Here is a 141,876-nt window from a genome sequence, read left to right as displayed (position 1 = left end):
GCCGACAGAGCTGGGGGGGGGGCGACAGAGCCGGGGGGGGGGGCGACAGAGTTGGGGAGGGGCGACGGAGCCGGGGGGGGGGGCGACAGAGCCGGGGGGGCCGACAGCGCGAGCAGGGGGAGCCGACACTGACTTTCTCACACATCATACACTGACTCACTCACATCACCACAACGCTTGTGCCAGGCTATGTGCACCTTGAGACCACGTGAAGTGTTGAACGCCTACTGGCAGGAGGTCACGGGGCAGACCCAGGTGCCACGGGTCGACTGACTGAGATGATTGGCTGATGCACCACCTGTGCCCCCTACTGTGCCAACCTGCTGTGCTTTAGTCACCCGGCGCTCCGCTCGTTGTTCTGTGCGTCGCTCCTCCGCCCTCCGTTGTTGCTGGAGGGCGACTACCTCCAACTGCCCAGTAGCATCCTTCACGAGCCTCCTCCACAGAAGCCGATCTTAACACCGTTGGTACCAGTCATCGGCAAGTCCACCCAGCTCCACGTCCTCCTGTACCACATCACTCCATCTCTTCTCTAGCCCGTGCCGCGCCCGCTTAGCCCCCTCGATCCGGCCGAACAAAAGCTGTTTCGGCATGCGGTGGCTGGGCATGTGGGCTACATGACCCAGCCATCGCAGCCTGCCGGAGGAGCTCACCGATGGGACCTTGCCCAGATCTTTCAAGGATTTGTGAGCTCCTCACACAATCCAGTCTGGTTAAACCAGACTGCGATGGCACAGCCCATGTGTGTTATCTCCAAGAAACTGTTGGTTTGGGGTCTTCCTTTACAGGTTCCAGTAGGAACATGCAGTAGTGCATTGTACCTGTGATATGTGGTGATGTCACGAGACATGCAGGACATGGTAGGGCACACACGTGTCTTTTGTTGTCAATAATTCACTCTTTGCATGGTCACAATCTGCACGCACTCTTATGATGCATTATTGATTTTCTTTTGGGTCAAATCGCGTAAATCAAATGTGATGTTAACATTGAACTGTCGTATTACCTTTGAATCCCTATATATCTTGAGGAACGCCAATGAAGACATTAGTTTCACGTTTTATTCCAATTTTCTGGTTTTGAGAAAAATGACCTCCCCATAGAGGTTTGTAAATTCAACACGTTAATTAAATCGCGCGTGTAAATTTATACTCACGGGATTTGTATGATCCAAATATCAATTACTATAGTAATGGTCAAGAAAGTTTGCGCGTTACATTTAGGCTCTCTTCCGTGTGATTAATTTCTTAATTATAAAGGGTTAGAATTGGTTTATCAGCTTCATCAATCAAATTGTCATGGCTGGGCGTTTACCCCTAGCGATGCAATGAATTGTCACGATTAATGTTATCAATTTGATTCAATGATATACAGTATTTTATTGATTCCGTTTTACCCATCTCTTTGTTATTGTCTCGTATGTTTTCTCTAGTGCTGTTTAGTTTAATCATGAGCATGAATTTTAGCGTATAATTATCATGAAGCTGACGTATACTGTAAATCGTTTATTTTGGACACATGCTTCCATGAATAAGTGGATATGGTGTTAGTGTAAAGACGTTTTCGATTGATTACAGTATTGATAGTTAGGTGCATAGCAATGCCGACCTGGGTGTGGAGGCCAGGCTGAGCTGGGTGGTCACGCGTTGCAGCACCACGGATAGCGCTGACGCACAATTAACACTTACTCAACACAGGAAAAACAAAACACATAACAGGCAACGTTTCGGGCAATGACCCTTCTTAATAGCACATAGATGTGTACGATGTAGAAAGGTCAATTCCCGAAAGGTCGAATGCTCTATATTTTAATTTTAATGTAATCTTACTAACGAAGACGTTGAGTATTCCTCTATTACTAGCCTTTTGCCCGTCCTAGGACGGAAGCTGTAATATTTACGAAAAAAATTAGCAGAGTGTAATTGTATCTTGTATAAATTTAATGGCAGTGAATCTTACACAAACTAATGCCAATCAAACACTACACTGCATTTCACTGTAGTACTGTATTAATGGCAGTGATGCTTGCACAAAACGATGTCATCAAACGCCTCACTTCATGTGACTGTAGCACTGCATTTAACTCACCTTCAATTAGTTCGAAATCATTGCTCTGATACTTTTTCTTCTGCTTTCGCTCGCGGGGGTTGTAATAAATTTGAATTCGATACAATGTCTGGAAAATCACGGAGAAATGTAAACATTTTATAACATTATAGAAGCAAAAATTTGACTTACCTTTTGTTTCAAGTGCTGAAGAAATTAATAAAGACACCAAATACCCTGTGCTGCCACGTATAATTATTTATTTGATTAACTTTCAATAAAGAAACGTCAAATTTAAAGCGAATTTGCGTAAAACAATTTCTTTCCGCTCGACAATGCGTGAGTGTAAAAATCCACCCGCTCATGATTATTAATGAGGGGGGGGAGGGGCCTCTTTAGCAGTGACGTCACATACGGATGTAGCTCTGTGCTGCGTAGATGTATTTTTGACCGTCACTTTCTGTGAAGAAACGTCATATTTGAAGCGACTTAATGAAAAAATATGTTTCCGCTCGACCTTCTTCCGCATGAGTGTAAAAATCCACCCGTTCATGATTATTTTATTATTAATGACGGGGGGGGGGGGGGGTGTTGCATGTGGAGTGATGTCACGCGTGTTACACACATTTCTGGGCTATTATAGTAGTAATAAATTGCACTTATGGGCCACTGGCTACGCAGTATAATGCAAAATAGCTCCGATGCAATGTAACGATTTCACGCTCACGGTATATGCATCGCACCGCTGATAATAATATATTATTTTCGATGCATAAATACCGTATTTTCCCGCATATAGCCCGCATACGCATATAACCCGCAGACGCATATACCCCGCAAAAATAGCGTTTTGTGTAAAACAAATTTCAGATAGCCCGCACCTCCATATACCCCGCATGCATTCATATCTTTAACGTCGTTACAGCAGCTTAATTCCATCATATGAATACAAAGTTTACATTTGTAATACATTCCACTATCAATTGTTAACGTTACAAACATAACGTGCACAAAGAAGACAAACTAACCGGAAACGAGTGAACTTAAAACAGTAAATAAGTAACAAAAGTAAATATCCAATAAATAAGTAACACATAACTGGTAGATAAGTAAGTAACCATACTGTTAGGCTTACAGCTACTGTACCAGTAGTTACTCCTGTACAGTTTTAGCACTGGTAGATTGTGCACTGCACAGACAATAGCGGCACTACAGTACCGCGATTGCCTCCTGGCAACAAAGCCATTGGAAGTTTGAAACAAAGCTCATGGTCGCGACTGTACCGTGCTCAGCCAATAGCAGCAGCCTAAGGGACTCAGCAATTATGATTCCGCGTCCGGTACAGTGATGGAAAAAAGTATTTTATCTCCTGCTGATTTTGTACGTTTGCCCACTGACAAAGAAATGATCAGTCTATAATTTTAATGGTAGGTTTATTTGAACAATGAGAGACAGCCTTCTTTGGTTCTTTCGGTAAAGTCACGTAGAATGAGAATAAAGTAATAAATTGATAAAATAAAATAACACAATAAAATTCTCACGACGTTTTGGCCGCTTGTGTTGTGGCCGAAACGTCGTGAGAATTTTATTGTGTTATTTTATTTTATCAATTTATTATTTTATTCTCATTCTACGTGACTTTACCGAAAGAACCAAAGAAGATTAATCCTTGCAGTCACGAAAGCTTTAAATCGAAATGAGAGACAGAATAACAACAAAAAAATCCAGAAAAACGCATGTCAAAAATGTTATAAATTGATTTGCATTTTAGTGAGGGAAATAAGTATTTGACCCCCTCTCAATCAGAAATATTTCTGGCTCACAGGTGTATTTTATACAGGTAACAAGCTGAGATTAGGAGCACTCCCTTTAAGAGTGTGCTCCTAATCTCAGCTCGTTACCTGTATAAAATACACCTATCCACAGAAGCAATCAATCAATCAGATTCCAAACTCTCCACCATGGCCAAGACCAAAGAGCTCTCCAAGGATGTCAGGGACAAGATTGTAGACCTACACAAGGCTGGAATGGGCTACAAGACCATTGCCAAGCAGCTTGGTGAGAAGGTGACAACAGTTGGTGCGATTATTCACAAATGGAAGAAACACAAAAGAACTGTCAATCTCCCTTGGCCTGGGGCTCCATGCAAGATCTCACCTCGTGGAGTTGCAATGATCATGAGAACGGTGAGGAATCAGCCCAGAACTACACGGGAGGATCTTGTCAATGATCTCAAGGCAGTTGGGATCATAGTCACCAAGAAAACAATTGGTAACACACTACGCCGTGAAGGACTGAAATCCTGAAGCGCCCGCAAGGTCCTCCTGCTCAAGAAAGCACATATACATGCCCGTCTGAAGTTTGCCAATGAACATCTGAATGATTCAGAGGACAACTGGGTGAAAGTGTTGTGGTCAGATGAGACCAAAATGGAGCTCGTTGGCATCAACTCAACTCGCCGTGTTTGGAAGAGGAGGAATGCTGCCTATGACTCCAAGAACACCATCCCCACCGTCAAACATGGAGGTGGAAACATTATGCTTTGGGGGTGTTTTTCTGCTAAGGGGACAGGACAACTTCACCGCATCAAAGGGACGATGGACGGGGCCATGTACCGTCAAATCTTGGGTGAGAACCTCCTTCCCTCAGCCAGGGCATTGAAAATGGGTCGTGGATGGGTATTCCAGCATGACAATGACCAAAAACACACGGCCAAGGCAACAAAGGAGTGGCTCAAGAAGAAGCACATTAAGGTCCTGGAGTGGCCTAGCCAGTCTCCAGACCTTAATCCCATAGAAAATCTGTGGAAGGAGCTGAAGGTTCGAGTTGCCAAACGTCAGCCTCGAAACCTTAATGACTTAGAGAAGATCTGCAAAGAGGAGTGGGACAAAATCCCTCCTGAGATGTGTGCAAACCTGGTGGCCAACTACAAAAAACGTCTGACCTCTGTGATTGCCAACAAGGGTTTTGCCACCAAGTACTAAGTCATGTTTTGCAGAGGGGTCAAATACTTATTTCCCTCATTAAAATGCAAATCAATTCATAACATTTTTGATATGCGTTTTTCTAGATTTTGTTGTTATTCTTTCTCTCACTGTTCAAATAAACCTACCATTAAAATTATAGACTGATCTTTTCTTTGTCAGTGGGCAAACGTACAAAATCAGCAGGGAATCAAATACTTTTTCCCTCACTGTACAAAGAGGTTTTCCGCGATATGTGAAATCGCGAACGATCAAACAGCAACATTGAAGGGTCTCCCGTACTATACAGTACAATATAATCTACGAGTGTCACCAAAATGTCATGAATTCTCGATTACAATAGAATATCATGCCCCACGGTAGAGCATTGAATCACGCGACAGGAATGCATTATATTCCTTTCCACGTGTATTTAATGTGATTGGTTTACACAGACACTGTTTTTTAAATCTATACTGCGATCGGCACGTGACCTCGGTTCGTTATAGTTAATCGAATACCGTGAACAAATAATAGGGCTAAGACAGGAGTCGGCAACCAAAACAATGAGCCATTTTTGTTCGGTAAAAAAAACTGCATAAAAAATCCGCAATGCATGTGAATACGAGATGGTCCTTAATAAACAAATAGTCCTCAATGAGCCACATGCGGCTACGGAACCGCAGGTTCCCAAGCCCTGCCCATGGTGAACTGGACTTTCATGGTGCAAGCATCACGTCGTTATATGCTGTATGGTCTGTTCTGGATGAACACGGTCGCACACTGGACAGTTTTTTTTTCATTTGTGCATCAGGTATCCACATCTACTGCCATGGTTTGTGCGGATGCGGTTTAGGGTGGACGATGATGATGGATTGTGAATAATCATGTTGATGGTTCTTGCACTGCGCAGCAGATTTCCATGTCAGGGTCCAGGGACGATGGCAAGCAATCTTCATCCGCGGGTAAGTACTGTAGTGACCCATCGAGTTAGATACTAAACCCACTACTTTCACGCTCACATTACATGCGTCGGATCGCCCGTTTGAAAATGTATTCCAGACTAGCGGTAAGTACCTGGCGTTGCCCGGGCGAAAAAGGCAGACACACACATGGACTTACACACAGACATTGACCCACACACATAGAAACACATGGACTTACACGCACCCACACACATATTGACTTACACACACAGACATCGACTTTAGACACACACATGTAGTTACACACACATATTGACTCACACATACATACATAGACTGAACAACAACTACCACCATTCATCACTAAGTGGTGGTGACGTCACCACAACGCTTGTGCCAGGCTATGTGCACCTTGAGGCCACGTGAAGTGTCGAACGCCTACTGGCAGGAGGTCACGGGGCAGACCCAGATGGCACAGGTCGACTGACTGAGATGACTGCTGATGCACCACCTGTGCCCCCTACTATGGCAACTTGCTGTGCTTTAGCCACCCGGCACTCCGCTCGTTGTTGTGAGCGACGCTTCTCCGCCCTCCGTTGTTGTTGGAGGGCGACTGCCTCCAACTGCCCAGTAGCATCCTTCACGAGCCTCCTCCACAGAGGCCGATCTTGACACCGCTGGTACCAGTCATCGGCAAGTCCACTCAGCTCCACATCGTCCTGTACCACATCACTCCATCTCTTCTATAGCCTGTGCCACGCCTATTTAGCCGGGAATGACTGTGCCGAGAAGACCTGAAGCTTCGTGCGGAGCGAGAGAGCAGGTAGCTTCCACACATTCTTACGCAGCCGATTAAATGATAATGCCGCTCGACTGATTGGGAGTGAGACCTCTGCTGTTAAAGCGGAGCCAGTCATGAGCACACTGGCCAGGTATGGGAAACTCTGCACTCTCTCCACAACTGCCCCATCACCAATTGTGAGCTGTGGGGGTGCATTGTCCGATGATACAAAATACCCAGGCAGGTGCTTAGTTTTGGTGGGGCTGATGGTAAGGCCCCACCTCTTAGTGGCAAGCTCCAGGTTCAGCAGCAGCGCCTCCAACTCCTCTTCTGAGTGAGCATCAATTACCAGATCATCGGCATACATAACGTGGTTGACCAATAGGGAGCCATCCCTTGACCACACCTGGGCATCGATCAGCCTCCCATTGTATCTGTAGCAGATGATAATTCTTGGGGTACAGCCATTGAAGGCTTAACGAAGTACGTGGTCCAAATATATGTAAAAGAATGTGGGAGCCAGAGGACATCCCTGTCGTGCCCCAAGTTGTACAGGGAATGGCTCTGACTCACGGCCACGTAGTTTGACGCGGGGCCACTCACCATCATGAAGGTCCTTAAGGATTGTGAGCAGAGGGTCAGGGACTCCGAAAGCACGAAGAACAACCCAGCGCCCAGGTCTACTGATGGTATTATTAGCCTTGAGCAGGTCAATAAAGCACACACATGGACTAACACGCACACATGGACCTACAGGCACGCAAAGAAATGGACTTACACTGGCTAACATGGAGCCATGCACACACAGCGACTAACACACACGCACATGGACTGACACACACACATACATAGACTCACACACACATACATAGACTGACACACACATTGCTGTACACACACATACACATATGGACTCTCACACACAGACATATACTTTAGATACACACACATGGAGTTACACACACATATAAACTCCCACACACGCATTGACTTACACACACACATCGAGTGACACGCACACATGTATAGACTTGCACACACATGTGGATTAAAACACACACATATGGACTCACACACACATACATATGGACGTACACACACACATTGACTGACACACATAGACACACAAATGCACATTTACTTACACACTGACATGGAGCCATGCACACACATCGACTAATACACATAGCGACTGATACACACACATGGACTGACACGCACACTTGGGCTGACACACACACACAAACACATCGGAGTACACCCACACACATAGGGCGTTGTCGGTTCGAAAAAGACAGACACACACACAGGGACTTACACACAGAGGCATGGACCTACACGCACACACATATGGACTGAAACACACACACATCGACTCACACACACACACATGGACATGCACAGCAATCCCCGATGATGGCACAGCTATCAGCATCGCAGTACAACGTATGAGTAAATAGCGGGACGTGAGCAATCGAAACAATGTAAATGCATAGAAGAAATCATCTGAAATAAGTGTACATAAAATAGCAGCAGTACGCACAGGTAAGATGAAAAGCTGGCTAGAGTCTAGATCAGTGGTTCTTAACCTGGGTTCGATCGAACCCCAGGGGTTCGGTGAGTCGATCTCAGGGGTTCGGCAGAGCCCCCGCCACGGAGGTCCGGACACACTTGAATTATTGTGTAAATTTGTGATGACACACACGGCCCGCTTGGCCATCACTGGCTGCAGATGATCATGCTACACTGCTTGGCCAATCAGCGCTGCGGGGAATTTAGTGCGTACTCAGTAGTCAACGTGTGACTGTTGTTGTCGTACGTCGTGTGATTTCTTTAATATTTTATCCATACTAACTATGTCGGGCAAAAGAAGAAAGTGGTCGGACGAATATGTACAACATGGATTCTCATGTATCACGGAACGTGATGGGAGTGAGCGTCCTATCTGCATGATTTGCAACGCCAAGTTGAGCAACTCTAGTCTTGCACCGGCAAAACTAAAGGAACACTTATTGAAGCTGCATGGAGACGGGGAATACAAGAACACAACACTTGCTGAATTCAGGGTGAAGAGAGCCAGATTCGATGAAAGGGCCACTCTGCCTGCTCTTGGATTTGTACCTGTTAACAAACCGATCCTGACAGCATCGTACAAAGTTGCTTACCTGATCGCAAAGCAGGGCAAGCCACACACCATTGGTGAAACACTTGTGAAACCAGCTGCATTAAAGATGGCGAATCTGATACTCGGAACAGCGGCCGAAGGTAAACTATCCCAAATTCCCCTTTCAAATGACACCGTCAGTGACAGAATAGAAGACATGAGTAAAGACATCTTGGCTCAAGTAGTCGCGGATCTGATTTCAAGCCCGGCAAAATTCAGCCTTCAACTCGACGAAACCACAGACGTTTCTGATCTAAGCCAGTTTGCTGTTTTTGTACGCTATGTGAAAGACGACATGATAAAAGAAGAGTTTTTATTTTGTAAGCCTCTTACAACAACAACGAAGGCAGCCGATGTGAAGAAGCTTGTGGATGACTTCTTCAGAGACAACAATCTTTCATGGGATATGGTTTCTGCAGTTTGTACGGACGGAGCTCCAGTCATGCTGGGAAGAAAGTCTGGTTTTGGTGCGCTAGTAAAGGCCGATGCACCACACATCATTGTGACGCATTGTATTCTGCACAGGCATGCGTTGGCAACAAAAACCTTACCTCCAAAAATGGCAGAAGTATTAAAAACTGTGGTGGAATGTGTGAACTATGTGCGAAAAAGTGCTCTGAGGCACCGCATCTTCAGTGAGCTGTGTAAAGAAATGGGCTCTGAATTTGAGGTACTTCTGCTCCATTCTAATATTCGGTGGTTATCCCGGGGACAGGTGCTGAATCGTGTTTTTGCCATGCGTGTGGAATTAGCCCTGTTTTTGCAAGAGCACCAACACTGCCATGCAGATTGCTTCAAAAATCCTGAGTTCATTCTCATTATAGCGTACATGGCTGATATATTCGCAGCTCTCAATCATCTCAATCAGCAGATGCAGGGTGGTGGAGTCAATATCATGGAAGCGGAAGAACACCTGAAGGCTTTTCAAAAAAAGCTACCGTTATGGAAACGACGAACAGAGAACAATAACTTCGCAAACTTCCCGCTTCTGGACGACTGTGCAAGTAAGATCGAAGATGTGTCTGGAATCGGAGATATTTCTGTATCCACGGAACTGAAGCAAACAATTGCCACGCACTTAGATGAGCTTGCAAAGTCTCTCGACGGATATTTCCCTACAAGAGAGTCATATCCAGCATGGGTGAGACAGCCGTTCACGTTTGCTGTTGAAACAGCAGATGTCAATGATGAATTCCTCGACGAAATCATTGAAATTCAGCAGAGCCAGGTTCAACAGCAACTCTTCAGAACAACAACGCTCTCAACGTTTTGGTGTCGACAAATGAACAAGTATCCAGTTATTGCTAAGAAAGCCCTGGATTTTTTTTATACCATTTGTTACAACATATCTTTGTGAGCAATCCTTTTCGAGGATGCTGGACATAAAAACGAAGAAAAGGAACAGACTTTGCTGTGAAAATGACATGAGAGTGGCACTTGCCAAGGTGAAGCCACGCATATCTGAACTGATCTCTCAAAGGCAACAGCAGAAGTCACATTGGTTTCCAGGTATGTAATTTGTTGTGAGTTTATGCATTGTGTTGGTTTTATTCTTTGAACAAGGTAATGTTCATGCACGGCTCATTTTGTGTACCAGTAAAAAACATATCTACGTCTTGAATTTGAAAAAAATCACATTTTATTTTTCACTAAAGAGGGGTTCGGTGAATGCGCATATGAAACTGGTGGGGTTCGGTACCTCCAACAAGGTTAAGAACCACTGGTCTAGATGATAGACTGCCAGTACGCCGACTCAATGACATAAGCATTGCTACAGTCCACATAAAAAGCTGACAATACAGGCAGCAGGTGAAAAAGCAGGATACAGTCGACATGAAAGGCTGGCAGTACACTGAGTGAGGTAAAGAAGCAGGCAACAGATTCTAGACTGGCATACACTCATAATGGGCAAAAGCTAAATTAGCAGCGTAGATAATAGAGTGGCAGTGTACTGACGTTAATGAATCAGCAGTCCACAGCACAGACTGTCAATACACCATCGCAGCGTCATGAAAGCACAGCTAAAACAGGGAATATTAAGCAACCTAATAATGAAAAAATAGTTTTGTGCACACAAATATTATTGTTATATCTGCCAAAGTATTTGTTTAATAATAATAAACAATAATACCACGATAATGCTATCTAAGCACTGTAATATTAATATCGAAGGACTTTATAGCAGTAACCCCACGCATCGTGTTGGGAGGGGGGGGTGAAGAGGACATCACGCTATGAAGAAATATCCCCAGTGTTATGTGTATATTTATTGCATGTTATTGCATGTTGTGTATATTTATTGCATGTTAAACGCGTGAAAGAAAATGTCCCCCGTGAGGTCGACGGAACGCGCATCACTTGGGGGGGTCCGCCCCCCTCCCCTCACGCAATTGGCGTGAGTTGGTACGGTCGATGTCGCGCAATAAATAAATAAATGAATATACCAAAATCCTACTAAATCGATCATTTAACTATTCTCACTGCGGGGCGTAGGGCGTGCTGCATGGCAAAACATGTTCGAGAGCCAAATCCCTTGCAAGCGCGCGCGGAGACTTTTCTATATATAAGAAGGTGTGGGTGTTGTGCGTGCATGTGGCTATTGGCCGCCGTGTACAAATGCAGTGACCGAGAAATTGCGAACGCATTGTGAGCACGCAGAATTACCATCGGCCATGATCACTCCACTGCTGGATGAAGGTCACCCCAAGGCTGGTGCCATCTCTCACGATCCTGCGACTTTAATAATTCCCTCTCGCACCTTATACATGAGCTGGTCTCACCACCCCCATCTTCTCGGTATTGTATACGGACTCTCGGACGCGTTCCATACCTTGGTCGTGCGTGGCTCATTTGACGATGCAATTTTAACTTATATACTTTATCTGTTTATTAAAGGGGCCCCACGGTGGTGAGATGTTATCTTCCTCGCCTGGTATGCAGGAGGTCGGGGGTTCCATCCCGACCCTGACGCCTGTTGTATATTTGGAGTTTGCATGTTCTCCCTGTGGTTGTGTGGATTCTTTCTCTGGGTCCTCCGGTTTTCCCCTCCACATTTAGAAGCATGCATTGAGATTACTTAGATTATTTTGGTGCTATAAATGTCCAATTGATGGGCTACACAAACATTATTATTGTAATATTTGCCAACTTATTAGTTTCATAATAGTAAACGATTAAGCAGAGTTGTTATCTGCACACAAACATGTTTGCAACATTTTAAAACGTATTTGTTTAATAATAGTACACAATAAACTTGAGTTCTTAGCAAGAGATTAAATAAATGGTACTTTACATTGGCGTGGTGAGGCCTAGTCCCGTGCAGAGCCCGCGGCCTCGCCTAGATTGGCCAGCCGGAGGAGGTGACACATTGCCAGGTTGGGGGCTGGGCCACTACCCCCGCCCCCTCCCCCCATCCCCCCTCCCGAGCTACAATAATCCTACAAGAAAGCTATCATAGCTCTATAATATTCGTATGTACCGACCCTAGAGTAGTAAGTGCACACATTGGGGTGGGGGTGGAGAGAAGAGGACGTGACACTTGATGAATTTACCTGAGCGTTGCGTGTATTTTTTGTTACATTTTGAATGCGAAGGAGAAATCCACCCCACCCTCCACCGATGACGCGCGTGCGTTGCTAGGGGCAACCCCCCTGCAGCTTGGGTGGGGCGTGGAGATAAATAATCAATGCAAAATCGCCAAAAAACGCTAATTTAGCTAATTTAAAGGTGACGGACGTGAAAAAGGAATAGCCTATTCCCACCGCGGGGCTTAGGGTGTGCTGGCTGGCGAAAATTTTTCGACGTAAACCCCACCGTTCGAGAGCCAAATGCCTCGCAAGCGCGGGCGCAGAGACTTTTACAGCTAAGACTAGCGAGAAGTACCCAGCGTTGCCCGGGCGAAAATTATATTTCAAAACTTTTCTTAAAAACCTTACATATGCACACATAGATACTAAGGAATTGTGAAAGCCCGGTGGGCCGCTTGTCCATTTCTCCACCAACAAAATTATAAGAGGCTTGCACAAGGAAAAAAAGTAATAGAAAGTTGGGGTAAATAGTTGATCTAAAAGTTTTCCGAAGATTGTCGACCCCCCCCTCAAAAAACATCTTTACCCCCTTGTAGGTATATATACCTACACACCCTACATACAACAGAGTAAGTAGTATCTATTGACTTTGTAGTTGTATCTACTGACTGTACAGTAGTATCTACTGAGTCAGTAGTAGCTACTGACTGTATAGTAGTATTTACTGACCGTAGTGGTATATACTGGCTGATTTAGTATCGACTAACTCTATATAGTAGTATCTACCAACTCGATAGCAATATCTACTATCACTACAGCAGTGCATACTGACTGGTGGTACCTGTTAAGATTACAGTAGTATATACTGACTGTGGTGGTACCTGCTATGACAACAGCAGTGCATACCGATTGTGGTGGTACCTGCTTTAACTCCAGCATTGCATATCGACTATGGTGGTACCTGCTTTCACTACAGCAGTGCATACTGACTGTGGTGGTACCTGCTATCACTACAGCAGTGCATACTGTGGTGGTATCTATGATTACAGCATTGCATACTGTGGTGGTATCTATGATAACAACAGTGCATGCTGACTGTGATGGAACCTGCTATGATTACAGCAGTGCATACTGTCGTGGTACCTGCTTTCACTGCAGCAGTGCATACTGTGGTTAACCTATGATAACACCAGTACATACTGACTGTGGTAGTACCTACTTTCACTACAGCAGTGCATACTTGGTGGTACCTATGATTACAGCAGTGCATACTGTGGTGGTTCCTGCTTTCATGACAGCAGTGCAAACCGACTGTGGTGGTACATGCTATGATAACAGCAGTGCATACTGACTGTGGTGGTACCTGCTATGATTACAGCAGTGCATACTGACTTTGGTGGTACCTGCTATGATTACAGCAGTGCATACTGTGGTGGTACCGGCTTTCAGAACAGTAGAGCATACTGACTGTGGTGGTACCTGCTATGATAACAGCAGTTCATACTGACTGTGGTGGTACATGCTATGATTACAGCAGAGCATACTGACTGTGGTGGTACCTATGATAACAGCAGTGCATACTGACTGTGGTGGTACCTGCTATGATTACAGCAGTGCATACTGTGATGGTACCTGCTTTCACCACAACAGTGCATACTGTGGTGGTACCTATAATTACAGCTGTGCATACTGTGGTGGTACTTGCTATGATAACAGCAGTGTATACTGACTGTGGTGGTACCTGCTATGATTACAGCAGTGCATACTGTGGTGGTACCTGCTATGATTATAGCAGTGCATACTGTGGTGGTACCTATGATAACAGCCGTGCATACTGACTGTGGTGGTACCTGCTATGATTACAGCAGTGCATACTGTGGTGGTACCTGCTATGATTACAGCAGTGCATACTGTGGTGGTACCTATGATAACAGCCGTGCATACTGACTGTGGTGGTACCTGCTATGATTACAGCAGTGCATACTGACTGTGGTGGTACCTGCTATGAATACAGCAGTGCATACTGACTGTGGTGGTACCTGTTATGATTACAGCAGTGCATACTGTGGTGGCACCGGCTTTCATAACAGTAGAGCATACTGACTGTGAAAGCTCATCCAGGAGCCTTAAAGCCGTGGTGCTCCATAATGGTAACAAGTACCCGTCTCTTCCCCTGGCTCACTCGGTGCACCTCAAAGAGGATTACAACAGCATCAAGACCTTGCTGGACGCCTTGAAGTATGATGAGTACGGCTGGGAGGTCATCAGAGACTTCAAAATTGTGGCATTCCTGATGGGTCTCCAAGGCGGTGTTACCAAATTTCCCTACTATCTTTGCCTTTGGGACAGCAGGGACACCAAGGCGCACTACCACAGGCGGGAATGGCCACAGCGGACCGAGTTCTCTGTGGGGAGGAACAATGGCAAGTGCGAGCCACTGGTGGACCCCCGGAAGGTGCTGATGCCACCACTGCACATCAAATTGGGCCTTATGAAACAATTTGTCAGAGCTGTAGATAAGGAGTCGGCAGCCTTCAAGTATCTTCAAGACTTCTTCCCTAATCTGTCTGAGGCAAAGGTCAAAGCCGGTGTCTTTGTCAGACCACAGATAGAGAAGATCCTTGAGTGCAATTAATACCACAAGAAGCTCACTAATAATGAGAAAGCGGCTTGGAACAGCTTTGTCGCAGTGGTTCGTGGCTTCCTGGGCAATCACAAGGTCGAAAACTATGTGGAGCTGGTTGAGACTCTGGTGACGAACTACGGCACAATGGGCTGTAGGATGTCCCTCAAAGTCCATATCCTTGATGCTCATCTTGATAAATTCAAGGAGAACATGGAAGCGTACTCGGAGGAGCAAGGCGAGCGCTTCCACCAGGATATACTGGACTTTGAACGCTGCTACCAAGGACAGTATTATGAGAACATGATGGGAGACTACATTTGGGGGCTGATTCGTGAAAGTGATTTACAGAATTATCGGATATCTCGAAAAACTAGTCACTTCTAATTCTTTTGTAGTCATTTTGGATTACTTTAGTATAAATGCATGTTAATTTTGTTTTTTTCTGACTTTATGTGAACGAAAAGACACATATTCGCCCGTTTTCTCATTGAAAATAGGTAAATTTCAAAATATCACTGTTCTGTTCATATTCTTAGCTCTTTCGGTAAAGTCACGTTGAAGGGAAACAATAAAATAATAAAATATATATAAAACAATAAAAACATTCTCACGACATTTCGACCATAACACAAACGGTCGTCATCAGGTGTGTCGGTTTGCATTAATTTATTTGTTTTTAAACGGTGTATTTATTTATTAAAAAAAACGTCAGCGCCACGCGCAGCGATTTGGCAGTTTATTTAGAAGGACTAGTCCATCTATGTTCTGAAAAGAGGAGGGGGGAGACGAAAAATTAATGTATGCTGTCTGAAAGCCACTGTACGCATGAACAATCAATTAAGACCTGAAATGGTTAATCAAATCTTTCCAATGATTGCTAAGCCAGAAACCATCTTCTCGGTTGAAATTGTCTCTATGCTTGTATATATATTATTATTTTATTGTTTCCCTTGAACGTGACTTTACCGAAAGAGCTAAGAATATGAATTACTGCAGTCACGAAAGCTTTAAATCAAAATTAAAAAATCACTGTCCTGGTCACAAAAGCAAAGTGTGTGGGGAATAATAGCCATTTTCTATACTTTTTAGGCATAAGCAATTACAAAATAACACTTACTACCCAGGAACAAAAATGTCTTACATAGTGTAATAAAATGTTAGATCAAATCGGGACTCCAATTGTGTTCATTCATCGAATAAAATGTTGAAAGGGTGGGATGACGATGATTCTTCATCTTGATCAAGCAACTATGATCGAATCAACCGCTGGATGAATGCCTACTCCAGCTGCCGACATCTCTAATGGTCCTGCTGTGATGCACCGATGTGTTCAGAAGGCGAGACACAGTGAATAATTTACAGACGGTACAGCCCCTAGACAGCCATACCGAATGCTGTGAGCGTTCGGTATAAATAACAGCTGCCACTGATCTGAACACTCGCAATATATGGAATATGTGGAAAGCGGCTCCCGCGTCTGGATTTATTCACCCGATTAATAAAATTTACGTTCAGCACACGTTGGCTCTCCTCTGGTGCGCAGCTCACGTCAGCGGAGCAACCAATGCAAGAACGCACACACGCACATTCATTGCGTTTCCCGTGCTGTCACACATCTGATCTCTCCCCCACCCATCCGCCACAAACGCTGCCATCCTCCGGGAAGTCGTGCCTTCTCATTCATCCGGACCTCGGTAACGTCCCTCGTCATCGCTTGAAGTCACGCAAGCTCTTCTGGATCCATGCGCGTAACTTTAAACAATGGAAATTCAACCCCGACGAAGCTTGGGGTGTTGTATGGAGTTAAAAATAACTCACAAACACCTTGTGAAAGACCCAACGCATAAGATCCCTGGGTTTGAATTTTCACGAAACCGGCCCAGAGTTTGTTATTTTTTTGTTATTTTCTTTGAATCTATCTATGTGACGTTACGGAAAGACCCAAAGAATATGAATTCCTGCAGTCACGAAAGCTTTAAGTCAAGATTTAAGCTCATGGTCCTTCCTAAATTGCATCCACAAAAACCATAGCAGATGCGGATACCTGAGGTACAAATGGAAATTTTTAAATTCTCTGGTGTGCGACTGTGGTCATCTAAAACAGACCGCACAACATATAATGACGCAATGCCGCTACCACAAAATACGCTGCTCCTGACGCGGTTGTCTGCATTGACCACCTGGATTGTGAAATTGTAGTTGCTGTTCTGCATCCACATCAGCCGTACGAAAGAGGAAGGTTAGGCATTGGGAAACCGGCCCAGAGTTTGCTTCCTGGCTTACTTGTACTTTTTAACAAATAATAGTACAGAGAGCCAATAAGCAAATGGATTAAAAACAGCATTGTATACGTATGTGGAAACAGAACGGAGGGAGGTCTGCCTGCATTTGTAAATACATGAGGTGACTAACAGTTCACCAAACCCCATCGATCCGATCATTTGTCACGATTATGGGATGTATAAAGAATGTATATTTTTTTCTTGTAGGCATTGTATCTATTGTATTTAGTTTGGTCTGTCTGGTATCTACATTTATTGGCACCATTATTACCTTTACGTAACACATATAAGTGACTTAAACGAATCGTAAAATAATCAATAACACTATGTAAGACAATTTTTGTTCCTGGGTAGTGTTATTTCCGAATTTCTTATGCCTAAAAAGTATAGAAAATGGCTATTATTCCCCACAAACTTTGCTTTTGTGACTACAACTGTGATATTTTGAAATGTATCCTATTTTCCAGAACATTCCAGATAAATTCAGTGCTGAGTAAACTTGGAGTAACTTCTAGAACATTCTAGAACTTTCCAGTAATATAAATAGTATTATAAATACAGGGGCCTTAAGCCCACCAGTTCAGTTTAGTTCCAGCTGCCTAAGTGGATACATATCCGCATTTTTCTGAAATGGCATCAAGAGGGGGGCGGGGGGGTGAAACTTCAATAATAATTTGTCTACATTGGCCTTCAAATGAGTTAAGACAGTGCGGCGGTGGACTATCTATTTGCTTAAACATGTTAATATTGTTAATATTATTAATCCTTGATCGTTTCTGCATGGATTAAATATTGACCGTTCAATAGGATTCGGGGGGTGGGTGCGTCAAGCATACATATGCAGGTGGGGGGGGGGGGGTGTAAAAAGTACGCGTGCGTACAGGGAGGGGGGGGGGTGTAGTGCCACGACCACGGAGCAACTCCGCAAACGCCGCGATCCCCTCCTGGCCCCCGCACTAAACACACGCCCGCACGCAGCGCACCCATGTAGTGTCCTGGTGGGGGATTGCCTGGCACATCAGGTTTTCATCCAAAGGTACCCTAGAGGCAGAGTCCCACGGTTTCCCGGTGCCAGGAGATTGGCCGACCCTCACAGGACAGGTTACATTGCGGTGCCCCTAAATTGGCTGAAAATTGTATGGGCGCAGGAAGGTTCCCTAGGCCAACTCCAATGAGGTACAACTCGGAGGGGAGAACGGAGGATGGAACATTGAGCGGGGAAAGCGCGGGAGCCCTTCCAGACAAAGGAGCTACGGGGGGGTCGCCGCTGCCCACCCCGCCTTCGCAGCACTCGAAGAGGGACAGAGGGCTGGCAGGTAAATAATGGGTTGAGGCGTAACGGAAAATAACGCTCCAGGTGAGAGCGGGGCATCAGTTTAAAATCGAAAGGTAGGCGCGTGATTGGCTGCGCGGTGCGATGTCCCCTTGGGCCTTTGAAGTTTAGAGCATTAAAAGAGCCAGGGGACGATTTAGTCAGTTGTCTACAACCTCCGGGCCATCACGACCCACTCCCTGTCGTCCTGCCTCTTCATGCCGCTCACAGCATCCATGTGATGCCAGCGAGTGCTGCTGCAAGACAGTGATAGGTCAAGTCTTCTCTCGTCCTCCAGCTTCGAGGTACGTGGGAGGACGTTTGTGTAACTGGGTTCATAGGCAGAGTTAGGCTGGGCTCTCCTCGCGAAATATTCTTCCTCCAGGTAGTGTGTATTGGCGCCATTAATAAACTTTAGTTCAGAATATTGGTGCAGTGTGATTTCTGTGTGTGAGTAGAACCTCAGCGTGGCGTCTGCGATTGGTGTGTGGCGCGACTGCGTGGGGAGATGGTGTGCGCGAGAGAGCGAGCGCGGGGCCCCAGCGTCGGAGCGGTGTTGATAATTTGAGCATGTGTGTGGGGGCGCGTCTATTGCAACATATACGGCCACCGTCGTTTGCGCGTGTGTGTGGAAAACGCGCGCCTGCAGCGCCGCGTGAGGTGGGATCAACCCGTTCGCCAGCGGTCGCGCGCGTTTACACAGCGTGTTTGCACAGCACAGGTACGCGCATATTCATACTGCCGCCGTTTCTTTTGTTCAGCGCCAGCCTTTGTGAGGGAAATACGCGCCTGCAGGGGCATGCACGTGCACGCCTCCGCGTTCGTTTTTGTGGTGGTGTAATTTGAGCGCGCATGAGATAACCTCGGGCGGTGGTGAGCGATGTTCTTCAGAGAGGGCGCTGGCACAGGGGGGGGGAGGCGATGACCCGATCGGCGGGGGCCCAGCGAGAGGCGGCTGACGAGGAGGAGGGGGGAGTGGAGGGGGTGGACGTCGCGCCCCACCCGCTCACGGGGAGCGGGGAGGTGGACGTCGGCCTCCACAGGGGGGGGGGGGTCAAGTTTTGACAGATTTTTGCGTACGTACTAAATGGATGGCCCCTCATCGGGTTTTCTTCTGGAGCAGATTTTGGATAAAATATATCCTTGATGAACAGTAGCTCATTTGGCCACACGTTTCATGCTGTGAGCAAAGACTTAATGAAACATTGTGTTTATCCATTTTGGGCCACGGAGGGTCATCCGGATTAATGCGCCCTCCCGTGTACATTCATCGGAGCAACACCATTAGTATAAGACAGCTGGTGGCTTAATACCACACACAGTGTGGGGAAACAGGGGTGGACGTGTTATCTGTTAACATGCCGTCCAAAAAATGTGAACTATGCTAAATTATTACTTTCTGAGAGGTGTTTTAAATTCCTTCTGCTGTAATAATTCCTGCTGTGCACCTGTAGATCGTCAAGTGGTCCCCTCCTGTGTTGGTGATAGCGTGAGCAGCATTTTCAAATTTAAGCCACACAGTTACTCACATCTAAGTCACTCTTTAAACTGTCAGAGCATTGGTCATTCACTCTGAACAATACAAATGCTAAATCTGGTTTAATGCAGCTCTCGCAGTTATCCCAAACGTCGGTTCAACTTTCTTTAGGTCAAATGTAAAAATGTTTACTTTCTCTTTCACCCATGTAAAACGCTCTAGTGACCGCATGCTCTTTGAGTTCGCACTCCAAACACATTCGGATTGTGCGTTTCAGGATCTTGTTGCTAAGCAACTGGACAATGTCGCATCACTTTACATGTGACTATAAATAACCGCTCACATCTGCTTACTCGATAGAAAATTGTGATTTTGTCCCCGGTTTAAAATATTCTGGCCACATACTCGACCCAACATACGAGCAAAGGGTGGGGCTACCCAAGCAGTGGGCGGTGCTGGTAGAGGAGTAGGTGGGGCCTATGAGCAGTTGCGGGGCCGAATTCATCAAGAGCCAATCAACTCACTGTGAGCGGAGACAGTAGTTCAGTAGGTGTGCCTATGTTAAAGAGGGCAGGGCTAACAAAGGGAGGGGATACAAGCTCACCATATGTCTTGGTTATGCTCCCGAATAATTTAGTAGCCTTGTTACTCACAATTACACTTATAAATATTATCATACAATAACAAATATTCCACATATAACATTTTACAAACATTTGGGGGAAGTGCTGATAACAAGCAGTTATTCAGTTTGGCACAGTGACCGAAGTACTGCGGTGGGTTAGCCAACACGATGCTCAACCGCCTTTGTTTCCTCAACACTGTTCTTCACACATGGCACCAGGCACCTAAGGCTGAACTGACCTAAGGGAGGCCCAGGACAGGTTCAGATACTGCTTGCTGCTTATTTTAGTAATGGCTGGCACAATCATACGTGTATATTCATCAGTCACGCAAGTGTTTACATCACGGTGCCCCTTCCTTCTTCTGCCTGGAAAAATATTCACCATATCCTTCAGGCGTGGGAGAGTTTACAGAACAAAGAACGGGTTGTAGAACATATGTATTCGACCAGAGTCCTATCCTCATGGCCCACAATGGCGCACTTCCACCATTAATCAATATTGTAGACATTGTAAAAGCGTTTACAGTCAAAGATTTTTTTATGGTGACTGGAAATATATATTTTTTTAATGTTTAGCTTCTGTCATTTTGAGTGACATCCACATGCAAGCAAGTTAGGCAATTACAATATTCCTTAAATAAGCACCAGAGCCAGAGGATATACAGAACATCATCACCACCACCATCAGCCAAGATATATCCACTGCTGGATGAAAGTATCTCTATGCTGACACCAGCCCCGAGTCTTCCGATTCCCCAATGCATCCTGCTCAGACCAGTGGTTGTTCCAGTGGGGTGGGGGCGATGGGCGCAATGAGATCCCTAAAATTGTTTTTTTATATATATTCATTTATGTTCATCGATCGATATTGTTTTGATAAATCGATCATTCTCTGCGAAAGCAATAATATATGACGTTATATAATATATTGCCAGACATTTGGGAACAGCCCTCCTCCCTTTGGGAAAGTTTCTAGAGCCTCTTCTGGCTCCGACCCATGAACAGATTTCATAACTCCAACTCCGTATTGGCCATTTTCTTGGAGGTGTTGTTAACACTTAACAGTCAATACTGTTTCTAATTTGCATTTATTTGCCAATGTGCTCCTCCTGTCTTTTCAAGTAATTCCAAACATGCACGCTTCAGACACGCATGGTTATATAAACTGTTTGCGAAGGTCATAGAGAACTGTATGATGTACAGTGTAGGGACAAACCAACCACATGAGAAAGCTGGTTTTAGAAAAAAATTTCCACAGTGGACCACATACCGGCAATAAGTTTTTGGGATAAAACACAAATGGGTATCAAGATACCATGGAAGCAGTTATCAGAAACCTTAATAATACAAAGACGGCCTTGGACACGACACAACACAAGCAGGGATGGACGAGATTACTAGTGGAAGGGCAGCCAAAGGAGACAACATGTCTGAGAGAACACCGAGAGAACGGTGACTACAGAAGGCATATTCAAGCGCTCGTACAAATAATACATTCTCAAGCCCATTAAAATGCTGTGACATTACTCTCCAACAGACAGGTGGTGCTGTTAAAGTAGTAAATTTGGCCAAGTTTTATCCACACGACACTTTATTAATTGGCTGTGTCGGGTGGGGGAGGGTTTACTACACATTTGTATGCAAATTAAACCAAAAATAAACTAATTACGACTCAATATTGGTTGTGAAAACCTATGCATAAAATTATCATGACTACTTACAAAGGTGCAACAGTTGCCCTGATATTACATAAAGTAACAAACTATAAAACATAAGTCCAGATAGGATATACAAGGGGAACATACAGTGCAGTGAGCCCTTATTTTCATCTCGTATAGTGTAATCCCTCGCCAACCACGAATTTACGGTCCGCGAGACGCGAGCCACCTCTGGGTCTCTCAGCTACCCCCCAAACCTCTTCTCCACGTTGCTCTGCCTCCGCGATCGGTCAGACTCACGCTCTGTCTCACGAAATAATTTTATATTTTATGGTTGTGATTTGCGTATTACCGTTTAGTGCTTAAATATCACATACTGTACGAATATTGCATGTCACTCAGTGATATATGTCATTTTTTTCATGAATTCATATACATTTCAAGTATAACCCCTAAGTGTATGAGCAAGAGTGTTAGTGATGGAAGTGCCTCATCATCATCATCAAAGGTAAATGCAATTTAATTTGTTGTACTTTTCTTAATTAAACGTGTCTTAAATGTCACTGAAATTATCTTTATTTAGTGTGCTTTGTTCATTTGTTAATTTTATTGAACGGGATGTCATAGGTTCACTCGCGAACTCGGTCCCCCTTGAGCCCTCTTTTCCCCCATATGGTCTTAAGCTTACCAACCGTGAATTTACTGACCTGAGGGTTTGCTAAGAACCTAACCCTCGTAGTTGGCAGGGGATCACTGTATACAGCGGCTATCAAAAATGGAAAAACAAGAACTGCACGCGCTTGCCAACTGTTAAACAAGGCGAGTCAGATCACAGAGGAAGTGGCCGTAACTCGGAAGCAATTTTTTACATAAATAATTTGATTTCCTAAGCTGCCAAAGTAAAGGGTTTGCTTTACGAGGTCACATCTTGTTTTTCATAGCATATTTTTTTTACATTTAAATTGTGCGAGGAAATATCAATAAATGTTGTCGAGGACATGTCGTTATGCAACTGCGCTTCGAATCTATGACGAATTAACGTACAACCATTTTTCAATCTAACGCTGAAGGCCTCCCCACACCATTTCGGTCATGGCTGTCAGTGTGTGTTGGTGAAGAGGAGGGGAGGCCTTGGGCAGGACTGATTCAGATATCACTAACTACTGACGTCAGCCATGCTCTGGGAATCTGTCCATCTTCCTGTGACATGTGTGTTTTCCAGTTGGGAAATAATGCACCACTCAATGCAGTTTCTCAAAGCATGCAATTCTATTCTATTTCCTTTATTGTCAGATATTCTCCTTTCCATTATATGTCCCGTCGGTGTTTTTTTTTACTTCACAGGTGGCAACCCAGCGACCATGGCTGGGAATGAACCTCGGATCTCTGGGTTTGAAGCACAGAGCATGAAGCATTGCACAGACCTACATGGATATATACATTGTATGGAAAATTATAAACAATTTTTGAGGAGAAACATTAATCAAATCCCCACTTCACTCTTGATGCCTTGAGTCAGTCATGCTCAGTAGATGTCTACGGGGCCACCATAACCCATACGTGCAGACAGGGGGCTTTTGTGACAAGCTAAGTGCTCATAAATCATCCAAAAACAAACAAACCTTCCTACATCAAAAGCTGCTTCTTTTGAAGTAAGAGGGTAAACACAGCCTTGCTGAACCAACTTGGTCCAAAAGTAGTTTACGAATGTCTAGTAAACAACTGTATTTTAGAAATATACGACCTGTCTTCTCTGCAGCTAAGAAAATAACAAATGATGATGCTGCTAACGTTTTTGCCAAGGGACACATTTTTCAAAATTAGGCCAGCTGACTGCCAAATGAATTGTGTGTCATGCCAGGCCACCTTACAGGGACTCAAAAATTGCACCTAGCCTGGCGCAATGACCACAGTCAAATGACCTCCACTAATTCGTGAATTGTGGCTATTGTTATTGTGGCTCTCCAATGTGTTTTCGGGCTGAACCGCATTGTTGTTCGCTAGGTTGTCTGACCTTTCGTGTTGCTTCCTCATTTAACTTGTGTTAAGTTATTCCTATTGTTATTTTGGTGACCCAGGTTACTCTTGCCACCTGGCTAAACAAACTTTAACTTTTCCTTGCTGGTAGTTTCTTCAAGAGCTAAGTTATTCAGTTTCGAACATATAGGAGAGCTATGCAGCACAAACCACGGTTGAAGTGTTGTGTCGATAGAATTGGCTGACACCAAGCACATGCCAACCATTTATCTGCAACATACTCTCATCCTTTGGCAAGTGTGACCCACTGTGAACATATGATCTGCAACATATATGGATTTCCCACAATCTAAACCACCACTCGCAACACGTTGGCTAATTAAGAGTAACGTGCCATTTTGCTGCTGGGTGGAGCAGTAGAATGCATGGTTAGCGCATTACTCTATGAGCCCAGTGAGCGAAGTTTTATATTCTGCCACACGACTAACACCAGTGTTAAGTAATATCTGAACTGGTTTTAAGCACCCCATTCACTAACTCACGCTGATCAGCATGGTGAAGTTTGCTCAAACAACCTCCAAGACCAAAAAGGTGTGTGGGAAGGCCTTCCTCCATCCATCCAACAGTGGATTGAATAAAGGGATGTTTTACATTACTTTACCCGTGTTACCTCTGGGTGGAGGCATGGAAGCAATGGTGCAATATATTAACATAGTCACAGCTCCCAGTCCTCATTTCTCGTTTTTTGTTTCCTGTATGATCTTTAACGCCACTCTCTCCGGATTCTGAAACGAGAATTTGAGGTTGAGAGCAGAGCGCTGGGCGCAGCTGACTGTGTTTACACGTGCTACAGGTTTGTTTAGACAGGCACTATACGAGTGCTGTCAAACGGTTAAAGCTAGGCTATTCGTATTGGGTGGACATGCATTGTGGGGTCAGGCTCTTGAGCAGCACGGGTCAGTAGAATAACCGAATGCGTGAAATAGTAAAACGGCGTGGTTGAGCTCCCACCGTAACATGGAGAGATGCACAGACGAACAGATTAATTTGGGGCAGCAGTTTATATCAATAATACCGATAAGTACGCATTACAAATACGATACATTGTATGCAATAAATACCGAGTCATATCAGAAAGCAAAAATAATATCTTGATATATACAAAGCATATGTTTCTATCTCTGATAGGTTAAAATATATACATCAATGTCCTAATGAAAAGGAGTACAGAACAGCTCCCTTTGATATGTGTTTATGAGGCATACATAGAAGTGACAAGCAACACATGAATGGTGATGAGGTAGGGGATAAGCCAATACAAAACACAAACAGATGAGTGCGAGAGGGTTATTAAACATCGTAAAGAGGTAAATGTTTGTAAGGAACATACAGTATTGTGCATACATATTACATAACCAGGCTGGGCGGCATTGTACAGGTTCGTAACAAAAATGATGCATTTGAAATCCCAGTCAGTGGCTGATTGAACAAATCATTATTCTGTGGTCGACAGTGATTGTCTTCTGCAAATAATGGGAAATTTCCATGTCTGCCTCATGGCCCTTCACTGAAGACGGGTGCTGCCAAAATGCGAAATTAAGGACATAGACACCCTGACTTTGACTTAGAATAAATACAGATATATGCATACATTCACACATGGGTGGAGTAATATACAAATAATAATATGTACTCCAAAATAAATACATACATTCTTAAATACATCGACGAATAACAACAGCTGCCATCCACGACTAAGTGGCGGTGACATTACCACATCGCTTGTGCCAGGTGAGGTGCTCTTTGAGACCATGTAACGTGTCAAAGGCTTTCTGGCAGGAGGTCACGAGACAGACCCAAGTGTTACGGGTGAAATAAGGTATCTAGCATATTCACCACCTGTGCTCCACACTGCGCCAACTTGTTTAGCTCACCAGCGCTCTCTGCTCGTTGTTTTGAACGTCGCATTTGCACCCTCATTTATAACTGGAGGGCAGCTGCCTCTAACTTTCCACTAGCATCTTTATCCAGCCTCCTCCACACAGTACGATCTCGGCATCACTGCTACCATCAACGGCACCTATGTCAATATGTATATATGCACAAATACATACATGGACCCATTTAGCAGATCGGAGGCCGGCACGGCACATGAAGAGTGGGTGAGGCCTGCACCAAGCTTGGCCGCTTTTGTCTTCCCAATGTTGATGTTTACACACTGCACTAGGTACTCGGTTATCGTTGAGTCAACCTAGGGGAGGCCCGGAACCCGCTCAACTAATTTCCACTAAAGCTAACCTTAGCCGGAAATTGAATTTAGGTTGTCGGGTTCGTAGTGTAGTGTTCTCACCACGACGTCACTGCTCAAAGACAAAGATTCCCCGTCTAGCCGTAACAGACTGTTGGGGCAAGTGCTGTTAAAGAGCACCTATGTATGCCAACGCAGCGCACAAATGGTGTGGCCAGCACCACGCCTGGCTGCCTTTGTCTCCCCAATGTTCACATATACACACCACACCAGGTATAAATTTAAGGATTAAACGATCTAGGGGATGCCCAGGATCGGTTCAGATATTCGTCAGCGAGGTTATCCGTGAACTGGAATTTAATTCAGGTCGTCGGGTTTGTAGCGCAGTGCGCTCACCAATACACTACTGCTCCCCACTAAGCCACCGCTCAGTCAAATACACACACACGCATACTCGACACAGCCACACTAACCCTGATCTAATCACACGCACTACAGGTTTAATCTGCACCCTCCATCTCCCCACACTGCTGGGCACCACTGCTGCTGCTGCTGTTGGTGGTTGGCGTTGATCTGGCCTTCGCGCTGTCCTCAAGCTGGCCTCGACGGAAAGGGCAGCACGAAACCCACGGCATTGCAGAGGAAGAGAAGGTGGTGGTGGTCGTGGCGGCGGTGGCGTCGGCAACATCAGGTGGTGCCGAGGCAGTGGATGGCACCACCGGGCGGGCACAACGGCAGATGCCGCACGAGAGCAGACGAAGCAATGACCGCGTGTACCTCCGGCGGCCTGAGATGAGGATGAGTGGCACCAGTGCCGAGGCCGTGTACGCCAGGCTCATGAGGACGATGAGCGCCTCGGTGTGACGCTCCGCGTCCTCCTGCTTGCCAGACCTAAAAGGTCAAGTCCAGTTTATTTGTTTAACCAGGTAAGAGCTCAAGAGACCAGGATATTCTCATTTGCAAGTGACCTGGTTCACCAAAACGACAAAAGCATAAAAAATACATCCGACTACATGATTGAAACAGATAGAAATAAGTGCAAAAATAACTGTGTCGCATGGGAAATATTGTACAAACAAATTTACGTAAAATTATAATTCCCTGTAGCGTGAGTCAGTTCAAGTGAAGTCCTGCAATTGCTTGCTTAACCCACTGGTGGCAGATGGTTTCCACAAGGGTGGGTTCTAGAGAACCCTTCGAAGGGGTGATTGGCCTACTCTTCCACGAAGAACTTCCTGGAAGATGTGGGAGTATCAACAAACAGTATCTCACCCCAACACTCGCAACCTGCTAATCAACTCACTGTCCTAAACCCATTTTGCTAAAATTATGCAGGTTTCAGCAACTCTGTGATTAAACTAGGCATTCAAGTCTAGCGAGCTGACGATGATAGCCTGGTCATACATATATAGCCCATTGTATTAAATATGGATCTTCACTTGCAATTGTGAGCATTAAACATATTAGTTTTTGACTGCCATACGATGAACATATATCTTTGCTAGGGTGGCTGGAAAATACAGCAGCTCTCGTGTTTAGTTTCCCAAGTAAAAAATACGTGGTCACATCTGGCTGTATAAAGGACATACAGTATAAGGCAAACAAAACTCAAGAGGCTTGCATTGACGGTTGCGTATAAACATAGCCTGAAAACACTTAATCACCACTGCTATTAACAGCTAAAACGTTAGACTTAAACAAAAATCGCAAGCTAATGTCTCTGTTACTGACCTTCCTCTATACTCTGAATAGAAGGTATTTTCCCATGATATTCAAAGTAATAATAGTTACTGCGTTACGTAGGGTTGTCTACACTAAGGTACAAAGAACTGGGGTATCATTTTAACATGAATACAGTATCTCCCAATGCCCGAAGAGGGGAGAGCTACGTGTAACAGGATTGTCATGAGTGGTGTATTATGCAACTGACAAAATCCGAGACTTTTAATGTCTTGGGAAGACTTCGAAAATTTGACCTAAATCATAGATGTGACCTCAAACATAGGATGACCCCGGGAAATTCAGGAGATGGGGCAACCTTAGTTTTACATACCAAACGAGAGTGGTGCAACACTCATGTTAAATAAGGCTTCTGAGTCAGTCGTGGGAATTCTATATTCCTATGATGAGGGCTGACAATCCACTGGACAGCCATTGCTGACATGATACCCATTTTTTTACCACAGCGATAACTGGCTAGGCCAATCCCTAACCAATATTTAACTTTGCAATGCTCATATTGTGAGCCGAGTACTGTGAACCACAATGCAACCAAAAACTGAACCCTAAACATTAACAAATTATGAAAGGTGAAATAATCTTATTCAGCCCTGTTATCTGCTACTCCTCGTGTCAACTCTGACATTTCTTCATACATCCCCAGCTCCTCCTCTGATCTCGAATCCTGACGGGATTCAACAATTATGACGTCATCCTGCAATATTTAAGACCGGAAGCAGGTGGATGGCTTCACGATTCAGGCAAATCGCCCGAAGATGCTGGATGTAATTTACAGCGATATGTCGTACTCAAATTGTAAATGTTGTGGATCCACTCTTCAACACAGCGGTGGGCTAAAGTAGTGAACTATTTGTCTTTTGTCAACGTCAACGTGACACATTTTTTACTAATTGGCCGTGTGGGGTGGTGGAGGGTTGCGACACATTTATAAATAACTCGATCTAACCCAAAAAACATTTATGATGAATAATACTGATCGCGAAAGCCTACTTGTTAATCTGACATCTATTGTTACGTGCGGATTGATTCCATCATCTGTACTTTTCACGGATAGCAAGAATCGCCTGGATATGGACTCAAGGAAGTGCAAAATTAATGCTATTATCCGTGTGTTGTGTTATGGATAAGAGGAGAGATCTAGAAATGGCTGCAGATTTATCCCATTATCCACATTTATCTTCGTGTAAGTCTATCTGTGTCGACCACCCAGACTAATGTGTCCATAATGTCCACCCACACCACATCCCATTATAGAGTTTTTTTGGGTTAGATCGCGTAAATATGAAAGTGTCATTAAACCAGCCACCATCCGACACAGCCAATTAGTAAGGTTTGTAACATAAACAAAACATACCAATTCGTTACTAGTTCAGCACACCGTTGTGCTTGGAGAGTAAACCCACAACATTAACAACTCGAGGGGGAAAAAATCCCATTGTCGTTTTGTAATTGAACCTCTGACCTTGTGCTCAGGCTCATGAAGAAGGAAGTCTGCACGAACACCAGGTAGGGCAGCCAGCATGCGCAGAACGCAGTCGAGGACAACAAGAGGCTGCGTATCTGCCGCGCCCGCGCACGCCGCGCGCCCTCGGGCAGCCGTCCCGCGTTGGCCGAGCGCTGCAGGCGGCCGATGTTGCGGACATGGTGCCGGGCGATGCACAGGACCCGGGCCGACAGGACCGCCATAGCCAGCACGCCAGGCACAATGAGCCCGTATATCTCCAGGTAGATGTAAGCGGGCGGAAAGTGAAGCTTGAAGCAGCATATGTGCTCGCTGCCATTCCCGGGTGGCCAGTTGTTCCAGCCCAGGGCCGGGAGAGAAGCGTACGTTAGTGGCACCACCCAAGCCGCGACGATCAGCAGTGGGCAGAGCCTGGCAAAGGCACGCACAGAGATTTGCAGTGGGTTTGAGAGGGCAGTGCGCAGCCATGGTGTCCAGTGCTGTGCGGGTCAATCTGCCAAACCTATGTTTTTGTTAAAATGTATTGTTTACTGGACAAATAGATTATATCATAGGGCTTGCGGGCAGTGGAGGGCAGTGCAGCAAAATTTAGTGTTGTACGATACATATATGCTTGTACGTCTATGCCCTCCGCCTTCAACTAACCTGCACTGGCCAGCGTATAGCATAGTTAAACCCACACGTTCGACATGACGTGGGGCTGAGGGCCTCTCCATGCCGTGTTTATGTACAAGGTGATTATGTTGGAAGTTCTACAAATGAGGTAATATCACAATCGAAATTTTCAACTCATCCTAATAATGGGGTATAATTTTTGCATCGTTTTTGTGCTGTTTTTAGAAATTTGTCATAAGTAAATCGTATCACGCACACGGACCCGAGCGTGGCACCGCCCATTCGGTACACAGGCCTCGCTAACGCACAGGTCATTATGTGTGTGCTGATGAATGATGATTATAATAATAATTACTATTATAATGATGGTCACGACTATAATGACTAGGCTGATCATGGTGACAACCATGCTGACCACATGATCATCATCACGCTGACTGCCACACACCTGCACATGCGGGAGCTTCTATTGGGCATTATATGGTGATCACGATTGTCATGATGATGAAAATCTAGACCGTGATGACTATAATGATGTGTTATGCTGACAACTCCATAGGTTACACATTAGAATGCCGTTTCGCTCATGATGATAATTAATAATCATGACGAATATTGTTCATACAGATGACAGATCGGAGTGCTTTTGGAAAGCAAAACTTGGTCATGAAAAGTAGCATATCGATGGAGCAAAATAATAAATTCTTAAATCAGTGCGTACTACCTCAACACGGTTCAGAAACGTGGTTATTAATAAGGGAGCAACAACTAAAAAGTGCAAAGCATGGGAATCATGCTTGGAATCGCAGGTCGCGCTTCCAATGGGAGCAATGTTTCATGAGTCTCAATGGGTTGATTTAATTTTCGATTTAAAGCTTTCGTGACTGCAAGGAATCATCTTCTTTGGTTCTTTCGGTAAGGTCACGTAGAATGAGAATAAAATAATAAAATAACACAATAAAATTCTCACGACGTTTCGGCGACAACGCAAGCGGCCGAAACGTGAGAATTTTATTGTGTTATTTTATTTTATTCTCATTCTACGTGACCTTACCGAAAGAACCAAAGAAGGTTGAATTAATCTTCCGGTTAAAAATGAACGCATGGATTAGAGAACATGTGTCGTATAATTGCATCATTCAGTCCATTCAGGAAATTAAGTGGGCTTGGACGGGACACGCCGCGAGCAGGCAAGATAGTACATGGATGATAGTCCAATTATGAAGGTAGTGGCAATGATCGGAACACATCCGAGAGTACGACCACCAGGGAAACAGCCGTGAATTCATCTCGTGTGATAGGTGGACTATTATATCGCAAGATCGTGAGAGATGGCGGCGGTTTGGATAAGCCTTCATCCAGGAGTGAATTGTCCATCGCTGATAATGATCATGATCACAAGAACGATGATGATCACGCTGATGTAGCTACTGCTGATAATGATGATGACAGTGCTGATGCAGATCACAATGGTCATGGCAATAATGCTAAATTACCCAAAAATTGCTCAAATGAAATATATATACAGCAATCATCGCTCCCCACTGAGATAACGTGGCAGGACCATCATCGAAAATGTGTTATGAGACTTGGTGAGGATTTCCTGGGTAAACAAGCATCATTTTACAATCAATGCTGCTGGTGATAACGATCATCACCTATTAAGGCTGACACCGCATACGACGAAGTGGCATCCGTGAAAAGGAACTTTATGGCTCATCGGATTCCTACCAGGTTCAGATAACTCTCACTGGTGTTGGCGAAACAAAAAACCAACAACTACCGTTCACCACGAAGTGACGGCGACGTCACCGTAACGCGTGTGCCACTGCCAGGTGCACTTTGAGGCCACGTGAAGTGTTGAAGGCTCGCTGCTGGCAGGTCAGATGGATGCACCCACACATTCCGCACACCGACTGACCTGCGGATGCGCGAGTCGCCGTGGCGGAACGACCACGCCACGCTCAGGAACCTCTCGGCGTGCACCGCCACGAGGTTCGCGAGCAGGGAGAGCGCCGCGAAGTTGGGCAGCAGCTGCTGCAGCACGCACAGCGTGCGCTCGCTGCGACCGACACCCATGCGGGGAAACGTGGACAGGGTGCCGCCGAGCATCACATCGGCCACGGCCAGGCTCAGCAGGAGCAGGGAGCTGGGAGCCGGCGAAGCGCGTGAGCGACGGAGGGACGCGGCGATGCCGACCACCGTCACCAAGTTGCCGAGGAGGATGAGCGCGCTGAGCGGTGCGCAGAGTGCCACCGTGAGCACGAGAAGCCGTCGCGGGTCCCGCGTGCGGCATGGGCTCGCGTCGTCGGTATCCTGCTGGTGCTGCTGCTGATGCTGTTGTAGTTGCCAAGAGGGAGATGTTGCGTTGTCTGCGAGCCAGCTGTACATGGTTCTGTGGAGTTGACGGTGGTGGCGGTGGAGGCACCGTCGGGTTCTTGTTATGATGGTGGTGGTGGTGATGATGATGAAGCGGTGGGTGGGTGGGGTAAAGTCTGGTACTTTTTTTTCATATGAACACGTGGAGAATTCGTCGGTGAGAAGTGGCTGCCGCTGTCAGATGAAAACGTTCAAATATTACTTTTCTACACCGTGCGTTTAGGTGTACAGTATATTTAAAGGTAACCAGTGTTTAACTTGCGACGTTGTCTGTGCATCCATACTCGAGACCTTCCTCAATTCCCCCTCTGCCTATGTATGACTTGTCACTGCTTCTCCGTACAGTATCGAAACATTCACATCCGCCGTTTCCGTACGGGGTACTCACGGGACACCTTTGGAGAAAGATGATGTCTGTCGGGGTACGAAGGAGATATCTATGGGGATTCGAAAGGGATACCTATGGAAGCAGTAAGAGGATACCTGTGCGGTCGCAGGAAGGTAAAATAGTCCAAATCGTTTCTTTTATCGTATGTTCGATACGCACAAATGTAGTGTGTGTGAGCGGAGTTTTGCGCTCTTCGGAATAACAAAGCTTAGTCATCTAGCAGGGGGCGGGGTGGGGCGCAGTGGTTAGCGCACTGCGATATGAAGCCACCCGATTTTAACGCGTAGGAGGCTGCCCGTGCACACCGGGTATGGGCAGTTGCGTGTTGAGCATGTGTTCCCCTTTACATTCCGCCACGCATTTCAGTGCCGAGAAGTGATTTTTTTTTCAACTACCGAAGAAGGTAGAAAGATTGAGAGAAAAGATTCTCAACACTCCTCCGAGCCCGGAGTGATGGCGAGTGATCGTTCCCCCACCCACACTGACCAGCGTGGTGAAGTATGGTCAATCCCCCATGATCAGGGGCTAATCGTTACACGAATATTAACTAAATTAATACTAACTAAATTATCTGATGACGACCTCCAAAGTGGTCTGAATCGGCGCTACATCAGTTTCAGTTTTTTTTTCATTTATTTGGTATAACCCTGTGAGCCATTCGGCTCTTGAATCGGGTGCAACCGCAACAAACAAAAACATGAACAAGAAACATATTAAATTGACTACGCGCAAACAGAAAAATCCACGAAAAAACAGCAAAGTCTTCCAGAAAAAGCACCGTATATCAATGCTGTGTGCAAAAATCCCAGTGGGATGGAAGTCAAACAATAACAACCATAAGACAATTTAGATTAAAGTTATCAGTCAAACTCTGTACTACAACAAACAAATATGGCTAAACCAAAACGTTTTCGAAATCACCAATATAAAGCGATAAAAGCAATGTAACAGTGATCATAGGAACTGTCATTGAAATTTTACAATAAACGATATACAGTGAGGGAAAAAAGTATTTGATCCCCTGCTGATTTTGAACGCTTGCCCACTGACAAAGAAATGATCAGTCTATAATTTTAATGGTAGGTTTATATGAAGTGAGAGACAATAACAACAAAATCCAGAAAAATGCATGTCAAAAATGTTATAAATTGATTTGCATTTTAATGAGGGAAATAAGTATTTGACCCCCTCTCAATCAGAAAGATTTCTGACTCCCAGGTGTCTTTTATACAGGTAACGAGCTGAGATTCGGAGCACACTCTTAAAGGTAGTGTTCCTAATCTCAGCTTGTTACCTGTATAAAAGACACCTATCCACAGAAGCAATCAATCAGATTCCAAACTCTCCACCATGGCCAAGACCAAAGAGCTCTCCAAGGATGTCAGGGTCAAGATTGTAGACCTACACAAGGCTGGAATGGGCTACAAGACCATTGCCAAGCAGCTTGGTGAGAAGGTGACAACAGTTGGTGCGATTATTCGCAAATGGAAGAAACACAAAGGAACTGTCAATCTCCCTCGGGCTGGGGCTCCATGCAAGATCTCACCTCGTGGAGTTGCAATGATCATGAGAACAGTGAGGAATCAGCCCAGAACCACTCGGGAGGATCTTGTCAATGATCTCAAGGCAGCTGGGACCATAGTCACCAAGAAAACAATTGGTAACACACTACGCCGTGAAGGACTGAATCCTGCAGCGCCCGCAAGATCCCCCTGCTCAAGAAAGCACATATACATGCCCGTCTGAAGTTTGCCAATGAACATCTGAATGATTCAGAGGACAACTGGGTGAAAGTGTTGTGGTCAGATGAGACCAAAATGGAGCTCTTTGGCATCAACTCAACTCGCCGTGTTTGGAGGAGGAATGCTGCCTATGAGCCCAAGAACACCATCCCCACCGTCAAACATGGAGGTGGAAACATTATGCTTTGGGGGTGTTTTTCTGCTAAGGGGACAGGACAACTTCACCGCATCAAAGGTACGATGGACGGGGCCATGTACTGTCAAATCTTGGGTGAGAACCTCCTTCCCTCAGCCAGGGCATTGAAAATGGGTCGTGGATGGGTATTCCAGCATGACAATGACCCAACACACACGGCCAAGGCAACAAAGGAGTGGCTCAAGAAGAAGCACATTAAGGTCCTGGAGTGGCCTAGCCAGTGTCCAGACCTTAATCCCATAGAAAATCTGTGGAGGGAGCTGAACGTTCGAGTTTCCAAACGTCAGCCTGTGCAAACCTGGTGGCCAACTACAAGAAACGTCTGACCCCTGTGATTGCCAACAAGGGTTTTGCCACCAAGTACTAAGTCATGTTTTGCAGAGGGGTCAAATACTTATTTCCCTCATTAAAATGCAAATCAATTTATAACATTTTTGACATGCGCTTTTCTGGATTTTTGTTGTTGTTATGCTTCTCTTACTGTTTAAATAATCCTACCATTAAAATTATAGACTGATCATTTCTTTGTCAGTGGGCAAACGTACAAAATCAGCAAGGGATCAAATATTTTTTTCCCTCACTGTACATAACATGTACTACCAAACGTTTCAGCCATAGCTGGCTGCATGAGTCACTCCATAACAGCAGGAGTATCAGTAGGAGTATCAAATTTTTTCAATGCACCTTTAAAGATCAGCACACTATAATCAAAACACAAGATCATACTTTGCAGCGGTCATCCGGAGTGAAACATTTGATTTCAGGCCACTGAATAACAGTGGCAGCTAGGGGTGTACAACTCCTCTAGAGCAGTTTTGAGTGAAGATCTCACAGGTAGTGATCCAAGTTGCAGTTTATTGGTGATAGCATTCCAGACCCTGGAGGCATCAATAGCAAAGGCCCTTCCTCCAGTATTTGTTAGGCAATAAGGAATGTGAAGCTGGGAAATGAGCGAAGACCTTAGGTCACATTTGTTCTTCAAAACAGAGAGGAGATCCAGCAGGTAGTCTGCGGATTTTTTTGTAAGTACATCGTGAATAAATAAGATCCGATGCACAAGCCGTCAAACATTAAGAGATGTTAAGTTTGACCCAATGTAGAGATCACAGTGGTGGGTCCTACGTATATGGGCAGTTCAATGCAAATCTTAAGGCCGAGTGATAAATTGAGTCAAGCTTCTCCAGTACAGTATTGGGGGCTGATTTATATACGCTGTCACAGTAATCAAGTAGAGGCAGTATGGTAGCTTTTATCAATTCCAAACGGAACATAGGGGGGAAGCAGTGATTGTGTCGATACAGAAAACCATTTTTTTTATTTTTGTCTTCATACCAATATAATCAATGTGATCTTCAAAATTCAGTTTTGAATCAAGGATGACCCAAAGATATTTATAGATCTTTATTTTCTCTATTTGATAATTATTTAAGGAATGTATTTGGAGAAAAATAACTTCTTGCTTTAGTCCTGGTGAGAAGCATAGCACCTTGGTTTTGGAGGTATTCAGAACTAGTTGAAGAGCAACTAGCTGATGTTGTAGTTTGTTGAAATCACCCTTGAGCTTAGCAATCACGTCATCCGGAGATCGGCCAGTAGTAATCAGTATCGTGTCATTTGCAAAAAGATTTACCCTGGAATGATCTAGGTCAGTGCCCAAGTCATTGACATAAAGAGAGAACAAGAGGGGGCCGAGGATGGAACCCTGCTGTATATGAGCCTTTTCCAAAATTGATATTAACAACAATATTTGCGTTATATATATCATTTTGTTTAACAAACGAAAAAAATCAATAAAACCCGTAAGCCAGGCACACGAAAAACCAGATGTCGATCATAAACAGGCCATTAAAAAAATAAAGAAATTATAAAACTCTCGAGGCGAGGATGTTAGCAGCTATCTGCGAAGATCTCCAGATGAACAAAAGTTTGATGTGCCCTAAGGGAGGTCACGCAGAGGGAAGCCCTCCGCAAAGCCAGAAACGAGGACGCCCACGGGTTAAACCATATATTTTTTTTGTCATTAAAACAACGGTTAAAATTTCAAATGCAATAACAAGAATAAGCCAAAGTTAGCGGTCCTCGCGCTCACTCCAATTAAGACCAGGCCACCAGATACATCAGTGAATTATTATCCAATAATTAATTCGCTATCAAATGATTTTCACCTTTAATACTTTTACTGTTAAAACAAAACTTGGAGACAAAATACAGAGTCACATCAAGGGTTTTCGAGAAGGAATGAGACAACGGGCAAACTTGCGAAAGAGTTTAAACAATATCACAAGCAACCCCGACCACCTTTGTCTCTCTCGCAGCGCGGAGAAGCAGGAATCACACCTTATCACAAGGGGCCATCTGAAGCTAGCCAGACGGATTAATGAGAAAACACACACAACAGCCAGCGAGCACGTTTTTAAGTTAAAGAAGTGGCTACACATCAGTCACACATAAAATTAAGAATAACGTGTTCACCTTACACGACATTCCATTATAGAACCTTACAGAACCAAGGGATATGGATTCCAACAATCAAGAAACGGACCTCTTAAACTCAGGATGAAAATTATTTTTCTTTTTAATAATTCCATCATGACAATGCGAACCTCGGTAAACCGAGAGGGGTGTCGGGAGGACGTAGTTACAAACACGAGTCTTGGCGAACATGGGACCAAATGGTATTTGAGAAATATAAATTCGAAAGTATAAAGAGATAGGTGCTCCCGACCACCTTTGTCTCTCCCGCAGAGCGCGAGAGAGGAATTTCACGCCAGGGCAAACAGATCGTTATCGCAGGAGCCATCTGTACACACACACGAACTCACACACACACAGACCACGTCACCCCCCCTTTTCCACTGCGCGGAGAGAATTGTCTTTGAATATAACGGTCAGCCGCATTTTCAAAAAGTCAGTCAAGCGTCAAGAGTTAAAACAGTCAAGACAGATCAGCGAGTCAAGACGTCCACAGGACGAGCAGTCGCATGGAGCGGCTGGCTCCGAGCCTCGCTGAGTAGCGAGGATCGCTGAGTAGTGATGTATCAACAAAAGTGAGTCATACAGCAGTGGAGGAAACCTGCTGTCAGCGAACCAGCACGGGCGCGTTCGCGCACTTCAACAGAGAGAGCACGTGCGACTCAACTCACTCAACAGAAGAAAAAGCTTGGCCAGCCGCCAACAAAGTATCAGCGAATCAGCGCTGAGAGCGCTCGAGCATCTCCACAAAGCAAGCACGTGCAACGTGGCTCAACCAGCAGCGGAAAAGCTTGGACAGCCGCCAACAACTTCAGCAAACCAGCGACCAAGCGCGTGCGACTTGAGTCATACAGCAGTGGAGGAAACCTGCTGCCAGAGAGCCGCCAACAACCTCAACAAAGAGAGCGCGTGCGACTCGGCTCACTCAGCAGAAGAAAACTTGACCTGTCGCCCGCGAGCGCAGCGTCAGATACTACAGCAGCGGAAAGAGCGCGGCCAGCAACGCCAAGCAAGAGCGTGCAGCAGCTCAACCAGCAGTGGAGAGAAACTGCTGTCAGCGAACCAGCACGGGCGCGTTCGCGCACCTTCAAGGAGAAAGAGCGTGGCCAGCAACGCCAAGCAAGAGTGTGCAGCAGCTAAGCCAGCAGTGGAGAGAATCTGCTGTCAGCGAACCAGCACGGGCGCATTCGCGCATCTTCAAGGAGAAAGAGCGCGGCCAGCAACGCCAAGCAAGAGCGTGCAGCAGCTCAGCCAGCAGTGGAGAGAAACTGCTATCAGCGAATCAGCACGGGCGCGTTCGCGCATCTTCAAGGAGAGGGAGCGCGTGCCACCAGCGTGCCATCAGCACCAGCATCAGCACCAGCGCGTGCCAACAGCGTGCCACCAGCGTGCCACCAGCACCATCGCGTGCCAACAGCGTGCCATCAGCAGCAGCATCAGCACCAGCGCGTGCCAACAGCGTGCCAACAGCGTGCCACCAGCACCAGCACCAGCGCGTGCCAACAGCGTGCCACCAGCACCAGCACCAGCGCGTGCCAACAGCGTGCCACAGCGCGCAACTTCGCGTCACCAGGGCTGAGAGGGCAGCGGCCCCGCACTCAACACCCATCGGCGCGACGACGGCGAGCGTCGTGCTGACTCATCCAGCCAGCGGTGGACAGAAACTGGCAGTCGTTCTTATGCCCTTCCCCCCACACTCTCCCCCCCCTCCTCACTCCCCCACCGCTACACAACGAACAAACATTTTTTCTGACAAGGAAATCAACCTAGGCGTTTGCTCAACGCAAGAAATCAACAACGCTCCCAATAAACATACAAGACTCATGATAACTGCGTCAACTATTAGCTTATAACGAAAAACATCGCCACCCATTGAGTTACGTTGATGAGGCAATCAGAAGTATTTCAGTCGAACGCTTTAATTGCATAATCGTTGATGAATCAATGAACGAACATCGCCGTGGTACTGTGCTGACGATTTCAAGCATAATAATTTCGAATATCAGAATGTCTTAAGGATTGGATACGAATCAAAGACCGAGTGCCGTGTTGTGTAATAATTCAAGTATACGAATTTGCATATAATAGAGTTAAGGTTTGATAGAATAGTTATGCATGTTTAATCTCTCTCAACAACCGATTGATTGCGTTACGCGTCGGGAATTAACCACAGGTGCCGCTATCGAGGTGAAACAACGCAATCGTGATGGTATCATGTTAACGCTGTGTTGAAATTCCAAGGTCGAGAGTTTTCATATTATCCAAAAATTAAAGTTAGCTAGAGAATAAAATTGATTAAAGCATAAAGGTTGTGTGTGATTATTCCTGAAATTCTGCATAATATTGTTCTGCGTATGAGATCTGAATCCTGGGGACCTATCACAAGCACACTATCACCACACAATCCATAACACACATAATTCATAATGTTCAATCGAGAGTAATCGTATCCTTATCGATAATACGGAATTAAATAGGAGAGTCGAATCGACTCTCTCTCATTCACGCTCACAACGCCTGCGTCACTGCATACGATTAATCGCGTTGTTCCAATTCATAACACAATCCTCGTCACCGAGGCTCGACTTAATCCATAACGACCTGCATTATCATAACCACGCCCACCCGCATAAATTAATACGATTATCTCTCAAATCAGCATAATTTATGCGCATAATTACACTGATTAACATAATTTCAGATAAATTATGCAAATTTCAAATTTCATTACATTTTTATTATTTTCATCAATTTTCATAACACCTATATATACAACAACCCTGTGGAACCCCTTTTGTTATCTTAACACTGTTTGACCTCCAACCATCTGTGAATACAGTTGGGGTACGAGAAGAGAGGTAATTTTTTTACCATTCTACTGCGTGTTTGGAGAAACAGAGGCAACTTGGTTTACTAAGCAGGGTGTTGTGGTCGACTGTATCAAAGGCTTTGGACAAGTCAAGAAAAAGACTGGGGCAGTACTACATATTATCAAGGCTACTGTAAATGTGATTCAGAGAGTCTAATGCAGCAGATGTGGTGCTGTATTTTTTTCGGAACCCAGATTGTTTTCGATGTAATAGATTGTTGTCGGACAGGAAACTGCTAATTTGGTAGTTCAATAATTTTTCTAAAATTTTCATCAATGGGGACAAAATTGAGATTGGTCGATAGTTATTTGGATCATCTTTAGGGCCCCCTTTGTGAAGTGGACGAACATAGGAATGTTTCCATTCTAGAGGTACTGATGCTTCTTTGATGGACAGGTTGAAAATATGAGCTATAGGTTTGTATATTAGGTGACCAACAGATAGCAGAGCAAAGACGGGAATACTATCTGCTCTGGTAGAGGACTCTTTGAGGTTTGGACAGTTGTTTCAGAACATTACTTTCGTGGATTGGCTGGAAACTAAATTCGTTTAATGTTTGGACAGGGGTGTTGGAATTTTCATGAGCAGGGGTGACTCCCAATACATTATCAAAAGGTCACCAGCTTCTGAAAAGTTAAGGTTAAAATTGTCAACTATTTTTGGGGCTCTGAAAAATATTCCCCATTTCGGTTAAACTCAATGGGCAGATTATCTGTTTTGGATGCCTTTTCGATACATTTGATTGTTTTCCAGAAGATCCTGGCATTTCCATGTGATTCCAGGAGAGTGAAGGAAAAGTAAGCATTTTTTGCATGCCGTATTTTTTTCACGCATCTATTCCTTAAAATCCTGCATTCTAGCCAGTCATTGACCAAATTACTTTTCTGAGCACATGCCCACGCCTTGTCCCTAATTTTCATGAGCTTAGTAATCAAAGGATCAAACCATGGTGGGCGGTTGCCTTTAGTTAACCAACGGGGCATGTTTGTTAAAAATTTGGAGAAACGTGTACCTGAAGGTCTCCCAAGCCGTAGTCAGGTTGGGGATATCACAGACCTTGTCAATATCCGAGTGAAGCACATCATTTGTAAATGCCTGAATGCTGAAGTGTCTCATGGAGTGCTTCTCAACCAATTTAGGGGGGGCTTTGGGTCTGGCTGATGATCTCACCCCAAATATGAAGGAGTGATCACTAAGATTATTACCCAGAACACCAGTCAGTGCGAAATTGTGAGGGGCATTTGTCAATAGGATGTCAAGCAGAGATGACTGTCCCGGATTTTTTATGTTGGGTCTTGTGGGGATATTTATTCATTTCTAGATTTAAAGCTTTCGTGACTGCTAGGATCCATACTCTTTGGTTCTATTGGGTAAAGTCACGTAGGTAAAAAATAAAATAACAAAAATCACGACGTTTCGGCCACAACACAAGCGGCCTTCATCAGGTGAAGGGACGAGATTGTCTGGAGGACAGTGCTGGAGTGAAAAAAGCCACGCTCAGATCACGACCTTTAAGCTGTGTGAGAAGAAACAAAGCGCCTTGACAAAGGAATTAGCATATAATTTAGCATTGAAATGGCTCTTTGAAATAGCTAAGTTAAAGTATACACATCCGCAGAGGCACCCCTTGACAAAGGAATTAGCATAGAATTTAGCATTGAAATAGCTGAGTGATTAGCTTGTAACTGGTCACAGAAATAGCTATGTTAAAGTCAGAGCATATACATTCACCGAGGCACCTAGTACAAATCAAACAGGAGAATTTAGCGAAACACAACCACGCTCAGACTGCGGACCTTTAAACTGTGTGCGAGCAAACAAGGTGTCCTGACAAATAAATTAGCATAAAAATGAGCATTTGATTGGCCGATTTTAGAAAAGAGGTGGTGTACGTGCCGGTGGACTTGCCGTTTGGCGCGGGGGGGGGGGGGGGGGGGGGAGTTTACCTATTGATGGTGTGAAAAGGGAATTTATAAGAGCTGCGAAAGTTTGGGATACCACTACTTGAAAAATATACTGTATCATTGAAATTAGTTTAATGTTTAGTTCGATTAAGAACATATTTCCAATGGTTGCTTAATTTGAAACCATCTACTCGGTTGAAATTGTGTCTGTGTTTGTAGATCTGAATTGCCTCGTGAACAAATCTCTGATAAAAACCCATGGGTTTGCAAAGAACCTTGGTATCGGAGAAAATTATATGGTGATAACCCACAGCATTGTAACAGTGATCAGCCACGGCAGAAGAATTCGTTTTGCCGTGTTTCAAATCTGATTTGTGCTCGCGAATTCGGTCAGAGACATGTCGCTTTGTCTCCCCGATATAGCAATCACCGCAGGTACAACTCAATTTGTAAACCCCGGGGTACTGTAAGTCAGGAATGACATCTTTCACGGATGGGATCAGATCACGAATTTTGTGTACTGTATTGAACCGGACCTGGATGTTGTGTTTGTTTAGAATTTTGGAAGTCTTTTTAGTAACGCCTGCTATATATGGTAGTGTGATGGTTTTGACCGGAGTATCAAGTGGTTGTTTCTGTATGGAGGGAGAAACAGCTTGGCGGATGACCGAATTCGCGAGCACAAATCAGATTTGAAACACGGCAAAACGAATTCTTCTGCCGTGGCTGATCACTTTTACAACGCTGTGGGTGATCACGATATAATTTTCTCCGATACCAAGGTTCTTTGCAAACCCACGGGTTTTTATCAGAGATTTGTTCACGAGGCAATTCAGATCTACAAACACAGACACAATTTCAACCGAGAAGATGGTTTCAAATTAAGCAACCATTGGAAAGATATAGGAATAGGTTTTACCCTTTTAACTGGCACAAAAACTGACACCTTTATTCAAGGCATCATGTTTGCAATAACCACAACACAAGCAGTCAAAATGCAAACAAAAAAGACAACTCTGATAATAATATGCACTGTCCTTGAATTTGATTGGTCCACACCCGAGACAGCTTTTCTTAGAGCCTAGTCTCCATTGGTGTTGGACCAGAAGACGCCAAAAGGCGTACAACTCAAAAACAGCGCACTATCAGAGTATTGAGGGCTCGGGTGAGCATTTACATTATGAGACCTCCTTTGCCAGAAACAAGATATAGGAATAGGTTTTACCCATTTAACTGGCACAAAAACTGACACCTTTATTCAAGGCATCATGTTTGCAATAACCACAACACAAGCAGTCAAAATGCAAACAAAAAAAGACAACTCTGATAATATAATGCACTGTCCTTGAATTTGATTGGTCCACACCCGAGACAGCTTTTCTTAGAGCCTAGTCTCCATTGGTGTTGGACCAGAAGACGCCAAAAGGCGTACAACTCAAAAACAGCGCACTATCAGAGTATTGAGGGCTCGGGGTGAGCATTTACATTATGAGACCTCCTTTGCCAGAAACAAGATATAGGAATAGGTTTTACCCTTTTAACTGGCACAAAAACTGACACCTTTATTCAAGGCATCATGTTTGCAATAACCACAACACAAGCAGTCAAAATGCAAACAAAAAAGGACAACTCTGATAATAATATGCACTGTCCTTGAATTTGATTGGTCCACACCCGAGACAGCTTTTCTTAGAGCCTAGTCTCCATTGGTGTTGGACCAGAAGACGCCAAAAGGCGTACAACTCAAAAACAGCGCACTATCAGAGTATTGAGGGCTCGGGGTGAGCATTTACATTATGAGACCTCCTTTGCCAGAAACAAGATATAGGAATAGGTTTTACCCTTTTAACTGGCACAAAAACTGACACCTTTTTTCAAGGCATCATGTTCTAAATCGAACTAAACATTAAACTAATTTCAATGGTACAGTATATTTTTCAAGTAGTGGTACCCCAAACTTTCGCAGCTCTTATAAATTCCCTTTTCACACCATCAATAGGTAAACTCCCCCCCCCCCCCCGCGCCAAACGGCAAGTCCACCGGCACGTACACCACCTCTTTTCTAAAATCGGCCAATCAAATGCTAATTTTTATGCTAATTTCTTTGTCAGGACACCTTGTTTGCTCGCACACAGTTTAAAGGTCCGCGGTCTGAGCGTGGTTGTGTTTCGCTAAATTCTCCTGTTTGATTTGTACTAGGTGCCTCGGTGAATGTATATGCTCTGACTTTAACATAGCTATTTCTGTGACCAGTTACAAGCTAATCACTCAGCTATTTCAATGCTAAATTCTATGCTAATTCCTTTGTCAAGGGGTGCCTCTGCGGATGTGTATACTTTAACGTAGCTATTTCAATGAGTCATTTCAATGCTAAATTATATGCTAATTCCTTTGTCAAGGCGCTTTGTTTCTTCTCACACAGCTTAAAGGTCGTGATCTGAGCGTGGCTTTTTTTCACTCTAGCGCTGTCCTCCAGACAGTCTCGTCCCTTCACCTGATGAAGGCCGCTTGTGTTGTGGCCGAAACGTTGTGATTTTTGTTATTTTATTTTTTACCTACGTGACTTTACCCAATAGAACCAAAGAGTATGGGCATTTATTCACTTAAATAGGTTAAATTCATCTGCAAAATTTGTGGCCACAGCCGGCGGGATTAGACAATTCCAATTTACATCACCCACTAAAACTATTTCACCTTAGCCTAGCGGTAGCGCGCTCGCCAGCTTGTTGCAAAAGTTCACGGTTCCACACTGCCCTAAATAATACTGCGTCTTTCGCATGAGCAAGCCATTGCGTTCTGGCGTCATGGTCCAAATAAATAAATAAAACCTCCCCATGACCTACTCAATTGGGATAGCCCCACCTACTGGTAGACCAAAGAAACTTGGGCTAGTGGACATGACATACTGTACCTACTTCACATTCATTCTAGCGCCTTCTAGCGCCTTCCAGTATGTCTATAGTTTCTTGCCCAAAGGACATAAATGGACCGAATGGCCCCCTCTCGTTAGGAACCTTCCTGATATTATGATGAACATGTTACGGTTTTTGTTTACTTTAAGTCCGCTTAAACCTTATTTCCCCATATTTTTAATCGAGTGCCAGTGTATATGGGAGTACATCGTTGAAAAATAAATGTTAGTACATTTCAATCACTGGGATTTACAGTATAACTATTTGTCAGAAGATTCCAGAGCCAGATGTCTCTCTCCCCGTCGCCGTGTGGATTTTCCTCCGGCTTCTCTCGTTTTTCCTTCCACATTTAGAGTATGTATCTGCTATAACTGACTACATGATAAGCCACATCGTTGAACTATCATTTGTGGCCAGGTTGCTTCCGAAAAAGAGCTATATAGCTAAGTGGGCTTTACTGGTAAAATAAAAAAAAGTTTCGTTTTAGTTCCATTGAGGTGTAATGTTGCGTACAAAATTGCATAGAACACGACAAAAGCACCACTATCGAGTGGTTCTAACATGCAATTTATAGTTTAATGTGCAATATACATTTTAATACGTGTTTAAAGTGTATAATAATCCACCGTGAACAATCCACTGCTTGATAAAGGCGTCCACAATCCACTGCCACCTCTAATGATCATGTGACGTAATGAGCCACATAGCACAGGACACACGAGCTCATTCCATTGCTCCATCTCCTTGGTGAATGGATGTTCTCGTGTGTATACAAACATAATTTATTCCAAGTACTGGTATGAGATTTCACCTTTTTGATTTTTTCCCTTTAGCCTTAGGGTAAAATTAAAGGATGAAAAGATCCCGTGACGTTATTCGAAAAAAAGAGTTAGCCACGTGTGCTGGCGTACGGTCCAAATGTGAAGGAAAAAATGTACTTGGAATCTACTAAATTGGGGAAACAAAACATCGACTGATCAACTTAACAGAGAGAACGTCAGAAAATGAGTCAGGCTTCCGTGGGTTAACCCTTGCTCCTTACAATAACCCCCACTCCTAACACTTAACTGAACTCCTATCCCTGGCACTGGCTCCGTTCCTTCTAACGTTGACGCCGCAGTCTAAAGAGACTGCCCGGGCGCGCAAGGGGGAAACCACGTTGCGGGCAGCTCACGAGACCGGAACCAAAATGCCTGGGTGCGGGACGCGAACGTCGCGTTTCCTACCGGAAGCCACGAAACGCGGGACCGGAAGAGTATCGCGCGCGCGCGCGCGGGCCGCGATCAGCTGAGCGGCGCGTGGAGCCGCTGCCCCGGTCAAAAGGAACAGGAAACAAAAACAATAACAACAACACAACTACTGTCACGGCCAAAGTAATAGAACCGTGGGGAAATCAGCAGCAGCTAAAGGCAACATCAGCGGCTAAATAGTAGCAATAAGAATTATCGGCTGCAGCGGCAACGGCAATCAGGGTGACTATAACAGCTGCTTCTATTACAGCAGCAAGAGCAACAGCAGATTAAATAGTCGCAGCAATAGCAACGGCGGCGGATATATAGCATCAGCGCAGATAGCTGCAACAGCAGCTACACCACATACAGCAAAGGCAGTAGCGGCTGTCGCATCAACACAGCAGCATTAACATTTAAGACGTCAGAAGCTGCTGCATCAGCGGCACTGCTGTCAGCTGTTGCAGCGATTCGCAAAGGCGGCGCGCAGCGTTCATTTGACGCCGCCGGGGTGTCTTGTCTCTCGACTCGAGTCGCCGTCTCGCTGCTCATTCAACCCCTGCTGCTGCTGTCGTCGCTGCGAACGAGGCCGCGGTTAAAAGGTGGACGAGTCGGTCGTGTGCTTGCTGTTTTGTAATCGCAGAAAAGGCCGAGCCTCGTGCCCGGGACGCCCCTTTCATGCGGGGTCGGGCGAGAACGCGGGGCAGGTTCACAATGGCCGACGATTTCGAGGACGACATTGTGCACTTCAGCGTGGACGACCTCGCTGTCAAGGGCTTCGGCGTCATGGAAGAGATCCGGCGGCAGGGGAAGCTTTGCGACGTCACCCTCAGGGTGAGGTGGCCGGGGCGAGTGGTGCGGGTGTTTAAAGAGTGTCACACAGGGTGACGGGTGGGGTGTGTGTGTGTTACGCGAAATGAGGTGTGCCTGTGCCCTTACGGGGTCAGGTATGTATGCGTTTCAGATATTTTACATTCATTTGTAAGGCGCCTTCCACTAATGTCTCCAAGGGGTTGAGGTATGTGTATGTGCCACGCGGGTGGGATGCGCCCGGGACGAGGTGTCTGTGGCACACGGGGTGAGGTTCGTGTCAATGTCACCCAAAGTGTGTATTAATAAGTCATAATGTCCACTGTTTAACCAGCAACATCTCATTGAGTATTAAGACACAGGAGGGTCCTCCAATGGGATATTTGGCCCATTACATTAATACGCGCTTTTGTTCGTGTGGGAGGAAATTATCAGTCATATGGTGCAGTGTGTCACTGCTACACGTCGTGAGGGGTGTCACTGTCATAGTGGGTCAGATGTATACATCACGCTGAGTTAGGTGTGTCACATGGGGTGACATATCATTGTCACCCAGGGTGAGGTGTTTTAATGGTTGAGGTGTGTGCATCATTCACGGTAGAGGAAATGTGCTTGTGTGTTTTGTAGTTAAGGGTTTTCTCAGGCGGGTGTGTGTACACTGGAGGGGTGAGGAGTGTTTCTTGTCAGGCCCGCGCCTGTCCATCGCAAGTGATGCCAGTGACTTTCTGGTACCATGCCACTTGTGATGAGAGTGTTTAGTTGGGTCATTCCACTCAGTACGGCGCGTGAAGGGGAGGGTGGATTAGCGATGAGAAACAACTGAATGGTGCACGAAGAAGGTCAAATAGAGAGGATATTGGTTGGAAATACTGCACAAGTATTTTACCCTCATCCCGCAACCCTCCTTTGTCAAAAAAACATCGTGTGTGCTGGATGTCTTCTGGGTCTAATGGGATGCATTTACTCACATATACACTTCTCACTTATCACCCACATATTTTTACAGTCTTAAAACGGTAATGCCTGTTCCCTTACCAATTAGACCAAGTATTCCAGCTCCTAATGCGAGTAATTTATTGCTATCGAATAATAATTACAGCGGATAAGGCAAACACTGATCTGCTTTTAGTGTTGATATTGATCCAAATGCTCAAGTTTCTTATCTTTCACAACAGGTCAACCAAACCACTTATGCTGGCTATACAACACCGCTACCTGTTTCGCGATCACCATTAGAGCTACTCAAAATCTGCGATGGGAATGTTTAGTAGTTATGTGCTCATAGAGCCAGTTCGTGGCCAGTGTGGTTAGGTTTGGACCCGATTGAACAGCGGTCATAATAAGACATCTCTCGCCGTAGCGAACTGGCTGTTGAGATGGAAAAAACTGTGGAAATTTTTACAGCTAAGCTTCTTAACCCTGAATGGCAACCAAAAACATGCCCTGAATCATGACCCTCTGTTTATAGCATAAACAAACTGAAGGGGTGATGGAAAGCAGATTACTTTTACGGTAGCTGACAGTGAAAATAATTATGAGATAGAGAACTAGTGCATTGATGGGCTTGCACGACGTTAGCAGGTGCTTCCACTTGCCACTTGAGTTGTTTCTTTAAGCTTATAAGGTTTTTCAGGCATTGACATCAATGACAATTCACATTTTTTACTATAATTCTATTATAAATTACGTTTTCTCTAGTAAAATCATGTCTATATGTTCACACTTATGTAGCTTAACCATCACGTGGTGGCATTTGTTTTTCTGAATTCAAGTGTTTTTTGTATATTAAGGAGTTCATAAAAGGTTTTTGGGTTAGATCGGGTAATTATAAATGTGTTGTAACCCTCCACCACCCGACACAGCCAATAAGGTTTGTTATGTAAACAACTCGCCAATTAGTTACTACTTCAGCCCACCGGCGTGTTGTAGAGTAAATCCACATTTACAATTATAATACGAAGTTTCGCTGGTAATTTCATCCAGCATCATCGGGCGATTCTGGATTTTCTCTCCAACACACCAGTGGGCTGAAGTAGTAACTAATTGGCGCGTTTACATGACAAACCTTACTGGCTGTGTCGGGTGGTGGAAGGTTACGACACATTTATACTTAGCGATCTAACCCAAAAACCTTTATTATGAATAATATAGGTCGCGAAAGCCTACGTGTTAAACTGATAGTAAAGAGTTGTTTTTTTCACTTGAAAGCGTTAGTTTTAAACCATGTTGGAATTAGAAAAAAAAGACTTGCACAGTAGACCAGATGTGATTGTTTTTGCAAAAGGTTTTAGGTGAATAAAAAAGTATTTATTTTAAAAGAACTGCAGATGTGCTGGAGAAATTGGACTTCAAAAGAACAAATACAAATGAAACTGATACTATTTTACAAAAATAGACCTTGCAGAACACTGATAATTATGTAGAGCCCATGTCTTCCAGTCTATCCATATATTGTATGCTTGTACATACATCTTCAGTGTAAAATACACACTTTAATACAGCAGTATGTGTGACTAGGTATTTATTCTACAATGTTTAAAACCATAGATGTTTAAATTCTACCCTTATATCAAGGCAGGGTCGTAAATATTACTATAATTGAGGTGTATATGTATACAACATAACATGTATGTGGCATTGTCTTGGAACGTTACTAAATATTTTAAAGTTAGTAAGCTTTTATTAAGACAACATATGTGATGCATCAAAGATATGCCAAGTGGTTCCAGTCATGGAACGAACAAACTGGCTCAGGGAAAGTTTGAATGACTCGCAGCATTTTATGCAGTTCAGTCATTATAGTGTAATTTATAATCTTCCAACCCCGCATAGATGTAACATATGTTTCACAGGGAGAAGCTAATTCAAATGCAAATACTCTCTGTAACATTCAACCAAGTGGTTTTAAAACAATACACAACAGTTTGTATGTTCACAGGTCGTGTTTTGTGGGGCAGCGTTTGGGTACACTCATCTCTATCGAGACGTCTGGCCAGTGTGGAGCAATATACTAAAACACTCTCCAAATGAGCTCTCTAGAGCTTTCTCTCGTGGAGGCCCTTTCAACAGCAATGGTATGAGCAAGAAATTGCAGGGCTGCAACTTTACCTACTGCTTGTGCCCTGTGCCGCTTGCAGGTTGGGGAGCACAAGTACAGCGCTCACCGCGTGGTTCTGGCTGCCTCCATCCCATACTTCCATGCGATGTTCACCACTGACATGGCTGAAAGCAAGCGCGAAGAGATCGTCATGCAGGGCACGGACCCCAGGTGCGGGGGCTCACGTGCCCCATCATATTACCCCACACACAGCCCATGTTTACAATCAGAATTTTAAAGCAATCGTTAAGCATGTCGACATTAGGGCTGCCACGATATAATTTTTCACGTTATAATGTAATATTTAATTTCCACTGATTGTCATATCAGTATTTCATAACATTGTAACCAAATGTCACAACTGTATCGTTTCGTTTTTGTGCTTTGCTCTACTGCAAGTACAAATAATGGTTACTTAAATGCTCTTCAACTTCAGTTCAGTCAACATAAGCTTGCCATAAGTCTTTAGTAATTGCAGCCTTAAAATTTATATTGTTTATAACACAATGTCATCAGGTACACAAGACGTAATTGCAGTAAATAATTAACAAAACTACTGAAGAGCAGCAGGAGTGAGTCCACGGAGGATCTTAAAGATGGTGAGTGCGACGAGCATATATTGCAGGAGCAGTGGTTGACACCGACTTGTGGGATAAGTGCACATCGGTCGAGCTGGGCTGAATCTGTGCCATTGTGTGGACTGCAGTGCACTCGAAGCCCTGATTAACTTCGCTTACAATGGGCGTGTGGCCATCGACCAACACAATGTGCAGGCCCTGCTGATGGCGGCCTCCTTCCTGCAACTTCATGCCGTAAAGGATGCTTGCTGTCACTTCCTAAAGGAGAGGTGAGGGGTGCTGAGGAACGGGGATGCTATGGGGATCTGGTCCGGGACACAGTGTGGGCGAGTTCGGTGTGGCACAGACTCTGCGGTGGTTGGCAAGTGTGTGAGAGCAATATGGTGGTAGATTGCTCTCAGTTGTTAATGATCTCCTAGCTGAGTCGTGGAGGACGTTATGACTGAGTTTAAATTGCTGTACGCATGGCCATATGGCGAGAGCGCCACAAGTACGCAGATCCCAGTACACTGAGGGAATTTAGCGGGGTGGTACAGATTGAATGTCGCTTTTAGAGGGAGTAAGGTCAACAGGGTTCTACGCTTTGTAGAGACAGAGGACTGGCTGTTTATTTCACTGCTGCCATCTCCATCTCCTGCTGCAGGTTGCACCCAAAGAACGTGCTGGGCGTGCGCTCGTTCGCGGAGGCCATGATGTGTCCTGCGCTCTACGACACAGCCAACTCGTTCCTGCAGCAGCACTTTGTGGAGGCGTCCTCGGGCGAGGAGTTCCTGGGCCTCCCTGGGGAGGAGCTGCTGGAGCTGGCGGCGCGAGACGAGCTGCACGTAGAGGGAGAGGAACAGGTGCGGGGTGTGCGCGCGCACGGTACCTGATGGTTCCGTGTGCAGGGGAAAAGAGGATGAGCGGGAGGTGGCGACGGCGGGGTGTCGGTCCGGCAGACCTTGCCACGGTGAAACCGTGCAATCTGACCTGTCGTAGTTTACGTGAGCTAATGTCGTGTGCATGTCGTGGGTTTGTGTTTGCGTGTAACTTATTTATGCGCATCATGTTTCTCAGAAGAGCCTTTTGCCAATCCAATTCTGGATGAAGGCCCACCCGTCCCATGGGAGTCATGCGGGTGTTTGACCATGCTTTTCCTTATCGGTCAGTGAAGGTTGTTGAAGACAGGGAGCATAGGTGTGGGAGAATTCAATTAAAGTGCAACAATGGATATTGATATACTACACTGCTGTCCACAACACAGCCACCTATAACAACCAGGCATGTATGTTGGTCAGTTAACTGGGCTCTTGCTTATAGCTTCGGAGATTTGCAGAGTTGGGGTGCATTCCAGGTGATTTGATCAAAGGTATTTATACACACACACCGATGCGTGATTGACTCTGTGTGCGTATGTGGTTCATGGGTTTGTGCGTCGTGCATGTTGTTTGCTGCTGGCGCGTGCAGGTGTTCGAGGCGGTGTTGGCGTGGGTGCGGAGGGACCGCGAGGGCCGTGCGCCGCTACTCCCGGACCTGCTCACATGCGTGCGCCTCCCGTTGTGCCGCCCCCACTTTCTGACCGACCGTGTGCAGCAGGACGAGCTCATACGTGCCTGCCACAAGTGCAGGTACAGTGACCTTCCACCCCCATCCCCCCGCGCTCGCTAAATCAGGCAACATTGCACTATAGTACAACAGTGGGTCTGGGTGTTATCGCTTTACTGGCCCTCAAATCCCTTTTTTTAATAATAAACATGGAGAATCAATACCTTTCAAATTAAAGCCATCCAGATAATTCTTTAAATTTCTCATGAAGGGCAAACAATTATAATCCTGGAAAAGATTAGACAGAGAATCGGGGGTTCTTAGGCAGGTTAAGTACAGGAACCTACAGTATATTCAGATACATGACCAGGATGAATGGTCACTGACTGCAAAGGGTAGTGACATGAAGGTGTTAGGTGAAAAATAACACCACAGTGATTGGATGCCAAAGTTTGGATGGGTTGAAATCTGTCTTCACTTGCAAATCGCAGGAACGGACGGAGAGAAGTGGAAAGACCACTGCAAGGAGATATCGGTCAAGTTAACAGCCATGCTCCAAAGGCCACAAGACAAAGGGAATCAAATAAAAAGACTCGGTTTACAAGCCAAAGAACCTTGCTGTAGCTTCAGCTTAATTTCTTACTGAATCTTTTCCGGGTTGCTGTTAGACTGGAGTAGGCATGTGACAAGTAGCCACATCTATTTAACAAGAGGTATGCTAGATGTAGTGTGTTGGGCTCCAGAAATCTTTCCTTGTTATCTGACCCTGACTAAAATGAAGCCCTATATATACATGTTCTAGGGACCTATTGGATGAAGCGAAGGACTATCACCTGATGCCGGACCGGCGGCCAGTTCTTCCGGCGTACAAGACCCGGCCGCGCTGCTGCACCTCCCTCGCTGGCCGCGTTTACGCTGTCGGAGGCCTCAACTCTGCCGGTAGATTTAACAGCGGGCGGAGGCTAAGAGTCGAGCATGGATATGGCGTGGGTGGGTGACCACCATGCATACTCAGGTTGGGCAGCATATAGTGCAGAAAAATCCATTGTTGTACTGCACTTCTATGCTGTAAGCTTCCACATCCATCGCTCCCACCTTAACTAATCCAAACGGACCATTGTAGTGAACCATGGTAAAATAACCTCCATGATCCACATGGTGTGGAGAGGCCCTCATCCAGCAGTGGATTAACAAAAGAGCTGTGCATGTATACGTCTCGTATCACTGTGAATCTTACAGATGGGGTCTACATACGATCCCATCTCAAGACTAGAGAAATATGACTGCACCTCAACTCTAAAGAACATTCTGTATGAAATAATAGGGTTTTTCCCCTTTTTTCTGGCAACAAAACTGAAACCTTTTTACAAGGATTCATGTCTGCATTAACCACAATACCTGCAGTCAAAATGCAAACAAAAAACATACTATGATAATATATGCATTGTCCTTGAAACTGATTGGTCCACACCAAGGGACGGCTTTCTTTTGAGCCTCGACCCAATTGGTGCTCGACCACATGATGCCTTTTGGCGAAAGCCGTCCCTTGGTGTGGACCAATCAGTTTCAAGGACAATGCATATATTATTATAGTATGTTTTTTGTTTGCATTTTGACTGCAGGTATTGTGGTTAATGCAGACATGAATCCTTGTAAAAAGGTTTCAGTTTTGTTGCCAGAAAAAAGGGGAAAAACCCTATTATTACATTTTGGTACTAGCAAAGGAGGTCTAATGATGTAAACATTCTATATGCACCGGCAGTGAGATGTTCATATATAAATGTTTTTGACCTTGTATAAACGTGTACTGTATGAGTTGTATATTTTATGTATGTTTTTGGTATACATGTGTGACTTGACACCCTGGACACTCTTGCAAATGAGATGTTCCATCGCAAGGGATTTTTCTGGAAAAATATTGCAATGAATAAAGCATTGCTGCAACTCACACCACATTGAATCCGACATCACGCGTACGCACGTTGAGTGCATCACACTCCGCTGCTCCTGACACGGTTATCTGACTTGACCACCTGAATGAAATTTTTTAGATGTTGCTCTGCATCTACATCAGCCGTGCGACAGAAGAAGACTTCATAACAGTCGCTATAATTTATCCCTTGAAGTCCCCCTCTCGTGTGTTTGCTCAGGGGATGCGGTGACCATGGTGGAGGTTTACGACCCGCTGACCAACCGCTGGGAGGCATGCTGCCCAATGGGGTCACCGCGTAGTCGTGTGGGGGTGGCCGTGCTGGGCGGACGGCTGTACGCGGTGGGGGGCTCGGATGGGCAGGAGCGGCTGTCCAGCGTGGAGGTGTACGATCCCGACAGAAATATCTGGACCAAGGTCGCCAGTATGAATAGCAAGCGCAGGTGACCATGGTTTTTGTGGGAAGCGGTAATCGGTGGCGAATATCAGAATTGGTCCCGAGCCTCCCCTTGGTCGACTGGGTCTCAAACGAGTAGAGTATCTGGTGTTTTGTGTAAACATTGGCACCGGAGAGACAAAGGCGGCTGGGCATGATGCTGGACACAAACCCCCTCATGCACTGTGCTGACCTTCATAGGTGCTCGCTAACAGCACTCGCTCTAACAGCCAGTTTAAATATCACTCGGGATCACTATCTTTTGTTGTGGCAGACTATCCACAGACAATGCATGAAAATTTTCCGTTTTCAGCAGTGTCTACTATGGCCTTTCTATTGTTACATATACTAGTTATGAGATCACAATTTATATAGCTGTTAGCAGCAACATTGATTACTTTGTGCGACAGTACAGTGGAAACTGCATATAAACACACCCTTGGGAGTAAGTACTTATATCCAAAGTAGTATGCTTAGATCAGACATTACATATGGCCTTCCCCCCCCCCCCCCAGTATAATAAAAGGATCTGTTTCTTTATCAGAATTGTGATTATATAAAGTGTGTTTACATCCAGTTTCTACTTTATTGACACAAGGTAATTGAGGTATACAAGAGACCCTTGAATATCGCGGGGGGGGGGGGGGGGGTTACATTCTTGGAAAGTGCTGCGAAGGCCAAAACCGCGTTATTCAATACTTACCTAAATAATGGGGTTAGGTACACGGAAACCAAAAATAGACATGACAATTTAAATAAGAACTGTACTGTATGCCAAATAAACTAAAAACAAAATAAAAAAATTTAAATACTCTATACAAAACACATTCCTGGACAATAAATACTGAATCAATTACTGTACTTACTGATGATGATCCAAAACGGGTGTGTGTTTGTCTACGAGTAGGGAGCGGTAGTGCTACGGTTAGCACGCTGCGTTACGAACCCAGTGACCCAAGTTAATTTCTCGCTCATGCTAAACGCCAGTGACGATCTGAATTGATCCTGGGCCTCCCCTAGGACGACTCAGCCCTAAATGAATACATGTTGTGATGTGTTAGCATCGCCACTGGAGAGACAAAGGCGGCCGGGCATGGTGCTGGTTATCCACCCTCTTGTATGCCGTGTCAGCCTTCATAGGCGCTTGCTAACAGCACTTGCCCCAACAGTCTTTTAATAGGCTCTACGGTGGGGGGGGGTGGTCTTTGTCCGCGAGATGCTAGCATGGCAAAGAATGAGGTGGCTGTCTCACGTCTCTCACCCAGCCTGCAGTGCACCACTTCCATTTACAGCATACCCGCAAAAGGCCAAAACTAACCCCCGCGATAGCTAAATTGGTATCCAAAGTGGTTGCCCGCGATAGGTCGAAACCCCGAATGATAACCGCCCCAGATATTCAAGGGTCTCCTGTATTTACAAGAACAGCCTTTAGTGTTACGAAACATTACTTTTAAACAATGGTGAAAGCTGCCCCAACGATCGTCATGCTTCCCCCCTTTCTCTTCCCAGCGCGATGGGAGTGGCCGTGCTGGACGGGCAGATCTATGTGTGCGGGGGCTACGATGGGGTGTCGTCGCTCAGCTCCGTGGAGTGCTACTCCTCCGAGGCTGACAAGTGCGTGATGAGCACACACACGCATCCATGTATTCAGAGCAGGAGAAAAGCAAGTACTTGCGCGTTGTTTGCGCTTCTAAGTGCGATGGCTGGCCCATGAACATGCATCGAGGCCAGAGCGGGCATGTTAATACAGAGATATGAGTAGTATCTGAATAACATGTAATTGAAATAGGTAATTTCATTACTTTTATGTTTTATTGGTATCTCAAGTGCACAGATCAAAGTAATTGGTAATAAGAAACAAAATTTCACAAGACCGTTAATTGATCACTTACATCCATCTACATTACTCCATTAATTTGTAAATTTATTGTAATTTGCCCTTCTCTGTGGCATGTGTCTCAAAGCCAGAGACGTGCATCCCATGCGAGTGAGGATGAGCATGCCCTCCCGCACAGCTCGGCTGTTAACGCCTGTGTGCTCGCACATTCAGGTGGACCATGGTGACAGCCATGAACTCGCCACGGAGTGCGACGGGCGTGGCGTTCTTTGAGGGCCGGGTGTACGTCACGGGCGGGCACGACGGCCTGCAGATATTCAACACGGTTCGTGACGCACACAGAAAGCAGCTAGCACACACTCGGTTCGTCTTAATTAGTTTTTTTTATATAACCATTAATTCAGAATTTAACATCTGCATTTGCTGAGGGCTTACTCAAAAGAAGTGGATAATTAAGGACTTTTTCAGAGTGAAACGGTTTTGCATATACATGTATGTCGTTGGTGTGTAGGCCTGTGTGAATGGTTCATGTGTGTGGGTTTCTGTATATGGGCCCATGTCTGTGGATTCATATGTATGAATCCATAGATGAGTTTGTATGTAAAATGTATGCAAGTCCATAATAATTTATTGAAATAGCCCTCTATATTCTGGGGTCTCAGATTGCTGCACATCTCATCTCTAACATTTAAAAGGGCACGTCCAGTGGCAGCTATTCCTGTGGGCACAAGGTGACTCAGTGGGCATTAGTCTGCCACTGGGCATTAGTCTGTCAGTAGGGGGCGATGATTGGTATGTCAATCGAGTGATTTATGGGTAATTTTCAAAATCGGCAAATTCGAACCTGGACGCCAGCACACAATGACCTACTTTTGTGAATTACAGCAGGGGATCTTTAAATTCTTCGCCGTGAAACAAACAACGCAAATTATGATATATGTGTATACATTGTTTATATATCCATGTACACTTCTATGGATTCCTGCATATTGATTTATGACTATGGGGTTGATGTGTTCTCATATGAGCAGATGAGGAATCCTACCTACTGCCACACAAACATTACGGTTGTACTTGCGTGGGTGTGTGCGGTGGCGCCGTGCAGGTGGAGTACTACAACCCACACACTGGCAGCTGGCACAAAGCGGCGCCCATGCAGCAGAGGCGTTGCCGACATGGGGCGGCTGCCCTCTCGGGCCGCCTGTATGCCGTGGGCGGCTACACGGGTTCAGCGTTCCTCTCGTCGGTCGAGACCTATGACACGGCGTCTGACCAGTGGTCTGCACTCACGCCCATGCTGGCCAGCCGCAGCCGCGTAGCCCTTGCAGCCTGCTCGGGGCGGCTCTATGCACTGGGCGGCTACGACGGCTACGCCAACCTCGGCACGGTTGAGTGCTTCACGCCTGAGAGCAACACATGGCGGCAGGCTGCCCAAATGAGCTGGCACACGGGCGGCGTTGGGACGGGCTGCCTGCCCTTTCTCACGATGTGACCTGCAGGCCTGCTCTCTCCCTCGCAGATGTCTACTTCCACCTGTGTGTGTGGGGAGAGGTGGTGCATTAGTGGTGCATGACACCTTGGTCATGGATAAAATTGGTGGCAATTGGTGTCTGAACCTGCCCTGGGCCTCCCCCCCCCCCCCCCCGGTTGATTTAGCCTTATATGTGAGTACTTGGTGCAGTGTACGAACATCACCATTGGCCATACCACCCCTTATGCTGTGCTGGCTGTAGTTTGTACTTGCTGACAGCAATTACCCCATCAGTATAAGGCTATATTGAACATATTTTTTTGAGTGTGCACATATGCGCAAACATACATGCGTTGTAAAACTTTGCTGAGAGCAATACTGCACCTGACTTAAGATGGTGCGCATATAGTTGTCTTGCAGCATATAGTGTACATGTGGATGTTTACAATCATTGAAACTCATTCCAAACACTTTCAACTGCATTACATATTTAATGCTTGCATGAGTGTGCGTTGTGCATGGTCCAGTGTGTGATAGATTAAAACCAAAAATTGCTTGAATAGGTGAAGGCTCTACAAACCATCTGAAAAAAATATATATATCCGGTTTCTGTTCGTGCTTAACTGCAGTGTAAAAGAAAACCAGATGTTCTGTGCGTGCTGCTTTGGCAGCAGTCTCAAAAGTTGCCAACGATGTGTTCTAGGATTTATAACAGTACGATTGATTAGGTCCCAGCTAGTACATTGCATCTATGACAAATGAGTGTCCATTCGAAATTATTCAATTGGACATGACAATTTATAAGTACACAGCAAAATACACCAATTTTTATTAATTATCCCCAAGTAAAATGCGTTCGTATCTAAAAGCCTCTTTGGAAAACTATAGCCACTAAGCGGCCTATTCAAGTTATTACTAAAATACGAAAGTAAACTTCTGGCACATACACCTGTTGGAGACCACACAGTTGGTAACTATGACTTGAACTGACCACTGATTTAGATTGTTTTGCCAAACTAAATTTGCCAGTCCATCTGACAGGCGTAACACCTGCCAGATTACAAGGAGGCAAGGTATTTTTTGTGTACAGTCTCCATGTAATCATTGTATTTGGACTCGAGTATAACTGCATTGTAAATAATTTCTAATGAAAGTGTTTACCAACAATGGTTGTTAGTTAATTATGTTTTCTACAGGCTTTTGGAAGAAAAATAACCAAACATGAATAAATCGGTGTCGAATTGACATAAAACTGCCAAACAATAATAGGGCCAATATTTGAATTGTCTATAAAGTCTGCCTGCAGAGTCGCTGAACCAACACAACAGTCAACCCTGTTGGCTTACTGTTATCGAAGGCAATACCATATTGTGAAATAGATCTTTAGTTCTTGCATGACACTTCACCATAGTTCAGTGTAATTATTTTTTTGCGATGCATATGTGTGTGATTACCACTTATAATTGAACTGCAATGCATGATACTTATCTGCTGAAGCAGATACAGGTACGAGCAAGCACATGTGCGCCATAGCCCCGAATGGTGCTGCTGTCAATTTAATCAACGAGAGGTTCAGCTGGACGTAACCATTGCAAACTCTAGAGATAGATAAGTCCAATTGATGGGTCATCTTTCTGGGAGGTGCTGAGGAGGGCAGGTTCCTCCAAATTGACCATTACTAATGTTTAAAACAAAAGTCCAGAGAGTTGATGAGCACTTGTTAATGTGTATCTATGGGAAACTACACTGCTGCCTGTAACCACTCTACATTAATTGGGATTGCATGCTGGAGGTTCTCTATGCATATTGTACATGTGGGAAGTTTGATGTCATCAAACACCTTCACATAGAGGGACCAACAACATGGTGGGCATGTAGAAATTACAAATGTATTCTACATTGTCTGAATTGCCAACTGTGCACAATACCTGGCTATCAGACACATGCACCATGGCAAATGCCCAAAGGATGACACCGTGAAATGCTAACGGCAGTAGTGGAAGATGATTTATGTTGCCGTTCCTTTTTACAGTTCCGAAAAAGAAGTTTTAAGCAGTTTCACATGACTCCGGTTTTTACGCATCTATGATTCGTATGGTTGGCTATGTACGGTGCAAAAGAAGTTCAACATATGTGACTCGTCTGTAAACATGAATAACTATGACAGCTTGTCAGTGGTTCAGACCAAGCAATGATCAGGTTATATTAACAATGGACATAAATTATTTTCTTCCAAGCTATTTCAATATTACAGCAGAAAACGGTGCAAAGCAACAGGCTTGCAGCACTGCCAGCTGTCGTATTACAAGTGCGTATGTTTCACATGCAGCTACATGTAAAATGTTCAAGTAGGTACAGCTATTGTTAAAAATAAGTCAATAAAATTGTTCATCATAAAGCTGCATAACTTGCATGACAATATTTGCGTTTTGTACAAATACTTGTGTTATTTTACTTGACAGCAGTGCTGCTCTAGATATAAGATTTGCTCAGCACAAGTGCAATGTGACAGCATCCTGTTTTTGCAATGGATTATTAAGTTCATGCTTGTCATGTTGACATTGTATACCGTATGTACGAATTATGCATTGAATGTTGAAAAGTCCACTTGGTTGTAGGTTAAATGGACCAAACTTTGTGTAAAATTCAAGAAAGTGTAAAGTGCAAGGTACAAGTCGTGTGTAATGATTCATACTTAGATGTATTGAACTTCAGAGGCTCTGGTCAAGTATAATTAGCAATAGTAAAAAATATAGGCTTTAAAATGTAGATGTTGATCAAACCGTGTTTCTTTATTTGAATAACCCTTTAGTTGAATTATTGTAACGGGTTCTAAATCCATCTAATGGGTTTATTTCAGCTTCTTAATATATACCGTGAACACACATTTTTTGGAAGTAAAAACATCTCAATCATAATGGACTCAAATGACAAGAGTTATTCGTGATTAAGTCATCCAACAGTTTAATACACAGCATCAGTTTTGAAATAACAGTGACTATTTACATTGACTCATTATTTTCATATGAGCACAGCCAATGTAAATGCAGCAAGCTGCACCATTCAGTCTCAATATGGACCCCACAACATGTATAATGGTGTGACGACTACAACAGATAACAGTTGGGCAGATCTGTCGAATGATATTCTTGGAGCCGAGTGACTGATTTAAAAATGCAGCTGCTACATTTACATTTAATTTCTACCACAAAAAATACTTTACCTTTAAAGTCATACTATACGGCAAGAAAAAAATCTCAAGTAAAATTTCACATCTGTAACAGGGCTCTGTTATATTCAATTGGCAAAAGCAACTCCATGCCTCCTGATCCACACATCACTTCACATTTTCACATTCAACCACCAATTCATTTGGTCTTTTTGGTAAAGTCACGTAGATGGTTCAAAGAAAATAACAAACTACGACATCAGGAGGATGACGTTCGCTTGTGTTGTGAACGAAACGTAGTTTGTTATTTTCTTTGAAACATCTACGTGACTTTACCGAAAGACCAGATGAATATTCCTGCAATCACGAAAGCTTTAAGTCAATATTCAACCACCTGTTGATTGATGTTAAAAGTGGGACTGTGGCTCATAAGGGCCTGGAGTTGCTCATCACTGAACCTATGCCATATCTACACCAGGAACACTTTCATAATGCATTGCACAGTTTACATAGCTTATCTCGGTCTTGAGACTGGTTTTAGTGTATCAGCATGCAGTGCCTGCAGAAGTGTAAATCTACCCTCAATTGACAAAGTGCATCACGATGTAAGGATGTTATGCATGTCTAATATCGGGTTGTGCACCCCAAACACTGGCACATGTGGGTGACGATCCAAGCTGAATAGCATGAAGTGGTCTGTTCAAAAGTTTTTGTTGTCTACTGCACACACATGCTATACCTAAACTTGCGAAGCCATTCAAGCAAGAAACACTCTGCCTTAAATGCGATGGCAAAATGCCATCTCAAAAGAAATGAAGCCTTTGGGTTGACTAGACTGCTTCTTCTGGGTGTTTAAATGACTTATCATCATGCTAGGGACTGGGGAGGAATGGGTAAGGGGATTTAAGATAGGTATAGGTGGTCAGGCATCAAGAAAGCAATTGCCGTTAATTACATGCCAGTAAAACTTAATACGTACAGTTTTTAATAAAGGTGTGTGCACATTCACAGTGAGCCAAAACTAATGTTTTCATGATCATGACAAATGTATAAGGTTTGGGCAGTAAAGTTAGCAGTGTGTATTTAATCTGGCTGCAAAACAGATTGTCCCACCCCAGCATCTTGTTAACATACACCCACCACCAGCACATACTAGTTAAACCGTTGTGCTCATTCGTAAATTAAAACCTCCAAAAAAAGCACTTGGACTATGGATGAGCAGAAAACCCCAATATACATAAGATTCATTATTACACTGCACAGCTGCTTATTTGCAGAAGTCCATGCCAAAATTATATTTGACTAGGAAAAAGTGACAGGGTATGGATCTGACAGGGTTGTCCGAGGTCACGGATGCTAAATGAATATCACGAACTAAATCAAACGTCACCTCCTTCATTTCAGTGGTCTTCGATATGGGGCGAATGAGCATATTTCTCTAAATTAAAATACACCACAGGAGCAACATCAGTGATCGGAAAGATTTTAGAATTTGTTCCAAGCAACCAAAATGTTTGATCAGGCTAAGATTTGTTTTTTATTTATTTTGTGAGCACACTTCAAGCTCAAGGGTATACTTCAGTTTGCATGTGTATGTATGCATTTTAAGTAAACTTAATCAATGGCACTACTACCCTCTCGACATATACGTTCTTCAGTAAGTCAAACAAATAAAGTCATAAATTAAATGTAACCAAGTGGACAACTGCATAAAATACAAAGCCTACAGAACCAATTCATGTCTTAAGCTACTACTAGTAGCATTTTTTGAAATTTTAAACATCGAATAACACACTGCATGTTTTACAAATGCTGTAATCACAATGCTGGTATGTTGGAGATATATATACTTGCTTATTCCAGTTGCATGAATGACAAGCATTGCATAAATCTCTGAACAATAATATCTCTAGAGTATAAATACCGAGACTTAAACATTAGCACTACATCCTGCAAACTATACATGTGGCTCACCACAACTCCCATCGGACAATGCCATATACTAACATACATTTTACTACCACACCCGAATGAAGACAATTTTATACACAAGCTCCCCTCTGGTGGTCGAAAGTATTGGCCAGGAACAACTGGAGTGGGTGAATGAGGGGAAGTAAGTACCGGCAATTGCTACTTATGCTTGCACATGACAACACCTGATCAACTGACGGACTGACCAGCAGGCATGCACCTTGTACGCAGGTGGCAGGGCATGGCAAGTGGAGGAGTTAAGACGGCAGTCAATCGCGGGTACCGAAGAGCTGCAGCATGAAAGTGAAGATGTACACAATGTCCATGTAGAGGCTGAGCGCGCCATAAACATGCTCCTCGGGGCTGATCGAGTGTCGCCGGTTGCCCAGCAACAGCTGTGTGTCGAAGGCCAGGAACTGCAAAGGCGTGTGGAAGAAAAGTAAGGAAGAGGTGACCAGCAAGAACATTTGATGTGAATTCCATTAAGAACTTAATGCAAAAAAAAAGTTAGGAGTAAAGAATTATTGATGAATGTGTGCCATAGCTTGTTACTTGTAATCGGTAACCTTTAACAATAATGGCTTGCATGAAATGGCACATGTGGCAGGTGTAAATATGCCATAAAGTTACGCAACGTTCTACTCCAGCCCAAAGGTATGCACGTATATTATCACATTCTATTCCCCAACACTTGTACGTGTGGGTGGCTCTCATGAAATTTTAGTTTTCATGCGGCACAACAACCAAGATCAATACAAAAAATAAAAGCAATGCAACGTAATATAATTGATGACCGAATACTTTTTTGAGAACCTCTCCATCTCTGGATATATATCTAATGTGCATATTCTCAATGAAATCACCATGCAAAATCTGCAGATTAGTAATTTTGCATATCAAGTTAGACAAAGTATTTTGAGAAAATAGGTCTTTGCATATTTGGCTAAGCTGGAACAGATTATAAACATAATATTTGATTTTCTGCCTCTAGGGATATGGTAGGCCATGAGGATCAAAAGCTCACCAAAGTGAAAACCACAGCGCCCAGGCCTGCATATACCGTCTGTATCCAGGGGATCTGCGGAAACACGTGGCTCATCCCTTACAACAACTCCTGGCTTACGATATTATATAACACATTCAGCATTTACGACATGCTTCACAAGCCAAAACATTTTGAAAGGTAACCTATAGCTACAAAATCTTACATCCCTTATTTGTCAATCAGATGCTGGATAACAGTCTCCCCATTCCTGTGTGGGTCATGAAGACTATGTGACCACATTTGTTTGTTGTGGTTGCACCCGATTCAAGAGCCGAATGGCTCACAGGGATATACCAAAATAAAGAAACTGAAACTCATCACACTTCAGTGTGGGTTCATAAACGTGGTGAATATAGATCTGGAAGCATAGACATACAGTTCAACAACAATAGCATATCGCATCGACTCTCTGAGTTGCATTGCCCTGTTAGGTGCCTCTGCATTAACGGGCTGGGGTCTCACTAACATGGCCACTTCTGCTCCCTTAGCCTCGATGTATCGATGGTTCTGGCTGTGTGATGGGCTGTGTGTCTCACTGGCTAGACCACTGTTGCGGTGGTTCTCTTGCGTGGACGCGCTTGCCTCTCACAGCGCAGGTGGCAGCGCCGCAGCTTGTGTTACACATAGACATGCAATTAACTTACTAATCCCCCTAATCTCCCTGCCTAATCTCTCCCATCAACATAGTGCTAATCTCCCATTAACACTGCTGTTGTACGCATATGCGGGGATGATACTCTTATGCAGTGACGGAAGCTCATTTCATGCTAGTCTCTCTCCCTAATCTCCCCCATTAACACAACTGACGTGCTTGCGTCCGGGGATCCCGCTTGCTTGCCCAACGCCAGATAAATAACCTCTTGCAACAGCTCTCTCGCTAGTTTAGCAGTTCCACTGCTGGATTATATTTTTTTCCACCTGAGGACGACTGCTTGTGTTGCGATCGAAACGTCGTGATATATTAATTTTATTTTTCTACCTACGTGACTTTACCGAAAGAACCAAAGAGTATGTAATTACCTGCATAGTTTTGCTACACTTTAAAATGTTATTTATAATAAAAGCAAGTGATATTTGATATCAACTATTGTATGAGTCAGGAAGAATGTCAATATTTGTTATGAAAACAGCATTTTTATTATGTGAATGACACCAAGACAGGCTAACCTTGAAATGGAATGACAACCCTACCATTAGAGATAACTTCTTGTTTGACATTGTTCTCAAAACTAAACTATGTGTAGATGTGTAAGAGGACAATATTGGCCACATCAGTCAGTCCCTTTGGTATAGAATGCATGCTATGTGTTGGACTCACGTATCCAAATGGCACAGTGAAGACAGCCACCAGCCCAGTGAGGAGGAGAGCCATGGACAATACGAACATGAGGCCGTGGCATGATGTGAAGTCAAACTGTGGAAACACATGCATACACGCACAATCTCAAACCGATGTTCTGCGAGCAATGACAAGATTTAAGATGCGTATCAACATCTAATAAACTGTATGTCAATCTTAACCTACAACTTGGAGATGTCTAGAATTAAAATAATCTCAGAAATTAATGCTGTGGACTTAATTTTCAGCCCTTTGCCAAGGCAATGCTGGATGCAGGCCTCCCCATGTCATGTCATGGGTGTTGTTTGACTATATTTCACCACGTTGGTCAGTGCGGGTTGGTAAAGGGGGCACCTCGGGACTGGTTCAGATATCACTCTCCACTGATGACAGCCACCATTGGGAATAAAAATCAAGTTGCCAGGTTCATAGCACATTGTGTGAACCACCGTGCAACTGTTCAATCCCAGTTGTGAACTTATGGGAACACAAATTTTTTAAAAAGGCCAAACTGTACCTTGGTCTGGAAGCAGAAGAGGGTGACTGCTGCACACACCATTGCCGTGATGCCCAGACACATGAGAACCGACTTGGTACTGTAGTAACTGCTCACAACAGCATGACAGATTAACCACATTAGTACCTTTGTCTTCAAAAATAGGGCTTGTGATAAAAGCTAAGCATGTGTAGTACATCATACAATGTTGACAATAATTGATATTTAGTAATTTTTTTAAAATATAAGAATAACGCTGAAAGAGTGTGAGTATACAGCAATGCAATTTAATTGGGGGTATGCATGAGTGTTCAGATTCTGAGCACCTGGCTAGCATCCCCGTCATGTAAGCCATGGCCAGCGTCTGTCAAGGGGTGGGGGAGGTACATTGATACAGGACTCTTTAATGCGTTCAACATAAGCCTTGGTCTTTCAGGGCCCACTGTGGTCATCTGAATAAGCTTCCAGTCATCACCGTGTGCTATTCAGCAGACATAAACAGCATATGTAATACATTTTCAATACACAAATTTGATTATTATGCTTGTTTACCTAGGAAAGCCTCACTGAGCCCCAAAATTATTTTTCAGGAGGGTCCTACTAAGTAGGAGGTGATATTACAATTTAATTAGTAAAAAGTATCATCTTTATAAACCATGAAGATTGATTGTGTTGCGATCGAAACGTCGTGATTTTTTATTTTATTTTATATCTACCTACGTGACTTTACCGAAAGAACAAAGAGTATGGATTCCTGCAGTCACGAAAGCTTCAAATCAAGATTTATAAACCAAATTTTATTTTATTTCAAATGAATAGAGCAGCATATAAACAAATGCAAAGTCAACTATTAACCTTATGTAAACACTTTTTCCAATACTTAGTAAATATACACAATACATTCAGGCCAATTTGTATAACAAACAATATTTTCACACAAAATTTGTAACCTTGGCTTATAAATTAACTAGATCATATCGTATAGGTATTAATTTGACATTTTGAATGTTTGATAAAATTGAACTGTGACATTTTTTGCAACCATTTTTCATAACCTGGCGTTTGATATAACAGATGTTTCATTAAAATAATACACTTAATTAATTCATTAACTGTCTTGATAAATAATCTCAAAGTATCCCGAATATCATGAATTAAAATAATAAAACCAAAGTACTTACAAACACAGACAGCAAGATGTAGTTGAGCGGAAACATTCTCCTGTCAAAATATAAAATATCATATATTTTACAAATATAGTTTTTGTATATTTTCTCCATACTTTATTCTAACTGTGCTTGTAGAATTATGTAATGAGACCAAGACTATATTCAGAAGGCATGCAGAGCAGAACACCGTGTGCGTCAGAGTACATGTGTGGAAAACGTTTACAAGACTTTGCCAAAAATTCCTTTAATTGGCCATATCAGAAGGGGTTACACTTTTCCATACAACCTGAGGTTACTTGTCGCTTGACAGTCAATCTCATATTGTTCTCACAGCCAGAATAACCAAATAATTTTTCTCAAGAGCTGCGATTTCACAAAATTAAGTACAAAACACTTTATATGGCATTTTTGTGCTGTCATTGGTGACGATGCTGAGCCTACACTTGAGAACCCAGTTTAACCACTGGTGGCTGCCTATATTTTAAACCCAGAATCTAGCAGCATCCAGCATATTTTTACACGTTCAAATTATGAAACGCTCCCAGGTGTTAATATTGCAGAATGTGCAAAATCTAAATTCTAACCTTGCCTTGGTACAGCAAATGAGCACCAGGTACGTGACGAAGAACACGCCACTAGGGAGAAGACACGGGGAACAGTCATTGACACACACTGATCGCGCGAACATAAATTCACCTCCCAGACTGCTTGATAGTAAGTGCTAGTGACATGAGGCAATGACAAAAGATTATCTCACCGACTTAGTCACGACAACTTATCTCACACTTTATTAACCTTTCTTACCTAGCTATATTCAAATTTGTAGTCATATATTAAATATAGTCTACATTTGTTCTTATAATTTTATATAGTTATATTCGACATCACTTGACGTAATCCAGGTCTCCTTTGCTAAAAGAGGGAATTTATCATGTCTCGCCAGACCTAAATTTCATCTGATTAAATATAGGAAATGCATGAAACAATAGATGATGGTAAATTGCAGACACAAGAATTATGATTATTAAAAGTATCCTCTGAATATTTACACTGTTTCTCAGCTAAATTATCATAGCATCAGTGTTCACTCTCACACTTAAACATAATAACATATTAAAACATCTGTATATAAAATGTCTGTGTATGTCCTTGGCTCACTGAAAATAGAAACTTACTATGAGGTCCAGTAAATGGCTGGTGTCCGTCTCACAAACCTCTCCACCGATTCACTGGAGAAAAACACAGTAGATTCTATCACGTTAATGTCTCAAACAATGTAAATATATTATTTTTATCACACAACAACGCAAAGTGTACTTTGTTTGCAATTGGTTTAATGTCAACTGGAATGTGTGTGATATTGTCTACTCTGATGAGCAGTCATTTCAACTAAATACATTTGTTTACATAATTTGTATGTTAATTGCAGGTACATTATAGTAGTTGCAACATGTGTTCCTCAACATTATTTGATATGTATTAACAAGGCATGAAATTAGTTTTATAATTTCATAATGTTCAATGCTTTTGTCAAGCCACTGCTGGAACGTCACCCCACACTCTGTACCAGTCCTGGGGGTTGTTTGACCCCACTTTACTGTTAATTTTTATAAAACTGTAAATGCAATGTTTTGCTATGAAATTTACTTTACGAGTAACATTAATGTTGTAACCAATATATAAACCACAAATATGAGATCAAAGAGTATTTAAGTGACATTTTAAGCATATAAACAAGATACAAGAACATATTTTAATATTTATTTATATAACCATAAGAGTGAATGTTGGTTAGATCGTGTGAATATAATGTAAATCAAGAGCTCTAACTCGACCAACTAACATAGCCAAACACATCAAGTTGTCACGTGGACAAATGTGGCATATGAATTAGTTATTTTAACAAAAAGACACTATGTTAAAAGAAAGCATATACTCATCACTTGGGAAACGATGCATCAGTCTAGACCTAATGGGGGCAAGCAATTGTCAGCAGCTGCTTAAGACAAAACTTGTCGAACAAAGGAAGCACCAACTGCCACCAGGGCAGAGATACAGGTGATTGCTATGCAAGGCTCACTTGAAAGTGAACACAGCCACGATGCCAAAAGTGACCAGCAGCTGTAGCATCAGGATGGTGTACACCTGCACACACACACACACAAATGTGTTTTTTACGACAGAAGCACAATACAAAAATGTAAACATAAATCCTGCCAGCATGAACACAATCGAGCACTTAGCGACACATTTGTGGGAAGTGCGTTGCGTTATACAAGTGTACACATGCAAACATACATACCTTACGGACGAACACACGGCGCACATTACGATCATCCCAGGTGCCCATATCCCCATCCTCCTCACCCTCAATGGTAACCCCACCATACCCTAATGGGGTGTTTTTGAATAAGGGATGTAGGATTGGGGTAAGGTAGACATATAACAGAGAATAGTAGATATAATTTGATATTAAGCGAGGACTCATTGAGGACTAACTTACATTTCTCTCACAATCCACTACAAGCCACAATAAAATAAATAATAATCATCTTTAAAGTACATTATAGCATGGGCACTTATGCCAATATTATAACATATATACACTATACCAACTTAAAAGTGATAAAGCATGTCATAAAAACACGTCGCACATTTTTTCCACTTATTTACAAATACAAGCAATGTAAGAAAATGACAGTTTGGCTGGTTCAACCAGCAGGGGTTCTACACTCACCAGGACTCTGCATGCCTCCAAAGGACGGGTGCAGTGGTATGGTGGGGGGTACGAACGGTGGCTGCGGCTGTCCAGGATACCCTCCCTGCTGCTGTGGCGATGGCAGGAAGAACCCAGGGTAGACCCCCTGCTGGGGTGGTGGATAACCTCCCCCCTGGGGGGACGACAACCCTTCAGGCTGCGATTGATGGTATCCCCCAGGCTGTGGTGGTGGGTATCCCCCCGGCTGGGGGGAGGGATATCCCCCGGGCTGTGGGACCGGGTACACCCATGGCTGGCCTGCTGGTGGCTGAAAGTTTCCAGGCTGCACGCCAGGGTTGGAGTACGCGCCCGGCTGATACGGAGGAGGGTATCCCGGCTGGTTGTTGCCGTAATATTCGGGTGGAGGTGCACTGGGTGTGGCCATTGCTAGGTAACAATGGTTTGAATGTGCAGAAACCAGCAACACTGTCAGCAGAGACCAACACACAAACAAAAACACATTAATAGGTCGAACATTGGTGGTAAGAATGTACATTTCATGGTGGCCAAAGTGGCCCTCACGTCCTTACTCCCTGTAAAAGTCAATACAATGGGAGTTGGGTAGTACCCTCTCCATATACAAAGATAGTGTCATACTATATTCGAAACAAAAATTATGGCTGCCATGCAGCTGATGTCACCGAGGACATCTCTGAGATTGACATGTTACCCACATCCTACAGCGTTGAGCCTCCCCCTCCTAACATAAAAACCAAGAGAGACTTATAAACACATATAACTTTTAGAGGAACACTATCATTCACTGCCAGTCAATTAAATAAAAAAATCAGGGGTCTAATGTGTTAAGTTGAGGAGCAAATCAAACTCAATTTCTGAGGGCATGTGTGATGAATATCTTTCTGAGGGCATGCCTGATGGATATCCCACTTGATGATAAAAGCTTGCCCTCTAATGGACTGATGCATGCACCATCAGACAAACTATGACATCAGCCATCATGCAGCATTGCTCTCTTCCAGTTCAATAACTTTCATGGGTTAGCAAGTGTAATAATAAAATAACCAGCAGAGCGTGTGATTCACTTTCCCTGGCACTCCTCTGCATGCTAGGTCAGCCAATGGAAACATTTTAAATCGGTTAATTACTAAACCTCTTATAGAGCAGCCGCACATTGCGGGATACCTAAACAGGCAGCTGGAGGTACCACTAAGTCCGAAGCTCAAACTGTTTTTATGACTCATCATCAGTAGGGCATGTATGTAATGAGCTGCATGCCCTAGTATCACGGTAAGAGACTTTACTGGAACTTAGAAAAACGTAAATGTAAAGGCCTTGGCTAGATAAATGCAACGTATACAACTGTCGTGAGATTAGTCTCGATGTTGACGATGCCCAAGTTAAATAATATTTGCCTACAAGCTAACATTAAATTACCAATGTCACCAAGCCAATAAATGTAGGTATTTATGAGTGCAACAACAGCAAATGGGATTTTTAAAAATACAAATCATATATAGTACCCCACACCTAGTCTTCAAAGGGGCTCTGCCTTGATGTGGCAAATAAACTTTATATTCTTGAAGATATAAGGAACTATACTCGACTAGGAGAAAGCCCTCGATCCCATGGTCATTCACTGAACCCCCCCAAACCCCAAAATGTTTCTCTCTCTTGCACCCCCCCCCTCCTTCTTACTTCCTCTTTCCCTATCTTTCTCATTCATGACATATCTCTGTCCTCCCCTCTCCACTCCTCTCCCGTCTCAATTGGAAGAAAATTTCAGAATTGTCCATCTCTCAGACGCAATCTACCTCATGTCCGTTCGCCAAATTTGCCCTCGGGAAATGGTTTCCCGCCTGTATGTGACATTTCTTCTGCTTCCTGAAGATGCCACGTTAAGTCTTCGTTTTGCAGGAGCCATGTAATGTTTTTAGCGAAAAACTTAACACAAACCTAGTCCAGCCACTTAGCCATGGTTAACACATACCTGTGCGCATGCTGCTCTACCACACCTTGTACACATCGGATGCAAAATGTAAATGTGAGGCTGTGGCTACAATGTCAATCCACCAGCAATGCATTACATACACGTCATCACGTGTCGATTCATACGTGTCTGCTTACATTGAGTTATGTCAATTTACATTCGAGGCATATCCTGGAAAAACCAGATACCCATATTTAGAACATGGTGTACATCATATTTATTTTCAGTAACCCATGCTTGTTTCACATTGATACAATTGGTAAAGCGCTTTTGATAGTGGTTATTGTATCTGCACAGATAGCCACTCACAATCATATACATAATTACATGATCATCTTAATCCCCAGACTCGTGACAAAAACGAACATTCTGGACAATGGAGCTTTTGTGTCTTATCACGTTTACCACTGACCAAACCCCAATACATTCCTCATTTGTAACACAGAAATATAGCAAGTATTCCACGTAATTAGATGGGTTGTACACAACGTTCCCAGCAGGTATTTGCTGGCATACACATGTTGTAGTAAATTAAATGATGTCCCCATGGTGACATTTCACTTCAGCGTATTACATTAAATGAGTGCCCACTGAGACACGTTGTGGTCTCTGAAATGGAGATTCAGTACTCTATAAATATTACATTACGAACGACTATAACCAACAAGTAAATTACAATTATGCACTTAACGAATTAAATGGAATGCTCAAATATACAAATGTAGTACACCTATTAAATAAATTATATTTATACTAAGTTTATTATGAATCATTATAAATCATGAACATTATAAACAAGAGTAATAGGTTTTTTTTAACCCTTTTAGCTGGCACAAAAACTGACACCTTTATACAAGGGATCATGTTTGCAATAACCACAACACAAGCAGTCAAAAATGCAAACAAAAAAGACAACTCTGATAATAATATGCACTGTCCTTGAATTTGATTGGTCCACACCCGAGACGGCTTTTCTTATAGCCTAGTCTCCACTGGTGTTGGACCAGATGACGCCATAAGGCGTACAACTCAAAAACAGCGCACTATCAGAGTATTGAGAGCTCGGGGTAAGCCTTTACATTATGAGACCTCCTTTGCCAGTAAGAAGATATAGTAATAGGTTTTTGTGCCCGCTAAAAGGGTAAAAAACCTATTACTATATCTTGTTACTGGCAAAGGTCTCATAAGGTAAATTATAAACAATGTCAATTCAGCTCTTTCATTACAATACCAGCGGATACAATGCAAGTAAATACGACAATCAACCCACGTCAATAATATGGCCGATTTCCCTGCCAGAAAACATATTGGGACCAAACTTCAATGAATCCTGATTCGGACGAAAATGGCCCAAAGTTGTCAACTGCATCACTGCTGCTGTCAATTAGTCACATTCGCCAAATTTATTTTGATAATGCAAAAGAGGAAGACAACACACTTCTGCACGAAATGCTGTTTTGCATAAGCACATTGACTACTGGGTAGCGTTTTACAAACGTAACCGAGGTTATATTATACAAATAGTTCACCCTTTAACGTGCCTTGCCATTCTTGACGAGGATTCCCTGGTAATACAGATGTCCTCAGGCGCTGTTATCTCGTTTAAATGACTCGCATTAACTCCTGAAATCAGCGTAGGCTGCATTTTTTCGGGGCCACGTGGTGAGCAGCGAGTATGCGATGTGAACAAGATAATGCGTTTTGTATGTATCTGACTGGGTACAATGTTCATTGCATAAACGCATGCAATCCATGGATTTTAAATGTTTGTGTCATGGCGTATGTTGAACTTATTTAGCACCGTACGTAGCCAACCGTGCTAATGGCTGTAAAATTGACACCCTGGACACTCTTGCAAATTCGAACCATCTCAAGGTATTATCCTGGTGAAATTTTGAATACAAACAAAAAATGCGGACTGACCAACGTGGCAAGTCAAACCAAGTGACCGATACGGAGCGGAGAGGCCCTCATCCGCCAACAGTGGCTTTACAAAAAGGGCTGGACATGTACTTCTCATTAAACCACTGAATAACATCACACGAATGCATGGTAAAGAGATGGCTTCTCTGCTACATGACGGTCAATGCGAGTCACATTTGCAAATGATTTCTAACGTTGATAATTACCTGTGTATGGATAGTAACATTTTAATGTGCCGTTTTATTGAGGTACTGTGTGTTACCTTGGTGTGGTCTGGGGACGGTTTTGCTGCTGTTTTTACTGCCTTGCCCAATCTTGATAAATCGGGATTATCTCATAACTTAATTATATTAAGTGATTTGCTTACCATTTTCTCAATTGTGCGCTCGTATCGTAGTTCTTCTATTCTTAGCTGTTGTAACCTGCTGACCCGTCCATACTGGACATGAGTGAAAGACAGCTTCATCATGCCTCATCGGATCCCCCCCCTCCAGTCTAAATAAAAAAAATATACTCTTTGGTTCTATTGGGTAAAGTCACGTAGGTGAAAATAAAAATAACAAAAAATCACGACGTTTCGGCCACAACACAAGCGGCCTTCATCAGGTGAAGGGACGAGACTGTCTGGAGGACAGCGCTGTCCTCCAGACAATAGAACCAAAGAGTATGGATCCTAGCAGTCACGAAAGCTTTAAATCTAAAAAATATAAATTTTCCGCCGTAGCGTTGCTCGAGTCTTACTCTACGAGCCCCGTGTAGCTTTGTGGTCGAACCCTAACCATCCGCGATAAGTCGCCTCACCAAACACTGCACCATGGCACAGCACTAATCGTATCAAAACCCCACGGAATAGTGAGAAATGTCTTTTAAAATAATAACGTACGCATATTTTTTAACTGTGGGGAAGGGGCATTAACACCAACGAGTCGTTATTAAACGGACCGAGGCCAACCTTCCACAACATTCCGCAACGCGCCAGTAACGCCGCTTCCCATTGGTCCGCGCAAGGGAGCGAGCCTCGCCGCGGCCCAATGGAAGGGTTCAATAACACAACATTGCGATGGGCCGCGTGAGGTAGGACGCGCGCCAGTTGAACAACTAAAAACAGCGCAACGACAGTATGTATTTAACTCTGTATGTATTTAACGTGTCTTTAAAATGTGAGATTATGTATTTTCTGTTATATAGTTTGAAGGAGGGTGGGGGGGTGAGTTAATCTTACCGCGCGCGTGCGGGCTCGAGGCTGGAGTGACGGGACACCGCGCGGTGGGCGTGTACTCGATTGCGTCACTTCCGGAAGCCTTCCGGCCCCGCCCCACGTGTTTTTTTCACTTTCTCTGAGACACGTGGGTGGTGCTAGGGGGAGCGGTGGCGTAGCGGTTAGCGCGATGCGCTACGAGCCCTATATTATGGATTAACGGTACTGTTATTGTGTTGGGTTTTTTTCGTCGTGAGATCACACTTTGCCCAACACAGAGGTTCAACCGCCGAAAGGCAAGCAACAAAACGGCACCATTAAACGTGTTAAAGTTAAAAGTTGATATTCTTAGTTCTTTCGGTAAAGTCACGTTGTTATGGTCGAAACGTCGTGAGAATTTTTTATTGTTTTATATATATATTTTATTATTTTGTTGTTTCCCTTCAATGTGACTTTACCGAAAGAACTAAGAATATGAATTACTGCAGTCACGAAAGCTTTAAATCAAAATTTAAAAGTTGATGTTTCGATTTAAAGCTTTCGTGACTGCAGTAATTCATATTCTTAGCTCTTTCGGTAAAGTCACGTTAAAGGGAAACAATAAAATAATAAAGTATAAAAAACAATAAAAAGTCTCACGACGTTTCGACCATAACACAAACGGTCATCATCAGGTGTGAAAAACCAACGGCAAGAAACATTTGAAAGAAGTGTCGATTTGCATTTATTTTTAAACGGTATATTTATTTATTTACAGTACCCTGGTGTCTACAAACTAAGTTGTCTCTGTGGTAGTAGTTACATTGGAGAAACCAAACGCCATGTCTTGGACCGCATTCGTGAACACAAAGCAGACCTTAAATACAGTAGGACCAACACCTCGGCCGTGGCAGATCATTGTTATAATTTAGGAGGCTCACATGACATTGACTTCTCCAAGACAGAGGTTCTTTGTAAGTCATCTGGCTACCATGAGAGATTCGTTCATGAGGCTATCCACATATACAAGCACAGAGACAATTTCAACCGAGAAGATGGATTCTGGCTTAGCAATCATTGGAAGGATTTGATAAGCCATTTCGGGTCTTAATTGATTGTTCACGCTTACGGTGGCTTTCAGACAGCATACATTAATTTTTCGTCTCCCCCCTCCTCTTTTCAGAACATAGCTGGAGTCGTCCTTCTAAATAAACTGCCAAATCGCTGCGCGTGGCGCCAACGTTTTTTTTTTATAAATAAACACCGTTTAAAAATAAATGCAAACCGACACTTCTTTCAAATGTTTCTTGCCGTTGGTTTTTCACACCTGATGATGACCGTTTGTGTTATGGTCGAAACGTCTTGAGAATTTTTATTGTTTTATATATATTTTATTATTTTATTGTTTCTCTTTAACGTGACTTTACCGAAAGAGCTAAGATATAGTTGATGTTTCTTTAATTTTGCAAGATTATGCCAAAAGAAGCTTGGGGAAAAAGAACGTGGGAGGGCATTCCTTCGTGATATTGATTCCGACTCTGTCGCTACCTGCTTGTACCTTTTTTTCCGCACACTACATACGTAATTCACGTAAATCTGAGGTGCTACATTCACCACAATGGGAAATTGAGTTGGTGAAATCAATGGCATTATTGTATAACAATGCACAGAAGCGCTACATCTTTACTATTGTACAATACGCTGTAATGTAGACAAGCTATTCTTAAAGCGATTCAACATTCCCATACATCTAAAAGGGCGTAATATTTTATTTGTTCAAATTGTATGCAGATATCAACTTAAGGTGGTCAGTGGAACGAAGACGACAAAGTAGATTCAAGAATCCAATGACGACAATTACGTTCTGCAGTTTTTATTTAAATGAAGCAATGCATGTGTGGTGCCACGGCCGCGAAGCAACTCCGCAAGCGCCGCGACTCCCCCCTGGTCCCCACCCTGAACACACATCCGCAGCGGATATATGTAGTGTCCTGGCGGGGGATCGCCTGGCGCAATGGGTTTTCATCCGAAGGGTCCCGAGGAGGAAAGTCCCAAGGTTTCCCGGTGCCAGGAAATTGGCCGACCCTCGCAGGACAAGTCACATTGCATTGCCCCTAAATTGGCTTAAAATTGTATGGGCACAGAAAGAAAAGGTTCACTGGGTAACCACAATAAGTTATCTTCTTGGTTCTTTCAGTAAAGTCACGTAGAATGAGAATAAAACAATAAAACAAAATAAGACAATAAAATTCTCACGTTTTGTCCCGATAGTTGTTCCTTCACCTGAAGAAGGCTACTTGTGGTGTTGCCGAAACGTCGTGAGAATTTTATTGTCTTATATTGTTTTATTCTCATTCTACGTGACTTTACCGAAAGAACCAAGAAGATGAATCCTTGCAGTCACGAAAGCTTTAAATCGAAATTTAACACAATAAGTTATTCACGACATTGGGGGGAGGACTTAGGGTGGACTATTAAGGAAGAAGAGCGTCACTGCCGCCCCCCCATCTCGGCCCCCATACCGAATACACACTCGCAGGGTGTGTGTTCGCCAGCCGGGCGCCCTTCCAGACAGAGCAACGAGGGACAATGGGTGGCCGGCGCCGCCACCGCGGCACTCGAGGGACAATGGATGGCCGGCCCCGCCACCGTGGCACTCGACGGAGGACACGGTAACGGGGGGGCGGTAACCACAGGTAGGCGCACGATTTATTGCGCAGTACAAACGCCATCCCGGCCCTTTGAAGTGAGGAGATTAGGCCATGGAAGAGAGGGTCCAGAGGAGCGATGGCGCAGGAAAGCGCACGATTGGCTTTGCGGTACGATGCCACCCTGGGCCTTTGAAGTTAAGGGAATAAAAGAGTAGCCCGGAACGATTTTTGCTCTTTCTTTCGACCTCCTCAACGTCTTGGCCAAGACCCGCTCCCTGCTCTCTCAAGCCGCTCGCAGCATGTGTGACGCCAGCGAGTGCAGCTTCGAGGTTCGTGGCAGGACGTGTGAGCAACTGGGTACCTAGGCAGAGTTTGGCTAGGCTCTTCTCACGAAATATTCCCCCAGGTAGTGGGTATTTGCGCCGCAAATAAACGCTAGTTCAGAACATCGGCGTGGTGTCTGCGATTTGCGTGTGGTGCGACTGCGAGGGGAGACGGTGTGCACGGGAGAGCGAGCGCAGAACCGCAGCATGTGCGTTCGTGCTGGGGGATAATCGCCCGCAGGTGCGTCCGCAGCTTTGCGTTAGCATTGGCTGCAGTGCGCACGGGTGAGGGCTAACTCTGTACGGCGGTAAGGCAGTAGTTTAGGTACGTCTCTCTGAGAGGGCGCTCACGCGGGACGGCCGATCACTCGATCGGCGGGGGCCCGGACGGAGATGATAGATGCGGTGGAAGAGGGAGTGGAGGGGGCGGACGTCGTGCCCCACCTGCCCAGCGAGGGCAGTGGGTTGGACGTCGGCCCCCACACATGACAATTAATCTGCAGCTTTAGAATAAACATAAGCAGACAAGCGTTCTCACAGGATATTGCATATTGTTCAAGATATCAAATCTGTAAATGACAAGATAGAATACCAATGCAGGCTGAAAACCCATAACTTTCAAACAGAACACGTGTAAAAAGCCCAGCAATGTGTGCGTATGCACATAACCATCCGCATTTCTTGAAGTGCATTGTGGCCAGGGCTCGGCTTTGATAACCGTCAAACTAAATTTAAGCAAATGTGACCAACTGACAGCAGTAATTATGCGGTGATAGATTACTTTGGATTAGCCTGCACTATTATTATACGTTCACGTCATTTACAGATTTCATTTTTGTTAGCATGAGCCCCCATGGTGCTGATGTGGCCACTGCACATATGTACATTTAACTTCTTTCGCACCCTTAGTTTTTTCGGTAAAGTCACGTTGAAGAGAAACAACAAAATAACAAAATATATATAAAAAAATAAAAAATTATCACGACGTTTCGACCATAACTCAAACGGTCATCATCAGGTGTGTCGGTTTGCATAAATTTATTTTGAAAACGACATATTTATTTATTTATATATAGATATATATATAAAAAATAACGTTTGCGTCACGCGCAACGATTGGCAGTTTGCCCAGGACTAGTCCATCTATTTTTTGAAAAGAGGAGGGGGGAGACGAAATTTGTTTTTATGTATGCTGTCTGAAAGCCACTGTAAGCGTGAACAATAAGATAGAATCTATCTTAGCAATCATTGGAAAGATTTGATAAATCATTTCAGTTCTTGATTGATTGTTCACGCTTACAGTGGCTTTCAGACAGCATACATAAAAACAAATTTCGTCTCCCCCCTCCTCTTTTAAAAAAATAGATGGACTAGTCCTGGGCAAACTGCCAATCGTTGCGCGTGACGCAAACGTTATTTTTTATATATATAAATAAATATGCCGTTTTCAAAATAATTTATGCAAACCGACACACCTGATGATGACCGTTTGAGTTATGGTCGAAACGTCGTGAGAATTTTTTATTGTTTTATATATATTTTGTTATTTTGTTGTTTCTCTTCAACGTGACTTTACCGAAAAAACTAAGAATATGAATTACTGCAGTCACGAAAGCTTTAAATCAAAATTTCTTTCGCACCGTACATAGCCAACCGTGCTATTCGGAGGTGCGGTTCCCGGAGCAGACTGTAAGAGTGAGCATTGGTGACTACTATGGTAATGAGTCCTAATTAGGATAAAACCTTCCAGGAGTATATGACATCACTGACACTGTCAGTTGGCGACATTTGCTCATTTAATTTGATCTTGAAAAGAGGACCAGAATGCCCTTCAGCAGGAAATGACGATTTTTGGAATATGCACATCTTAAAACTCATGTTTAAGGTATTTTAACGATATATTTAAATTAATGTCTATACATAAATGTACTCATTCGTGGCTTCCATTTAATTCAAGTCACTACAGACATGCTGTCATAAGCACCTATAAATCATGTTTTGTTTAAATTATTTAAAGACAGTAATACCACAAATTTTTATTTAAAGCTTTCGTGACTGCAGGGATTGATATTCTTGGTTCTTTCGGTAAAGTCACAAAAAAATCACGACGTTTCGGCCAAAACACAAGTGGCCTTCATCAGGTGAAGGGGACCGTACTGTCACGAGGACAGCGTTGGAATGAAGAAAGTCAAGCCAGGTCGCGTCCTTTAAAGCTGTGTGGGAGGAAACAAAACGCTTTGACAAAGGAATTAGCATAAAATGCTCAGAGTAACAATACGGGGTAGGGGGAGGGGAGTTTACACATTATGGTGCGAGAGGAAATGACCGTACAGCAATGTAACGGACCGGCACGGGGGGGGGGAAGTTTACAAACGTTGTTTTGAAGGGAAATAAGCTGCTGTGAAAGTTTGGTATATCACTACTTGGATAAATATACTGTACCATTGAAAATTAATTTAATGTTTGGTATGATTTAGAACATCTTTCCAATGATTGCTTAATTTGAAACCATCTTCTCGGTTGAAATTGTGTTTGTAAATCTGAATTGCCTCGTGGACAAATCTCTGATAACCTATGGGTTTGCAAAGGACCTTGGTATCGGAGGACACTATATCGTGATCACCCACAGCGTTTTAAGTGGTCAGCTACGGCAGAAGAATTCGTTCTGCCGTGTTCCAAATCTTATTTGTGCTCGCGAATTCGATCACTACGACCCATTGTATCCACGATCAACTCCCCTACCTATAAGCTAGCACGTTTTCTGTCAGATATCTTGCTACCTTTCACTGGCAAGACCTCAGCAGTACTTAACTCAGCCCAATTGGTCTCTATGGTCAAATACGTTGTACTGTCCCCTGACGATATTATCAGCTTCGATGTGGTCTCCCTGTTCACCAAGGTCCCGGTACCTGATATCATTGAAATAATTGAAAATTTGGTACAACATGGACTCGACCCCGATACACCTGCACTGGTTAGGCACTGCCTCACCAATACCTACTTTACTTGGAATGACACCTTCTACAAACAAAATGAGGGTACCCCCATGGGTTCTCCCTTATCACCAGTGATAGCCAATGTTTTCATGGAGAAATTTGAATCAGACGCCATCCAGACTTCCACCCTCAGACCTTCCCTGTGGAAGAGATATGTAGACGACACTTTCGTCATTTGGCCACATGGCCTCCCAGCTTTGAACCTTTTCCTACACCACATCAATTCCAGACAACCCGCCATCAAATTCACCATGGAAGTGGAGAAAGATGGAAAGCTGCCATTCTTGGATGTTCTGTTTGAGAGGAGACCCGATGGCTCATTGGGACATTCTGTCTACAGGAAACCCACCCAGATTCCTACTTGAAACCTGATTCCCACCACCACCCAGCTCAAAAGAATTCTCTCATGAAAACGTTATACCACAGGGCTCATTGCATTTCGGACCAACACCACCTGACCAGTGAATTAAAACATGTACACCTGGCCCTCAAGAGAAACGGATACTCTGACCATACCATCCGCCAAGCTGTTTCTCCCTCCATACAGAAACAACCACTTGATACTCTGGTCAAAACCATCACACTACCATACAGCAGGCGTTACTAAAAAGATCTCCAAAATTCTAAACAAACACAAGATCCTGGTCCGGTTCAATACAGTGCACAAAATCCGTGACCTGATCCCATCCGTGAAGGATGTCATTCCTGACTTACAGTACCCCGGGGTTTACAAATTGAGTTGTACCTGCGGTGATTGCTATATCGGGGAGACAAAGCGATATGTCTCTGACCGAATTCGCGAGCACAAATCAGATTTGAAACACGGCAGAACGAATTCTTCTGCCGTAGCTGACCACTGTTACAACGCTGTGGGTGATCACGATATAGTGTTCTCCGATACCAAGGTCCTTTGCAAACCCATAGGTTATCATCAGAGATTTGTCCACGAGGCAATTCAGATTTACAAACACACACAATTTCAACCGAGAAGATGGTTTCAAATTAAGCAATCATTGGAAAGATGTTCTAAATCATAACAAACATTAAACTAATTTTCAATGGTACAGTATATTTATCCAAGTAGTGATATACCAAACTTTCACAGCAGCTTATTTCCCTTCAAAACAACGTTTTTTAACTCCCCTCCCCCTCGCCGGTCCGTTACGTTGCTGTACGGTCATTTCCTCTGACACCATCATTTGTACATTTGTAAACTCCCCTCCCCCTCCCCCCCGTGTTGTTACTCTGAGCATTTTATGCTAATTCCTTTGTCAAAGCGTTTTATTTCCTCCCACACAGCTGAAAAAACATGAGTGGAGAAACAAGTGAAATAATGTGACTTGGACAGGACTGACTCCATAAGCAGTTAAAAGAGGCAAAGAGAGACAATGGAGTGATGACGCAGGACAAGAGGCAAAAAGAGATGATCATTAGATGAAGATTTTCATTTCGTTCTATTAATACATTTGAAGACCGACATTGCTCCAAATACATCACTCAAATGAGGAAGCAGCACTCCATTAAGGTGAACCAATGAACTGTAGTTTTAAAAGCTGCTTACAAAAAATGTGTGCACATCACAGCGTGATTCCAATGTTTTGTTTATGAACGTTAAATACCTCGTTTGTTAGTTGTGCTATATTGTTTAAGGACCCAGAACTTGTTCTCTGCAAGTGATGTTTTTCTTCATTTTGTTATTGCTGTGCTCATACCACGGATCTCCCTTGTAAAATAGCAAGGAAACTGTATAAACGGGATCATCCATCTAACAAATAAAATGAATCTTCATTTGAAGCTTTCGTGACTGTAGGAATCCATACTCTTTGGTTCTTTCGGTAAAGTCACGTTGGTATAAAATAAAAGAAATCACGACGTTTCAATCGCAACACAAGCGGTCGTCCTCGGGCGGAAAAAATATAGCCTTGTAGCTGCTCTCTCGCTAGTTTAGCAGTTCCACTGCTGGATTATATTTTTTCCACCTGAGGACGACCGCTTGTGTTGCGATCGAAACGTCGTGATTTATTTTATTTTATACCTACGTGACTTTACCGAAAGAACCAAACAGTAAATAAAATGAACGTTCACTATGAAAAGCGTCCTTTATAATCTGCATTACAATTGTGCATTTGTGTAATTTTGTAAAAGTGTAAAAAATGAATCTCCACAATGTTATAATTCTTTTTAAATGTACTTTTAGCCACCACCAAATATTCCATGTTAACAGTTTCCAATATGTAATGTACAGCATTTCACGCTTATACATTGTTACATCGCTTGGACAGGCTTAGAATACAAATAAAAATGCATCCCACCCAAATTGACCAAATACACTACACACAGCATAAATCATGTTGATGCACACGTCACCGTAATGTATACATTTCAACTTGCAGTGTTGCACATTTAGTATTCGATTTTACTCGATGAAAATAGACATGACACCTTATACTGATTCAGTGGCATTCAAGTATCTATTTGAAAGCGTTTGGTATCGTTTCCAGTTCATAATAAAAAGCTTTAACGCAAATTAGTTTAACTGTCAAACGAGGGAAACTTATTTGATGACAACGGACAGTATTAAGGACCACTGTAAATCAATCTCAAATGGTAATTGGAAAACTACATAATTACTCTTTTAAAGCAAATCTGTTACAAGGTTATTACCAAAACGACCAGTGAAGAAAAAACAGTAGAAAGGACACAATGTTCAAAATGCTCATATTTAACAGTTTGGCCTCACTTTTGGAATACCATGTAATGAAATACCATATAATATGGCTTTCAATGTAAACGAAATCAATATCCATTAAATAGCTGACAAACGCTTATCCATGGCAGCCAAGCAGGGATAACTTATTTTGTTTATTATAAGGAACCCTGGAGCAGTATTGAAGCCACAACTACTGTAACAATGCAGGAGTTATTACTGTATGCAAAGGAGGCATTACAAGTAGGTAGACTGAGCCATCAACACGGAGTTTCAGCTGAAAGGGGGGGACTGAATCACCAAATAAAGTAATAAACAGGAAATATAATTCCCAAGGTACCATAACTTAAACAACATTTCTTTCAAATTAAGCAATACTGTTGTTCTAGGAGTTGGCTGTTGATGGTGCCCGATGACAATAAATCAAACCCAGCGACCCACACATCTCGCAAAAAGCTGTTACAGGTCGAAAACAATGGATCATTTTAAAATCTATTTCGTTACTAAAATCCATAACGGAAAGAGTAGGTAATGGAATTGATCTTACTTTAACTCCCCGATGAATATTGCTACAAGGCCACACTTAATTAAGCAATAATAAATCTCCAATACACAAGTTAAGCAATGTACTCCAATTAAATGAATGGCACGGTTGTTGATGCTTGAGGACGAGAGCCACAATTAACAATTTCCATTTTAGTGAAATGCGCTTTATCTTGAAATGTACATGTGGATGCATTTTGCATCACTGTAGCGATTCTAACATCTATAAGGTAAATGAACCGTCACCTTACGAAAAGTTAAGATGTCTTAAGAGACACCTATGCAATGTAAAACGATTTCCCAAAGGTATTTAAATGAACATAGGCAAGAAAACACCCTAAATAAAACACAATCTAATCCCACATTATAAACATTACATATCCACGTCAAGTGCAACTATTAAAACAGTGCCATGATTGTTTACATCCCCTTGGCTATCGGTAACCTTGTCTTTGTTTCCTTCATCACGAATGACAGGTTGTTCCACTGCAGCTTCCTGCAGAAACGTCTCGAGGCAAGACCATGACATAACCCATTATCTTGCACCAATGTCCACACAAATGCGTGGGTAATGTTGAGACATTATTGGCCCCAGTTTGCTGACGTGTTTGGTTTGTGAGTTCAAGTGGTGTGCAGATTTAGGGCTAGATTTCAGGGCCACAGGCTGTTGGGCCTACACAGGCATGAGCACCTCACCATACACATCTTGCCCATCAGCCTCATCAAATGTAGGCTCTGCGTCCTTGGCATCCAGCTACAGCCGTCACACATGACAAAAGCATGCAATACACAGACAAATCAGGACAATTAAACAATCACGTAATCATGGCAATACATGCACATTGAATCTCATTGGAGTTTCCTTAACTACATTCAAAAACACTTGTCACATAAGAATATTATGAGATACAAATGAGCAATGACTTATAGTGCACCAAAAAGGTTTATTAATAAAATACTAATTTTTTTAACTTTGTTCAACCACAAATATCCACAGAAATAATGTACTCTACCTGCATTCACAATGCTTATATCATCAAGGCTTATTTTCAGTTTCCATACCAAAGTTTCCCGTTTCAAGTTTATTTTATTTAACCAGGTGAGAACGCAAGAGACCAGGATAGTCTAATTTGCAAAACTGACCCAGGGCATTAGTCTACCACTAGGGGATGATAACTGCTACATAATCTCAATTGAGTAATTTGAGAGTCATTTTCAAATTTAGATAATTTTAACCCTGACACAGGCACACAATGGCCTACTCTTGCAAATGAGGGATTTTAACGCCCACTGTGAAGCAGAGGGTATTTTTTTACAGTTATTACACACGCAGTAATAATAAGATTTTAATTGTGAACCTCCGCAACATTCATTCACCACCCTGGATTTGATTGTGCAACAAGCACACCATAGTATACAACTCAATATTCAAGTCTACCATCGAAACTGAAACATCGAGAAATTAAGCACTGAAAATAATTACTCGCTGGCAGTGCATCCATGTGTTTTGGTGTCTGCAAAAAAAACTTACGCATTTGAGTTCTCGGTCAGTGAAGATGCGGGAGAGCAAGAAGCGGCGTAGTGGCACAGTGAGGATGAGCACGAAAGGGAAGGCGAGAGAAGCGGCTGTTGACATGACAGCCCAAAGGCCCCCGAGGCACACGAATTGGATCCCTGTATACAGGTTCATGCGCAGTGTGCGCACCTGCAGGACACGTAAAGCACACAAGTGTCATTTAGATAAGCAATGCAAACAATGAACTGCATATATAACTTTGGACTGGAATCACACCAAAAGATGACTTGCAATCTGATATTATTCAAAATACAGATAGATGCATGCGTCGATAACATGAATTGCCCTTATTCAATCCACTGCTGGGTAAGGGCCTCCCCCAAAACCGGGCAAGCATATACAATCTACAAAATATCATTTAAATTTGTCAAGGCAATAAAAGGACCATTCATTAATGGTGAGAGCATGCTTATGATATACATCTATAATGGTTGGGTATAAACCTGAGCTGTTCCTACCTTAGTGGCATAAGCAGTGTCCGGATGGTATTTGGCAGGCATGAACACCAACATGAGACGATCGTAAAACTGGATTCCATTGAGGGACGTGACACCCATGTAAAGGAAGATGCCAAACAGCACAGCGAGGGGAATCTGTCGCAACACCTGACCCAACACCATGGAGAGGCCTGGTGGGTTTGAGTATTTGGGAAGAAGGCAAGCATTTTTTAGAGAGAATTGCAAAGATAAACTGTAAAATATACATGTTAAATATTTATTTTAAGGTTCTGTAATTTCTGGGTAAAGTACTGTTACCAATCACTTGTTATGTCAAGAAACAAAAAGGGTGGTTTTGGACTGAACACAAAGCCAATATTGTTTATCCTGCACTGCTGCTGGCATTTCTATTGTGTACTCATTGTAAACAGCTGTCTTATTTGAAACTTACTCATTCCAAACATAACTGCTATGAATCCATTCAAAATATTAAGACTGCAGTGATGTGGAGCTCATCTCATCATAATTTAAGGCTATGTATGGACCTAATCATTGCAGCATATAAATATATACACCACAAAGCAATAAACGCAATCATATAGACAAGAGCATGAACACATTTTAGTTGGTGATGAGGCGGGCGTAATGTGCTGCACACGCATACACCCAATAGCAGATGGAGCACGCACCGACGATGATGGCCACCAGCAGCCCTGTGATGCGCTGCTCCTTCACGCATTCAATACGAGGCTTATCGCCAGGTGCTGTCGCCTTGCTCATGACGGTGAGAGCGTTGACGTGTGTGACAGAACGCACAGTCGCGGCCGTGAGCCACGGCAGGCCAAAGATGGTGCAGATGGCGCCCATCACCACGATAAGCAGCAGGTCCAAGTGGAAGCCTGACCCCTTCAACAGCATGCGCTCCTTCTTGCTCACAATAAGTCTGACAGCCACAAAGCAGGCACAAAATATGGGTGCACACAGATTACATAGATGCCATGTAGACATGAACCCAAACTGATTCGCATGCCTTAACTCTTTTGAAGTATTAATAATGTGTTACTTTCACTAGAAATAAATATTTCACAAAAACTAGACGAATAATATGAAAACGTTGCCATCTGCTGGAGAAGACAGATGCTGATTTAAACCAAATTTCTGCTTAGATTGACATCTAATATTCAACCCATATTTAAAAGTTTCCAATCACTTGCAAATCAGAAAGATGATCACCTGAGGTATGCAATCCCATCCTATACATGCGAAACAAGTATTGCGTGTCCATTAACATTTAGAAAGGAGTTATGTCACCGTTATACTTTCAGCAGGGTTTAATGTTTTGATGTGCATTAAAAATCAAACCAGTCGATCTCATTTTAGTTGTGATGTGGAACGTTTATGTTGCAATGATTTAAAAATGCAGAGATTGGCTTTGTCACTCACGTGGTGATCTGGGACTCCATGAAGATGAGGATAAAGACAAGCAAGCCGGGAATGACACATGCAAACATCAACCACACAGGAAAGGTGCCTTCTGCTCCTAGGGGATTTATCACCCATCCGCGCTTGCTTGGAGAAGTCACCGAAAACCCATCCGGTACATTAAGTTTCTGTCAGATAACCATGAGGGTGGAGAAAAATCATTGCAATATTAACAAGGGGATGGAAAAGTACCGTAGATTTGACTGACACAATATCATTCATTACCATTTTGAAAAATTCCCACCCCCCACCTCCCTCAAAGTCACCACTGCTGTTTTCATTGATGTAATATAACATTAATTTGTTATCAGCAAAGCAGTGCAGTAAATACATGGTTGTATTTTGCTATGCTTCAATGCATATGCCCCCCACCAACAACCTGTAATGATGAAGTATGGTCAAATAACCGCAACAACTCTAATGGCTGTACTGTGCATAAAACCAATGTTTATTCACTGAGAATGGTGGTATTTTCAGTGTGGTGTGACCAGCTCACCTGCGTGTAGGTGTTGGGCACGCCAAAGTCAACAAGCACCATCACCAGGATTGCAATGGGCACTCCGAAGTCTCCGATCACACGCCGCACCTGCTCACAAGGACAAACAAACCAAACAGTTCACACAGCTGCTTGATATTTTACGTACAAAGCATGTTCCCAGTGTATACATTAGTGGCAACTCGCATTACCCTTTCTCTTATCAGATTATACATGTGCTGCTAAATAACATATCCACAGTCCCAAGACTCAGCGAAAATGAATTTACAAATTAGAGCATTTATGAACATGTTCAGAAAACAAAAGTGTATAATACATGGTACCTCTGTATATACTGAATTCTCAAGTATCATCCTTTTTATTTCTTTTAATAGGAAGTCATATAATTGATATCTTAAATTTTATACCCAACTTATCACAGCTAAACAATTACCGTATTTTCCCGCATATGCATATAACCCGCAGACGCATATACCCCACAAAAAATAGCGTTTTGTGTAAAAAAATTTCAGATAGCCCGCACCTCCATATACCCCGCATGCATTCATATATCTAACGTCGTTACCGCAGCTTAATTCCATCATATTAATACAAGTGTACATTTGTAATACATTCCACTATCAATTGTTCACATTAAAATCATAACGTGCACAAATAAAACAAACTAACCGGAAACGAGTGAACTTAAAACAGTAAATAAGTAACAAAAGTAAATATCCAATAAATAACACATAACTGGTAGATAAGTACAGTTTTAGCACTGGTAGAGTGCGCACTGCGCAGATAATAGCGGCACTACGGTAGCGCCGTCGCCTCGCCCCCCCCCACCTCTCTCTTCTCCCAGCTCTCCCGTCGCCGCCGCAGACCTTGCTCTGCCCCACCCCCCAACCCCCCACCTCTCACTCCCCCCAGCTCTCCCGTCGCCAGTAAACAGTGCGCCCACTTAAAACAGTCGTTTTATTGTACAATTGTAATAATTTAAAACGTGATAACATGTGCAATTTTAGTGTGAGTGGTTTATTAAGCAGTGCTTTAGTCAAAGGTAAGTGTTGCATAGTGGAGAGTCCTACCATGAAAAAAATTAACGAGTTACGACATGTCACACGTGTAAAATATTTTTAGGATAGCCCGCACCTCCATATACCCCGCAGGGTCTTGTAAAAAGTGGTATACCCCACGGGTTATATGCGGGAAAATACGGTAATAGATAACTTTATAATAATTATACTAACTCGATGTTATCATGTAAACTGTAACTCTAATCTATAAATTAAATACTAGATTTTTGGTGATGTACATTTTAAATGCATTATATACTTGAATATATCGATCAATGGTTAAACAAAAAAATTCTTAAAAGCTATATTTTACCTGCTATACCAAAAAAAGGTAGTGACATTCAAATGCATTCCAAGACGCCAAACCCACCTTGCCAGCGAGGAAACGGCTGTTCTTAAACTTGCGCAGGAAGAAGGCTATGAAGAAGGTGCCGGACATTAGCAGAAGGGAAAGCAGAGCTGTGTTGGGCTGGTTCAGCACTTTTGGCGTCGCTGCTGTTGTCCCATTTACAATGCTACTGTTACTGGTGTCTGAATTAGTTGTCATGTTACTTATCACAGGATAGGTGGAAAGCAGGGGGTGATCTTGGAACACCTACATAAACGAGCACATGAAAACACACAATCATTTTGTTCTCGACATGTTTCCACAATTGTGCTATTTATATATATTAGCAGGAAATACCTGGCAATGTCCGAGTACTTGCAGCTATAGTTTGTGATTATTGAGTGGCTGAATCACTGTATTCAGAAGGCGGTGAATGGCGTTACAGCAACTGTTAAGATTTTGCTGTCCCATGGAGCCTCTAATAAATGTAGTATAACGTGCCACAATAGGGTACGACATTTTATAGCAAAGCTTATTTTGAAGCGTGAATGCCGTTTGTCTCACACTGAAAGAATAATAGGTGGTGGGGTACAGTTCTGATACAATATTAGAGTATCCCCCCTTCTTCCCCTCCCCCATAAATGCTGCTCCCAATCGCTAACTCTATCAACGGTAGGGCAAGCGAGCCCAGACGCCCCCAGTCGGCCCCTATTTTTGAGGGTGTATCGCTCCGAGTTTGTTACACGCTGTTTTTCCGCCTATTCGGAATCTACTTTGTATTCTGGGTTCTTGAATGACAATATATATTTAAAAAATTAGTTACTGACCATAAGTTCTGCATGCACGTATAGTTGACTTTTTACCATATTCACAATTATAGGGTCATATCTGCCATCTCTCTTGACTTCTAAATAGCGGGTATCTATTACAACGATGTTAAGCCTTACTGTTTAGCGATGTTGGTAACGTTATGGTAATAAAGAAACAAATTCATTGAAAAAGTAAATTGGCACCTTATAAAGCTTGGAGAAGGTCTCGTAGATGAAGATGAGGGAAATTAGTATGGAGAAGATCTCCTGTGTAAAGCGCGAGATAAAGCGCACCATGAAACTGCCTTCAAATGCTACAAGGAGGAGCACGATGAGGACCATCCAGAACCCGATCCACACCCGGCCGGTCAGGTATTCCACACCCTGGGATGAACAGAACTGAACAGAAGAAATGCAAATCCACACGTTAAACATCCCCTGATATTTCAGACAATTACTGAGCACTGATAATGGAATGGTGCAGAAGATGCCAGCCAGCACAACGGCCAGTTTTTGGTTACAGGTCCTCATATGCAAAATTAGAAAATTTCCAATCATTTAGATGTACCCATTGCCACTAACAGTGGGAGAGAAGCTGTGTCAAGTGGATTGTATAGAAGTATGCTGTTTGTCAGACCATCACCTTCACTTGCCCGATCCCAAACACACCTCCTCATATGTAGATACATGATGTGAAAGCCAACGCAAAAGAAAATCGATAAAAATTATGAACACAAACACCATCTCTTCGACATGAACTTCATACAAGAGTACTTACAGAAAAAAATGCCTCTTCAAAGACAAGTAGGGGCCCTGAGAAGCCAATAATGAGAAGTGGTTGGGCGCCTAGCAATGCGAAGAGGATTCCCTGTAGACAAGTGGAGATAATGAGCTCCGACACGCCCATCAGGCCTTGGGTCTTTTCACCTGTTGAGAAGACCACACGGAATGCAGATAAGCAAAACAAAAAACACCAAAATAATTCTAAACAAGTAATCTCTACAAGCATACAGGGCACCCCACACTCTGAACCCTACAAACCTCAACAAATGCACGATACAAAAATAACAATTTCAGTGATTTTGAGTGACTAGGAGAGTCAGGAATGCAAGCGCTAGGTTGCCGACATCCATTGTGGAAGGTGAGGTATGGAAAATATGCTGTCACACTCGTGGGATATCAAGGGTTTCGTTGCGCTTTGCGTTTGATGGGTTTAGTTAAACCACACATTATTGTACAAAAAAGCCACGCTTAAACCACAATTTGATTACGCTGCATCCATCTCTTGGGGTATACATTTAGGAGACACCAAAACAATTGCTTCATCATTAACAAGCAATATTTTTCAAAACAGAGTCTCCTTTTACCAAGAGGCTGGGAAAGGTCTCACTGTATCTTCTAACCATTAACCTCAGCTCCAAACCACATATACTCACTCAACAAGCCCCCAAAGGTGATAGCCGGAGACAGTGCGGCAAAGTAGATGAAGATGACAGCCGCAAGGCATTGTGGGTTGAGGGCATCGCGGAGGTCACTCAGGTAGTGCGGGTAGCGGCGGCGCGCATCCCGTACCAGCCCTCCAAACAAGCGACCCGACCTCCGCAGGGGGTCGTCTGGATCGTCGTCTTCTTTCCGCTGGCTGGGCACAGCCGCTGATGGGAAGAACATAGGAAAGTATTGCATTTCAGGAAATATGAGCCCACGACTTTAATGGAGGACTTAGGAGGTAGCTCAGGTGGACCCCTGAAGGTATAATTTCAGTTTACTCTCTGCATTTGCATGGCCAGAAATATTGCACTTCCAACGGCTGTGAAACAAAGTCCTAACCCATTTCCTTAGGGACCCTGTGCTCATTCTTTGTATTGTTGTTGCTGTAATCACGCACCATGGACGTATCTTGTAAAATAGCCAGGCAACTGGCTAAATGGGATCATCCGTGTAACAAATAATATAAACTTAAAAACAAACGGAAGCACGCACTTTGTTTTAGCTCAGCTGAGGTGGGAACGATGTTCAGCTTCTTGCTCTCATCCTCTTGTCGCCGCTTTTGCAGCATGTCGCGCTGGAACGCGGCTACCGAGCGCAGCAGGCCATCGTCCGTGAGCTCCGAGGGAGGCAGCACGATGCTGACGTCCAGGAACTCGGTCATGGCATTCAGCAGGTCTTGGCGCTCATCTGCCACATAAGCAGCCTCATGGAAATCCTGCCCAGAAAGAGAGGTGGGGAAAGTTGGATTTGAGGAGCACCTTGAAATGATGGGAGACATATATATGCAGACAACAAGGGGAATGCAAACAGATGCGATTGTAAAACACATACAAGTTTGTTTAGATATATAAAGCGGTTGCACAGTTAAAGTGTGAAGAACATAAAAGGTAATGTGCATCTTGTTAAGTGCATCTTAACACTCGACAGTTATAAGATTCATAAAATGCACATGGGTACATGACAAATTTCAATCACTTTCATAAACCACGTTTGGAAACTCAAAATGAAATGAGCTCAGAGGCTGCATTAACCACTGATCATAAACAGTGCATGTCTGGGGACATACGCACCTTGTCGGACATGAGTGTGGAGATGGAGCGTCCAATTTCATGGTAGTCCATGTGAGCCTCACTGGGGCCAAGCAGTACAAAGAGGAACCGTACGGGCACTGGCACCTCCAGCACAGACTCGAGTAGCACACCCTCACTGAGTCGAACAAATGCCATCGCTGGCTGCTCCAGAAAATCCACACAACCTTTTAAAAGCACACACAAATGAGTATAGTCACACACAAAGCTTCTTCAATAAATCAACATATGCAAAAATATGGATGTTTTCCAGTCTTTAGCAAAACATAGACCTTCAGGTTTACACCAACATAAATTAGTGTAAGCTATATTTTGGAAGACAAAGTTCAAAAGTTGCATCAATCTCAGAACATTATGTTTGAGGAAAGAAAATTATAGGGAAATCAAAACATTAATTGGTGAAGATGCAATAGGTCGTGGTACACGCACATAAATAAAAGAACCAATACATGCACCAATAACACTGCCTTAAGATAAATATATACAGGGAAATATATCTACATGTAATTAACCAAAGCAATAATCAGCAATTTAGAATCTACAAAACTAAGCATGGCAATCCTTTAACAGATAAGCCTCCAATAATCAATTAAAATAAAAGCAATTATTTCAATATCCATCATCATAATTATTAGCAATGAGTGAATATCGACCACATTAGACTTCCACAAGAAGGTTTCATACCGACAAGCACCACGGTGGCCTCTGCTCCCTGTGGGATCTTCCCAAGTAGCTTGCCCTCCTTCTTAGGCTTGATGCGATGGGAGTCACCAGTCAGAGAGTTGTCTCTTGTCAGAGAATGGGCATGCTGGGGACAAGTGGGTGAGGAGGGTAAATAATGGGCTCCATAATTAACGCACCTGTATGCATTCTCATTGTGTGAGCAGTATATGCCAGTGTTTTGGTGCATAGAGGCATGAAGGCAACTTAAGTGTGAATTCTGACATTTTCCTGAATTAAAATTTAAAAAAATTAAACAAAGAAGCATTTATGTCTCTTGCATTTTTTAAAGCTTAAGCACTTTGACCATAGATCCAGGCCTGCCATTGCAAAATAAGCTTGTCAAATTTCGATTTAAAGCTTGTCAAGTCAATGAGTTCTTACCTGGTTTAACTAAATGGTATCAATCTACCATCAATATAAAAATATATTAGCATATTGTGTGATGTAGTGAGTGAGAATGGTTTATTAATAGCACGTTCCCCTACAATCTTGGCAAACCAAAAGCTAAAAAAACATTGCATATTGTAGGAATTTAGCTCAACAATAACCAACTCGAGTATTTTGTATCAAATTCTAAGACGGGGCTTTCATTTGTAAAGTTGCATCAGTTTATTTTTGTAATACATTTTTTTACCATTAAAGTTATTGCAGCCTCCACATCTAGTCAGGTGTGCTTGAATAAATAGCCTGGATGTTTACATACTCTCACCTCTGATGTTTCGTGGTCACCCGCTTCCCCCATCTCGATTAGCACATTCCCCACGAGAGGCTGGCTGGAGACTGGATCCCCTGCTGCCCCTCCATTTCCTCCACTTCCAGCCAGCAGGGAGCCCAAGCTTGTCGCAGAGATGTTGCGTGGTAAAAAGGAGCCCACTGGCACCTCCTTCATGTCATTTGGATGCCTGTGCAAATTCAGAAAATACAGTCTCGCTTCGGGTAAAACAAAACAACAAAAACCTTCCTGGCCACAGATTTATAGTACCATCTTTATCACATACCTGTGCCGCAACAGCAGGGCTCGAAGTACGTTCGCACGGTCCTCCTCACGGATCTGATCTGAAATGATCAGCTGTTCCACCACCTGGTGCGCTATGGTGGGTAGCGTCTTTTGCTCCAGGTCAAGAAGTACGGTGCCTGTAAAAGGTCGCGTAAATACGTGAGAGTGTTTGATCATTTTTATATGATATGGGTGTGTGTTGATAAGCATTCCCACAGGTTAACTGGTAAGAGAACAGTCGGAATGGTGGGGCTACATACATTTGAAAAGTGGTGATTGAGGTAACAGAAGGGAGGGCACCTATGTGTATTTATAAACAGTGGTCAAGTCGCTGATGAAGCCAGAAATTATCTCCAGTACACATTATATAGAGTATAAAAAATACATAAAATATGGTTGTTGAAGGTAGGCTGATTTTCAGGGATTAGCAATGCATTATAAATATGCTTTTAGCGGATCTTTTACCGTGCGAAATGGCCTTGCGTAGTTCAAGCAGCGAACGGAACGTCAACGAGGCGACATGTGGCTTGCCCCATCGGTCTGTCTCAGCCTCCACGTCCTCTTCAAACTTTATCCACCGTGCGGTCTCCTTCCACTGTCGCTCTTGACGTGCCGGGTCCATCACCAGCTCATTCAGCTCCACAAACACCTGCATGAATGCAAAAAAACATATTCAGCACACACATGCAAAATGTGCAAAAATAATATATTTGAACACAATCAACGCCACCTAAACCAGTCCTAATACTGAATCCTTGAGAAAACATTTCAAAACGAACAATATTTTTTTTATATTTGTAATAAATTTACAATATTTTACCAGCTTTAAAATAAAGTGATGCCACAATTTCTCAAAGTACATCATACCATAAAAAGAATGTTGTAAGGTTAGCATATCTTTAGGGATTGATTGGGAAGGATGCATTTTCAAGCAACAGAAAAAGGACTCACAGGAATGTGACGAACAGGGAGCATCAGGAAGAAGGGAGAGCCACTGAGAGGGTAGCAGAACTGGGAGCGAGGAAACCTTCGGCAGGAGAAACCTCTCGCTTTACAGCGAGTGGAAAGCTTTTTGGCAAGGAATTGAGGTAGCAAACCGCAAATAAGAACACAAAAAACATCATGAAAAATAAACAAGAAAATAATAGATGGAAGCAGAAGACAAAAAAATTGACAATGTAAAAAAAAATGTATCCTAAATTATTTTTTATGAAACACCTTCTTTCTTCGTATTAAAGTAATTGGATAACAGCACAATTATTTATAATATAGTAATACACATACTGCATATTATATCTATTTACATCCCAGCTGAAGGACAAGTTTGGTATTGAAGATAGTATCTGTCCTCAAAATTGTTGATACCTACTACATTAGTGGCATACCATTCCAATGTAAGAGGGCACCACCCAGCTTGCTCCCTGCTGTTTAGTAAGCATCTCCAAATGATGGGTGTGTTTGGATACAAAATACCTATCGAATCCTGAAAAAAAGGTGTGTACATTGTGAATGCAAATATAGTCGAAAGGTTGTAGTTTGATAACTTGATCGAAAAATCTATGAAGAGGAGAAAAAAAATGTGAAGACAACTAATAAGCATGCCCTGGTCAAAGTAATAGCAGTAAGTCAGAGAGCAAATATTTTAGACGTTAACTTCAGGAGTCAAAAGGGACATTTACATCATGAAGGTTACCTCGTGGGGACGGCGGTCGTGCAGCTTTTTACGTCCTGACAGCTTATGGGCTCCCTTCCCACGCGAAGAGTGAACAGACTTCCTGACGAGGTGGCGTCGCACGCCTGGGACGTCTTCCAAACGATGGCCTGGCAGAACAGGGTAGCGTATTTGGGGAAGATCATTAACAATACATATTTCACACGTCAATGTCAAATGCCATAACCCAGTCCTTTGTAATTGTATAAACAATGTATACAAATGAAATTCATCCTGTAGTAAATATCAGAATTACCAAAACATTCATGCTGTTTAAATTAGATTTTCAGGAAATAATGGTCAGCATTCCACATGATCATTCAATGAATGATTCAGACAACAAGCTCCTGACACAAAACTGCACTGGACTATTTCAGTGCAGAGCATTTGAGATTTTGTTGTTGTTGTTAAATTAATGCAATACTAAAACTTTTAAATGACACCAATGATTTTTCTATTAAAAAGGATAACCAAAGTGATTTAAAGAATAACACTCCTTACTTTTTCCACACACATACAAATTGTCCAAAACAATAGATGAAGGAATAACAGACAATTTGGAGCTCAACCAGGTGAGGAAACTATGTTCAGGAAAGGGTATTTCTTTTTATCTACCATTCACCACAAACCAACCATCAACCAGGTTTGAGAATAAAAATTAAGGCAGTCATCCAAACTCAAACACTTTTAAAAAATCTACGTAGCGAATCACCCAAAATGGATTCGCTATATTGAAATTGGATGATGTACAAATACAGAAGAATCCAGCAATGATATACACACTGGGAAAAAGATTAACAGGAACATTGGAAGATATTTTCCAATTAAAGATATGTTGCTTACATTGTGAAAGCAAAACCATATCAGGATTTGAAGACAGTTAATATCACAATGGAAATAACTTATTAGAAATTATTGAAAAAACAAATATGGCTGTGCATTGTTGTGCTTAAGAAAAAAAATTCATGCACAAGTTCAACCAATAAAACATAATTTAAGCGAACTGGAAACCACAAGAGGATATTGAAGGTGGACTGGCAATACATTAATGAAATAAAAAGGTGAGAGCAGGTTTATTATATTTTCTAAACTTTGAATTTTATCATTAAAAGTAACATAACAGTGTGTGTAATGAAGTTTGTCAATGACGATATGTTAACTGATATGATATATGGAACTGAAATATGGACACTGACATAGAAAGTGGAACAAATGCTGAAAAGTGTGCAAAGCATAAATACAGTCTGTATTCATCGTCTTTGGTTCTTTCGGTAAAGTCACGTAGAATGAGAATAAAATAATAAAATAAAACAATAAAATTCTTACGACGTTTCGGCCACAACACAAGTGGCCTTCCTCAGGTGAAAGGTAAGAAGGCCACTTGTGTTGTGGCCGAAACGTCGTGAGAATTTTATTGTTTCATTTTATTATTTTATTCTCATTCTACGTGACTTTACCGAAAGAACCAAAGACGATGAATCCTTGCAGTCACGAAAGCTTTAAATCGAAACAGTCTGTATTATCCAAAGAGCTTTAAATAGTAACAAATGGAGCAGAAAACAAACACAAAATTAAGACATATCGACTGTTAATGAGAATAAGCTTTGGCAGAAAACATTGCTGGAAGGGATGATGGCTGACCAATGAGATTAGTGATGGAACATAGCAGGCAAATGAGGGAATACGTCCCCCATACGACCATCACCAGGAGATGGAGCAATGAGATTCTCATTTATAGTAGCAAAGTGGATTATGGATCATGGGACCATAAGGGACAGTGAGGAAGTGGGGAGATGTTCATCCAGCAGTGGACAGAACATGGTGAATAATATATAAAATGTATTTTTAAGATTTGTTTCTGCAATTAAAACAGGATGTGAATACTGATGTAGAGAGCAGAGGAGCTAATTTGAAAACAGTGTAATTATTACAGAATAGCAATATAAAAAAACAATGTAGATGCAATTTTTCACACTGAAACATTGTACATACCGTTGACTGATTGTCATATACACACAGACCACAAACATTTCAGTTACCTGCTACAGCTCCTGCTTGAGGTACTACCAATTTGGATAGCGCATCTCTCTTTTATAGAGCTCTAAAACACATACACACAGCCAACCCTATCCTGCTTTATCCTGTAGACATCTATTTTGAATACATTGTTCGTAAAACTGCTACGTTTACTAGCAAACTTATTTGAGCGTACAAAACATGCCTGTAAACATCACAAGTTTACAGTAAATTAGACCCTAAATGAAGGGAATTCAGTCTAAGTCTATCAAATATATCGACTGATATTGTTGTTTTTACCACTGGTTATGCATATTTCATGTTAGCTTATCTAATGTATAGTATAATGTATAGATAAAACATTGATGTGGAAATCAAAAGAAAATGGTTGCTATCTAACAATGATAGGATTTTTTGTGAATAATATGCAATTTGGCCATCAGTGTCATGGCTATTGATGTCCACAACTCGTACACATACATTGTAGCCCTCAAGTAAATGTTACCATAACTGTTGTGTCTGGCATGTCTCACCTGAATTCTCGATGCAATGTGAAAAAACAATTGCTTACTAACATACACCTTTCCATCTCTGGCCTCTAAAATAAATGTGAACATGGCTATTTAGGCACCTTTACATGGCCTCTATTGCCAAAACCCAACTTTTTTATGAATAAAGCCTACTTAAAATAATTACATTGCAGGTTTTAAATTGTACTTATTATTAACATGTAACATTCTGAACAATAAAATCCACTTCTTATAGTGGAGGGAGCAGCAGTCCAGTGGTTCATACAAGCAAAGTGCTACGAACCCACCGATGTGAGTTTCATTCCTTGCTAATAGACTAACATAAGGCGAGGGACATATCAACCAAACCGACAATGACCAACCCCTATGATTGACACAGATGGGGGAGATCTTCAATTAGCAGTGGATTAACAAAAGGCTATATATTATTTCGAAAAAAAAACAAATCCTCCATCATAACAAAATAATGTCTTGATGAACAGTTCACCAGTTTAGATCGCTATTTGGACCCACAATTCTGAGGAACAGCATACAAGTAAAAAAAGTAACATTACACACTATACACAATTATTTGGCTAATTAGTTTCATTAATAGTCAAATAGAAACAAAGGAATTTAAAATTACAAGTAATCACTCACATGATGGATTGGGCCCCAGACACTCCTTGAAAACTTCCCAGAGGTCATTGACCTCAAAGTCCATGACAATCCCGTCAAAGTCTTCATTCATGGCTCCAAACACGCTGTCTGAATCTCCATCTTCGACGACCTGGCGCGTAAATGTTCTTGCTTCTGCCCTTGTACCGTCACCCTCTGGCACCATTGTAACCAGGTTGCTTTCCTCTGTTCCTCTCACAGCCTTTTCAAATTTACACCCTTCATTTTCCTTGTACCCGTGTCGTTCTTTTTGTTTAACCTTGCCGCTGTTTTTACTTGTCCCTATGCATCCGCCTATGTTCTCGTCTCGGTCTTTATCCTGGCCTGTGTCTAAATGTGTGTTTGAGTTTGTATCTTTGTCCATGCCTGCATTAGTCTGTCCGTACTCTATGACCTCTAGCTCATCAGCCGTCTCCTCTCCCTCTGCTATCACTGCCATGTCTGACGGCACCGAAAGCCGGCGACGCAAAGACATGTCCTGAGGGACCACTCACTACACGAGTGGCACCTGAACAATGAAATAAATTGCAATGTTGCTTTTTCTTTCTCAAAAGAAAACTGCTCTGTCTTCTACTCAACTTTTAACTCCTTAAATGAATGACAGGGCTAATGAAATTTAAATGATCCTGATAATCAAAATAGATTGTATTTTTCGAAGTCCCACAGCTGAGTTTGTAGTAATATCTTTATTGGTAATATATCATTGTATTACTTCTTATCTATTTTTCTGGCATTTCCCAATAGCTTTTCATTTGTTTAACAAGTAACCTTATATTCATGTGCATAGCTGCCACTCCGCATCAAAAAAACATAAATGTAGCTCAATCACCAAACTTAACTGTCCTATGCCTGAAATTGTATCCCTGCAAGCCTCTCAGATGAAATGTGTTTTTCCAACTCCCATGCTCCAAATGCAGAAAGATTGTCAATGTTTATCCAAAACAACCCTACAACCTCTTGCTGCAAAATACTCCATGTGCCTAAACTGCACTCACAGCGACCTATACGAACTACCAAGCCATCCTAATTCCCTGCACCACCCATCTGGACATTGGGCATCGCTTTTATTGATCCAACCCATTTTCCATGACGCGTACCTCATGACCACTAGGGTTTGCAATGCTTACATTGCCCCTAGCTTACTATCATTACAGACTGATCAAGCCGCACATGCATTAAAATTAAAAAGGAACCATATGAATACATGCAAGTGAATGCAGTCATATGGTGCTGCTGCACATCTGTAATCCACCACACTTGTGGAGCCAAGGTTTGGTGGATCACACAAATGTTGTAAAAATTATTTCGTGTGGGTGTCGAGGTCCCATAACCTGGCTCACCAGGAAAGGACTGGAAGCCTTATTTTAAGTGTATTATCAAATTCGATTATCCAGTTTTCTTAACGTATATTGGAATGCATATTCTTGGTTCTTTCGGTAAAGTCACGTAAATGTAAAAAAAAGCAAAAAACACACAACGTTTCGATCGCAACACAAGCGGTCTTCATCAGGCGGAGAGAAGACCGCTTGTGTTGCAATCAAAACGTCATGGGTTTTATTTTATTTTTTGTTTTCCATTTATGTGACTTTACCAAAAGAACCAAGAATATGAATTCCTGTAGGTCACGAAAGTTCTAAGTCAAAATATATTGGAATGGCAGCATCCAAATGCAATGGATTGCCAAACTATATAACGGGACTTAAAGCTTTCGTGACTGCAGGAATTCATATTCTTTGGGTCTTTCGGTAAAGCCACATAGATAGAAAAAATAATAAAAATATCACGTTTCAATCGCAACGCAAGCAATCGTCATCAGGTGAAAAAAATGATGATTGCTTGCGTTGCGATCGACACGTCGTGATATATATTTTTTATTTTTTCTATCTACGTGGCTTTACCGAAAGACCCAAAGAATATATAACAGGACTAAATGTTGACATTTGTCGACAGACGTGTGCACATAGTCTGCTGTGCATTCACTATACTGTTAACCTTCATAGGGATGTGAAGGGCTTCCCCCTGAGGGCCAACAAACCCCTACCCCACATTCTGTGAATATCTGCCATCAATACTGGAAATGCATGTATGCCGATCCATGCATCACAGCTTAACGAGGACACTCCTATGAAAAGCTTAATGAGGACACTCCTATGTAAATTACTGTATTTTAAAATTCAGAAACTGACTTCCACACACAAATAGGTCCACAGGGAAATGTGTTAAAGTTACACGGGATTATATGTACCATTAAAATTGCCAGTGATATTACTGTCAATTATTTTTTCAGAATCCAGATATTAGTCTACTAAACTCTTTCAAGTGTTTAAATTGGTGTCTGCACTTCAAAATAGACTCAATCACCCTTGATAACCATTATTTCAAGCTGCAGCGTGTAAAAAATTATTTGGCACGTGTCGTGATGGGAACTGCAAGATCCGACCATGTCTGTCCAGTGTTCACAAAGCTGCACTAGCTTCCAGTTGCCCAATTATACATTATAAGGTTGCATTCATTACGCACAAAGTTCTTGCCACAAATGAACAACAATATCTTGCTGATTTCTTCAAGGAGCATAAACCATCACGTGAACTCTGGTCATCCTCGCATCGACTTCTGGCTAGCCATCGAACAAAGATGGTCACTGCATCGCACGCTTTCAGATGCGCTGCTGCGGCCATCTGGAATGTTCATCCTCACGATATTGGGATGCAACTGGAGCTATGAGCTTTTTAATCTGACTCATTAAATTATAACTGCTTTTTGTGTTTAGTTGTTGTCCTTTCCCACACCTGATTAGCATATTTGGCCACGTATGGTGCGAAAGAAGTTCAACATACGTACATAACAGCACAGCTAAAAGGGAGTCATTAAGAAGGCATGGTAGTCAATTTTGACTCATGCATTAAAAAGATGACTGACAATGATGGTGTTGGAATTTAGTAACAATCAAAGCATAAAGATAGAATTTATATTAAAAAAACTAGATATTCTACGAGATACCTACATAACAAAAACTGCTTGGGTTATAGGGGGTGATTTTTTGTTGCATTAAAACAAAAATTCCCTTGCATGTGAGGTCAGTTCATGGTGATGGCAATGCTATTCTAGTTCTCATCAATACTTAACCACATCTAACATCCAATATAACCAATACTGGCAATTAGTTCATGCTTTAATGAAATGTATTGCTGCAAGAGCAGCACCGACATCTGCTTTCCTGCAGCAAAACCCATGTTTGATTTATAATGCAGCTGTAATTGTTGAATATACAACCAAATAATCAAGACGGACATCAATTCATCGGCATTTCTACTACAGGAATATTATGTTATACATTGAAGTCAAAGTGTTCTCCAACTCAATGGACCAGGAGAGGTTTTTTCCTCTTCCTGGCAGCCCTTAACCAATGCTGGAATTTCCACATCTCTGGTCGGGCAGCATTAAAACATGAAATGACAAATATTAGAATTCGCATCAAATTCATGTTTCTGTACTAGCATAGTAACGTATGCATTTGTGCGTATTTCAATGTTGTTTATGGTAAAGCGTAATGATTTACAGCTATGTAAATTGTATTGACAGTAACACAACTGAAGGGGATTTTTACACAAGTGGATTTTTTTATTCAAGTGAGCAAACATTTTCTTTGCATTATTATTTCTGTACAGCCTCATTCATCCAAAAATGTGTTCCCTACTCAGAGAGACCAATGACCTGCATTTTTTCGAAAACCCACGACTGCAAGTTAACCAGGATATCCTATTCAATCAAGTCATTCTATACAATAAAGTATTCGTCTTAAATAATGGCATGTTGAATTACAACGGCACAATAAATAGCGCCATTGACTGAACGGGTTAGCTCTTAAAACATTGACTGAAAAAGCAAGTGTTAGAGGCTCACTATGTGCTAGACCTAGATTTAGTGCCAGAGACTAGGATCAATAACTCGTGAAAACAAGTTTTCATTCAGGGTTTTTACACTTTGGGACTAAGAACTGAGCTCTGGGCTAGGGTGACTTACTCTTCATGTCGTCCAGGTCGTAGTTGCCAAGTGTGCTCGCCTCGACTTCATCCGTGGGGACAAGTGCATAGCGATCGTCCTTGCCAGTTGTCATGCTACCGATGCGTCGCCGCTCCCTCAAGTCATAACTGCAGCTCGGTGTACCATATGCACTAATGGAATTCCAAGCATCAAACACACACACAAAATACAAGCACATACACACACCAAGAAAGCTCAAAAGATTAAGATACAAATAACGGATGACAGTTTAGACTGCTTTGATTTTTATTTGAAATGTTAATAAATGCTTAAATGATTGGGCAAAGATGTTAGTATGGTGATGTTTGTACTGTATAGTAAAGCATAGCAAAGTTGAGGTTAAGTTGGAATGGTGCTCACTCATTGGCACTTTCCACCGAAGTCCCAGTTGTTGCACCATCGCCAGCCATCGGGGAGCGATGCACGGCATCCTCGAACGCATCTTCCTCGCCAATGCTAAACTACACAACAACTGCAAGTCACTGGGTTGCATGCATAAACAAGGATCTATCCTCGAATCACTAAAATTCAAATAAACCCATGCTGCACACAATATGCAGAATATAGTCACACAACTTCAAAATAAGTAAGCATGCAGAGTGTACAAAACCCACCATGTGCTGAAAGTTCTTTGCACTACTCGGGACCACAGGTTTGCCCTCAGGCAATTCAGAGCTGGTCGATGTGCGGGCCGAGGAGCGCTTGCGGCGTTGCGATGAGCGGTTGGAATGCAGCGAGGACAGCGGATGGTGAATGTGGTGTGAAGAGTGGCGATGGACTGCAAGAAAAACACAACGTTTTGAACAGACGAACATCATGTCATTCATGACATGACTAACATGTGTGAATAGGCACCCAAGTAAACTATCATGCACATAAATGCTCAACAACAGGGGTAAGACATTAAAATATACCAAGAATGTAGGCTGTGAGAGCAAGTTAAATATCCTATCAAAAAGGCGGAAAATGCAAAAAAGCATAAGGTGAGTAGCATGCACATTTCAGCCAAAGCAACTCCGTAAACATTTCTGACATTGATATGCTATGTGCAAATACTTAAAGAATGTATTCATAATTTTGTATACAGTCAAGGTCAGTGTCTCCCTGAGAATTGCTGACTTATACTTACAGCCCTGAACAGAGACAGATATTCTACATGTGTTTTAAACTTTAAAACATTTAAACTGGCATTAAAACTCATATTAATGCACATATGGAATGTACATAAGCTGCAAGTGTAATATGGGTTTTTTTCCCTTCACTAATATATCTAAATGTGGGAGGGGTGACATACACTCAAAGTCTGCCTCATCATATGTGCCAAGTCGTTCCGAGACGGGGCACTCATGCGCCGTGCGCACTATCGTGTCGAAGGAGCGGTCCCGGGACAGCACCCGACCAAGGTCCTCCTCATCCACAGCCCTCATGGTGTTGCTGGCGGCCCGTGGAGAAAGCTGAGACACCATGCCCTCCTCCGTCTGAAAGAGCACGCTTCAATGACTTGATTGCGAAAATACATGAAAGGTAGTGTAAGCAAACAAAAAAAGATATAACTTTGATGAAACGGTTAACATTTTTTTAATGAATTATTTATGTTAAAATTGAAATGTCATCACCTCCAATGAGTGCATGGCAAACTTACAAACTTGGTCTTCATTCTAAAAGAATTCAAAAAATTCCATGACGCAATAAGAGTAAAACATTAAACAGTCTGCGCAATCCAGAAAAGATGGTATGTCAGCATGTTGAGTCAACATTACACTCCCGTTGACACCGAAAACACGAGTCCTTGTATCCCACATACTTTATGACCTCGCCACATATTTATTATATATCCAGCCAATATTTGTATTTTAGGCAAAGATATATTTTGAACAATTTCAAAGGTAACTTTTTTAGGAGCTGACAAAACTATATTACAAGCTGAAATATCTGGATTAAATGCATGTTTATGTTACGCATCTCAATCAACCACACACCATTTACAGCAGAGATAGTCAGCTACGGCCTACAATTAACCAAAATTAGTTAAGATCGCTGTTATCAGAGTACAAGTGTAAAAAAAAACCTGATAAAAGATTAATTCAGCAGTTGACACAATGCACAAATCACTGATAAACACAGGAAGTTAGAAAGTGTGTGCAGTCACTACAGGTGCAACTGTTCACACGTATGTTACAACCAGAAGACATTTTATTTCAATGTGGGTCTAAAAAACGCGAATTTATTGAATCACCAGGCAAGTGTGACGGGGCTTTAAAACATTTCACCACTGTAAATTAGAAGACATGTAACTAATTAGTTTAGGATAAAGCAAATATTGACCTTGCACAAAGCATTAACATTGAGTGCACAAGGACCAAAATTAACCCAATAGTTTAAAGAATAACCTGGTGTCAAGATTATCTATGCAGCAAGTGTACAACTTCACAGTAGCAAATGGCCATTGTATTCCAAATACACAAGTTTTACCATATATGATACTTAAACGTTTTACTATTATGGCTTTCAACGTCAAGATAAACTATAAAGGCCAATGATGAATGCCTCGCATTAACAAAAAGCAGGTGTTTTGTTTCACAGCAACAGAATCTCTACAAAAGCATGAATCCTGCCAAGCTGCATATTCCTCACAGTAATAGTATGGTGCCAGGATATTGCACAATCCAATACAACACTGCATTTAAGTTCCACAATGGCAGTTCCACCACCAAAAATAGACCAGTTGCTGAACTAAATGTGGTCGTACTTGCAGTATTTTTATAATAGGAAAAAAGAGACAGTATGCATTTCCCACCCATATATAACAACACATTTTACCATGAATTCCCGGTTTCTGCAGCAAGTATTTTGTTACGCTCTTAAAGAGTAATACTTTTTAACAGTGAGTTTGTATTTATAATTCAAAAAGAAGCCCAAGTAACTCTTGAATAATAATAGGGTTTTTCCCCTTTTTTTCTGGCAACAAAACTGAAACCTTTTTACAAGGATTCATGTCGGCATTAACCACAATACCTGCAGTCAAAATGCAAACAAAAAACATACTATGATAATATATGCATTGTCCTTGAAACTGATTGGTCCACACCAAGGGACGGCTTTCTTTTGAGCCTCGACCCAATTGGTGCTCGACCAGATGATGCCAAAAGGCGTCATCAGGTTAATGCCGACATGAATCCTTGTAAAAAGGTTTCAGTTTGTTGCCAGAAAAAAGGGTAAAAACCCTATTATTACATTTTGGTACTGGCAAAGGAGGTCTAATGATGTAGAAACTTTTTAATACTTAAAGTTTGGTCATTTTAACGAGGGTGTCCATTAAAATATCTAATTTATTTGGGGCTTCACTGACAAATGCAGAGTTTTATTTTTAATTCCCAATTGCACATCTCATGAATGGCTGAATGGCATGTACAGTGAGGGAAAAGTATTTGATCCCCTGCTGATTTTGTACGTTTGCCCACTGACAAAGAAATGATTAGTCTATAATTTAATGGTAGGTTTATTTGAACAGTGAGAGACAGAATAACAACAAAAAAATCCAGAAAAACGCATATCAAAAATGTTATAAATTGATTTGCATTTTAATGAGGGAAATAAGTATTTGACCCCTCTGCAAAACATGACTTAGTACTTGGTGGCAAAACCCTTGTTGGCAATCACAGAGGTCAGACGTTTCTTGTAGTTGGCTGCCAGGTTTGCACACATCTCAGGAGGGATTTTGTCCCACTCCTCTTTGCAGATCTTCTCCAAGTCATTAAGGTTTCGAGGCTGACGTTTGGCAACTCAAACCTTCAGCTCCCTCCACAGATTTCTATGGGATTAAGGTCTGGAGACTGGCTAGGCCACTCCAGGACCTTAATGTGCTTCTTCTTGAGCCACTCCTTTGTTGCCTTGGCCATGTGTTTTGGGTCATTGTCATGCTGGAATACCCATCCACGACCCATTTTCAATGCCCTGGCTGAGGGAAGGAGGTTCTCACCCATGATTTGACAATACATGGCCCCGTCCATCGTCCCTTTGATGCGGTGAAGTTGTCCTGTCCCCTTAGCAGAAAAATACCCCCAAAGCATAATGTTTCCACCTCCATGTTTGACGGTGGGGATGGTGTTCTTGGGGTCATAGGCAGCATTCCTCCTCCTCCAAACACGGCGAGTTGAGATGATGCCAAAGAGCTCCATTTTGGTCTCATCTGACCACAACACTTTCACTCAGTTGTCCTCTGAATCATTCAGATGTTCATTGGCAAACTTCAGACGGGCATGTATATGTGCTTTCTTGAGCAGGGGGACCTTGCGGGCAATGCAGGATTTCAGTCCTTCACGGCGTAGTGTGTTACCAATTGTTTTCTTGGTGACTATGGTCCCAGCTGCCTTGGGATCATTGACAAGATCCTCCCGTGTAGTTCTGGGCTGATTCCTCACCGTTCTCATGATCATTGCAACTCCACGAGGTGAGATCTTGCATGGAGCCCGAGGCCGAGGGAGATTGACAGTTCTTTTGTGTTTCTTCCATTTGTGAATAATCGCACCAACTGTTGTCACCTTCTCACCAAGCTGCTTGGCAATGGTCTTGTAGCCCATTCCAGCCTTGTGTAGGTCTACAATCTTGTCCCTGACATCCTTGGAGAGCTCTTTGGTCTTGGCCATGGTGGAGAGTTTGGAATCTGATTGATTGATTCTGTGGACAGGTGCCTTTTATACAGGTAACAAACTGAGATTAGGAGCACTGCTTTTAAGAGTGCGCTCCTAATCTCAGCTCGTTACCTGTATAAAAGACACCTGGGAGCCAGAAATCTTTCTGATTGAGAGGGGGTCAAATACTTATTTCCCCCATTAAAATGCAAATCAACTTATAACATTTTTGACATGCGTTTATCTGGATTTTGTTGTTGTTATTCTGTCTCTCACTGTTCAAATAAACCTACCATTAAAATTCTAGACTGATCATTTCTTTGTCAGTGGGCAAACGTACAAAATCAGCAGGGGATCAAATACTTTTTTCCCCTCACTGTATGCTACACTCCTGCCCTCTAGCTGCTGAAAAAATGTTTACTCCTGCAATGTAATAATTTCTGATTTTATGGAGACTGTTCTTGATTATTAAAAATGTAACAAGGGATAATGTGAAATTAGCAGTGGTAGTTAAAAGAGTGAAAAGTGTACTATAAAGAGAGGGATTGGTGGCCACAAGACTTATGGATGTGTAGTGAGCGACTTCCGACACACGTCTAGTAGAAGGCTTCTTATTTATTAAGAGCACACAGGGCGATACACTTCGTAACGCGGCTACACCTCGGCTGTCCAAACACGCAGCCCATCTCCGTCTGGCGCTACACTGGCTGGTCCCCGAGCGTAGTGGGGGCGACGGAGCTGGTGTTGCAGAATAACAGCCATGTGGTCGAAGACAAAGAGATGATGACAAGCAGTGACGCGACCAGGACCCAGATCCCACACTAACAGCCCCGAACCACTTGGGCGTTGGTTCCCGGAGCTTCTCGACTGACTCCACCCTTGCCCTTTACCCCAGATACGCCCCTTCATAATAAGGCATTATGTAAAGCAGCTATAACCGTAATTACCCCTACAGGCCGGCAGGTGTCACCCTTGTCATTACAGATGCATGCCCACCCAGTGTGTTAAAATATTTCATCTGCAGATGGAAGGCTTCCAGATATGCTCATAATATTGTTGTTCTTATTCATAGAAAACATCCTTAAATGCTTAAATTCACAACTGCGAGATTGTGCACTGACTATTCATGCCACTTTTCCCAATCTTCTTGACAAATTTAGAGGGACTATAGAAGACTCATGATCAATCATCCTCTATCTACTTGAGTGAAGATGTCCACAAGCTGTTGCCACTGGCACAGAATGCTTTATTTAATTGAGCTTCTCCACACAAGCAAATCCCATCGCTCCATCTCTGTGGTGGACGTCCTCTTGGGCATATTCCTGCATTTGCCTATCTCTTTATTAACCACAATAAGTGACCATCATCCCCTTTAGTGCTATGTTTTGTCCAATCATACTTGCTTTCCTTAACAGACTTGCGTATGTTCTCTGATTCATGTGTTCCTCTTTCGCTCATTGTAATTATGGATATGCACCTGTCCATGCTTCTTAGTGCACTTAAGCTTGCATTACATTTCCTGGCAAGTGTTCTTCTTTCTGATTCATGTCATTAAACGTAATAGAGACTGATTAAAAAATTTCATTGGACACATTGGAATGTTATTTGCATGACAATTCACTTATTTTTACAAAAACATTCCCACCTGCTCTTGTGTAACTCATTAAATTATATTTTGACTTAAAACTTTCGTGACTGCAGGAATTCATATTCTTTAGTTATTTTGGTAAAGAACCAAAGAATATCATTTAATTATGTTGTCCCTCCAACAGTCTATCTACAATTATTTATTGGACCTGCACATTACTTTTATAGTATTAAATAATTTTAAATATTTAAGAGGATTCATGCCGTATGTAGAGGACTTATTTTATTATAAATTTGCATGATGCCCAGTAATCATGATTCAAATCGACTTCGAGTTTCCAGTTGCGCTTTCAATGGAATGACCTCGGAATCCCCAAGAGAAAAAATGCAGCACTTTATTAATGGTCCACACTTGAATACATTAAGTTGACCATTATTAAACATGTGCAGCTCCTACAAAAATGTTAACTCTTTTTTTAATCTTTAAAATATACCTGCAATCTGATACTATAGCAATGAGCAGCAGACAAAAAAGGAACATTCTTGGTGCCCCTTAAAATCTGCACCTGTGCAAAGAAACATTCCTCCTCTATGCAATAAGACGACTCAAGGTTGAATTAGAGGATGATGACCTCCTTGAACCTAAATTCTATAGGATAACCCTTTGGAATATTCCATAATCCATTGGGTGAATAATACGCTTAATAGATATCAGGTTTATATGTCAAAGTGATGTTGAATGTATAAGTCCATGCTGAAAAAATAAATTCATAATTTACTCATACTTGCTCAAGAATATTGTATGCCACACGAGTACAATACTACACTAAATTTGTGTATATCCTATTTTCTACTGGTCACTGATCCACAATCATGCTTAGCCAATTATTAAGATATACGATTTTAGCCAAACTCAGTCCAACATGACAACATTTAAAAAGTTTTTTGCCAGAAGCAAGTGCAGTGCACTTATTGAACAGCTGGATGAAGTTTCAAATGACGGTACAGACCCAAAGGGCCAAGTGCATTATAAAACAATGGATCATGTGACATATTTTACTTGTTCTATTAAAAGTTAGCCTTTCAAAGTTTACCCTTCACAAGTTCACAGGCATCAATGTACATGCCTTTCTACAGCCTAGCAGCATGTTCGACTGAGCGAGCATATTAGATTCTGAAATTCAGAATGCATGAGCTCCAACAGCCTAAATGTTTTCAAACTTGATTTGAAGCTTTCGTGACTGCAGGAATTACTCTTTGGTTCTTTCGGTAAAGTCACGTAGAAAGAGTAAATGTTTTCAATTAACATTCATTCCAAAGGTGGAGAGTAAGATTCAAACGAATGTCATGGCCTTCACCTATAAGGGAGTGTTATTATTTTATTATGCTTGTTTACCCAGGAAAGCCTTACAGAGTCTCAAGACCTTTCAGGAGGTTCCTGCCAAGTAGGAGGTGATGTTGTTAAATGTAATCTCAACTGAGTAATTATCAGGTAACTTTTCAGCACTGGGACATTCAACCAAAACCAGTTAGATTGTAATGTTTTGTTTAGCAGTGAAACAGAAGAAGCCGAAGAAAACCCATGCAGAACAGGGGGAGAACATACAAAATCCACACAGGTGCTAAGTCAGGAATCAAACCCAATAATTTTCTGTGAAGCACAAGTGTTAACCATTGTATCACCTTGCCACCCGATGACAAAAAAGAAATGTTGTACTCCATGACAAAAAGTGTGCTTAATTACTAAATATATAGTTACACAAGATCGAAAAATTAAAGCTACTGAAAAAAATATTGCACGTAACTTTGGTCTATCTTGCAACACTAGGTTGAGCAAGTAAACAGGAAATGTGTGTTTCTTAAGAGCTGTTGAGACCCTTTTAGATACCATAAATGCATAATTTGCATACATTACTGTCAATGCAAGTTGATTGTGCATGTATCAGTATATAAAAGCTGAGTTACTAATCGATTATTGCAATGAAAAAACATGTTTTTTTCATTCACCCAACTGCTCAAATACTTTTTCACGAAGAACATGTGCAAGGCATTCTTAATTGTATTGCACACCTTTCATGCAGTTCAAGTCCTCAAACAACCAATAACAGATCAATATCAAAAGATCACACTGCAATAAATAAGCCCACACAAGTGACCTTTGAACACGAGAATGCATCCAGTTACAAAGAACCTCCAGTTTAACGAGTACATGTGGAAGTACACTGAGCTCTTTACCTGGAGGTAGGGAGGACTGGTATTTGACCCGGAGTCCATGTCTGTGTCGCCTTATAGCAGCGTTCCAGCTGAAATGTCGTCGTGATGCTCTCCTCTTGCTGAAGAATGAACTCTTAGCCCTTCTCTTTCTCTGTGGGGCACCCAGCGTCACAGTACAGCTGCATAACCTGTCTCAGAGGCATACACGCAGAATACAATCATACCAAAAGATTAGACAAAATCATTATCAAATCTCTATTATTTGCATTTCACTTAAAGAGCCTCAAAATGCTACACAAATATATTAGCACCTTTTTAAAGGTACAATGGGTGTTGCATGTCAAACTCAAGACAGCATCTCAACCAATGTGCTTTATGATGAGTGACCCAATTCCAAGCCACCCACGTGTAATATATTTCTCATTAATATGTCATCCATTACTACTCGAACATGTTTATACAACAAAGGCATACTTCCATGCTTCAGAAATAATAGTCTGGAAAACAACTGGATGAAATAGTAATGTCGATGTGACTTGCCAACATTTTTGGACAAAATGTGAATTACTTCGGTTTTCAAGTAATGTAAAATTTTCTTTCAAAATGATGAGAGCACCTTTATAAATGCCAAGATTAAAAATACATGAGCTTTATTTAAATGGCCCACTTTATGTGATGATGAATGTTGCTTTTGGTCTAATTTATGCTGAAAACATAACTATGTTTCCACTTCCTACCATAGTCAAATCTCCATGGCAATTTATTTAGCTAGTTTGTTAAAATCTGAATATGGTTCGATATTCATATTTACATAAAATAGTATATCCATGTCAATATATCATTGTGAAAAATACCTTTATTCATTAAGTTATGCTCCAACCCACATGTCGAAATATGTTCGCATAAACCCAAATCATGTTTCGCACTCTACACGAGAATTTATATACTTAGGCATAGATGTAATTCTCCAAGATTGCTAGGTCAATGAGGCAATAAGCCAAACAGATCTCCATTAGCAACGCTTTAAACATGATTTTGTGCCAACACCATTACAACAGAGACATTACAAAAGTTTGTTAAGTACCAACTATTACACAATAGCAGAGTTCTTACGCAATATTAAGATGGGCTAATAAAACACAAATATCACTTCCTAAAATACTGTTTACTCTTATATAACCCAAATGAAAATTCCAGTGCAGTATGTTCGTGCCTGTAAATAATGACAAAAAAATACCAGATCTATTGCCATCGCAATAATCACTGGATAAGAAAACACAACCGTCAACATGCAGTAAGTTATTTGAATGCCCTACTCCACAATAGCACAACATTTTAGAAAGGACGTTAAATATGAAAATCATATTTATGATCATATTTAACGTAAAGAATGCTGTACAGGGTAGTAAAAACATGGTGACACTTTATGGTATGAATTCCATTAATTATAGGACTAAACACCCAAAGCAAATAACAATGGCCCATATTTTTGTATATATTACTGGAATAATTATTCAGCAATTATGGTAGTTACATGTATGTCTTCAACAGAAACTGTAACAGAAAAATAGGATTTGATCGCTTCTACAGTATGAAGATCAACACAATTAATTTAATGACTTTTTACATGACAGGAGCATTACCCCCGTACAAAACACAACAGTTGGTGCAAATGAAAAGTAAAGTTTTAAAATTGTACAGTTCTTCCAGTTTACAGTTAAGCACCAGTGTGTATCAACCTACAATTAACCACCCATTCTCTGTCCACCCCAACATTCACGCTCTGTGACTTTGGGAGAGGTATGTTAATGGCTCGCAGCCAGGACTTATGGGAAGGGCCACAGAGCAAGGGTTGAGGGTGGGGTGGGAGGAAGCTTACAAGTAAAATGCCATGAGTAAATTTCTAGTGTTAATGGTGGGAACCAAAAATTGTGTGAAAATACAAATATATAACTGAAATCTTGAGATTATGATGCGAGTTAACACTAAAAACAATTAAAACGTACAGTGTATTTTCTTCATTTACCTCTTGCTAGTAAATGGCCACAATGTTGGTAACGGTACAAAAAGGCGTAGAGCCAATTGTCTGGTTGCAAAAAACAAAAACAATTTAAATCAATGTAAGCATTTTGCCTGTGAGATTTGTCGCTTTAACCGATCCATCAATTTGTTTCATACAATTGACCACAGCTCTTCAAACGAGTACACAGAATCCAAGGTCGCTTAAAGACCAGATGCTGTTGATGACGATGATCCACCAAGGGTTAGGTGTGTGGATCACATCGCGATGTGAACTTTGTAATGAGACACTCACCTCCTGAGCAACTAGGCAGCAATGCTATCAAGTTTCTGACAGGTTACCTACATGGGAAATAGTGCATATTCTACTAAAGTGACCAGTTCTCGAGGCACTTGCTCAGACGGAGGTTGTTCATTTTCATCGGCAGCCTCGAACGTCAGGAACCCCCTAGTGGTCTCCACACTGCCGACTCCAGCCCCTTTTCAGATCTAAGCTCAAGAGCTTCCTATTCTCCTCTGCCTGTCTTCCACATTTCATCGTCTATTTAGCCACTAAATTGTATCCCTCTACTCCTGTCTTCTACATACCCCTCATCCACATAATTTGCTTCAAACTCCTTCCATTGTACGTGTATTCCCCACCAAAGCTGTCGACACAAAGTGGGGCCCAGCAGATAGAAGGGGACCCCAGAGATAAAGTCAAAGCCAAGGAGACAGACTGACATTCCTACTGAAACACAAAGACAGGGAGAGATACACAAAGAGATTGACTAAATGATAAATACAGTCGCAGAGATGGACAGACATTAATTGAAACAGACACAAACAAAATCAGTGACAAACATGGAGAGAAACCCACAGCAAATTATTTCGCACCGTACGTAGCCAACCTTGCTAATCGGAGGTGTGGGAATCCTTAACATTACAAACCATTGTTGTACAATGTGAAAGATGTCACTGGCCCCCACGCATGTAGTGTATTGTAATGTGACCGCATTAAGATCAGTTTTCAGTTTATTAAATTTATTTGGTATAGCCCTGTGAGCCATTCGGCTCTTGAATCGGGTGCAACCACAACAAACAAAAAACAGAAACACGAACAAGAAAACATCTAAAAGTGACTATGTGACTGTGCAAACAGAAAATCCATGAAAAAAAAACAGCTAAATATTCCTGAAAAAGCACCGTACACCAACGCTGTGTGCAAAAATCCCAGTGGGATGCAAGTCAAACAACAACCACAAGAAAACTTAAGATTAAGGCCATCAGTCTAACTCCGTACTACAACAAAACAAACATGTCCAAACCAAAAAACTTTTCGAGATCACCAAAAAATAAAGCCATAATTGCAATGTAACAGTAATCATAGGGATTGTGCCCTTATTGTTTTACAATAAACTGCATAAATAACATGTAACTCCATAACCTAGAGTCATAGCTGGCTGCATGAGTTACTCCACAACAACAGAAGCATCAGTCGGAGTATCAAATTTGTCAATGCACCTTTAAGATCAGCACGCTAAATCAAAAATACAGATAATACTTTGCAGCGTCATCCGGAGCGAAACATTTTATTTTACGCCAATGAATAGCAGCGGCAGCTAGGGGTGTACAACTCCTCTAGAGCAGTTTTGAGAGAAGATCTCATTGGTAGCAGTTTATTGGCAATAGCATTCCAGACTCTGGGGGCATCAATAGATGTTGCATAAATCAAAACTGAAATGGCCAGCACAATGTTGGGATAATACCATACGAACACCTCACTCTAGATGACATTGTATTTCCCTTTGTAGTCTTGAGTATAATGCAGGTATTAATCGTTGGAGGTGTTTTATGCAACCAGACACTTACTAATAGTGCCCAGGATGATCTCAAACACCTATATTTCAGGTACATGTCTCATTCAAATAAGAACATTTCATATTAAACAATTCGTCAACGGGAGCCACAAGCATTCCATTGAAAACAAAGCATGTCTGGATATGCTATTGCATACCTGGGCATGTATAATTACTGCTAGAGTATTGTGCAAACATGTTGCGTGTCGAAATCATTCATATTTAATGTGCGCATTATTACTTGAGGCGAAGTCCTTCTAAACGGTCAAAATAGGTCTGTACAGGCCGTAAGACGAGAAAAAACAATCTAGAAAGTAAAAAAAAACACAGTAGAAATGTGCGAGCATAGAAGATGCAATAGGCATTAGAAACCACGTAGTACATACGAGACAGTACAAACAGTAGCAATTAAAACAGCACACACGAGACAATCACGGAATTTCTTCTGTTCTCTTTTGTTCTTGTCGGCATTTACAGATTTGATAGAAACAAACAGTACCGTACAAGCGAGCCGAAGACGATCGACAAGTGGCAAGCAATGTTGACAGTACAGGCGAGACAATACACGGTACAAACGAACCGCATCGATTTGTAAATCGACCTGCGGTGGGATGGGGGGGGGTGTCTCTCTGGGTGGATAGTTCCACGCCTATTCCTCTTCTGGGTTTAGTTTGACCAGTACCCGTGTCCGCAATGACAGCAACAGGCATGTTAAGGCCTCGCCCATTCGCGAATCGATTGTTCCGAATGAGGATCGCAAATAAATGCATTAGGTATTTTTTTTTAAAGTAAGCGTACAGCCTTCAAAAGCGGCTGCATTGTTTACCCGAACACGTTATTGCACACGGCATATACGAACCCAAACAACGATATCGAACCCCACTGATCACGAAAAGAAGTGAAGTGTACGTGAGAACACATTTGGAATCGATGCAATGGACACACAACAACCCGGTACTGACAAGAGCAGACAACGCATTCGAACACAACACTTGCATTGCAGTACAAATGCGTGGAACTCGGAACTCTCGGTTAAAAAAAAAACACTTAAACGCCGACTTCGCACTAATGTCGACTCTTACACCCACACCCCGTCACGTTCTTGACCGGTTGAATAATACAGATTTAAAAAAAGACCTGTCCGCCACTCCCTCACGACCGTGAGCCCTGCCGCCGGCTTTTCATCTTGTTGTATCCCCTTCAAACACAGTGATGTTCAACTTGAACAAATATATTACGGCACACTTGTTTTGCCCCCCACCCCCTTCCCTCGGTAATATATCTATAATCGCCGTACCTTGAGCGAAATATCAACTCCGAAACTTTCTCAAACTTTCCCGCGTTCTCGGGGGTGCGCGCGATGCCTCCTCACCACGCTACCGCCATGACGGCCACACGAGCGGTGGTCACGTGGTGCCGCGGGCGTGGTCAATGCGGTTGAGGGGGCGGGAGTTTGGATGAACGCCACCCCCACACAATTGACACAGGACCCATAACTTGAAACGCTAAAGTATAAACTAGGTAAATTTCGATTTAAAGCTTTCGTGACTGCAGGGATTCATCTTCTTGGTTCTTTCGGTAAAGTCACGTAGAATGGAAATAAAATAATACAATCTAAATGATTTATTTTATTATGTTTTATTTTTATTATTTTATTTCAATTCTACGTGACTTTACCGAAAGAACCAAGAATATAGACTAAGTAATTAGCGTAATAAATTGAATAAAAATAAATAAAATGATCTAAAAACACATATGTAGACTGCAGCCTGGTTCTTAATCGGAGTGAGTGTACTGGGAGTCTATAATGTAGATTATAACCTGTTTTTTTAAGCTTGTGAGCGTATTGGCAATCTATGATGTAGACTGTAGCAATGGTTATTCAACTGAGTGAGCGTACTGGCAGTCTATGATGTAGACTGTAGCCTGGTTATTAACCTGAGTGAGCGTACTGGCAGTCTATAATGTCGATTTATTCTGGTTCTTTCAGTTATACAAATAAAAGGAAAATATGTTTTTATTTATTTTATTTGTATTACTGAAAAAAACAGAATAACTCTACATTATAGACTGCCAGTACGCTCACTCAGGTTAATAACCATTGCTACAGTCTACATCATAGACTGCCAGTACACTCACCAGCTTAAAAACCAGGCGACAGTCTACATTATAGACTGCCAGTATGCTCACCGAGTTTAAGAACAAGGCTACAGTCTATATTATAGACTGCCAGTACACTCACTCAGCTTAATAACCATTGCTACAGTCTACATTATAGACAGCCAGTATATACACCAAACTTAATAACCAGGGTACAGTCTACATTATAGACTGCCAGTATGCTCACCGAGGTTAAGAAAAAGGCTACAGTCTACATTATAGACTGCCAGTATGCTCACCCAGCTTAATAACCATTGCTACAGTCTACATTATAGACTGCCAGTATACTCACCAAACTTAATAACCAGGGTACAGTCTATATTATAGACTGCCAGTACACTCACCAGCTTAAAAAACCAGGCTACAGTCTACATTATAGACTGCCAGTACGCTCACTCAGGTTAATAACCATTGCTACAGTCTACATCATAGACTGCCAGTACACTAACCAGCTTAAAAACCAGGCGACAGTCTACATTATAGACTGCCAGTATGCTCACCGAGTTTAAGAACAAGGCTACAGTCTATATTATAGACTGCCAGTACACTCACTCAGCTTAATAACCATTGCTACAGTCTACATTATAGACAGCCAGTATATACACCAAACTTAATAACCAGGGTACAGTCTACATTATAGACTGCCAGTATGCTCACCGAGGTTAAGAAAAAAGCTACAGTCTACATTATAGACTGCCAGTATGCTCACCCAGCTTAATAACCATTGCTACAGTCTACATTATAGACTGCCAGTATACTCACCAAACTTAATAACCAGGGTACAGTCTATATTATAGACTGCCAGTACACTCACCAGCTTAAAAAAACAGGCTACAGTCTACATTATAGACTGCCAGTATGCTCACCCAGCTTAATAACCATTGCTACAGTCTACATCATAGACTGCCAGTATGCTCACCCAGCTTAATAACCATTGCTACAGTCTACATCATAGACTGCCAGTACACTAACCAGCTTAAAAACCAGGCGACAGTCTACATTATAGACTGCCAGTATGCTCACCGAGTTTAAGAACAAGGCTACAGTCTATATTATAGACTGCCAGTACACTCACTCAGCTTAATAACCATTGCTACAGTCTACATTATAGACAGCCAGTATATACACCAAACTTAATAACCAGGGTACAGTCTACATTATAGACTGCCAGTATGCTCACCGAGGTTAAGAAAAAAGCTACAGTCTACATTATAGACTGCCAGTATGCTCACCCAGCTTAATAACCATTGCTACAGTCTACATTATAGACTGCCAGTATACTCACCAAACTTAATAACCAGGGTACAGTCTATATTATAGACTGCCAGTACACTCACCAGCTTAAAAAACAAGGCTACAGTCTATATTATAGACTGCCAGTACACTCACTCAGCTTAATAACCATTGCTACAGTCTACATTATAGACAGCCAGTATATACACCAAACTTAATAACCAGGGTACAGTCTACATTATAGACTGCCAGTATGCTCACCGAGGTTAAGAAAAAAGCTACAGTCTACATTATAGACTGCCAGTATGCTCACCCAGCTTAATAACCATTGCTACAGTCTACATTATAGACTGCCAGTATACTCACCAAACTTAATAACCAGGGTACAGTCTATATTATAGACTGCCAGTACACTCACCAGCTTAAAAAAACAGGCTACAGTCTACATTATAGACTGCCAGTATGCTCACCCAGCTTAATAACCATTGCTACAGTCTACATCATAGACTGCCAGTACACTAACCAGCTTAAAAACCAGGCGACAGTCTACATTATAGACTGCCAGTATGCTCACCGAGTTTAAGAACAAGGCTACAGTCTATATTATAGACTGCCAGTACACTCACTCAGCTTAATAACCATTGCTACAGTCTACATTATAGACAGCCAGTATATACACCAAACTTAATAACCAGGGTACAGTCTACATTATAGACTGCCAGTATGCTCACCGAGGTTAAGAAAAAAGCTACAGTCTACATTATAGACTGCCAGTATGCTCACCCAGCTTAATAACCATTGCTACAGTCTACATTATAGACTGCCAGTATACTCACCAAACTTAATAACCAGGGTACAGTCTATATTATAGACTGCCAGTACACTCACCAGCTTAAAAAACCAGGCTACAGTCTACATTATAGACTGCCAGTATGCTCACCCAGCTTAATAACCATTGCTACAGTCTACATCATAGACTGCCAGTATGCTCACCCAGCTTAATAACCATTGCTACAGTCTACATTATAGACTGCCAGTATACTCACCAAACTTAATAATCAGGGTACAGTCTATATTATAGACTGTCAGTATACTCACCAAACTTAATAACCAGGGTACAGTCTATATTATAGACTGCCAGTACACTCACTCCGATTAAGAACTAGGCTACAGTCTACATCAATGGTTTATTTTTTACTTTATTTTTTTATTCACTTCATTTTTATTATTTTTCTATCTAAAAAAAACTAAGAATATGAATTCCTGCAGTCACGAAAGTTTTAAGTCAAAAGGTAGCGTAATAAAGCTTTTTTTGTTGTTGTTGGGTTCAATCGCGTAATTAGTAAGGTTTAGCATGTGCTGGAAAGCAAGCCCACAACATTTTACAATTTTAGTACGACGTTTCGCTGGTGATTACATCCAGCTTCATCCGGGAATTTGAATTTTTTTCAAATTCGGTAAGAAATAAACCCTCAATATTTAAAGTGCCGCAATACAGTCCTTGAAGAGCTGCATGCGGCTCCGCAGTTTGCCAACCCCTGGTATAAACCAGATGAAAACTCAAGAATGACAAGTTGGAAACAAGGAAAAAGCAACTGTTGTCGCATGAGATATCGAAAATATTGCACGAACATAAATCACGATTAAATAATACATTCCCCGTAGCGTTAAGTTGACTGGGGCAGAGTATTTGTTGACTGATTACCGTATAAATACAATTTAAGTAAAAAAACAAACAGAAAAAGTGTTACTTTTTGAATTAATATGTATTAAGTATGAGAAAGGCCACCTTTTCCAAGATGTCTTTTTAAAAAACCGAATATGTATTTATTTATTTATTTTAGAGACTTGCTTACAGTTTCCTTCATTTTACTCTTATAGAGTTTTTTTTGTAATATTTGTTGATCTAACTCGCAGACCCACCGCTACTGGACATCTGTGAAAAGGAGCTTCATAGGTCGTCGGATTCCTCCAGGATAAATATAGATTCTGATTCTGAGTAGGCCAAATACGCTATGGAGCTCCCTGTGGTGGAGACCATTCCCCCAGCAGTGGCGTGAGCAAGCATTTGCAGGATTTAACCTTTTGCAGGGTTTATACTTTTTTTTTACTGATAACCGTGCGCCAATGTACCGCTCGGTGATGTAGATGGCTGTGCCGTTTGTGCGATACCGAGTGCCAATCAGGGCATGAATTGCGAACATTCCACCGGAAACAATCACCGTTTCAGAACCAGTGATCGAAAACGGCACCTGCTGATTGAATCGCTTAATTCCAGCTATTGACGTATTCTCAGCCGCGTTTTTTCTCGTGTCTACCACTTCGACATTAGGTCTTTACCACCGGTTATCAGCATTGATTTGAGCAATTCTATATATTCTTAACGTGACAATACGTGCATCGAATTGTTAACGTGTGATCAATTGCAGACTGTATGTATAAAGAAAAAAACGGGTAATACAATTGAGACGGTAAAAACGAGACAAAAAAGTCTACCCAATCAAAAAGTGACATGAATCGTGACAATAGCCATTACATAACGAGAATACATGAATCAAACCCTTCACTCTTTGATTCTATTCGGTAAAGTCACCTAGGTAACAATAAAACAACAAAAATCACGACGTTTCGGCCACAACACAAGTGGCCTTCATCAGGTGAAGGGACCGGACTGTCCAGAGGACAGCATTGGAGTGAAGACAGCCAAGCCCAGGTCGCGTCCTTTAAGCTGTGTGGGAGGAAACAAAAAACGCCTTGACAAAGGAATTAGCATAAAATGATGTACTGGACCGGCACGGGGGGGGGGAGTTTACATAATGTTGATGTCAAGGGAAATAAGCTGCTGTGAAAGTTTGGGATACCACTACTTGAATAAATATACTGTACCACTCTCAGTTGTGTATGCCAATTGGGAGACAGGATAGTCACTTGGTAGGAATTGTTAAGTTGGTTAGATAGGTTTTTTTTTGCTAGGGAGACCTGGGATAAAGTACTGTACTTGGAATAATTTTACAGGGTAGCTAGCTAACTAATTTTGTACGATTTTACTTCAGTTATTGCCTTTGTTAAATTAATTTCGCTGAGTAGTAGCAGAAGAGATACTGTCATTAATCAGGGATCATGATATAATGAACCACACTATATTTATATTACTTTCTCATTAACCTGTTAGGTTTTTGAAAATGTGTTGCTTTTCACGTGGATGTGCTTGACCGTTTCTCCAACGAGACCAATTTCCATTTGCAAACAAGGTCTCTTGCAAAGAGACGACATTCGAATTTCACATTGACCAAGTATAATCGAGCCATGGGGATGCGTTGACAAAAGAGCTGTTTGTACACGTACATACATGCTTGTCTCGCTACCACCTTTACTCTTGAAGGCTTTCTGAACTATTTAGCAAATAAATACCAAGAAACTATAGCAAAAAGGGGATGATAGAGGGAGGATAGCCAATCTTATAATTGTGAAAAATTGTTTTTAAAACCTACGTAAATAAATGCAAACCCTTTCGTGGTAATATCGCGCATGGTTCAAATGGCAATTAAATGGAATCACGTGTGTAATCTATGTCATTCAGATTGTATTTTGTGGTGGGTATTAAGGACTACTAAATGAAGGTATATTTCTTAACCAGTTTGCTTAGTTTGTGCTTACGCATAGAATTGACAGTTTTGTTTTACCTATCTTCACCAACCCGCAGTGGCAAGCGTGGTCAAATAACTCTACGCCACCCGGACGTGGGGAAGCCCTCATCCAATAGTAGATTTGAAATGTTCACGCACATATTTAAACCCAGGATTCCGTTGAAAAAGAAACTCCTACTGTTAAGAGTTTTTGTTTTCTTTAAAAAATGTTGAAACTTACCAATCCTACTTTTTTAAACCTCTAATTGTTCATGGAAACATGTCATACAGGAGTCACAGCATGCCGTGACTCACCATTCATTCTGGACATTCTTGCGAGATTTCTGTGGAGGGAAAAAAACACGTTCTTTATTGTCTTAATTTTCGACGAACTCATTTGGGTATCCAAATTAGTTTAAATAACTGCACTTAAATAAACGGCTTAACAGATACAGTACAATACTTGTGGAAGTTTATTCAGGCCCCTCCTCCTTCAATCATGTACGTGAACACCTGTAAAACTACTGGACATCTGCGGAAAAGAGCTGTATAGCTCATCAGATTCCTCCAGTCTAAATAAATACTGATTATGAAAAAATAAGAATAGGTTTTACCCTTTCTGGCAATAAAAAAGGTGTTAAGATGTTCAAATAGCAAACAGAAACCTTTTGCAAGGAATCATGTCTGCATTAACCACACATACTTGTGGTGAACATTAACACAAGCATGGCATTGTCTTTGAAACTGATTGGCTTACATCAGAGACAGCCTTATTCAGGGCCTGGTCTCACTGCCAGTGTCAGACCAGAGAACGCCAAAAGGCGAACAACAAAGACAACCCACAAATCAGGGCATTTATAGCTCGGGGTGAGCAGTTACAACACATTCTGATTGTGAAACCATTCTATATATACATAATAAAGGCTTTTGGGTTAGATCGCGTTTATTTATAAATGTGTCGTAACCCTCCACCACCCGACACGGCCAATCAGCAAAAAAAGGTGTCACGTTGACAAAAAGACAAATAATTCACTACTTTAGCCCACCGGTGTGTTGAAGAGTGAATCCACATTTACAGTTTGAGTACGACGTTGTACTCAAACGTCGTACTCAAACGTCGTACTCAAACTGTAAATGTGGATTCACTCTTCAACACACCGGTGGGCTAAAGTAGTGAATTATTTGTCTTTTTGTCAACGTGACACCTTTTTTTGCTGATTGGCCGTGTCGGTGGTGGAGGGTTACGACACATTTATAAATAAACGCGATCTAACCCAAAAAACTTTATTTTGAATAATATTGGTCGCGAAAGCCTACATGTTAAATATTCTATATATATAAATACTAGCATGAAGTACCCGGTTTTGACCGGGGAAAAATATATTTCAAAACTTGTCTTCTCTTAAAACATAACATATACATACACAAATACTAAGCTATTGTGAAAGCCTAACGTTCCGTTTGTTTGTCCATTTGTCCGTCAACAAAATTATAAGAGGCTTGCAGAAGGCCCGAATCAAAAAGTAATAGAAAGTGGGGGGTAAACAGTTGATGTAAAACTTTTCCAAAAATGATCGACCCCCCCCCTCTCCAAAAATCTTTCCTCCCCCCCCCCCCAGCCAATTTTTATTTTGTAGGCATAAAATACCTACACACCCTACATACAATAGAGTCAGTAGTATCTAGTGACTCTATAGTAGTACCTACTGACTCTAAAGTAGCATCTAGTGATTCCAGTGACTCTGTAGTAGTATAAATATGAACAGCCACCGCGTCACTACCATTAGACCAATCATGGCGCAGCACGCGCCCCGTTGCGCGTGACGTCGCTCGTGTTGTCCCGGAAGCGGCCACGTTGACGGAGCGCGGGGATAATCCGGCGGAGGTTTGAAACGTCGACGATTAAGAGAACCAATTACCATCAGAATTAACATAAACAGTTGCCATTGTCGTCATCGATTAATATCGATAGCATCACCCTCTGTCGTTCACCACGTTGGTAACGTAAACGCCACCGACATAATCGTCCATTGACGTTACAGTGCTCTTGACGATATTAACACGATATCAACATTACCAGTTTACTCATTGAAAATATTGACAGCACCGTAGACATGATCAAGGCTGTCATCTTAATTGGAGGCCCTCAAAAAGGTAAGAAGAGGCCGTCCACAACCCTTTTATATAACAGAACACGATAATACAATGTAATACTGTGTTGCAATGTAAAACTTTATGGTGACCATCTATGGTCTTGCAATAGATAATAGATTTCGATGAGCTCCCGCCTGGGGAAATACATGATTTAATTATTCACGCATTCAGTACTTTACGTCGCGATTAGCGCACATTGTCTTTTAATTATTTTGAAACGTTATCCAGTAAGGTTTTTTTTTTACCGTCAGTCACAACAGAGCAAATTAACGCAGCATCCTATGATGTGCGTTGCCTTTCTCCGCTTCACAGCAACAATAGTCACACCGCCCCTACCGTCAAACCCAATATCCTCTCCCAACCTCACGATCACCTTCTGTGATCACTGCCATCGACGAATACCACAACCTTTACAACACCTCATCACCACCCATTTCTACCATTAATGTCCTACTATCCCTGATGGTCACCACCACCACCCCGGCTGCGTTCTGACAGGCACGCGGTTTCGTCCCCTGTCACTCGATGTGCCCAAGCCGCTCTTCCCTGTGGCTGGATTCCCTATCATCCAGCACCACATCGAGGCCTGCAGTCAGGTGAGACAATCTTTCGAGAAAGTAAACAAAGGCAAACACCATTAAAATACTTACTATTGCTGAAGAGTGTCTTGTAAGGAGTTATATGTATACCCATTTACTGCCAGGCAATAGCCCGACGTGCTGATGGTAATGATAATATATTTTTTTACTTTTGCCTCATCTTTTTTGGGCAAGTACAGGTGCCGAACCTAAAGGAGGTACTGCTCATCGGATTTTATCAGCCGAGTGAGGTGCTCAGCCGCTTTATTGTGCAGGCGCAGCAGGAGTTCAAAGTCTCTATAAGGTATTTCCTGCAAAAAGTGGGCTCATAGCCACATTCTCCAACAACCCCGACATTCTCCACACTCCCGACATTCTCCACACTCCCCACACTCGTCCTTACATTCCCGTGTTAATCTCATAGGTTGGTCACACAAGTGCGGTAAGTGCGTTAAGCACTTGTGTGACGCACACGAGGGTGATGCTATTTTTGTCCTGATGCTGACGCTCATGCACACATCACCGTCTGTCACAGTCTTGCGATGCAAACAACATCACTTCTACACACAACATGATTTAATTTCTCAATTTGCGTGGTGGATATCTTCTAGGAAGTGTCCACCCACCTTTGGAACATACCACGCCAGGTATTATTTAAAGCTAAGCTGACTCGCATTCGCCTAAAATAGGGTTCAGACACTAATTTCCACTGATTGCATAACCAGAAATAATACTCACATCTACACCCTCAAATCTATGAATACATAGTTACACACTTATACTGTGTTTTTGTTACAATTGTTAAGGCTTACAAACAAACATCCCCCTATAATAAAGACAACTACAGTAAGGATAGTAAATTGAGCATTAACAAGCTTTTTATATGTGTTTGGTTAGCACAGGGCTGTGACGCTAGATACTTCAGTTCAATTCCCAGCCAAGTTATAATAACTGATGAGTGATATCTAAAGTGGTCCAGGCATCCTTCACCAGCCTGTACTGACCGGCATGGTGACGTGTGGGCAAACAACCCCCATTATGAATATTGAAGTAACACAAATCACTACAATGTGTAATGATGAAGCGTGTGTGTATATCTTACTCTACCAGAGGAAGAGTAGTACGTAACTAGTTGCCTTCATTCAGCAGTTTATTGGTAAAGGGATGACAATTACTATTTATTTTATATGGTTCAAAATGCAGTAGTCTCCAAATCTGAACTGTGGGACAAAACAAAGAGGAAGATAACTGTTGCATTCTTCCGTGAGGCAGCTAGACAGGGCACAGATGAGACGAATCAGACAAGTCTAGCTGACATCCTATTCATTCATGACTTCCTCTTGAAAAAACTTTTTACACCTGTGCCTATGACCATGTACCTCCCCCATTATCACACGTGTGCAGATACCTGCAAGAGTACACAGGACTGGGCACAGCTGGCGGACTGTATCACTTCCGTGACCAGATCCTGGCGGGGGGTCCGCGGGCATTCTTTGTCCTGAACGGGGATGTGTGCGCCGACTTCCCGCTCGTTGGCATGCTGGGAGCGCGGGACGCGGCCATGCACAACTTCACTGTCATGTGCACCAACGTACGTGTGTGCACGGACGGTGGCGTAGCTATCGAGTGTACAGGTGGTGCACCTGCACCATCGCCCATGGGCCAGGGGGGAAGAAGTGCCGGCCTATGAAGAGGTGGAAAATAGACAGGCGGGGGGTGAGTGGGGGAGAGGCATTTCATTCCTTACCCCAGTGCTCATGCCAACCACGCTACAACGTGTAGATGTCCGTTTCTGCCTCGGGAGTGTTGTATGTGTCTTATCATTTATAGTGCTTTATCAGTGCACTGCTGAATGAAGTCCTTACCTCGCAGAAGTTGTTTTACGTTGGTAAATGTGTGGGTTGGATTGTTTAGAATATGACTGGCTACTCAAGTTAGCTATTGTTCATAGCACGGTGCACTAGCTTTTGCATTACTATTGCTAATAAATATGTATATTAAGGGGATGAATAATAAATGCAAGTTCTCTTATAATGTTAAGTAAACAAGAGGGTAGTAGTGAATTAACATCAAATACTTTCACTACTTGTGGTTCTGAGCCAGCTAGTTTGCTTATCTTGTCTCATAGGTCTGTGGTGCTAGTTGACAAATAATATAAACTAACCTTTTGCCCGTCCAAGGACGGGTGTATTGTGGTAAATATTAAACTTGCAAGCGAAAAGCAGACTGCGACGTGATATTCATTGCATCCATTCATGTGCAATTTTTAAGGGCGCGGTGACACAGACCTATTTAATTTTAAGGTTATAATTCCTTGTTCATCATGACGTCCTTTTACTTCTACGTCTCAATACCGTTACGGAGATCGCGCAACGTGAGGGTTCTGCCTTTGTAGTGAGGGTTGTAAGTTGACGCCGAGGAGGGGGGAGGAGGCGCCTCGGCCCCCCATGTGGAGTGACGTCAGCTGCTAATTATTATGAATGAGGGGGGGCTATTCGATGCGGAGTTACGTGACTTGCTCATGATTATTAATGAGGGGGGAGGGTGCTCCATCTGGAGTGACGTCACCTGATCATGATTATTAATGGGGGGGGGGTCCATGTGGAGGACGTAACCTGTTCATGATTATTAATGAGGGGGGCTGGTCGACGTGGAGTGACCTCACGAGCGATATACACAGGCATTCTTGGCTCATTATAGTAGCTAATAATAGTGGGGGGGGGGAGTTTCCATATTGAGTGATGTCACCTGCTCATGAATATTAATTAGGGGGGGCTGGTCGATGTGGAGTGACGTCACGAGCATTAAGGACATTCCTGGGTAATAATTATAGTAGGTATACATCCTTAGTATCCTTTCAAAGTAAATAAATGTTGTGATTTGGAATTTATTTTATGAGATTGCCTGTTAATTTGTTAAGTTTATCTGTTTGTGAAAAAATGTATTTGCAGGCAAATCGCAAGCAGTCGCTGAATTATGGCTGCATAGTGGAAAACACAGAGACCCATGAGGTGAGAAAGCATTGCTTCTTGGCCACAGCCAGGTGGTGATTTAGTGCTTGTGGTCAGGGCATAATCTTAAGCATATGAACCTTTGGAACAAACAAGAGTTATGTTGCATAATCAGCTAATCAATAACATTTGACATGCATTTTCAGAACAGCAGGGTTTGCTATTGTATTAGCTTCTACGTTGCCCCCTTTGCAAGATGATAGAATGCATATTCCCCTCTCATGTGTAGGTATTGCACTACGTTGAGAAGCCAAGCACCTTTGTAAGCGAGCTCATCAATTGTGGAGTATACCTATTCTGTCCAGAAATCTTCCAGCACATCGCTACCGTCTTTCAGCAAAATCAGCAGGAGCTACTCAGGTAAGCCCTGTTTCTCGATAATGGCGTCAGAGGCACCACGCCTTATACATCACTGTGTGTTTAAATCCCACTTTTGCTTATAAAGCCGGCTACAAAAGGCACTTTTGTTAGGTGGCTAGCTAACCTTATGGCGAACCTTATGGTTAGCTAACTTCTTGCTCATCCAGTTTTCATGGGGAGAACATTTTGTGTTCTTAAAGCCGCTTGGTAATTCTTGTTTACTTTACAGTTAATGCTATACAATGCTATACAAAGTGCACACAAAGTGAGGGCCCTTTATAACACCTGCGTGAGTCTTGTGTTCGTGAAAATAGAGCTTTATTTTAATTTCCTGTCGCATGGTCAATACACTACATGGGCAAGTAAACAACTTCAGTTTAGAGCACCTCCAATTAGCAAGGTTGGCTACGTAAGTGCAAAATAAGTTCAATGTACGTACGAAAGACAAACATTGTTTTTTGCCCTAGTTGACCAGGGCGAGTGCTTTTAAGAAGCACCTTTTCAGGTCCCAACGAATCATCAGGAGGCAGAGGAGAGAGCATCACAGCCAATCAGTGCTGGCGTCGAGAAACCTTACAACATATCAATTTTCAGTTAATTTCCTTCATAATGTTTCCTTAAATAATCCTTCATAAAGATGTGTAGAAATTCACACCACCCTCCGCCTCTGAACCCATTAATGATATGATGAATTGTTACAATTTAGGGTTGTGATATAATTCAATCAATACTTATTTGTCAATTTTTTTCTCATTTGTATAGATTCGCATGTAATTTACGTACATAATTGATTCATGGATGAATTATTCGGTGCATGATTTGTTAGATAATAATCCATTTGAATTGAACTGGGAACTCACATCGCTGGGATTGTAGCCGAGCACACGAAACACGTGCTTCTCTTCCTCTGGTAGAGTAAGATATACACATACACTTCATTACACATTCTAGTGATTTGTGTTATTTCACTATTTATCTCATTAAATCCTTTTAAACCACTTCCAAACTGCTTATGTTCTTCCCACATCCTTTTTGTATGCCCCATTGTGTTTATTATATTCATCTCTCTATCCCTTCCTCACTTTCCCTTGTTCCCAACTTGACGGCACAGGTGTGGGCTCACCAGGTAAGTTGTTTTGGCACGGGGGAGGGTTGCTTAATCTGTACATTTCTTCTGTGCAAAGCTCCGTACCTCACTATGTCGCTCAAACAAGGGGTGGTGGTCAGTGAATATTGAGAACTGGAGATTGAAGTACACTCAGACTTGCATATATTGATTATTTTTTATTTACCCTTGACCTCAAAACAATGGCTCTTGACATGAATAATGCATATCCAAATATAAGAATTATACTTAACATTTGGTCAGGGTGACTTTTGTAAACAAAGCTCTCAGATGTCATTGACTGCCGCTGAATTTTCAATATACGCTCACTTTGTTTTTTTTATGAAAGAGTTGACTAAGTGAAGACCTTAAAAATATGCTGACTAGCATGACTAACAAACTAACATATTCACTTTTATGTAAATACATTTTTAAAAGCCCATTGGACTAACAACACTTTTTTGTCCAGTGTCCTCTGGCTGAGGTTGCACAGATAGGGTCTTTAACAAAAATAAACGAAAACCTGAGTGTTAACATTGTGTGATTATTGTTGTCGTGGGGGTTTCTGTGGATGCATAGTTTTGGAGTGTTCCATTGTCAGGTGCTTCAAGCACATCTATGTTAGTAGATAACTTGGGGATCAATCACTTGCTAGGCAAGTGACACACATCCAAGGGCTGTGTCGCAACATCAGGATTTGTTTCAAGAGGCCTTGGTTTAGGTCACCATGAGTGCAAACCCAGAGTATAACTTGATTCCCATCTTAGTAACATAGTTTTATTCCCCTTCCCTGTCAGAATTCAGATGCATTCAAATATTTTTTCTACCTTTAATTTTGTTACATGGAAAATAAACTACCTATTTTCTGAGTGTTGTAAATTAACCATTGCAAACATTATACATCTTCTTTGGTTCTTTCGGTAAAGTCACGTAGAATGAGAATAAAAGAATAAATTAATAAAAATAAAATAACACAATCAAATTCTCACGAAGTGTTACGTACCTGGTGGATACATTTGTTTGAGGTAAGTGTGAGTAGTTTTTAAGGAGCTGTGTGTGTGTGTGTGTGCGCTAAGACTTACAGAACGGAATGAGTGCAGGCTGCACCACGTGTGTTTTGAGAGTGAGGAATGGCAGTGGGTAATACCCGTGCTGCTCGTCTGGCTGTTATGGGTGCTCACCATAAGTCCGCTTGCACAACAAATATATAATGAGCAGGTGCGTAAAATAAAGTGTTAATTTCATACATACTCATTGTCCTGGATCTCCACAGTAGTGCACATAGAGTTGTATACGTTTTGCCCGTGTGTGTGTTGTGCATGCCCCAGCGAGGAAGTGGCTAACGGCACCAGCTGGGCACGTGCGGAGGTAGTGCGGCTGGAGCAGGACGTGTTCACAGCGCTGGCAGGACAGCGCTCGCTCTACACCTTCCACACTGACGGATTCTGGAGCCAGATAAAATCTGCAGGGTACGTGTGTGTAGGCTAAGCACAGGTAAACGCATTTTGCCTGGATGAGTTTCAAGTTACTTTTGTTGAACCAGGTGAGAACATAAGAGACCAGGATTGTCTTGTATGCAAGAGTGACCTAGGTTACGAAAATGGCAAAAGTTAAAACAACAGTAATGAAGCGAATAGAAATCAGTAGGGAAATAATTCACATGAGGAATTAAAAATATTTCACACACATAAATCATTGTAAAATAATACATTCCTTTGAGCGCAAGTTGGCTTCGGCATATAAAAAAAAACATTGTAGTTATAATCTTTAGAGCATGCATCTAAGCTAAATTATGGCGTGATAGAGAGTCGTTTCCTGATATATATATTATTCCACATTGTACATATTTGAGCATGTATTTATTTTTTACCAGTTTAACAAGGTTTGATGAATCAATTAGATAGAGCTCGCAAAGAAGCATGTGATTTCATTGAGACAGAAAGAGAAACATGTGGGCTAGATAAAACATACAGGTTAAAGACATTAACAGTCAAGAATATATCAAGTGGGCTTGGGCAGGGATCATGGCCTATGGCATGTCACTAGGTGGGATCATGGACGATGGATGAAACTAATGATGGATTCGTAGCCAAGGGAGGGGACATGCCCAAAGGGCATCTGCCATCCATGTGGAGGAATAAAATAAGATCGTGTGCAGGTGCTTGATGGATTATTGCATCATGGGACCATGTAAGATGGAGACAGCTTGGGAAGCTTTCATCCAGCAGCACATTGTTCTTGGCTAATTATTTATTTAACTGACCAGATCTTGTAGTCGGTTACCTCAGCCCATCACCCATCTTAGGCTGTTATGAGTACCACTTTGTGGTTAAGTCAACTGTGGTTGTTCTTTGGGAGAGAAAAAATGCCCCTATTATAGGAATATGGAATTTTCACCACTGGTTCAGCGCTATAAAGAGGAGATGAGTGTTTTTCCATTCTCATTGGAGCAGGAAACCACTTTCATTTATTTTTGTACCACACAGTCCATGTCTTAAATGCTGTCTCTTCTGCCCTCACCCACCACTGTATATGTCGTCATTCACCTTCCTCAAACAAATTTCACATAAGTGCATGACGTTTAAAACTGTGAGATTCACTTGAAACAAGAGTCTCTTCAACCTAACCCACCCTTCCCATTTCTTTCTTCCTCTCTATGATATGTGCAGCTCAGCAATATATGCCAATCGCCTGTACCTAAGCAGCTACCACAACACCCACCCAGAGAGACTTTCGGAAAATGGGTCTGGCAAACCTAAGGTCATCGGTAAGCGATGGCACACACCAAGGTGGCCATACAACCATTGATGTGGACCCGCATGCATGCAAATGTTTACTTGTGTACATGAGCATAAAGCGCTGTGCAGTTTTGAATATTAATTATCATAATTACTTTGGAGCACTTCAGAAGGGGAATATGCATGCCTCAGGTTTTCTTAACATGACTAGTATTAGATTAGTATCATTCCTGCCTACTCGATAAATTGTGAAGACACACCCAGCTGCTCCAGCTGGCTAGTATCCCAAAAAAAGTGTCTTTTATATGATTTTATGAGCTACTAAACTTTTTTTTACTAAACTTTTTATTTTACGAGGCAAGGCCCACTGAGCTTTATAGCATTTTTTTTAGAAGTGACCTGGCCACATGATATCTCAACGAAGTGGCTTAGCAGGTGGAATTTATAACAGCCAAATACTCTAAATGCATGTTTCTAAATGTGGAGGGAAAAACTGGAGGACCCAGAGAAAAATCCAGACGACCACGGGGAGAACATGCAAACTTCAAATATACCAGGCGAGGTAATTAACATCTCGCGGTAGTGAGATGTTAATGTTAATCGAGTTATAACGTGAATATGGCAGGTACTCTTTGGTTCTGTTGAGTAAAGTCACGTAGGTAAAAAATAGAATAACAAAAATCACGACGTTTCGGCCACAACACAAGCGGCCTTCATCAGGTGAAGGGACGAGACTGTCTGGAGGACAGCGCTGATTTTTGTTATTTTATTTTTTACCTACGTGACTTTACCCAATAGAACCAAAGAGTATGGATCCTAGCAGTCACGAAAGCTTTAAATCTAGAATATGGCAGGTCTTTTCCAAAAATATATTTATACTCAGCACAATTTCAAACATAATTTTGGCCAGCCTGAGAATGGAAATCATTTTGGAGACTTTGGATTCTTGCTTGAGTTGGCAGTAATGCCAAGCTTTATAAACACATGGGAACTCAGTATAAGGGAGGTTGGGAGGGGGGCAGGTAGCAACTCAAGTACGTACTCATGCTCTGGGGTTTTATGTAAAATGGAGGATTTGTGTAATAGCTAATTGTAATGCGCTGGCAGTATTACATATGCAGTTTGAATAAATCAGTGTAAGACACGTCAGGGGGTAAACCCCTATCCAGGAAGCAGTTGTCATCACTTAGACACGATTTGTGTTTTTTACTGAAGGTTTTCTTTTTTTCTTCCAGGAGATGTTTACATCCATTCGACAGCAAACGTGGACCCCACTGCTGTGGTGAGTAATGGCCCCATTTCAGAATACATGGATGCAAATGAAATGGAAAAGGCTTTCATAAATAACCATTACAAGTATAATTATCACCTTCCACGGCTCCACCATGTGCTTATTTGGTCAATGAGCATTTGGCACTGTCTCACTCCCACAGTCGTGTGTACAGGAAGTCTGCTGTGCCCACAGAGCCTCGATCTTGTACTAAGTTTGGTTTCCGGTTCATAATCTGATTAAGAAAAAAAAATTCAATAGAAACAACGGTATTGAATTAACACTGAAGCATGAACTATATAAAAATCTGGTTGTACATTACCCAACTATGTGCTTGACCTGTGTGTTTATGTATGCATGTTAGAAGAAAAAGAATCAGATAACATCCTTCATCTGATCTGGCTCATATAGTGATACAGCTTAGCAATATGTATTTGAAATATGGGAACTGACTGGATAAAAGCACCATATATATTTTCTGTTCTTAGATTCTTGGCTTTGACTTTATTGCCAAGATCCAAGTCATTACACTATTTTACATATTTAGAATGGCAAAAAATCCTGATCTTCTGAAACACTAAAATAGTTGCTCTGACAATAATGCACCTAAATTTTGATTTAAAGCTTTCGTGATTCTTTCGGTAAAGTCACGTAGAAGGGAAACAATAAAATAATGAAAATATAAAACAATCAAATTCTCACGACGTTTCGATTGCCACAAGCAATCATTATCAGGTGTGAAAACCACAGCAAGAAAATTTGAAAAAGTGGCGGTTATTTTTAACGTTAGCACCACGGAGAGCGATTTGACAGTTTGTTAGAAGATGGATTCTGGCTTAGCAATCATTGGAAGGATTTGATAAACCATTTCGGGTCTTAATTTATTGTTCACGCTTACGGTGGCTTTCAGACCGCATCCATTATTTTCGTCTCCCCCCTCCTCTTTTCTGAACATAGATGGACTCGTCCATCTTAACAAACTGTCAAATCGCTCTCCGTGGTGCTAACGTTAAAAATAACCGCCACTTTTTTCAAATTTTCTTGCTGTGGTTTTCACACCTGATGATGATTGCTTGTGTTGCAGTCGAAACGTCGTGATCATTTTATTGTTTTATATTTTTTTATTGTTTCCCTTCTACGTGACTTTACCGAAAGAACCAAGAATAATAATGCACCTATATTTTTTGTACAGTGAAAAACTCATTTGTTTGGAAAGTATAGCTTTCATGTATCTCTAATAGCCCCTGCAGTTACTGAGAGTTTTTTTCAAGTAACAAATATAAAAAAAGCACTTTTCAACTTATATTTACTTCACTGAGATTGCTCATGGAATTCTGATTTATTACCTCCAAAAGTGTGTAAAATATCATGCAAAGCAATAACATAATTGTTGATTGAACATGATGACAAAGACATCTCTTTCAGAGATCACACACAGTTGGGCTTTTGATACACCACACAGTAATGCATTTATCCTACCCTTCCCAATCTTTCTTAAGATCGGCTTCTATGAGGATCTCATTACTTCTGTGATAAGTTTCCACCCTAGGATTAACCATTTTTAGACAGCAGCTATCAATAAAGCTTCCCAACAGCCAATCAGATCTGAGTCATCGACAGTGGAATGTCACCCCCTTGACAGGTATCCGATAGGTAATACAACCAGGTACATTCTTGTCTGTACGTTTCCTTTTCTTACCAACACCAGTATTTAATTTGTTAATACTAATGCACATGTGCAGCCCTTTCTCAGTCAACTGTTGGATGAAGGCTTCTGCATGCCATGCATGTTGTGAGGGTTATTTGACCATACTTAAAACCTTTCTTATCCCCGGTTGGCTACGTACGTGGCGAGTTCGACATACATATATACATTCTGATTCTGAAAGGCAAGGAGCATAGACATGAGAGCCTCTGCTGCCCTCTGCTGCCCACCACATAGCATCACCTTAATGGGAGTATGATGGCATATTAACATTAACGCAGAGCTACTATCAGTATGTTTCCCTCCTGCCATACGAAAGAGAGAATATCAGTACTTAATCTGGTTAGTTTATATTTCATCATTTCACTGACAACATGGGAATGGATATTTCGTGTAACATGCCAAAAGGCCACCAGGGAAAAGTTATTTGGAAATATTCCGAACTATGCAGATGTAACTGTGAAAAGTAAAGCATCAAAAATAGACTGGATTTCACGGATGAAATGCCTCAGACTTTATATATGCAAGTGAGACCTTTTTGTACACAATGAATGGACAATCATTTTTAATTCAGATTCGCAATTTATGATATTCAATAAGATTGCATCATATGTCTTCTGGGACTCGATCTTCTGGAAACTATAAATGTAACAACAAAGATTTGGTGAACAGAAATGCTGCTGAATACATTGTATTGAATATAATACGGAGTATATATTACAAATGAAATAAATGTCGATCTCTACAAAAAAAGACAACTTTTTCCGTTAAATACAGTTTTTACATTATGCACAAAAGATCAAATATCCATGCCACTCTGAGCTCAAAATATAGTAAAATATGGTAATATGACATGGGCGTTTCATAATCCATGGATTTGATTGAGGCAAGTTATCGAATCCAAGTGCCGTGCTATGAAGAGTAAATAAGACAGAGGGCACCATTCCATTTCTTCCATCAGGGTCCATGACAACCACGCTATGCCACTGGAAGCCGACCAGTGAATAATTTTGTGCTGCCTTGTGTTGTAGCTGGGGCCGAACGTGACGGTGGGCATGGATGTTGTTATCGGGCCGGGTGTGAGGGTTCGTGAATCCATCATCCTGCAGGGCTCCACGCTGCAGGTTTGTCAGCCATGTCTTTGTCAATGACAGCATTTTGTCTCTTTGTGTGCATTTGTGCTTGTACATGTTGAAGTCCTGCAACATACTACAAATCATTGATGGGTAAGGCAGCCTATTGTGAAGGGTGGTGTATCTGCTGGTGAGTGATGCTGTAGGGACAATGGGAATACATCATACTTTCTCACTTTGTTGACCTCTGCAGCCACAACAGGCACAGAGGTCAAAATAAAAAATAATTATGGGAAAAAAAGTATAATTTATTCCACATCAGCCAAGTTTGCCAGCCTGGATCCAGACTGTATTAATTCGAGGCTGACGTACCCCACCCTGCGTTTTCCGCTGAGCTGACGAGGCACTTGTGGCGCATGAGTGTGAGATGAGTTGCAGCTGTTACAGCATGAGAGTGGGCCATTCACAAAAGGAGGACATCGTGTGCCACTGAAATACTCAAAAAGGGCCACATTTTATATATTCCTACTATGACTGGGTTGCAATTAAATAATAACCTTATCATACTTGCACACCTACATCCCTTTGTCAATCCACTGCTGGATGAGGGGCTCCCCACGGCGTGTGGATCGTAAATGTGATTTGATAATACAGCATAGAAGTACAGTACAACCGTGGATTTTTCCCTGCAGTGCCCTCTGTTTCCATAGTTACCCATTACCCCTTTGGGACGGGGCATTTCTGAACTCAAACTCGTGTCTTATTGTGCTTTACCTCATTAACGCAAAACTTCGTTTCCGTTCGTTGCTCAAGCGCAACTGTACATTTCTGTGGCGAACACGCACTGTGCTTTTGTGTGGACATGCTCTTGCACAGGACCACTGCTGTGTGCTCAACAGCATTGTGGGCTGGGACAGTGTGGTCGGGCGCTGGGCGCGGGTGGAGGGGACCCCAAGTGACCCCAATCCCAACGACCCTCTCGCCAAGATGGACTCGGAGAGCCTCTTCAACACGGACGGCCGCCTCAACCCCTCCATCACCATCCTCGGTGTGCAACTAATGTTTCTGCTCACCGATAATTGTCAACGATAATTGTTATGAAATCAGTGGAGATGCACCAAAAACAAACAATCGATCACTTGATAAAAACTCGTGCCTGCTATATTCATTCTCAGGGCTGGGTAGAATATATTTGCTGTCTCATGTAACCATGAACTGGATTTCTGCACAGAATTCATCTGTATGAAAGAAGACTAATAAGTCAGAGCCAAAGTATTACCCCCAGTCCATACCTCATGCTCATTGGTGTTTATGACCCGGGTGGAAATTCCATAATGTCTGTGGCAGGAGCTATATAGTCTGCAGGATCACTACTGTTGAGTGAGTATCACAAAGTGGTACACAAAGTGTACTGCACAGAGATAACACGCTGAGTCGATCTCAATGAGGATTTTAACTTGCGTTTTCCAATCACAAGTCATGAGCTCTCACCACAGTACTACCTAGCCATTTGCAAATGTATTCTCATTGATATGTGTGTTGCATGTAAGTATGTGGTGGCATAGTGTGCACTACACTATAAACCCAGTAACCTGACCTTCCACAGCTAACATTAATGGGTTTATCAGAACTGTTCTGGGCCTCCCCTAGGTCGACTCAACCTTGAATGAGTACTTGATGTGGTCTATAAACGTCAGTGCTGGGACGTCAACAGCAGCCGGGCATGATGCTCGCCACACCACCCCTTTGTGCAGTTTCCCTGCCTTAATATATGCTCGCTAATAGGGCTACACATGAGATCTCTGTCTTTGTGTGTGTGTATACAGGCTGCAATGTCTCCATCCCAGCAGAAGTTGTGATCCTCAACTCCATTGTTCTGCCACACAAAGAGTTGCAGCACAGCTTCAAGAACCAGATCATCCTCTAAGCAAAACCAACCAGTCCAGAAGATGAAACCAAAAGGAACCAACCAGATCATCTTATGTTGCAATATATAGAAATAGGCCAGCATATATGTATGTTTATCACAAGAGAACCACCAAAATGTTCAACAGCCTTGGTTGTGATTATATACTGTGCCTGTTTGTGGTTGTTACTGGTAAACAGCAGCAGTATAAGCCAATGTTTCGATAACAGTTGTAACTAATTTACATTGTTGAGAAACTATGTTAATCTATATAGTAGTTGAAAGCTCTGATCCCTCTTTGCAATATTTATTCTATCCACAATATATTTGTATTCAATTTAATTGTTTTTAATTTAAAACACTTACCCACTGTTTAACTACATGTTAAAGCCATGAGTATAATTTGTTTTGCTCAATTACATGATAAATATGCATTCACTTTAAAGTCAAATGTTTAACTGTTTGCTTCCATCCTTTGTTACAAACGTGCATTTCAGCAATACTGTACAGTGGCACAGCAAACCATGGCAGTATTCACTTATTTTTTCTTTGAATTATTGTGCTTTGCCAAAGAATCGTGCAGGAGCCTGACTTGTGCATTTCATAAACATCTTCCAACACGTACATCCTCACCTGCAGGCAGTGGCACTCATAAATCTCCTGCTCGGCCAGCTCTACGGGGTTACAGCAGAATTGGAAGTCAAGCCTCCATGCCTCGCCTCGCTTCACCTCGTCTCGTCTATTAGGCAGGGTTGCCTTTGCATGCGTCGAGATATATTGCATTCTCTACACTGCAGTGGTCGTTCAAACTCGGGAGCTTTGGGGCACGCTTGACTCGAAATGGCAGGGAGCATTTCCCTTTAGAAAGAGTGATCGGTGCCCCATGTGGTTTACGTGCCGCTATGCAGAGTGGGTATCGATAACCGTCACTGCCTGCAGTGGCATGGAACCTGACAAGTGACCTACCCATTGATCAGCATGCATTTAAGCCATGTTACAAATGTAAAGACGTCACATCGACGTAAAGAGTAAATGGGCGTTTGCTAACGATGGACTGGCAGCCACAGGAGGGACATGCCCGAAAGGACGTTCACTGTGAGAGGGTGAGATGGCTATTGCTTGGGGAGGCCTTTATTCAGGTGTGGATCATGGCTGATGACTTTTTTTAAATTCGCGTGCAGTCAAGAATTCAGCAATGCAGGTGTTTAAGTGCGCACTTCTGAAGTGAATGAGAGTCCTTCGTAAATGGTTGCTAGCAATGGACCCTAACATCACTGCTGCCTCCGTATACCTGCACACAGATCGTGGTATTTTATACTGTGTAGGTATTTTGCATGTAACGATTCATTGATAAAAAAATATTTTCTTATGCTCAATTGTATGTATCGAATCGTATATATGCAAGAAGCAAATATACATGCAAGTATGTAGATTTTACCATTGAACTAAAGCAGTAAACTAGACTACACAAGTGAAAATATAGGCAGTAAGAAATGTATCTTGAATATAAGCCATGAATTGGACATGTGAAACTAATGGACATCTGTGAAAAAGAGCTTCATAGCTCATCGGATTCTTCCAGTCTATATCAAGATGATTCTAAATTTCTACTATTCATCTAATTACAAGAGGGGCATGATAAAACACTACGTTGTTGTATGCATTGTAGATTGCTTATATTAATGGTTTATTACTGAACAAGTTACTGAGTAGCACATTCCCCGATTGGACAAGTCTACTGGGTTGTGGAAGTGCTTGTTTTGTCGGCCATGGGCGAACCCCCCATGCATTTGGACCTGGCCAAATGCAAAAATGCACTGGTTGCTCCATCTGCTGTGACCACTTGACAATTGGACCCGTGTGCTGATATTTTTTTCGATATATGGATCGCTCCCAAATGAAACATCTTGACAGCAAGAGATGTATACGCTTTTTGTATATTTACCTTTGTTAAAAATGCAGGGTGTTCCATGTATAGGCACCCCACTAATTTATAACGATTCTCTTAACAGATTTGAGTATTGTGAAAAGAATGGCTCCATATCTTACCGAGGGAGAACGTTTAAAAGATATAGCAAGTGTATTGAGACTGGTGGGAGACATGGAGTAGCTTTCGCATGAAATGTTTTCTCAAGTTTTCCCTATTTTTGTGAGGGTCCTCCAAATGAATTTCCCTATATTTATCTTTGGGTGCGTAACTGAATATTAAGATAAGGTCGGTAGTGTCCTATGTTCTGTGCATTGTAAAGCTGCGGATGCAATGGAAATACAATACACTGCCTGCTGCCTTGGTTTATATATAGGTGTAAAAAGGTAAAGGGTAAGAGATTCACATAGTGACGAAATTGCTGAACCACATCGCCCTTAGCAATTTGTCCTACTGCTGCTGGAGACACCGCCACATTTTGACCCAAAATGTAATGAAAAGGAACATTCGACGACATGTGAATCCGGTGCAACATTGCACAACATATCGTGGAACTGTTGTGCGGAATGTATAATGAAAATCCCCGTGATGTTTAAACAAATAAACTAAGCTTAACCCGTTGATAACGTTGGGATTGTATCACACATCAGCATGTTCGTGCGTATGTTCTATATTCAGCCTATACGGGGGATCTTTGTCTTTTTTATTGTATTATGTGGGAGCGGTAGTGTAGCGGTTAGCGCGCTGCGCTGTGAACCTGGCGACCCGGGTTCTTTTCCCGCTCACGGCCAACACCAGTGACGATTATCTGAACCGGTTCTGGGCCTCCCCTAGGTCGACTCAGCCTCAAATTAGTACCTGGTGCGGTGTGTAAACATCGTC

At 42.4% G+C, this 141,876-nt stretch overlaps 5 protein-coding genes across 12 annotated transcripts; 2 read left to right on the top strand and 3 right to left on the bottom strand.

The window, feature by feature from the left end:
- Positions 1–25,412: 25,412 nt before the first annotated feature.
- Positions 25,413–33,488, bottom strand: GPBAR1 (G protein-coupled bile acid receptor 1). Its single transcript, XM_032962231.2, has 3 exons — positions 32,351–33,488; positions 29,815–30,225; positions 25,413–27,503 (listed from the first exon to the last, which is right to left on the bottom strand). The coding sequence occupies exons 1-3, from the start codon at positions 32,818–32,820 to the stop codon at positions 27,113–27,115; spliced, it is 1,272 nt and encodes a 423-aa protein (XP_032818122.2). The 5' UTR covers positions 32,821–33,488; the 3' UTR covers positions 25,413–27,112.
- A 13,014-nt stretch (positions 33,489–46,502) lies between these two features.
- On the top strand, positions 46,503–60,567 carry KLHL18 (kelch like family member 18). 3 transcript variants are annotated; one of them, XM_032962257.2, is made up of 10 exons: positions 46,503–47,355; positions 50,469–50,599; positions 51,202–51,275; positions 51,650–51,848; positions 52,453–52,613; positions 53,333–53,469; positions 54,657–54,903; positions 56,406–56,510; positions 56,947–57,058; positions 57,839–60,567. In XM_032962257.2, exons 3-10 carry the CDS (start codon positions 51,211–51,213, stop codon positions 58,223–58,225), a joined length of 1,413 nt encoding a protein of 470 aa, XP_032818148.1. In that variant the 5' UTR covers positions 46,503–47,355; positions 50,469–50,599; positions 51,202–51,210; the 3' UTR covers positions 58,226–60,567. The 3 variants fall into 3 exon arrangements, with proteins under 3 accessions (XP_032818148.1, XP_032818134.1, XP_032818142.1); XM_032962243.2 differs by having other exon boundaries at positions 46,506–47,355; positions 51,135–51,275; XM_032962251.2 differs by having other exon boundaries at positions 46,508–47,355; positions 51,135–51,275; positions 54,681–54,903.
- A 584-nt stretch (positions 60,568–61,151) lies between these two features.
- LOC116946967 (protein lifeguard 2-like) lies at positions 61,152–75,352 on the bottom strand. 3 transcript variants are annotated; one of them, XM_032962271.1, is made up of 12 exons: positions 75,245–75,352; positions 70,131–70,577; positions 69,696–69,784; positions 69,474–69,538; positions 68,569–68,622; positions 67,978–68,028; positions 67,406–67,445; positions 66,551–66,588; positions 66,246–66,333; positions 65,708–65,803; positions 64,369–64,422; positions 61,152–63,760 (listed from the first exon to the last, which is right to left on the bottom strand). In XM_032962271.1, the coding sequence occupies exons 2-12, from the start codon at positions 70,534–70,536 to the stop codon at positions 63,614–63,616; spliced, it is 1,128 nt and encodes a 375-aa protein (XP_032818162.1). In that variant the 5' UTR covers positions 70,537–70,577; positions 75,245–75,352; the 3' UTR covers positions 61,152–63,613. The 3 variants fall into 3 exon arrangements, with proteins under 3 accessions (XP_032818162.1, XP_032818178.1, XP_032818170.1); XM_032962287.2 differs by lacking the exon at positions 75,245–75,352 and adding an exon at positions 74,285–75,041; XM_032962279.2 differs by lacking the exon at positions 75,245–75,352 and adding an exon at positions 74,390–75,040.
- A 7,986-nt stretch (positions 75,353–83,338) lies between these two features.
- On the bottom strand, positions 83,339–123,504 carry SLC4A3 (solute carrier family 4 member 3). Of its 3 annotated transcripts, none has more exons than XM_032962310.2 (23): positions 123,483–123,504; positions 112,313–112,479; positions 105,154–105,337; positions 104,474–104,637; positions 104,220–104,320; positions 103,839–103,990; positions 96,595–96,722; positions 95,367–95,550; positions 94,903–95,038; positions 94,614–94,806; positions 93,866–93,989; positions 93,164–93,348; positions 92,586–92,808; positions 92,042–92,257; positions 91,384–91,532; positions 90,810–91,004; positions 89,839–90,063; positions 88,411–88,500; positions 87,876–88,042; positions 87,122–87,375; positions 86,454–86,623; positions 85,951–86,124; positions 83,339–85,173 (listed from the first exon to the last, which is right to left on the bottom strand). In XM_032962310.2, the coding sequence occupies exons 2-23, from the start codon at positions 112,349–112,351 to the stop codon at positions 85,093–85,095; spliced, it is 3,534 nt and encodes a 1,177-aa protein (XP_032818201.1). In that variant the 5' UTR covers positions 112,352–112,479; positions 123,483–123,504; the 3' UTR covers positions 83,339–85,092. The 3 variants fall into 3 exon arrangements, with proteins under 3 accessions (XP_032818201.1, XP_032818193.1, XP_032818210.1); XM_032962302.1 differs by lacking the exon at positions 123,483–123,504 and adding an exon at positions 117,446–117,600; XM_032962319.1 differs by lacking the exons at positions 112,313–112,479; positions 123,483–123,504 and having other exon boundaries at positions 104,220–104,315; positions 105,154–105,336.
- Positions 123,505–124,968: 1,464 nt separating this feature from the next.
- Positions 124,969–141,638, top strand: GMPPA (GDP-mannose pyrophosphorylase A). Of its 2 annotated transcripts, XM_032962341.2 has the most exons (13): positions 124,969–125,321; positions 125,820–125,917; positions 126,100–126,203; positions 127,304–127,490; positions 128,851–128,910; positions 129,140–129,270; positions 130,382–130,396; positions 131,704–131,844; positions 133,045–133,142; positions 134,349–134,395; positions 137,120–137,212; positions 138,038–138,209; positions 138,988–141,638. In XM_032962341.2, the coding sequence occupies exons 1-13, from the start codon at positions 125,282–125,284 to the stop codon at positions 139,086–139,088; spliced, it is 1,287 nt and encodes a 428-aa protein (XP_032818232.1). In that variant the 5' UTR covers positions 124,969–125,281; the 3' UTR covers positions 139,089–141,638. The 2 variants fall into 2 exon arrangements, with proteins under 2 accessions (XP_032818232.1, XP_032818240.1); XM_032962349.2 differs by lacking the exon at positions 130,382–130,396 and having other exon boundaries at positions 124,970–125,321.
- Positions 141,639–141,876: the final 238 nt, after the last annotated feature.

The sequence above is a fragment of the Petromyzon marinus genome, chromosome 2, assembly GCF_048934315.1.
Source record: "Petromyzon marinus isolate PM22_M1 ecotype Great Lakes invasive population chromosome 2, UKy_Petmar_22M1.pri1.0, whole genome shotgun sequence".
Taxonomy (NCBI): Eukaryota; Metazoa; Chordata; class Hyperoartia; order Petromyzontiformes; family Petromyzontidae; genus Petromyzon; species Petromyzon marinus.
Note: the sequence above shows the minus strand (reverse complement) of the source record. Positions and strands in the feature narration are given on the sequence as shown.

Coding starts and splice junctions, on each gene's coding strand:
- GPBAR1 (XM_032962231.2), bottom strand. CDS start 32,820: ATGTACAGCTGGCTCGCAGACAACGCAACATCTCCCTCTTGGCAACTA. Junction 30,226..32,350: donor GGCGACTCGCGCATCCGCAG/GTCAGTCGGTGT, acceptor TGCCTTTGCCAG/GCTCTGCCCACTGCTGATCG. Junction 27,504..29,814: donor TTCATGAGCCTGAGCACAAG/GTCAGAGGTTCA, acceptor TTGACCTTTTAG/GTCTGGCAAGCAGGAGGACG.
- KLHL18 (XM_032962243.2), top strand. CDS start 47,200: ATGCGGGGTCGGGCGAGAACGCGGGGCAGGTTCACAATGGCCGACGAT. Junction 51,276..51,649: donor TGTCACTTCCTAAAGGAGAG/GTGAGGGGTGCT, acceptor CTCCTGCTGCAG/GTTGCACCCAAAGAACGTGC. Junction 51,849..52,452: donor ACGTAGAGGGAGAGGAACAG/GTGCGGGGTGTG, acceptor TGGCGCGTGCAG/GTGTTCGAGGCGGTGTTGGC.
- LOC116946967 (XM_032962271.1), bottom strand. CDS start 70,536: ATGGCCACACCCAGTGCACCTCCACCCGAATATTACGGCAACAACCAG. Junction 69,539..69,695: donor GCCGTGTGTTCGTCCGTAAG/GTATGTATGTTT, acceptor GTGTGTGTGCAG/GTGTACACCATCCTGATGCT. Junction 65,804..66,245: donor TCTTCTGCTTCCAGACCAAG/GTACAGTTTGGC, acceptor GTGTTTCCACAG/TTTGACTTCACATCATGCCA.
- SLC4A3 (XM_032962310.2), bottom strand. CDS start 112,351: ATGGACTCCGGGTCAAATACCAGTCCTCCCTACCTCCAG. Junction 92,258..92,585: donor CTCAGCTGAGCTAAAACAAA/GTGCGTGCTTCC, acceptor TCTTCCCATCAG/CGGCTGTGCCCAGCCAGCGG. Junction 86,125..86,453: donor ACACTGCTTATGCCACTAAG/GTAGGAACAGCT, acceptor CGTGTCCTGCAG/GTGCGCACACTGCGCATGAA.
- GMPPA (XM_032962341.2), top strand. CDS start 125,282: ATGATCAAGGCTGTCATCTTAATTGGAGGCCCTCAAAAAG. Junction 125,322..125,819: donor AATTGGAGGCCCTCAAAAAG/GTAAGAAGAGGC, acceptor GCGTTCTGACAG/GCACGCGGTTTCGTCCCCTG. Junction 134,396..137,119: donor ACGTGGACCCCACTGCTGTG/GTGAGTAATGGC, acceptor CTTGTGTTGTAG/CTGGGGCCGAACGTGACGGT.